This window comes from Glandiceps talaboti, chromosome 12 (assembly GCF_964340395.1).
Source record: "Glandiceps talaboti chromosome 12, keGlaTala1.1, whole genome shotgun sequence".
Lineage (NCBI taxonomy): Eukaryota > Metazoa > Hemichordata > Enteropneusta > Spengelidae > Glandiceps > Glandiceps talaboti.
This window is the reverse complement of record NC_135560.1, coordinates 11,787,566-11,931,744: the sequence shown is the minus strand read 5'-3', so window position 1 is coordinate 11,931,744 and position 144,179 is coordinate 11,787,566. Positions and strand designations below refer to the sequence as shown.

Below are 144,179 nucleotides of genomic sequence, written 5' to 3'. Positions count from 1 at the left end.
GTCGATTGTGGTTGAGATTTACTAGTACTACGGGCATTGATAAGGTGGGGAGAACGGTGCGAGTAAATATTATACATGTTGTCGATGAATCATTCCAAACAACAAAATTCACCCCGTCACCCCTGCTCATTTCCATATCCGTTCACAACCTCAGTTAACCTCTCACCTTGTCCAACAATGATATGGCTTACATTGGTGGCAGCCAGACAGTGAACGAGCGATGTTTTTCTCAGATTGTAATTCAGTAACGCACATTTGACTCCAAGCTTAGCACATCCAAGCCACGCACATAAGTAGAAGGGCTCGTTGTACATAAAAATAGCCACAGTATCACCGCATTTCAGCTCTTCTCCGTACATAAAGTTAGCAAACTGGTCTGACCATGTGTTCATCTGCTTATAAGAGTGAACTTTGTTGTTATACACTATGCATGCTTTGTCTGGGTGCCGTTCCACTGATTCCAAAAAAATGTCGACCAAGTATTTGTCATTCTTTACACAGCTACGGACAAACTTTCTGATCTTGAGCAGAGTAAAGAGATACCGAACATCATAGAATAACCACGGGTAGTGTAGACGAATGAACACTCCTACTACAGCAAATATAGCTATCAACGTGTACCCAACTCGTTCGTCCATTTTCAATTGTACTGCATCATACGCTTGTAGGTGAAGGACCGTCGAGTTCTTTAGTTGAAAGTGCAAAGGTTATTTTCAGGGGGTATTCTGATACTTTGAAATGTCTTACTCAATTGTTAATCTGCAACCTTGGTTTGTTCATTTTGTAGTTTTATACATGGCTCGCATCAAAATACCTCCAAAACTATCAAAAATGACGCCCCCCCCCGCCAAAAAAAACCCAACCAAACAAACCCCAACAAACAACAACAACAGCAAAATAAGTAATTGACAACCGCATCACACACTAACTGTCCAAACAAGCAGATAGCATTCCTTTGTAATGATTGAGACAAACACACTTAGAGTGATTTATACAATACAATACAATACAATACAATACAATACAATACAATACAGTACAGTACAGTACAGTACAGTACAGTACAGTACAGTACAATACAATACAATACAATACAATACAATACAATACAATACAATACAATACAATACAATACAATACAATACAATACAATACAATAAATTTAACCAACAGCAGGTCACATAGTTCATAGAAGATCCTGACGCCGGTATCCTGATCTCTCCCCGTTTAGGTTATAGTGTATTGTTAAGTTCATCAGCGAATAAATACACTTTGTTGTTCTCGTGATTTTGTGTATTCTGCACATTGCTCACACGAACTATTTTAGAAGGCATGTCTTCATTAGCAATTACCCATTGCCTCATCCGCATTCAAATATTGTTCGTGATAGGATATACGTTCTCAAGAAAAGTTCCCGTCATAATCAATCCGCATCTCTCTAACCTCCCCGTAGACTTTCGCATACTAGTAAATTATCTCGTTGGTTGACAACGATGTTGTGGCTTTGATTTCATGAGTGAAAAAGTCAGATTGACTTTGAATTGTTGAAGAATGAATGGTTCCCTCACTTTAATACTAGGTTGGTAGTTCAGACAATTCCAACACATAGATATTACATCGTAAATTGGTTATAGCTGATGACATTACTGACCAAAATAAGTAATCTCTGGCAGACATTTTCTGCTTTCCTAGATAGCCTTGTATCTTTGACCTTTTTCGCAGTGATCAGGTATTCTTAATTTTCATGAGCATATAACCTAATTTTTAAAATAATTGATTATGCAAATAATTGTCATTAATATTCGAACTTCAAAAAAAACTAATTAGCTCCACAAAATAGGATATGTATACTGAGTTATATATTTGAAACCAGTGTTTTTTGAGGATCTTTGCGATACACTGGCAGAGAGACAACGTAAAGAAATGGATGGCGCCCTCAACGTGAGAGTCCGTATTGTACATGACATGACATGTCATGTCCTGATAGCTGCGTTAGACGCACATCTATTTCCACAAAGCAAATATAATGATTTGATGCCCAAACTAAGAGCCATTTCCGTACGTTTTCTTCACATATAATTCATGACTATATAATGTACTCCCATTCTTGAGAACCATGAATACAGGGAAATACATATCGGTCGTCGGGGGCGCCACCATTTTAATATCGGCGCTACTGTGAAGAACAGAATTTTCAAATTATTACAATTAAATTTGTACTTCCTTACCCATAAAAAGTAATACCAATCGATAATAAAAATGCCAGTGCTTTTGAAATAAAAAGGAACTATGTTTACGAAAACGCAACAAACAAACAAACAAACAAACAAACAAACAAACAAACAAACAAACAAACAAACAACATATAAAAACGAACAAACATACAGGGTAATTACAAATTGCTAGAACAAGCATGCTTAGAGTGTACATATTCTTACCGGGCACAATTGATATAAAGATCAACAGGAAGGCAGCAATTCCGACGATTTCTGAGAATCTCGCTCGTTAAGTGTTCAATTAAATTTGTTTGAATAACTAATTTAAATCTTTTAAATGGATCAATAACTGATTTTCACAAATTCCTGTGTTATATTGTGCTGTGTATGTGAAGTAGATCTAGCATTCTGCCGACATGTCTGTATACACAATGTATATAATGACTCAGAACCTCTTTCAGTGGTCTGAGATAATGAGTGTCAATGTGTTTCTGTCTTCACATTTGAAATGTTCGTTTATTTCGAAAACTGTCGTGTCTACCATTCTCCATGGGGGGGGGGGGGGGGTTGATTGTAGGGTATACCCCGCGATAGGCCTGTCTGCATATGTTGAACTCTCCTCACCGTACTATTTTGTAACGGACTGTACAACAGCATCAAGCGCAAAAATATGCAATGTGTTTATCATGACATATTTAACTTGTGCCATATGGTGCTACACTAAGACTAAGGGAGCCTTCAGTAATTCCGGGGGGGGGGGTGAAGGCCGTTCTGTTGCATAAATTGTAAAAAAAAAAAAAAACCGAAAAAAAAAATTAAATATTTTAAAAGTTAACCTCTCAATTTTCTTTCTCTAGAACACAACACAACCCACCCAGATCCCCACCCCCCACCCCACCCACCGTTGGTTAAAACGCTGTCAGAGGTGAAAAGGGACACGAATCTCAGAATCGATTGGAAGAAGGACTTGGTTCCATGCCGCAACAATGCACATTGATAATTTTAAAGGCATTGGCCGTTTCCCATAATTACCACTAACAGTGAATTCGCGTGAAGGCACTGCATTGATTAATTCTCGTGCTTTGGTGTAATTGACAGAGCTTATGCCCAGAACTGCCAACATCGTGAGGACCTAAGACCAAGCTATTTCCTATAGTCGACACACAGGATTGAGGTCAACATCCCCACTCCCGCACATAATCTCTAATATTTTACCATACTGCTCCTCTTCATTCCTGTGAGACCTACTAGTCTCCTCACACTATCACTAATAAATAATTCACTATATGGTTATCAGTAATGATTTGACCAATATGACATTGTTATAATATTACAGAACAACGATTGCAGTGGTGGGATGTGTCAGCAGTTGGGCGTCAAAATAACAAAATAATGCAAATTTAGATAGCAGAATGGGTCAAGTAAAATGTGACCCTCTTTCTAAAATGTGGCTGTTCCCGGCAAACCGGTTTGTAAAATGTGATTCCACTAAGTACACCCCCCTGTAACTACTGAAGGCGCCCTAAAGACCTGGCAGTAACGGCTGGCCTTACCATTAATCTGGCAACATGTACATGTGCATAAATCTACACGCTATGTAAAGCTTAAAGTGACGTCATATTTAATAAAACACTTCTCTGGTTGACAGAGAACAAACCCACCAGTTTGCAGATTTGGATATTCCGAGTTTGAGTCTGTGAATTAATCCAAGTATTCCAAGGTAACCAGTAATTCATCTCTTTATTCCAAGGTAACCAGTAATTCATCTCTTTCTGGTATCATACAAAATCGTACATAATCGAATTTAGGGTCAGTTTGATGATGGACAACGGGGACTCTTTGATTTACTAAAATCTGGGTAATAGTGCTATGGGGAAAGAAATCACTTGGTGATAAAAACTCACATGCACAAGGGCGTAAAAATCCATGTACACTCCCCACCAGTACATTCATTCTATTCGTGAATTAAACCTCAGACGTTTTAACATAACCATTTTAAAATTTCACTTGACCTGTACGTGCAACATGTAGACCATTAGCAATTATCATTTATGTGATTATTTATAGTTGATATAAATTCAACATTAATGTTACGACAATGAAATTTCGTTCTGTATATGATGGCAAGAGTTTTACGAGGACGAACCCTACAAAATTGTAATACTAATCAGACGCGTGAGATAAATCGTGATTGTGCTAAGGATGTTGTGTTTGTGATGTCAGCCACAACTGTTGACGTTACCCACGGACACTGTTGCATTCAAGCATTTAATCAAACATATGCAAATAATCCAACATGGCTGACACATCCATGACACCTTACCTTGTGTGTTCTTCCATAAACCCTCCACCGTCTATGGTACTACAATGTGATATAGTGTGTCCTATTATACCATACTTTTTATAGGTATAGTTATTTGTGAACTCTGACTTTCGCCTGCTTGAGCTGAGAGGAAAACGTAGCTAAGTCACAAGCGGTGAATCGAGGAAACCGCCACTACGGACTGCATGGCCAGGAAATGGCTGATGGCTGGGGAATGGTTTTCTGCTACTCTCCTCCCCACTGGATGATTGAAAATAGGAATACAATGTAAATCATTGTACATAATTTGATAATGTTCGTATTGATGTTTTTGAGTTAATTTCTAAGTTCTTTTTCTAGCAAAGAGTTCACGTGGTATTGGATTTACATAATGGTTATCGCTAAGCTGGTCTTCCTGTGTTTGTGTACAGCTGTAACAGCGTCTGGTGAGTCTGTGTGACGTCATAGTTAGAAATGCTATGTATAGTTTGTGATACTCTACAAAAGTTAGCTTGGTTGAATGACAATTCTCATTTTAGGGAATAAAGGCACAGCACAAAATGATTTTAGTAAATTTTTTATTTAAGGAGATAAGCAGTAAGAACCTTCAACATTTGGTTGTCGGTGGCCAAGTGGTTAAACCACTTGCCTCTTACCACTGCTGTAGGGGCTCAAACCCATTCAGGGTTTGAATAAATTTACCATGCTGTAAGTAAGAAAAGTGTCGTTCAGTTTGACTATACCGAATAACGCGGGTTATCCCCAGGTTTACTGGTTTCCTCCTGCACTAGAATCCACTTCCTGTTATTGGGCAATACCTGTTGGATGGTAAATAAATAAATAAATAAATAAATAAATAAATAAATAAATAAATAAATAAATAAATAAAAATTTGATATGTACAAGTGACATGTGTGTATTCCTTTCTCATTGTATTGTTGATTTTGATATATTATACACATACAGAATATTATTCAAATTACGATATATTTACCTTGAAATACAACCCATGATTGCAACAATGGTAGATTTTGCTGTGTTATTATCATGGGAAATTGAATGAAGTAGCTTTTGATATAGATAGTTAAGTATAGGTTTTAGTTTAATCCCGTTTTAACTCATATATACAATATATACAATTTACAAATAACTACTAATTACCACGCGAATAATAATATTGTCAAACACATGTACCATCACTTCTTTAGTAAGTTTGTTTTCCATTTTCATGATAAAAATAGTTTCAATGTAGAATGAGGTTACATCTAATTTAAATAAATCATTTCAAATGCATTTACATAGAAGAAATAGAGTTATAGTATCACAATTTGTCCCTATGTAGTGACAATTACGCTGAACGTATGTTATTAAATTTATATGCATTACTCAGAATTGTGTCATTTTTTTCTGATGAATATCCAACATTTGAAGCAACTTTCTTGATAATGCATGCGAACAAAACGTTTTATATACCCTCATTATCGTTATTTTTCAATACTTCGCTTGTTTACTCTATTGACTTTTTGCAATCTTTTATTCTACAGAGTATTTTGAATTTAATATGAATAAAACTGAAACCAAGACATTCAAGTGTATTATGTGTAGCGATACGTTTAGTGGCACTGGTCCCTGTGCAGCCAAACCTACAGAACCTTCCCCGGACGTAGGAGAAGTGAACTGTGATAAATTCTGCTACGTGAGTATCATGGGAGAGTTCAGCTGACTGAAAAATTAGCATAGTGTCAGATACAAGTGTATTCACAAAATAGTTTGTAGACGCTACCTAGTGCCATGCACGAACCCCCAAATCATATCAAGCGACCAGACAGTCACTTACAATAAAATAAAATACTATGAATGAATCATTCCTAAAAAAAATGTTGACAAGAATTTCTTCCAGTCCACTGACCTCTGTGCCAAGATGAGTCATTCAACTTAACTTCAGGTTAATTATGGACAAATTTAAAAATGTTGCAAATCCAAATAAACGCTAGATTAACGGTGATAGTTCTTCATAAACTGTTGATGTAATTCGAACCATGCAGGCGCCACCAATACTTGTAGCAGTGTATTGTAAAATCGTTTACGTGGGACATTACTCTTCTTTACATGGTTTCTTTGGAGCTGCTCTCGTTAAACAGCATCATACAAAATGGCTTAACACATGTAAAGTGTACATGATTTCAAATTAAGTTACTGAGGTGCCATTTTATAACGCAAAATCATGCTTTAATTCAAAATCATATGCAAGCTAAAAGTGGTAATCAATAAAGTGTACGAAAGGCAGAAAAAGGCCTGATTGGAGTTTTCCCTTCAACTATTTCTGTCTGTATATTCTCACAGGTGAAAGTGGTCAAGGTATTTGGAAAAATAAGCAGAATAGACCGTGGATGTACAGATGATTGCAAACCATCTTATGGTTGTGGATCATGGGCGATATGCAAGACGTGTTGTCAAGGAGGGCATCTCTGTAACGATGACACCGGCTTTTAGACATTCAGAGATACACTGTCACACGATAAATATAAGCACATGTACGAACACTTTACGATAGATGGATTTTTCTTTTGAGAGGCTAACATCTTATGTATATTCCATTAATTTCATTCATGAACTGAAATACTGATACGATGTCAATGAAGGCAAAGAATGTCGCTTAATCAATAAGCAATAACTCGATCGATTAAGCAATTAATTAAGGCAATGCATTCATGAAATGAAAACATCTTCAGATTTTAGTTTGCAAATACAAGTAGTCACACAGACGTAATGTCACATTAGGTTTATGGTATTAGCCTCTTTATCACAAACGACAGAGCTGTTGCACCATTTATAAAAGGCGAATTAGTAGTGAACTTACACAATATGTGCTGATCAAGAAGCTCAATAATTTAAGGTTAACAAAGTTAACTTCACAATTTGGGATGGGATTACTTCACTTCTTTGAATGTGTTCAACCATATAAATTGTGTATGGTTATGCACAACGAGCCAATTGCATTCTCAACGAAAAAAAACTCTACGTAAATGTCATCATATATACGAGTGTTCGAATGACTTTCAAGGCACAAAAATCACACATATCACCAGCTGCCATTTCGAGAAAAAAGACAGACCAAAATGGCTATCTTGGTAATGTCTATGTTAATAATACAGTACATTTGCATATATTATTGCTTAGCTAAAGGTATTTCATTTAATTGAATACAGGTAACATACTAACACATTTTGATTTCTGGTCGCTAAATTACTGAAAGGGTAGTTTTTAACATAATAGTACATTTTATTCAGAGAGCAAACGTACCAATACTGTACTGACCTCTATCTTCAATGTAAATGATTTTAATTGATACTCCTATTGTATAGTTTAGGTGATTAACCAAACGTGGTTTATATATTTAACATGATATAGACCTTGTGATATTGATAACTAAAAATGATATCAACTTTGTGACAACGATGCATGTGTATTACAATTTCTAAAGAATCTGTGATATATAAAACATATCTTCATCCCCTAGTGCAGTGTATGTCAATCAACATTTTTTATTTCTTTGCAATTCGTGGTTGCACACACACACACACACATACAAACAGACACACACACACACACAGACACACACACACGTGCGCGCGCATGTATGCATGCATGCATACATACATACATACATACATACATACATACATACACACATACATACATACATACATACATACAAACAAACATACATACATATCTACGTACGTACGTACGTACATACGTACGTACATACATACATACATACATACATACATACATACATACATACATACATACATACAGACAGACAGACAGACAGACAGACACCATGCACCATAAACGTATAAATGTTTGATAATCTTTATTTATAATGCAGTGGCAGTATTTTCCGCAAAGCGTATATGTATGCTTATTACTATAATGTAGAGTTTGACCTATAACGATACAACTTCCTTTAAATTGACACAAACTGGCTTTTAAGTCAAGTGACAAACCACATTCCACCTGCGGTATATACGCTTAATGCTAATGTCAATGTATATATTCTATAACATTACGATTGTCTTCTGGCGTTGTTAGAACAGTTGATTGCATAGTCCCGAACATGTTTTGATACGTATGATAAATTACATCAGCAGTTATTTTTTGTTTTAAAATTTAAAAAAAATGATAACAAAGTTGCTCTAATTAAAATATAACAATCTGTGGAAATATAATAATAATAAATGTTTACAATGAGGTTTTTCAACTTCATTCATTCTATGAAATGGCAAGAGATCATTACATCTACTGCCAGTCATCAACGGATTACTGAAACATGTAGACAGATGTATCGTCGAGAACAAATAATAATCACAGCTATAGAGTTTACCTTCGTAAATTTGAATATAATACAAAGGAATAGTGACGTAGTCCATCAATCAGAAATTAAACAGTTTCCAACATCAATTTGAAGGTCATGTTAACAATACCTGCATTTAAACATTTGATACAGTACCACACCCGTAATTGTTGTAACGTAGATGAACAGTAAAATGACACCGTTTATACGTGAAATCTTCCACTTTGATAAACCTAGACATAGCGCAGGCAGTACTCCAGATGCTACCAATACTACAGCTATGTATACCATGTTTACTTGACCTATCCAGACAATATGCCACCCTTCAATGGGTTTAACAATGGAAGAGATGAGCCATGGAAGTCCAAAGCATATCAGCACGTTAAACACATTACTGCCAGTAGCATTAGAAATCGCTAAGTCGATGTACCCTAAAATGAAGGCAGATACATGTTAGCATTCATTTTTGCTTCGATAAAAGGGAAGGTTATATTTATATATGGGATGGGATGTGTGTGTGTGTTTGTTTGTTTGTTTGTTTCTGTCTGTCTGTCTGTCTGTCTGTCTGTCTGTCTGTCTGTCTGTCTGTCTGTCTGTCTGTCTGTCTGTCTGTCTGTCTGTCCATCTGTCTCTGTCTGTCTGTCTGTCTGTCTGTCTGTCTGTCTGTCTGTCTGTCTGTCTGTCAATCAGTCAGTCAGTCAGTCTGTCTCTCTATCTTTGTTTTTCTGTCTGTCTGTCTGTCTGTCTGTCTACTGTCTGTCTGTCTGTCTGTCTGTCTGTCTTTTTGTCTGTCTTTTTGTCTGTCTATCTGTCTGTCTGTCTGTCTGTCTGTCTGTCTGTCTGTCTGTCTGTCTGTCTGTCTATGTCATCGTTTACTCAAACATTTAGTAAACACAGTTTTGGGGGTAATGGCTAGAACTGACCATGGTTTGGTAAACATACTATTTAATATGAATGAGCTATTTTAAGAATATATGCTTCAAATTAAATGTAATTTCGGTACATACATTGATGATAACAAAGTGTATGTGTCCTATAAAGTTGATGATGTAACTGCTAGTTGTAATGAATATAATTTGAATAATTAATTACTTTTAGTAATTAGTAATTGTCAACATACAAAATCCACTCCTGGCCATCGGACATGCGTGAACGACCACTAAATTTTAAATTGATAACATTCGCAAAACATGTAAATCCAAGATGTTTATAACTCAAAGTCTTGCCTGATTCCATGAATCCGAAAGATGACTTATAACTACCTTTCTTTGCTGCCAAGATAGAGACGACAAGAGTTGATACATTACCACCTATTGCTGCCAACACCAATCCACTTATGATATCAGGAATCATGAAGACATCGTCTTAATTAAGAAATACGATACAGCAATGCAGACATAAATAAATGGGATTACATGATATGGAGTTAGATATACCTGATATGGAGTTAGATATACCTGATACGAAGTTAGATATACCTGATATGGAGTTAGATATACCTGATATGGCGTTAGATATACCTGATATGGAGTTAGATATACCTGATAAGAAGTTAGATATACATGATATGGAGTTAGATATACCTGATATGGAGTTAGATATACATAATATGGAGTTAGATATACCTGATATGGAGTTAGAAATACTTGATATGGAGTTAGATATACCTGATATGGAGTTAGATATACCTGATATATGGAGTTAGATATACCTGTTGCACTAGCCTATTAGACTCTAGGCTTGTAGCGTTGATTTGTACCCACAACTCTGTAATGGGTCAGTTGACTCCTTAGAAATCAAAGCCCTGCCTGTTTCCACTGTAGTGGGTTTTTCAAAATATAAATATAGAGTGTCTCGGAATCTAACAGAAGTTTGGACACAGTACGATAATATGATAAAATCACAAATCACGTGAGATATACGTACCAATGACGTCCAGTATCCAGATCATGGCGTAACTAGTAATACCATACCATATTATGGACATCAGAAACGTCAGAGGAAACCACGACCGCCATCTTGGATTTCTACAGTCAGGAACAGTGAAGTAGAATGTAAAATTTAGAGGCATTCCCAATATCCATACACATTTCCCTGATATTGACTCGGGGACATTGAAGGGAGAGTATACTTTCGTGTCAAAATCTGTGATCTGATTATCTGAGAAAAAAGTAAACAAACAACAATGTGAAAGGGTAGGACTAATATAACTAGGCATCAGGTATCATCAATGAAAACGCTAATGGTTTTCGAGTTATGTTAGTGATAAAATTAGAATTCTTCTTGTAACTATACTAAGCGGTCGGTTCATTGTTTATCTTTTTGTTTTTTATAATATTGTATAGACGTGCACATAGATAGAACATCTTTCGTTGTGTAGTGTCGCGTAGTCAAGCCTAAAATACCAATATGTAGGGAGACAATGTGATTTTTGTTGTCTTTGTTCCTTTTCTTTAAACACACAAAGAACCTTTTATATTGACATAGAATCAACTGAAAATCACTTAGGCAACATGTGGAGCATTTTTAGGGCATAATTGTGACCTGTATTAATCATATCATATTATAATCGTAATATTACATACTGTTAATTCCTGTGTCCATTGCCATTCTGCGTTTACATTTAAACAATGTTAAATGTTGTTATGGATGGACTGAGATTAAATATATAAATTCCTTGCATTTTACCATCCACACTTTTGTCTTCAGCTTTCTCGTCGTCTTCGAGACTTCCATTTGCTCCATAGTCTTTGTTTTCTTGTTCTCTCACCAGATCGGTTGTGGATTCATCCTCGCACTTTATGGCAGCTTTAAATGCGGAGCTCATTCGGCCGTCAAAACACAAGAACAGGATATACCCACAGTACACTATTATCAACATCAACGCTTCATACCTACACATATATATATAAAAGATAAGCTTACTTACCATACGTTCCATGAAACATGTGAAACTACTCACATATGTTGGTGCTAAGCTGTAAATATAGTTGGTAATAAATGTTCGTGACTTTTTCCCCAAGCAAGTAAATCCAGAGAGCTGTAAACTGTGATCCTGTTCACCACTTGAGAGACGTTTTGGTTGTACTAAGCGAAATTATGTGTGACAGTAACATCTTGAAATTACGTTTAAATTGTAACTTCTTAACCAACTGCCATTTCAAACAATGTTATCGATTGTGTATAGACCATATGGTACCGTTTGCGTCAACTGCAAACCCTTCCTACATCATTTAGCATTAGGTAAAATAAAATAAAAAACGTGCCTTTTCGATAACCGGACCGATTCTACCCCTAAACATTTTTAAACATCTAAAACAAAAAGATAAGAAATTCTTTGTCCGTTTAACTACCTACCTTTTTTTCCTTGGTCATGTTATCGGAAACACCCAATTATTTTGTATACGCCTTATCATGTACACCATACGTTATGGAATCACTTCAGTAGCAATGTTTCTACAAGTCGATATTATTTCTATATGACTTGTCAACTTGATATATTCACTGTTTTATCTCTGTTGACAAAAGTCGAGAATCTACTCAAACTTACCAATAGATAATACCATCTAGCAGCATTAACACTGCAGCTGTGCATCCAATAAGGTAAAAAATTGTGTCCCTAGTGACAGGCCACCAATCGAATCCGCATGCCTAATAAAACAATTATCCAATTCAGAATGAAAGACAAGAAAAAAATACACATATGCATCTTAACAACCTAATTTGCATATTTGTAGAAGTTTGTTAATAATATGCGCCATGAATGACGTAATGTTTACGGGTTTTAAGCACATTCCTCGTGTTAGCTTGCATATTAATCATGGCAATTAGTAAACTCCCATAACATCATCATCTCCTGGACCAACACTATGAAGCTCACGCATATTAATTAGGCAAATTTGATTGTTAGTTAACAAAATTTGTTACTTTTACTTAAAACGGGCAAATATTTGTTATATGAAATATTGAAATATGGGATAAATTGTTTAGCTAATTGCACGTTTTTTGATTTGCGTCATTGGTATCATTAAAAAATGACTCTATAGCCTTCTGTCGTAGGCAATCAGACTAGGGGAGGACTTTCAGTTTATACGTATTTTGTTGGTCCTAAATTACACTGAAAATGTACAACGGACAGATATAGGGTGGAATCACCTTACACCGTATTGAAATATTGAACAAGCATACATGCGAAGATGTATCCGTATTTGCTGTCGATGTGTAATCCCAGAACAGGTCTGTTTGTGTTGCACTCTGACCTTGCTTGCTGTCATCGTCCTGGTATGATTCGTTTTCAGAACCGTGGCATCTATTTCCAGCCCACGTTCATGTTCTGTTCTTACTATCAATCTATGCGAATTGTTTGTAAGTTTCTAAATATACACAGAGACTTACTGTTGCAAAAAGCAAACCACAGCACCCAGGAACGACTGTAGCTGTGAATAACGACGTTCCAATTACAGTACCATACCCAATTGAACCATTACCAATTATGGCGCCTATGAGGGAATATATTATAATGGCATACGAAATTGTTCACTTACCCTCTTGCGCAACACCATGACATACCTTCCACAGCACACACATGCATAATATGCACACCCATCCACCAATTCCACTCACCCACACACACACACACACACACACACACACACGCACGCACGCACGCACGCACGCACGCAGGCATGTGCACACACACACAATGCACAGTGTGTTGTATTGCGTATGCATGTATGCTTGCATGCATGCATACATGCATGCATGCGTGCATATGTATGTATGTATGTATGTATGTATGTATGTGTGTGTGTGTGTATGTATGTATGTATGTATGTATGTATGTGTGTGTGTGTGTGTGTGTGTCTGTCTGTCTGTATGGATGGATGGATGGATGACCTAAGGTATATAATGTTTAATGTATCAAATTCTCCAATAAAGAATCAACTTCAATCTTTGCATGCGGTTTGCAACTGTACATCCATGCAATTGTGCTAGTTTTTAATCGGTGCATTCCTTATATCCAATTTAGTGTGCACAGTGTCCGACAAAAATAACCAAAAATCAACCGCTTACTTATTACGGTGATAAATAGTACACAAGCGTTACTGCCAATCGCCGAAAAAGTTGCCCCAGCAACACCTTCAGGAATGTTGAATTCTGGTAGGGTAACAAAAAATTGTATAAAGTTAATTTTGAAATCTGCATTTTGTAGGTTCGAGTCCCGCAACTGCAGTTTGTTTTTGAATGACTTAAGTCTTTTTAGTCAGATTTAAATAGTGATTTTACCCCAGTCAACACAGATGTATAACGTTGACATGGAAGGGTAGAAGTTGCTAAGTATGTGACTACTTCACGTACAGAGGCTGCAATGGGTTTCAGGCTCCCAGGGAGTTTAGAAAGTATAAAAGGCCACTGTGTTAACTTGGTGCGTGCTAGAGGTAATAACAATAAAGAACTTTGACCGCTGCATTGAAAGTGTAATTTTAAAATTAACACTATTGTTTATCATTATAACATGAATACACAAACCAATACAATGTGCATTGTCTAACATGATCAAAAGGACTTTAATCTCACAACTGACATATATTCATATCTCTTCACATGGCCCCAACCAAAGTCTATTCCTCTTGTTAATTAGCCGTTAACATTTAGTTTGGGGTCACTGTGAAAACTACCATAGACAGTCACAATCACCACATGTAGCAAGATATCTCGCAAAAATCAGACTAATTGCAGGTATGGATTATAATTTTTGGAAACTCAAAACATTTTACTAAAAGCTAGATGAATTCACATAATGCTTTCTGTATACTTATCTTTGGCCATGTAAATTGTTCTAGTACCACACATGATTTTCATTGATTATTGACACTGTCGGAATGTTTTGATATATGTGTTCTCATCAACTATCATTAAAAAGTCACTGTTGGCTTCATACCCATGTAGCTGGCTGATTGACGTTCAGTAAAAACTACTTACTTTCACACAAGACTTCTATAGAGGGTAGAAAGTAGCGTATTGACTCCAAAGAAAGAGCATACGTCAAGTAAATTAGTACAGCGATATGTATGATCACAGCACCATGGCGAAGCTCATCTTCAGTGAATAGGCGGGCTGGTAAGCTCCTTGAAAATGAATATGGAGTGCAGTTCATGTCCAATGTCAACTTTACCGTACAGTACTAGAACTCCTAATGAAATTTCTCATGGGACTTAAGTCAAAGTTCATGAAATTAAACAAAAACAAAATGAACAGAGAAATACACAATGGAATTTACAATCCAGAGTTATTTATAATCTGCTAAACAAATGGCCATAGAATTATTGTTCATGTGATTGTACTATTGTATTGGTGCTCACACAATGGTAAACGTGTCATGGAGTAATTATAAGAAACTGTCTTCTTAGTTTGAATTATCAGACGTTCATTCGAATAAAACATGTCCGTAACGTTCACATATTTTGATGTTTAAAAGTGTAATTTATAGATTTGGTTTACCTGTCACAAACGAACAATCTGTCAAACTGAGCAATCTGTGAAACTAGAGTTTGATCAGTGTAGTATGAATCACCCAGCATTGAAACACAATTATTATTAATTATGCGGAATTATTAATTATTAATTATTCATACCTATTCCTATTCATAACTTCATTGTGTTTGCCGTTTGCAATTCTCAAAACCTCGCAAAAATATATTCCTTTCCTGTGTACTCTTGTTTGTCTAGCGTCTATTATTTAACGCTTGCATGCCAAAGGCAAATTTTTTTAGTCTCCAGGCCTATATTAAAACGTAAATACGCAAATACAAAATCTGTCGCTAAACAAAGCTACAAACGGATCAGAGGAGAGGAGAGAAAAATACAGTACATACGATTTAATAGGGAACTTGCAAACCCGCCATGTTGAATGTTGTATCATGGGAAATGTGATAATAAATGCTAATCAATTAGCATTATGAGTAATGTTGTTATATTGTTTGTAACCACAAATGATCAATTCATAGTCACCCTGACCATTAGCATTTTTTTGTATTCACACTTTTGTCTTTTCTTTCGTTATTGTTTAACTTTGGTGAAATAAAGATTCATTCATAGATTCATTCATTCATTCATTCATTCATTGTGGGAGGTTTATTTTATCGGTAGCTCCAGATTAGGTAATACGATAACCTCAAATAATCCCACAGTCCTTTGCGTCTGAGCATGCTCAGTCCGGATTGCAAGTTCCCTATTATACAGTAGGTAGGTTTTCATTGTGTTTTCGACCCTGGACCTGTGGATTATTCTAATGTTGTCAAGAGTTAGCTGGCTATCGAACTTACAGAGAGTGGGCAAGGGGAGTCCCCAGTACAATTTGCGAAAAAAGTATAAATCACGAAAATAAAATTGCAATATCTATGAAATAAACATCAATTTACGAATTACGGAGAAATTAAATTGAAGTTTAACTATAATAATACACGTAGGCGTGAAATACTACAACGAGGGAGCGGAGCGACTTGGTGTTGGGTGGATTCGGGATGTGAGTGTCACCCTTCATCCATTGAAACTTTATCAAATTTTGCAACCAAAATAATATGCTCTCTGGTAATATATTTATGTGTCAGCTGATTTAAAATATATGTACACACTTCTGATCACTATAAAAACATTTAGACATAGAGAAAAAGTTTAATGCACAGTGTGTTGTATTGCGTATGCATGTATGCATGCATGCGTATGTATGTATGTATGTATGTATGTATGTATGTGTTCACAGCAAAGCGCCTCGATGGTTCTAGGACTTAGGGATTGACCTGACCTGATGATATTTAACCCTCGATCATTTTAGTTTCTGAGCAATAAGTGCTTAGTGCTGCATCGTCGTAAAACATAGCCTCTTTTACGGCACCATCCAAGACGCAGTGTCGCGGGAAAAATGTTTGAGAGAATGTAAGGACACACGTGTCATGATCAAAACCCCACCAATCATATCTGAAGACACACGAGTCACAACATGAATGGTAAATTTCATTAATTATGCAAAATGTTAACTAAACTTTAAAGACACACATTAACAACTTTATAGTATACGAGGGCTGTGTTTCCATCGACTTATGTACTCTAGGAGTCTAGTCGTTAAATACCCCGCGTGGGAGTGCAGTTAGTAAACTCATCGGCCTACTTCTCTCAAGTCTGTGTGGCATGGAGCAATTCCTTGCACATTGCAATAAATGTCCAAGCCCATCAAAAATAAGTGTATGCTAAAAGGTGTTGAATTACCATGCTAGGCATCAGAAATCTATGCTATTCCAGGTTTATTTCAACTACAAGGTTTTGTAGTACATTATCAATAATGTTTTGGTTCATTATTGTTTTAAAATATTACTTCATTATCGGCAAATCTTTTTTTATGGATAGACTGTAAAACATTGCCGGAAGCGTGTATCCCTCTCCTTTATAGAAAGGAAGGAGAATAGCGCCAACATCAGCTGACCCTTTAGTCCATTTATTGGGATGTCGAGATAAAGAATTGTCCAAGCCAAGACGATTCCCGTTCAGATTAGGCCTGGAAAGATGTGAACCATGTTAATTGTAAATATATAATGAGTGAAGTGTTGTGACGTTTGATTGAGATGTTCCTAGAGGTGTCTAAATTGCAGATTATAAGCTACACCTACTACCTTTGGACACATACACTTTGTTATCATCAGTGCACATGTTACTTTGACCTCTGCACCCAGCAGGTAGATCATGTATCTATACGAAAGATCACTGTAATATCTCCTCTTGTACATTTACAGTACTTGAACTTGGTACATCACGCATGTTTATATTCAATGCCAGGACAACTATCAGGACAGCAAAGCACTTACCATATGCGCTTCGTCCACTCATTTCCCCATGGACGAGCCAAGCAACTCTGCTTACGTTTTACAAGCGTCCTCCAATTTACTGAATATCATTAATTATATATGCAAATGCAAGAATTAAAACTGAACGCTACGTATCCGTCAACAAACTTTATGGGATATGTGAGCTATGTTATTGTTGGATTATTTACCAAATTATATGAAATTTGTAGCAGGCATTCTTCATATATAACTTAATTACTTAAAATCCTTCATTTATGCAAATGACGTATTAGAACTAAAAGCTATGTCAAGAAGCTTTATAGAACATATGACAGTTGCTGTTCTTTTCATTTAGTACTTTACAGGAAGTGTGTATGTGGGGCAGATGTCATTTGCTTGTTCATGATTGACTCTTCAGTTGTCTTCACTGAAGTATGGAAGGTTATTGTTGTGTTTCCCCACGGATCTACAGACTGCATGGCATGGGCTGGACAAACGCACACAAAAAGACCAAAGCGGGAGTATTTAAGTGATGCCCGCGTTGACCAGAAACAATTCTCTTTTTAAAATTTCACTTCACAAGTATCATCAAAGATAGCTAATAAAATCGAGATTACATGAACCTTCAATAATGTACATCAAACCTTTATAGATTTAATATCGTATCAATTTAACTCGAGTTTGAATTATATGGCATTCTGATGTAACAAATCAGCATGGCTTGTGTATATATTTAGGGATCGCTTCAGAGATCAAAGTATGAGAGGGTTGGAAAGATCAGACATTACCCGATTTCACTGAGTCAGACTTGTCTGATCGTTGACAAAACAACTAGACAACTACGCTAGTCGAGTGACACTAGTACTTGTAAAGCACGTCATCCGTTGACCTAAACTGAATTATACGGGTCTCAAAACTAAAGTAGAAGCAGAACCACCACTCAATTTTATAGAAAGTTTATTTTGAAATTATATATTGAATACAATTAGCCTTAAGGTCAGGGTTTGTAAAATCTAGTACTCAAAGGGTATGTATATTAGTAACAGCATTTTGAACAAGTTACAAATTAACAAAAGAGAGAGCGTGTGTGAATATGATATCATATTGTGTGCATCAGACATACACATTAACGATAACGTATATTCATGAAAGTTAAGGTAAGTGGATTCAAATTAACATATCAACGAAATTTTACTGTATTTTCATCCTTAGACAAACCTGATACCCTTTTCGGTGGATATATGAATGTAGACAAACAATCAAAATTACGTGTGTCACCGTCTATGCAACAAAGTCGATATGGCGTGTCGCTTTTTAACAGAAATATGACATTAGCATCACGGTTTCCCCAGAAGACTTTAGCGTTCATGAAATAGTGTTTGAAAAGTTACTTTAATAGTTGAGAAAATCTGACTCGTTTGAGCTACCATCATCTGTGGATTGCCTTATATATGGATAATTGAGCTCGGTAGTTCGATGCATGTACTGACCATTTTACTGAACTTCACATTGGCAACATCAATCTCAAAATGTTCCATAAATTGCCACGACGTGATATACTCAGCCACAATTTCAAAACAAAATGAATATGTTTTATACATAAATTCGGTCGACTCTTCATTTTCCGGCTTTGTAAGGTCAGTTGATATGGTCTTTGTTTTGCCTATAAATAGAGGCTTCGGTTTACTAAAATGAACACAAACTAAAACCAAGTGGATGGCATTGGATCCTCTGTTGCGCAAAACTAATGACCTTGTGATGAAGATAATGTAAACATTGGAAGTCCCAAAATATTACATTGCAAGATAATGGAACTCTACCAATATAACAGTCCATGTCGTTCAGTGGACTAGTACAATTTGTTTGTGTGTGGCCACCTGAAAAAAACCTACCTTCAGAAACACCTCCTTTTGAGACATTAATGTAACCGACATCGTTCAATATCTTATAAATGTTGTCAACATGTTGCAATAACAGTTTTAGTTTGTGTTTATCTTAGTAAAACCCGAATCTTTGATTACTGTGTCAGCACTATAAGTCATCTCTTTTAGCTCACCACTGAAACCAAATTTCAAGACTGGGAACACTGCAAACAATTTCGGTATTTGCACCATATGACAATATGACACAACCTGTCCTCTATCATGAAAGAGAGGTACGTTAGTCTAATTTGAATTTATTAACTAAAAGTGTGTTTTGTATGCTGTATTTGCTGTTGCATGACTTGCGTAATATTCTATGTGCTTGACTAACCATTATAATCAGGACATCACGAGATATAACCATTATATATATTTCCACATATTTGTCTTCATTCTGCCATTGAAAATACGAGTGACCTAATATGGACTATTATATCCCGAGTATCTTCCGGCTGAATGAAGAAAAATATTGGGAAAATAATACAATTTTAACTCCTTATAGTAAGTGAAATTTTTATGAAAAATAGGGACAAATAATGGCGTTTCGGCTCATGTTTCGAGCTCCGCAAATTAGTGACGTATTATAAAGTCAATATTTTCTGTTCAAAGACAATACCTTGACTTGTGCATGACGTAATACTTATTACATTCTAGTGTGAAATTGAAAGAGTATATATATATATATATATATATATATATATATATATATATATATATATATATATATCGATATTTCAGAGCATATTGCAAACCCCACATAAGTTGTTTTTACGTGAAACAAATTAAAATAATCAATTCAACAAGTGACTCAGTCAAACATTCGAAGAAGTCAATCATGCTGCAGTTTTGTCTTTTCGTATGTTTTGTGGATTCTTATGTTGGCGCAACAATATCAAAACTTGTTTTTAGACAACTTGTACAATTCTGCAAGTACTTTCTAATTCTAATATGCATTGATTTAAAATTTCCAGGACTTTTCCCAATATCAAATTATCTATTTTAGTGGCGGACGTTTCGTTTATTTAACGATGTAACATAACCCATTACTAGGCGGTCTATGAATAGCTTTTACTTTGGGTTGCATAATGATGCTGGTTTGGGGGAGCCTGGCAATTGGTATTATCTCAAAGTCTCTGCAAAAAAATAGGAGTAGACAAGACAGACATTAAAGGAGAGGTTTAACATAAATATTTGGCTGTCCATTTAACCAATAATTTCACAGCTTTAAAAGACTGTAACAGTGCATCTGATATTAGCCACTAAAGTTATGCATAGGGCTGAGATGCTCAAAAAAGTTTAATAATATCATGACCCTTACGGGTCAATGCATGTGATGGATGGTCTCCTCTCAACTGGGGTCCTAGGCGCTCTTGGTGTTTTGACAATTATTAGGAATCTTTTAGGTTATCAAATAGCCTTTAGGTAATAAGTCACGGCTTCGAAAGCGACATTTAATGCAAGGTGTAACAGATTGAGTATTTACATTACAGTAACTAGTATGATATTTAATATATGTAATATGTACAGTAGCTGTTAAATAGTGTTTCAACATCACTCTAAGCGAAGTCATAATAAAGGACGTTGGTAAAAGTGGGGACAAGAGAAAACGCCACAATACATGGTCCAGCCAGTATAGAAATGGGTTGTTCTTCTACCACAATGCAAAACACGATGACTCCCTCCCCTCCATTCAGTATATTCAAAAGAGGCTGAAACCCCCCCCCCACACACACACACACACACGCACATACTTCCAATTTCAAAACAGGGTGACAACCCCGTCCTAGGTAAAAGAATGATTTTTGACTACCAGTAAATATAGTTGTATTATTACTTGTGCATTTCAAACAGTAAATTTCGGACATGGAAATTGGGGTTGGATATACAGAAGTATAAATAAAAGCATTATCGTGCACAAACATTCAAAGTATTTATTGGTGATTACGTTTGTTTTCATCTAGCGTTTCTGTAAACGTCAAGAAGAGGGCGAGGTATTCATCTTGAACATCGCTGATCGTGAACGTGAAGCTGTCAAAGTCCAATATTCATTGAAGCATGGCCAGTACGAACGAGGTGAACAACACAAGGGATTTGTTGGTATGCGATGTGGATGGAAAGCCGGGTCATTCTATCATTCATGGATGGCTGAAGATAATTCAGAGGTAATTTCTGTAAATGGGTGTTTTGTTACCCTGATTATAATTTTGAAGTGGTCTTTATTATTAAAGATGATTGATTTGAAGTAACAATTATAGTAGTTATGTGGCGGCTAAATACTAAAATTAGTTAGTGCTATCATTAATATCATACCTTATACATCATAAGTAAATTCATAAGATGGTGAATTTTCAGTGACAATTTAAAACATTAAATGGACAGGATGGATTGAATAGATGGAGTGTGTGAACATTAAGGCTTATAATTATTTCGTTTGTGCATAGTTTACGTACATAAACTATAATTGCTGAGAACTATTGAGACCTTAACTATTGAGATTAAGGTCCAAATAAGTCTCTTGTCCAATTTACTCATACTCATGACGTAAGTAAGCGAATAAGTTATTTGCTTACGTAATTTATGTACCCCTAATTTGCTTTCTGGTGTGGTAGGTACGTAGGTAGGTAGGTAGGTAGGTAGGTGGGTAGGTAGGTATTGGGTGGTAAGCATCACAATCCCTTGGATGGAAATTCATCTGTGTTGCCAAACCATAGTATGGGTACAATTTAAATTTTTTTGTGTGTTTGTGTTTAGAGCAAAGGTTAAATTCGAGAGTAAATTTCCCTTTGGCGTGTGGTTGTTACAACTGGATTGATTGAATGTCAGATGTGTGTATGCAAGTTCATTCATACACGTGTAGTTTATAACTCGTATCTACCAGCTACCACATCACTTGTGTACAGGATTCACATCACGAAGGTCACGACGGTATCAAATTAACAAAACAGTTTGAGATTACACGAATACGTTCGTTTGTGTTACAACGAAAATCATAAACCGTCGCCTGGCTCGACAAAAATCTCATCAACATTGCTACATTTTATCGTTTGGCTACACTAAAATTCTTATCAACAGCGTTTCGTCAATTGTCTGGCATGACTTTCTTTGGCAAGCTACCACAATCTTGGGAGATCAGCGCCAAATGTATATGTCCCTGCCTGGTAAACCTAAGGTTGGCGCGTTCTTTGATATTTTTGAGACAGTCAATTGACTAAAATGTATCGATTGTAATTAAATTCTTGTCGTGCCAGACGATAACATGTGGAAATAATAATTAGATTTTCGAGAAGATTTACAACATCAAAGAGATATTTTGTCTAGCCAGACAAAAAACTGTAGCAATGTTAGTGGGATGATTGTCGAGCCAGGCGATGTTTTGTTTCAGGGTTTATATTAATCACACAAAATATAAATATTCAGTTATTCATATACATGTTATTACAGTACGAAATATCATGGTACTCCGTATACTGTGTATAGCAGTAGATCTGTTTGACCTTTGACATAATGACTCTAAGGTCAGGAATCAAGTCAGATGATCTACATAAAGTACTTAAAACTAGATGCTAGATGAGTATTTTCTTCTAGGACAGCGTTTGAGGACAGTATTTCATTTTCTTTTCAGACTGAACCTCAACCTAAAGAGGGCGTCCCAATGGTTGCATGGAAATTTGATTTTGGTGCATATGGTATAGATTCCGGACAAATCCGATGTTTAGCTGACCAATCCATCAAATGGCGATTGTTTACAACACTAGGATATAACGGACAACCATGGTCTATGGAGTGGTTCGGAGGTATAGGCTTTCTTATATACGAAGTCCTCTTATTGGACAATGCCAACGGATAATGACCTTTGGGACTTAAAAACGAGTCTCCAGACCCCTCAAAGTCACAAATCACTTGACTACTTGCTTCCAAAAATCTTGCTATAAAAGCAACTTTCTATTTCATGAACAGGTTGTCTCTCTTTTTTCTCTCTCGATCTTTCTGTTTTATATTTCTGTATGCCTCTAGGGGTTTCACAATAACTCCACACGTGCAACAAGCTAAAAAATCATTTATTATACAAATTTAGTTCACTGTAAAAAGAAAATCACTTGTGAATCTCACCGAAATGAGTAGGTCTACAGATTGTGACTGCCTTTTCACAGTCAAGGACTTGTTACAAAACATTTATTCCCTACGCCGCACAGGATTTTTTTTTATTTTGACAAGAACTTCTTCAATTAATGTGTGCTAATGAACACGCATGAACTCAAAAGTTATTCGTTCAGATGTTTTGCTCCTCCGAAGCAGACGATGGACAAAATTTAGTACATTTTCAAGATCAATTTTGAAATGATGAGTTGTTAATTTGTTTCAATCAAGTAAATATTGTTTCAATTCTGTTGACAACTAGGTCATAATAGTGAGTAATCTTTCCAGAATTCACAAAATGTGTGCCCAACTTTCACTTGTACGTGTTTTTTAATTACATTTCAATCAGATGAGAAGTCGCTGGCTGATGTTGGTGGTGCGTCTTATCTAATCTTAACGGCGTTTTTCCCAAAAGACGATCCTGGTGCTGGGCCGCCATCTCTACTGACAGAGGGTAGAGATGAAGACCTCTTCAACATCTCTATTAAACTTCAACGTCACGAGTTGCCAGTTGATAAGGTAATACATCGAGAGAATTGTTACAATTATGACAGGAAAGGAAAAGTAGTTTCAAAATACCATAGAAGTAGTTGTCCACATTTGCATCACCGTTTCATTAACAAGAGGGAACTGTTCAATGCACTATTATGGGCTTTTTCATTACAGGCTAATGATATGTCTGCAGCAGCAATGAAGAATGATGTTGATATGATGGAACACCTGGTTATATCAGAATATTGTGAACATGACCTCAAAGCATTGAATAGCACAGGGGTAAGTGACTCCTTAATCAGTTGGTGATTTCGTATTTGATGGAAAAACTTGGTATAATGACATCATTCTCAGCTAAACCAACAATCACATAGAAGTGGTGAAATGTGTAGTATCATATCTATACATCCGGTGTAAGACATGTACTTTAATAACCAACTTGCTATCAAGACTGGGCATGCTCAGTCACAAAGCACTGTTGTGGTGCTAATAACTAATCTTTGACAGCGAGAAACAGAGCACTCCCTGAAGGGTCTAGGTAACACTAATGTTGTTACATACGATGTGACAGGTTGTTTGCTACCGTAACAGTGCTACAACTGCCGGAATCACACAGGGTTTCCCACAGTGCACCGTTAAAAATGGTAGGGTTTCAAATGGCTTAAATTATTCATATATTTCGGTGCAGGACACGGCTCTTCATGTAGCTTTGAAATGTGACGCTGACGATGCTGCAGTTTACCTGATGAAGAAAAGTCCTGAATTGAAGCATGTTAAGAATCGGATGAATAAAGTACCCCTGGAGTGTGCAAGCAAAAGAATGAAACGGCTTGCACAGTACAGAATGATTGATCCTGAAGACGCTTCGCTATGTAAGTCACCAACGCGTATTATGTTAGGAATTACTTAACCGGGAAGGATAACATTCGATGTGCATATTGAAAAAGTAGTATGCTCTTGAGGTGATGTAAGTTATATTTGATGATATAGAAAAGACGCGTCAGGCTGACATGTTTCTTCGAAGAAAAACATATCTTCTGAGTCAATGTTCCAGTGACTTTACGAGGTATAGTAGATGTATCCATTAGTAATACGATTTTAGAACTTGATGACTTCACACTGAATACAACCCGGAAAAATCTCCGATGTGTTTTCTTGCTTGTGGTAATGAGACAAGTTTCATGCAAAGATATAACTTAATTAACAGCAATAAGTTATCATAGCATAAACACCGTAGGAGCCAGGGTCCTATAACTTTGTTAATTACTGATAGAATGCCTCATGTTATAACAATCATATAGTGTTCAATCAGAACTTCAACAGATAGAAACGAACTGATAAAAGCGTCACCTGGACCCACATAAGAGGCACCCGCTAGTTTTTTTTTTGTAAAAGTCGAATCTTTTTTTGTTGTTGCGTGAAATCTGTATTTATATTATTTATTTGCCAGAGGTCGAAAATGAAATAATCAAGTAATCACATCGCCAATGAGAAAAAAGTATATATAACAGAATAACTTGAACTTCTGGCTGGACCAAATGTTATCTTAGAATAGTTGTTTTTTCACGGGAAGTAAAACATTTCATCTCCTCAGAACAATGCCAGTATGATAACCGTATTTCTTCAGTTTTCATACTTTTCATGCCAACTTGGTTAATAATCTACTTATCACATTTCTCCATTCTATCTATGCAGTAACAGAACCACATTCTATTGGGTACGACCTTCGTAACGACAGTGACTTTATAAAGGGGTCGACAAGTCTCAACATTTATGCAAGAAGTCTTTCCAATGCGTTATACTGTCTAGCTATATCAACTCCTTTGACGGTTGGCATATATGCACCATGGGGGTCTGGAAAATCGTATTTGCTAAAATGTGTAACCGGTAAGTGTAACAGTTCTTATACTACCTGGACATTTAGACGAGGGGCGCGCTAAGTTTACAATTAGTTGAGTAATTTCCGCAACGTAACGTAAATTTTACTCACCAAGATTTTTATATATATTAGATTATTAAGTTGTAAATATGTAAGGTATGTCATGTCCATGTAACACCTTTTAAGATTTGTATATAAGCTGCAAACGTCGTCGAGACATACTGGTCATAAGAGACTTTTTTCCACCTCTATCATATTATGTAACTTGTGGAATATTTGATATGCCTTACTATTATAATTAGTGTTCCCTTGACTGGTGTTTATTTTGTCTTCGGTAGACTTCCTGAGTGATATGCAGAAGCGATACAATACGACTAAAACTAGTCTTTGGAGAGATTTTCACCTTCTCCTGATGATCATTTTCTACTTACCACCCAAAGCTCCTCCTTACTTTGAAACTGATGAAATGGGCTTCATCTTCGTCAAGTTCAACGCCTGGGAGTACGCAGGTAGTGACACACTGTGGGCTGGCATTGTAACCAAGCTTGTCTCTCGCGTTGAAGGCTATGCCGGCTATTGGAAGACACGATTTTTTAGGATCATGACAACGCCAACTGAACATCAACGGGTACAGTTCCGTCGTGATAAGACATCGCGAGGAAAGAGTGACGAATATGAAATACGGAAGACAACTCTTTTTAAAATGTTTTCCATCTCCGTGCTAACTTTATTCATTTGTTCAGTTGTCGTAATCATTACAGTTATCATCATTGCAGTATTGCTATTAACTGGCGTAATTCCGATGAAATCAGGAAAAGGAAACACCTCATTAGCTTTCGTCGCAGTCGAAGGGACATTTGCAACTATCTTGGGCGTTGCTATGGTGACTAACATCAAGGGTATCTGGAGTGTGTTGATCATCTTTCTGTACTCCCAACGATCGAAGATAGAGACTATGATGAGCAAACCAGATTTCTCGACGAAACTAGGATTCATGGGTGACATCAAATGTGAAGTGTCGACTGCATCGAGCTTGATCAATTGGATTGCAGGTTTCAAAAAGAAACCAATTCGAGTTATTATAACAGTTGATGAACTTGACCGATGTCCTCCAAAGAAAATCGTCGATGTCGTAGATGCTATCAATATCCTCATGTCTGATAAGCGATCACCCTTCATCTGCATACTAGCAATCGATCCACGAATCGTCGTACAAGCTATCGATCAAAATCTTGGTGCCGTGGCCAAGAGTTCGTACTGGACTGGCAGTCAATACATAAAGAAGCTTATCCAGATTCCGTTCAGTATCCCACTGATGACTAGCAGTAAAACAAACAAGTTTCTTGAGTCGCTGATCGAAGATGCTTACTACCTTGACAAATACGAGAAAGAACCACGAGCACTTGACGAGGAAAAAGTGACAGAAGAGCCAGGTCCATCAGCACGCAAACCGTCTTCTAGTGTTCACCCCTCCTCGCTTTCTTGGTCACATGACGAAAAGGATGGGGAAGAGAGGGAGCTTTTGGAGGTCAAGGTCTTTGGCAGAGATATGATTCACCAGGACCAATACATGAATGATCTTCTGAGAGAGTTCGAAGATGGTGACTTGGTGAAATACATTTCTCCTAACCCTAGAAATATTCGACGCATTTTCAACCTGCTCTGCCTGACAGCACACATGGTTAGGGTTTTAGGCGGCCCTCTTTTTCTGCCGAGAGAGGTCGTTTTGTGGACCATCATGTTAGATGAATGGCCGTATAGATCCGTACATATCATCAACCATGTAGAAAATAATTTACAGAAGCAATCAAGTGGTATTGAGGTAGACAGGGTCGTCCACAAAACGATGAAGCTGAAAAGCATATACCCTCTTGTGAAAGCGGCCCTGAGGAAACCTACAGACTGGGAGATGTTGATTGCCTTGGATGGAGATCCCGAATTATTCGAAAGATACCTTAACCTAGAATTAAAATCCTTTGGTGTGAATGACATGCAAAGGATTATTCCATACACCTTAAATATTGACCTATCGATAATGTTTTCTATAAGACAAGCGCATATCAGAGAAGTACTGTGTACCAAATAAGAGAACAATAATCGAATTAATTATTATTTTTTCCATTTATTGATCCTGTTGAATAGGAAGATGGCACAGTGCAGTGCTCTAAATAGGAAAGAGGCACTGCACTTGGGGCAACACAGAACTGTTCTATCTCCTGATTACTTATAGTTTTTGTTCGTTTTATACATAGTTTCCTGCATTGACGAAGGAAGTGATTGTGATTCTGAATTGGCGTCAGTGGTTTATTTACTGGACAGGATGCACACAAGAGAGTTATCGTGCAACGCAAATCCATAGCAAATACCATGTCGTCTGTCAAAGTACTACCGCCCTCTAACATTAATAATATAAAATGGTTGGTTTTATCTGTTCATCCAACACAGATGTAATTAAATGATTGATAATGTTCTCATTTAAATAATTAACAAAATGTGAGTTAATTCTATCATCCAAAGAAGTTTAATAATGTAATATATTTACTACCAGTATTTAACGGATTTGATCAAATTATATATTGATATATTATTCGTTGTTTAATATGCTTCTTTTGCACAATAGGTGTTAATTCCCAACTATATGTGTAGCCAAATTATTTTTTGATAATTTCTTTCACATGTTATTTTATGAACTTTGATAACAGCAAGGCTTAGATTCTATGTTGTCATTTTATAATTTAAAAAAAAAACTAAAGATTTATAATCACTATAAGTATACCCATTTAGTTTGGGCTTCTTCATTAACTTTTCTAGAAGTTACATAATTAACATTTGCTTGAAATTCTAACAAGTTGACTTATTGAACACTTCTTTTATAACTTCTTGAGCGTTCTCTCCATATATCTTACTTCATGTATATGTGAAAGGCTGCTTGTAATTCCTATGTTGGACTTTTCAATCTTTCTTTTTTTCTCATCCAATTTCAAAAGTTTGGTTTATAATTGGATAACAATAGGAATAACACTAACCCTAGCTACAAAACCTAGAACAACATGTACAACAGCACTAACTGCTATATTCCTGCAGTTATCAAAATATCTTTATTGATACCGCTTAGTAATTTATACGAGTGTCCCACACTGCAAACTCTTTCTAAATAGTTTATTAACTCATTAAATAGTTGGTATTTATCACTAATCATTATATATCATAATTAAGTTTTATATTTTATCTGTATATTTCAAATCAATTAATATTATAATAATTTAATATAAATATACTGATATAAGTATTATTTTGATAAGGAGATATTTCATTTTGAAAATGATTGTTCCTTGAAAATTAGCATTTATAGTACCGTTATTAATTCTTATAACTATTAATATTCATGATCTTGAGGTACATGTTATCAATATATTTGAAAAGAATTTATCAAATGTGTTTCAAGTATTCAATTTTATGCAATCTATATAGCGGTTTTACCATTCTTTACGGTTGTAAAGTCATTTACTATTTGCTGAGATAGTGCTACCATTTTTAATTCTATATCTAAATCTGAGCTCCATCTTTAGTGTATCATATAATAATGAGATTAGTAAGATAATTCGTTTTCAATTTTTCAATGAGTGTTCGTAATTACAACTATAATACCATCTATGTATCATTACTTATAAGCCTTTTGAATTTGTTGTTGCTATTCATAATTGTTTTGTTTTTTCAGATGTTAATTGTAAATGAATGTATTGGTATATCAATCCAGTTCAATTCTTGATCATGTCGTATTACTAAATAATTTCTAGCATTATTTAGTTTAAATGTTGTTATCACCATTATCATATATCATCAAATAAGGGGTTTATGGTATAAATGTATTATCCACTGTTGTTTTTGTAAAAGATCAAATAAATTCTGAGGAATATTAGAAACTGTAAAGTCTTCTGTGGTATTATTTAAACTTTAAAAACCAAATCAACTAGTAAAACGTTAATAGCGTTAGATAAATTTACAGTTGATTTTACGAAACCAAGAAACTTTTCTATATTGTTTCGTATCAATTTAGTTCGAGTTAGGGTGACATGGCACTATGACATAACCAATCAGCAAGCCTGCCGTGCATATCTCTCTCGATCTTTCTGTTTTATATTTCTGTATGCCTCTAGGGGTTTCACAATAACTCCACACGTGCAACAAGCTAAAAAATCATTTATTATACAAATTTAGTTCACTGTAAAAAGAAAATCACTTGTGAATCTCACCGAAATGAGTAGGTCTACAGATTGTGACTGCCTTTTCACAGTCAAGGACTTGTTACAAAACATTTATTCCCTACGCCGCACAGGATTTTTTTTTATTTTGACAAGAACTTCTTCAATTAATGTGTGCTAATGAACACGCATGAACTCAAAAGTTATTCGTTCAGATGTTTTGCTCCTCCGAAGCAGACGATGGACAAAATTTAGTACATTTTCAAGATCAATTTTGAAATGATGAGTTGTTAATTTGTTTCAATCAAGTAAATATTGTTTCAATTCTGTTGACAACTAGGTCATAATAGTGAGTAATCTTTCCAGAATTCACAAAATGTGTGCCCAACTTTCACTTGTACGTGTTTTTTAATTACATTTCAATCAGATGAGAAGTCGCTGGCTGATGTTGGTGGTGCGTCTTATCTAATCTTAACGGCGTTTTTCCCAAAAGACGATCCTGGTGCTGGGCCGCCATCTCTACTGACAGAGGGTAGAGATGAAGACCTCTTCAACATCTCTATTAAACTTCAACGTCACGAGTTGCCAGTTGATAAGGTAATACATCGAGAGAATTGTTACAATTATAACAGGAAAGGAAAAGTAGTTTCAAAATACCATAGAAGTAGTTGTCCACATTTGCATCACCGTTTCATTAACAAGAGGGAACTGTTCAATGCACTATTATGGGCTTTTTCATTACAGGCTAATGATATGTCTGCAGCAGCAATGAAGAATGATGTTGATATGATGGAACACCTGGTTATATCAGAATATTGTGAACATGACCTCAAAGCATTGAATAGCACAGGGGTAAGTGACTCCTTAATCAGTTGGTGATTTCGTATTTGATGGAAAAACTTGGTATAATGACATCATTCTCAGCTAAACCAACAATCACATAGAAGTGGTGAAATGTGTAGTATCATATCTATACATCCGGTGTAAGACATGTACTTTAATAACCAACTTGCTATCAAGACTGGGCATGCTCAGTCACAAAGCACTGTTGTGGTGCTAATAACTAATCTTTGACAGCGAGAAACAGAGCACTCCCTGAAGGGTCTAGGTAACACTAATGTTGTTACATACGATGTGACAGGTTGTTTGCTACCGTAACAGTGCTACAACTGCCGGAATCACACAGGGTTTCCCACAGTGCACCGTTAAAAATGGTAGGGTTTCAAATGGCTTAAATTATTCATATATTTCGGTGCAGGACACGGCTCTTCATGTAGCTTTGAAATGTGACGCTGACGATGCTGCAGTTTACCTGATGAAGAAAAGTCCTGAATTGAAGCATGTTAAGAATCGGATGAATAAAGTACCCCTGGAGTGTGCAAGCAAAAGAATGAAACGGCTTGCACAGTACAGAATGATTGATCCTGAAGACGCTTCGCTATGTAAGTCACCAACGCGTATTATGTTAGGAATTACTTAACCGGGAAGGATAACATTCGATGTGCATATTGAAAAAGTAGTATGCTCTTGAGGTGATGTAAGTTATATTTGATGATATAGAAAAGACGCGTCAGGCTGACATGTTTCTTCGAAGAAAAACATATCTTCTGAGTCAATGTTCCAGTGACTTTACGAGGTATAGTAGATGTATCCATTAGTAATACGATTTTAGAACTTGATGACTTCACACTGAATACAACCCGGAAAAATCTCCGATGTGTTTTCTTGCTTGTGGTAATGAGACAAGTTTCATGCAAAGATATAACTTAATTAACAGCAATAAGTTATCATAGCATAAACACCGTAGGAGCCAGGGTCCTATAACTTTGTTAATTACTGATAGAATGCCTCATGTTATAACAATCATATAGTGTTCAATCAGAACTTCAACAGATAGAAACGAACTGATAAAAGCGTCACCTGGACCCACATAAGAGGCACCCGCTAGTTTTTTTTTTGTAAAAGTCGAATCTTTTTTTGTTGTTGCGTGAAATCTGTATTTATATTATTTATTTGCCAGAGGTCGAAAATGAAATAATCAAGTAATCACATCGCCAATGAGAAAAAAGTATATATAACAGAATAACTTGAACTTCTGGCTGGACCAAATGTTATCTTAGAATAGTTGTTTTTTCACGGGAAGTAAAACATTTCATCTCCTCAGAACAATGCCAGTATGATAACCGTATTTCTTCAGTTTTCATACTTTTCATGCCAACTTGGTTAATAATCTACTTATCACATTTCTCCATTCTATCTATGCAGTAACAGAACCACATTCTATTGGGTACGACCTTCGTAACGACAGTGACTTTATAAAGGGGTCGACAAGTCTCAACATTTATGCAAGAAGTCTTTCCAATGCGTTATACTGTCTAGCTATATCAACTCCTTTGACGGTTGGCATATATGCACCATGGGGGTCTGGAAAATCGTATTTGCTAAAATGTGTAACCGGTAAGTGTAACAGTTCTTATACTACCTGGACATTTAGACGAGGGGCGCGCTAAGTTTACAATTAGTTGAGTAATTTCCGCAACGTAACGTAAATTTTACTCACCAAGATTTTTATATATATTAGATTATTAAGTTGTAAATATGTAAGGTATGTCATGTCCATGTAACACCTTTTAAGATTTGTATATAAGCTGCAAACGTCGTCGAGACATACTGGTCATAAGAGACTTTTTTCCACCTCTATCATATTATGTAACTTGTGGAATATTTGATATGCCTTACTATTATAATTAGTGTTCCCTTGACTGGTGTTTATTTTGTCTTCGGTAGACTTCCTGAGTGATATGCAGAAGCGATACAATACGACTAAAACTAGTCTTTGGAGAGATTTTCACCTTCTCCTGATGATCATTTTCTACTTACCACCCAAAGCTCCTCCTTACTTTGAAACTGATGAAATGGGCTTCATCTTCGTCAAGTTCAACGCCTGGGAGTACGCAGGTAGTGACACACTGTGGGCTGGCATTGTAACCAAGCTTGTCTCTCGCGTTGAAGGCTATGCCGGCTATTGGAAGACACGATTTTTTAGGATCATGACAACGCCAACTGAACATCAACGGGTACAGTTCCGTCGTGATAAGACATCGCGAGGAAAGAGTGACGAATATGAAATACGGAAGACAACTCTTTTTAAAATGTTTTCCATCTCCGTGCTAACTTTATTCATTTGTTCAGTTGTCGTAATCATTACAGTTATCATCATTGCAGTATTGCTATTAACTGGCGTAATTCCGATGAAATCAGGAAAAGGAAACACCTCATTAGCTTTCGTCGCAGTCGAAGGGACATTTGCAACTATCTTGGGCGTTGCTATGGTGACTAACATCAAGGGTATCTGGAGTGTGTTGATCATCTTTCTGTACTCCCAACGATCGAAGATAGAGACTATGATGAGCAAACCAGATTTCTCGACGAAACTAGGATTCATGGGTGACATCAAATGTGAAGTGTCGACTGCATCGAGCTTGATCAATTGGATTGCAGGTTTCAAAAAGAAACCAATTCGAGTTATTATAACAGTTGATGAACTTGACCGATGTCCTCCAAAGAAAATCGTCGATGTCGTAGATGCTATCAATATCCTCATGTCTGATAAGCGATCACCCTTCATCTGCATACTAGCAATCGATCCACGAATCGTCGTACAAGCTATCGATCAAAATCTTGGTGCCGTGGCCAAGAGTTCGTACTGGACTGGCAGTCAATACATAAAGAAGCTTATCCAGATTCCGTTCAGTATCCCACTGATGACTAGCAGTAAAACAAACAAGTTTCTTGAGTCGCTGATCGAAGATGCTTACTACCTTGACAAATACGAGAAAGAACCACGAGCACTTGACGAGGAAAAAGTGACAGAAGAGCCAGGTCCATCAGCACGCAAACCGTCTTCTAGTGTTCACCCCTCCTCGCTTTCTTGGTCACATGACGAAAAGGATGGGGAAGAGAGGGAGCTTTTGGAGGTCAAGGTCTTTGGCAGAGATATGATTCACCAGGACCAATACATGAATGATCTTCTGAGAGAGTTCGAAGATGGTGACTTGGTGAAATACATTTCTCCTAACCCTAGAAATATTCGACGCATTTTCAACCTGCTCTGCCTGACAGCACACATGGTTAGGGTTTTAGGCGGCCCTCTTTTTCTGCCGAGAGAGGTCGTTTTGTGGACCATCATGTTAGATGAATGGCCGTATAGATCCGTACATATCATCAACCATGTAGAAAATAATTTACAGAAGCAATCAAGTGGTATTGAGGTAGACAGGGTCGTCCACAAAACGATGAAGCTGAAAAGCATATACCCTCTTGTGAAAGCGGCCCTGAGGAAACCTACAGACTGGGAGATGTTGATTGCCTTGGATGGAGATCCCGAATTATTCGAAAGATACCTTAACCTAGAATTAAAATCCTTTGGTGTGAATGACATGCAAAGGATTATTCCATACACCTTAAATATTGACCTATCGATAATGTTTTCTATAAGACAAGCGCATATCAGAGAAGTACTGTGTACCAAATAAGAGAACAATAATCGAATTAATTATTATTTTTTCCATTTATTGATCCTGTTGAATAGGAAGATGGCACAGTGCAGTGCTCTAAATAGGAAAGAGGCACTGCACTTGGGGCAACACAGAACTGTTCTATCTCCTGATTACTTATAGTTTTTGTTCGTTTTATACATAGTTTCCTGCATTGACGAAGGAAGTGATTGTGATTCTGAATTGGCGTCAGTGGTTTATTTACTGGACAGGATGCACACAAGAGAGTTATCGTGCAACGCAAATCCATAGCAAATACCATGTCGTCTGTCAAAGTACTACCGCCCTCTAACATTAATAATATAAAATGGTTGGTTTTATCTGTTCATCCAACACAGATGTAATTAAATGATTGATAATGTTCTCATTTAAATAATTAACAAAATGTGAGTTAATTCTATCATCCAAAGAAGTTTAATAATGTAATATATTTACTACCAGTATTTAACGGATTTGATCAAATTATATATTGATATATTATTCGTTGTTTAATATGCTTCTTTTGCACAATAGGTGTTAATTCCCAACTATATGTGTAGCCAAATTATTTTTTGATAATTTCTTTCACATGTTATTTTATGAACTTTGATAACAGCAAGGCTTAGATTCTATGTTGTCATTTTATAATTTAAAAAAAAAACTAAAGATTTATAATCACTATAAGTATACCCATTTAGTTTGGGCTTCTTCATTAACTTTTCTAGAAGTTACATAATTAACATTTGCTTGAAATTCTAACAAGTTGACTTATTGAACACTTCTTTTATAACTTCTTGAGCGTTCTCTCCATATATCTTACTTCATGTATATGTGAAAGGCTGCTTGTAATTCCTATGTTGGACTTTTCAATCTTTCTTTTTTTCTCATCCAATTTCAAAAGTTTGGTTTATAATTGGATAACAATAGGAATAACACTAACCCTAGCTACAAAACCTAGAACAACATGTACAACAGCACTAACTGCTATATTCCTGCAGTTATCAAAATATCTTTATTGATACCGCTTAGTAATTTATACGAGTGTCCCACACTGCAAACTCTTTCTAAATAGTTTATTAACTCATTAAATAGTTGGTATTTATCACTAATCATTATATATCATAATTAAGTTTTATATTTTATCTGTATATTTCAAATCAATTAATATTATAATAATTTAATATAAATATACTGATATAAGTATTATTTTGATAAGGAGATATTTCATTTTGAAAATGATTGTTCCTTGAAAATTAGCATTTATAGTACCGTTATTAATTCTTATAACTATTAATATTCATGATCTTGAGGTACATGTTATCAATATATTTGAAAAGAATTTATCAAATGTGTTTCAAGTATTCAATTTTATGCAATCTATATAGCGGTTTTACCATTCTTTACGGTTGTAAAGTCATTTACTATTTGCTGAGATAGTGCTACCATTTTTAATTCTATATCTAAATCTGAGCTCCATCTTTAGTGTATCATATAATAATGAGATTAGTAAGATAATTCGTTTTCAATTTTTCAATGAGTGTTCGTAATTACAACTATAATACCATCTATGTATCATTACTTATAAGCCTTTTGAATTTGTTGTTGCTATTCATAATTGTTTTGTTTTTTCAGATGTTAATTGTAAATGAATGTATTGGTATATCAATCCAGTTCAATTCTTGATCATGTCGTATTACTAAATAATTTCTAGCATTATTTAGTTTAAATGTTGTTATCACCATTATCATATATCATCAAATAAGGGGTTTATGGTATAAATGTATTATCCACTGTTGTTTTTGTAAAAGATCAAATAAATTCTGAGGAATATTAGAAACTGTAAAGTCTTCTGTGGTATTATTTAAACTTTAAAAACCAAATCAACTAGTAAAACGTTAATAGCGTTAGATAAATTTACAGTTGATTTTACGAAACCAAGAAACTTTTCTATATTGTTTCGTATCAATTTAGTTCGAGTTAGGGTGACATGGCACTATGACATAACCAATCAGCAAGCCTGCCGTGCATATTTTAGGATCGCTTGAGGGATCGTCGCACAACATCAAAGTATGGGAGAGTGGGAAAGATCAACAATATCGGTTGCACTGACTTGTCTGTACGTAGACAAATAAACTTTAACAATTGTGCAAGGTGTGTGACACTAGCTCTTGTAAAGCACGCCGCTCATTGACCTGAACTGAACTGTACGGGTCTGAAGACTAAAATAGATGTAGATGAACTACCACCCAATTTTACAGAAAGTTTATTTTGAAAGTATACTTTGAATACAATTAGCCTTAAAGGTCAGGGTTTGTAAATAAAATCTAGCACTCAAATGACTGATATATCAGTAACAGCATATTAAGCAAGTTCAGATTGACAAAACTGCGTGTGTGAATATAACATATGATGTGTGCATCAGAAATACATATCAATGATGACTTGTATTCATGAAAGTTAAGGTAAGTGGATTCTAGTTAACATCTACGATTTTTCACTTCATTTACTTTAGTTATTTTTTGAGAAATCTTAAAAGCTTGTACTTGTTTCGGCGTAGATGCAACTGTACGCTAACAATCCAAATAAGCAACGTTAACGGAGTCGATATGGTGTCGTTTTTTAACAGAAATAAGATACTGACATTACAGTTTTTACGAAAAAAGACCAGCGTTTATAAAAAAACGGTGTTTGAAAAGTTACTTTGATATTGAGAAAATCTGATACGTTTCCACTCTCGTCATTTCTGCGGATTGCCTAGAATTGAGTTTGGTAGTTTGATAGATGTACCGACTTTTTGACTGAATTGACAAGACAACGTAAAAAGGATTACCGTAAAATTTCGTCGACGAGATACACTCTACCGCAATGTGAAAACAATAAATATACGATTATTCATAATAAAGCCGGTCTTTATTTTCTGTCTTCGTAAAATTTAAGACACTTGATGTGGTATATATTAATGTATCTTTATTGACAATGTTTGTGTTGAGCTCCCGAATATGTGTACTACTAAGCCGTACCATGGGGCCCCTACAGCTGAGTCACACCTTCTGAGTAGAGGGGAAAAAGTCCAAAATATTATATTCTTAGCTCAGATTATGAACGGCCCAGAAATTATATAATACATAATAGTATCGTAACAATGGTGACAATGAACAAATATTATTGGGTTTCAAAGCGGTACAGATCAAATATTTATAAAATCTTCTTTATTGGTCAGATCGACAGAACTCGTGACTGTCGGTTCGTTTGAAAGTAATCTGGTCTCTCATAAAAATCGTAATACGTGTACAAAACTAAGACACTTCTGATATTTTCATGATATTGCATGTAATATGATTGCACTAAACATTTTTTTTTTCAGATCACCACTGGGACCAAATTTCAAGAGTTGGAACACTACAAACAACATCAGTATTTGTATCATAGGACGATATGACACACACCATTCTCTGTCACGAAAGAGAGGTAAGTATAGTGTTACTTGCTTTGCGTTTATTCTCTAAAAGTGTCCTTTTTGTATGCTGTATTTGGTTTTTACATAATATCACATATTTATTTTGAATTTCCATCACAAACAGGATTTCACGAAATATAACAACAATTATACTCCTCTCCGACTAATCCTCTTTGCTTCAACGATGTTCTCAGTTCCATTAAATACATTTCGTACATTTACACAATGTAACTATCCACACATTCGTTAACCGTTTCAATGAAACTGTCCACAATATTGTTAAAGTGGCAAATGCTGAGTTTATAAGTTTTTTACTCAAGTGATAATACTTCCATGAAACCTTGAGTAAACTATTATAGTATAATATGCTAATATCGATACATGCATTTTATGACATTACTACAATTGTCTTCTGCATTGTTAAAACAGTTGATTTCATAGTAGGGGTTCTTTGAACAGTTCTATACCTATGATTAATTTCGTCACCGGATCGTTGTAATTAGGATCGTTTACAAGTTATATCTGAATACCAGGTTTAGGTTCAATCAATTTCAAGTGATGGTTAAGTGTGCTTCAGTAGGTACGGTAATGCAAATACCTTTTAAATATACAGAACAGCTACGCCAATGATATATACTCAGCTTGTGCCCCTTTAACTGTTACACTGCAATGGCATTGTATACTGTTACAATGCAAGGGTATTGTATTTTTTAAACTGAAAGGTTTCAGACATGAAATTCGTAATTGGGGTTGGATATATTAGAAGTATAAATAAAAGAATAAGTGTACACAGACACTCAAAGTATTTATCGGTGATTACGTTTGTTTTCATTTAGCGTTTCTGTAAAAGTCAAGAAGAGGGTGGGGTATTCATCTTGAACATCGCTGACCGTGAACGTGAAGCTGTTAAACTCAAGTATTCACTGAAGCATGGCCAGTACGAACGAGGTGAACAACACAAGGTTGTTGGTATGCGATGTGGATGGAGAGCCGGGTCATTCTATCATTCGTGGATGGCTGAACATAATTCAGATGACAAGGTAATTTTTGTATATGAGACGCGAGAGTATGAGACTTTACTATACCTAAACTATTTTTGAAGTGGTCTTAATTATTAAGTAAGAAGTGATTTGGCGTAACGATTATAGTACTTATGTGAAGGTCAAATACTAAAATTAATTAGCCTAGATCTTAATATTAATATATTAAATACCTTATACATCATAAGTAAATTCAAAATATGACGAATCTTCAGTGACAACTTATAAACTTTAATGAAGTATGGATGGATTAAATAGCTAAAAGTTTATTAATATCGCATATTATTTCATTTTTGTGTTTTTTACGTACATGGACTATAAATTGTTGAGAACTCTTGAGTGTGACCTACATTAAAGTCGAAATAAGTCTCATGCCCAAATTATTCATACTAATAATGTAAGCGTGCGAACTAATAACTATTTGGAAAAAAACGTTAGTGTCAGTCAAGACAATTTACGTATTGTACGTGTCCCTAATTTGCTGTGTGGGTGGGTGGGTGGGTGGGTAGGTGGTCTGGTGGGTTGTCGAAAACGGGTTGGCAGACGAACGGCTAAGGAGAACGTGGGCAGTAGGGTAGCTAGAGAGATGGGTCTGGGTAGGTAGGTAGTCAATCTGATTAAAATCTGATGTGGTGAAAGCTGCTAGATGTCTTTATTTACCTCTATTTCCATCATTTATGTCGTTTATTTGTACATGTTACTGGGAGATCGAAGGCGGCGATCACCCCGAACAAAACAAACGACACAAAACGATAGAAATAGAGGTAAATAAAGACATCTAGCCGCTTTCACCTCATCACATTTTAATCAGATAGGTAGGTAGGTAGGTAGGTAGGTAGGTTGGTAAGTAGCTCTAGGTAGGTGGATGGATGGATGGATGAGTAAACGAATGAGTACTATATGACATATGTCGTGGGTTAGTAGATAGGCAAATTGGTAAATAGGCACGTGGGTAGGTACGTCAGTAAGTTGGTTGGTTGGCTGGTTAGGTAAGAATCACAACAAAATTCCATGAGCATGTGATTATTACAAGTGGATTGAATGTGTGATATTTGTATGCAAGTACATTCATACACGTGTAGTTTATAACCCGCATCTACCAGCTATCACACTACTTGTATACAAGGTTCACACCAACACGGTCACGACAACGTAAAAATAGCTCATGGAATCCAAACAATGCGGGGGCGGGGGGAGGGGGTTCAAAGATGAACCTTTACCTTAAAGTAGCAATGTCAAAATTAATATGATAATATAAATCAATTTGAGTGAAATGAATGACAGTACGATATGGAGAAGATTTAATATGTATCAAGTTATCTAAATCGTTTTGTCGCCTTTAGGAAGTTTTTTTGAATGCAGCATTGGTACGTCTGAATAGTAATCGTCAGCCGTAAAAATCATTATCAGATTTGAGTTCAGTCAATTACAACTGATAGTTAAGTATATTTCAGTAAGCATAGTAGAATACTGCGAGTACCCCCTCAATTAGTAACACCCCCCACGTATACACTCAGCTCGTGACCCTTTAAGAATTAGTCTTTTGTATACTAATGTGATAAAGCAGCGTCCTAGAAGAAAATACTCATCGAGCACCTAGTTTAAAATACTTTATCGGGGTCATGTGACTTGATTCCTGATTAGAATCGTTATGTCAAAGGTCAAACAGAACTATTGCTATATACAGTATACGGACCACAATGATATTTGTATTGTAATATCAGGTATATAAATAATTCAATATTTATATTTTGTGAGGGTAACAAAAACGAACGTATTCGCGTTACCTCAAACTGCTTTTGGGAAAAAGTCTTTCGACCATTGCTATTGTTAGCATCAGTGGATTAGAACTGTAGATTAGAACTCGCAAAATGAAAGAGTCCTAATAGCAACGATTTTCCAAATTCTGTTCCCATATTTAAGGTGTAAGCTTATGTATTTATGTATGTATGTATGTATGTATGTATGTATGTATGTATGTATGTATGTATGTATTTATTTATTTATTTATGTATGTATGTATGTATGTATGTATGTATGTATGTATGTATGTATGTATGTATGTATGTATGTATGTATGTATGTATGTATGTATGTATGTATGTATGTATGTATGTATGTATGTATGTATGTATGTATGTATGTATGTATGTATGTATGTATGTATGTATGTATGTATGTATGTATGTATGTATGTATGTATGTATGTATGTATGTATGTATGTATGTATGTATGTATGTATGTATGTATGTATGTATGTATGTATGTATGTAAGTATGTATGTATGTATGTATGTATGTGTGTGTGTGTGTCTCTGTGTGTGTGTGTGTCTGTGTGTCTGTGTGTGTCTATGTGTGTGTGTGTCTACAAGTATTGGTTTACTAGTTGATGTTATCATTGTTAGTATGATGATGATGATGACGATGATGTTGTTGTTGTTGTTGTTGTTGTTGTTGCTGTTGTTGTTGTTGTTGTTGTTGTTACACACATACGTGTTTTAGATATTGATTCGCTGAATATTCCATTTTTTTCAAATTTGAAAAACATAGAAAGTTAATTAACATTAATTAATATTCTATTTGCAAAATGAGGAAATTAGAGGATACACCTTTTATATTTACACTACTGAAGAAAGTCTTCAGACTCCTATTTCCTTTTAATTTCAGACTGAACCTCCTCAGCCTAAAGAGGGCGTCCCAATGGTTGCATGGAAATTTGATTTTGGTGCATATGGTATAGATTCCGGACAAATCCAATGTTTAGCTGACCAATCCATCAAATGGCGATTGTTTACAACACTAGGATATAACGGACATCCATGGTCTATGGAGTGGTCCGGAGGTGTAGGCTTTCGTATGTACCAAGTCCTCCTATTGGACAATGTCAACGGATAATGACCTTTAGGAATTGAAAATGAGGCTCATGACTCCTCAAAGTCACAGATAACTTGAGTACTTGCTTCCAACAAGCAAATTTCTATTTCTTGAGCAGTTTGTCTTTTTTTCTCTCGATTTTTTTTGTATTTCTGTTTGCCGCAATGGGTTTCATAATAACTCCATGCATGTAACTAGATCAAACATTTCATGAGTTATACAAATTTATTTGGAAACAACTTATTTGTGAATCCTACTGAATTGAGTAAGTCTACAAATTGTTACTGTATATTTTACTCATTCAAGGTATTACTACATTATATTAGTTCACACAGTCGCGCGATTTTGACAGGTATTTTTATTTATTTATTTATTGTGACCTGATGAACACGTATACATGCAAAAGTTAATCATTCCGTTTAGGTGTTTTGCTCGTCGGAAGCAGACAATGGAGAAAATTTAGAACATTTTCAAGATCACTTTCGAGTTACGTGAATTTGAAGATTATTTCACCTCTCTTGACACATACGTCATTAATGAATAATCTAACGAGATTTCACAAAATGTGTACCAAACTTTCATTTGTATGTGTTTTTTATTACATTTCAATCAGATGAGAAGTCGCTGGCTGATGCTGGAGGTGCGACTTATTTAATCCTAACGGCGTTTTTCCACAAACACGATGCAAGTGCTGGGCCGCCATCTCTACTGACAGAGGGTAAAGATGAAGACCTCTTCAACATCTCTATTAAACTTCAACGTCACGAGTTGCCAGTTGATAAGGTATGCAACAAGAGAAGTGTTACAATTTTGACAAGAAGGAACTGTGATTTCGAAATACCATAGCCGTAGTTGTCCACATTTGCATCACCGTTTCATTAACAACGAGGGCGCTGTTCAATGCACTATTTTCTTTTTTGACTACAGGCAAATGATTTGTCTGCAGCAGCAATGAAGAATGATGTTGATATGATGGAACACCTGGTTATATCAGAATATTGTGAAAATGACCTCAAAGCCTTGAATAGCACAGGGGTAAGTGATTAATCGAAAGTCATTTTAGTCAGTATTCGATAAACATCTATAAGGAGAACAATTTGGAATGGAAGCTCTTAGAAAGGTCTTCAGTTTAATCTGTTTTAAATGTATGGTCTTGGTAACCAAGACTAAATCATATGTTGTCACATACAACGCGACAGGTTGTTTACAACAGTGCTTATCAATTGAATGATACTAAATTTCCCACAATGCACCATTCAAAATGGTGGGTTTCCAAATGGCTTAAATTATTCATCCTGTCGATGCAGGACACTGCTCTTCATATAGCTTTGAAATGTGACGCTGACGATGTTGCAGTTTACCTGATGAAGAAAAGTCCTGAATTGAAGCATGTTAAGAATCGAACAAATGAAGTGCCCCTGGAGTGTGCAAGCAAAAGAATGAAACGGCTTGCACAGTACAGAATGATTGATCCAGAAGACGAATCGTTATGTAAGTCGCCAACACGTATTATGTTAGGAATTACTTGTAGGATGAGGGAAAGGACAACATTTGATGTGCGTATTGGAAAAGTAGTATGCTCTTGAGGTTTTGAGCAAGGTGGTGGTTTATAGGTGGAAGAGCTTTATATGTTTGATGTTATAGGAAAGATAAATATGTACATTTAAGTTTAAAATGTGATTGTGTATATGTCTGCATAGTAGAAAAATTCACTGGGAGCAATTCCTACCAGTTTGTGATTTTTTTGATTTTTTTTAAAAGAAGTTTCTTCGAAGAAAAGTTTTTTCCCCGAATCAAAGTTCCGGCGACTTTATGCTGTGGAAGAGTTACGACAGTGGAAACCGAACTTGATACAAACTATTATTTTAAGACATGTTGATAACAGCTCTTGAGTGGACGTTGGTTTAATTGTACTCACATTAGGGTGTCATTTCTGATAACCTCAGTGATCAAATAGTGTACATTTTTAGATTTCCATGTGTTTACACAATCTTGATTACAGGGTTGTTTTATAAGTAAAACCACAGACAAGCAATATAACACGTGTTACTTGTCTGAGGCAAAACGAAGGCACCTCTATCATCCACTTGTGTAATATACCATATCGAACATCAAATCTTTTAGTTTGTGTCAATCTAAGTAACCCTAAACCTCGGTTTCCACAGTAGTATATGTAACCCCTCATTAATGTCAGTGGTTTAACATTACCTATATGGTGACTTCACACTGAATGACCCCCCCCCCCCCCGCCCGAATATTAATATTATAAGTTTATTTCGTGAAAGTTTCATACTTTTCACGCTAAATGATGAGATCGTTTATTAACTCTTGGCTAATTAATCTACTCATCACATTTCTCCATTCTATCTATGCAGTAACAGAACCACATTCTATTGGGTACGACCTTCGTAACGACAGTGACTTTATAAAGGGGTCAACAAGTCTCAACATTTATGCAAGAAGTCTTTCCAATGCGTTATACTGTCTAGCTATATCAACTCCTTTGACGGTTGGCATATATGCACCATGGGGGTCTGGAAAATCGTATTTGCTAAAATGTGTAACCGGTAAGTGTACCAGTTATTATATTACCTGGTCCTTTACGTATCTAAGTCTAGATCTGCGATTAGTTTAGTATTGTTCGCAACGTAAACTTTACTCAGCAAGATTTTATATTAGATTATTAAGTTGTAATTATGTGAGGTATGTCATGTCCATGCAACACCTTTTAAGATTTGTATATAAGCCAAATACTGTTGTGTCGTGACATGCTGGTCTTCACAGAACATTTTTTTTTCTCTTGGACTGCTATCATAATGTTATTGTCATGTAGCAGGAATATTTGATATATTTTACTGTTAGTTTTTCATTGACTGGTGTTTCTTTTGTCTTCGGTAGACTTCCTGAGTGATATGCAGAAGCGATACAATACGACTAAAACTAGTCTTTGGAGAGATTTTCGCCTTCTCCTCATGATCATTTTCTACCTACCACCCAAAGCTCCTCCTTACTTTGAAACTGATGAAATGGACTTCATCTTCGTCAAGTTCAACGCCTGGGAGTACGCAGGTAGTGACACACTGTGGGCTGGCATTGTAACCAAGCTTGTCTCTCGCGTTGAAGGCTATGCCGGCTATTGGAAAACACGATTTTTTAGGATCATGACAACGCCATCAGAACATCAACGGGTACAGTTCCGCCGTGATAAAACATCGCGAGGAAAGAATGACGAATATGAAATGCGGAAGACAACTCTTTTTAAAATGTTTTCCATCTCCGTGCTAACTTTATTCATCTGTTTACTTGTGGCAATCATCATAGTAATTGTCATTGCAGTATTGTTAGGAATTGGCGTAATTTCGATGAAATCAGAAAAAAAGGACACTTCGTTCGGTTTCGTTGCAGTCGGGGGAACACTTGCAACCATCATGGGTGTTGCCGTGGTGACCAACATCAAGGGTATCTGGAGTGGGTTGATCATCTTCCTGTACTCTCAACAATCGAAGATTGAGAAAATGATGAGCAAACCAGATTTCTCGACGAAACTAGGATTCATGGGTGACATCAAATGCGAGGTGCTGACTGCATCGAGCTTGGTCAATTGGATTGCTGGTTATGAAAAGAAACCAATTCGAGTTATTATAACGGTAGATGAACTTGACCGATGTCCTCCAAAGAAAATCGTCGATGTCGTAGATGCTATCAATATCCTCATGTCTGATAAGCGATCACCCTTCATCTGCATACTGGCAATCGATCCACGAATCGTCGTACAAGCTATCGATCAAAATCTTGGTGCCGTTGCCAAGAGTTCGTACTGGACTGGCAGTCAATACCTAAAGAAACTGATCCAGATTCCGTTCAGTATCCCACTGATGACTAGCAGTAAAACAAACAAGTTTCTTGAGTCGCTGATCGAAGATGCTTACTACCTTGACAAATACGAGAAAGAACCACGTCGAGCTCTTGATGAGGAAAATGTGACAGAAGAGCCGCGTGCATCAACGTATAAACCATCTTCTAGTGTTCACTCCTCCTCGCTTTCTTGGTCACACGACGAAAAGGATGGGGAAGAGAGGGAGCTTTTGGAGGTCAAGGTCTTTGGCAGAGATATGATTTACCAGGACCAATACATGAATGATCTTCTGAGAGAGTTCGAAGATGGTGGCTTGGTGAAATACATTTCTCCTAACCCTAGAAATATTCGACGCATTTTCAACCTGCTTTGCCTGACAGCACACATGGTTAAAGTTTTAGGAGGTCCACTTTTTCTGCCGCGAGAGGTCGTTTTGTGGACCATCATGTTAGATGAATGGCCGTATAGATCCGTACATATCATCAACCATGTAGAAGATAATTTACAGAAGCAATCAATTGGTCTTGAGGTAGACAAAGCCGTCCACAAAAAGATGAAACTGAAAAGCATATATCGTCTTGTGAAAGGGGCCCTGAGGAAACCTACAGATTGGGAAATGTTGATTGCATTGGATGGAGATCCCGAATTATTCGAAAGATATATCAGCTTAGAATTAAAATCATTTGATGTGAATGACATGCAAAGGATTATTCCATACACCTTAAATATCGACCTATCAATGATGTTTTCTATAAGACAAGCTCACGTCAGAGAAGTACTGTGTACCAACTAAGAGGACATTAATGACGTCACGTAAAAATATGGTTATCTACTGGCCAACATGCACACAAGAGGTATCGGGCGACACAAATTCACAGCAAATAAGTTTATTGCAGTACTACCGCCCTCTAAACGTTAATAATGTTCAATAGCAGATGTCGCATTGTCGTCGCAAAAATAAAAAGTGTACACCGTTGGAGACGACCATGCTATGGCACTGTCATTTTAAAAAGGAAATAATAAAATTAAAATACGATATTTAGTTCATGGTCACGTGTTAGGATGAGATTGACAATACAGCATCGTCAATCTATCAGATCAGTAATCACGATAGTCTGATCGAATATGAATGGGCAAATGATGCAACAAGAAAATTATTACAGCATTCTCCAACAAGCGTAAGACACTACTTTTAATACAAAATGGCCGCCAAGTCTTTACCAAGTGGTACGTGAATTTGATTGACTACTTGTGATAGTAAGTTAAGGCTGTTAGTTTAACTTATTAACATTGACTTGAAATTTACTATTTTTCCCCGAATTTCATGTTTGCTAATTTGAGGAATTTATTTCCCATCAGATAAACATGTATAGATATCAAAATAATTCAATCGGGACTTTGAAAGGTATAAGAAGTTTATATATCTATATCGTGTTCGTTACGTTCATTGTTAAATGTACTATACATATGACGTACGTTTCATAGATTTTTTTCCACGAAACTTTACATGAATTTATTTTTTGTCGTAAAATGTATGTCATCTTTAATTTGGATTATTTGTCAAGTGAATATGTTATCATATTGTATTTAATAAGTAATTATATTGTTTTAAATATGTAATTATATGGCTATGAATATGTAATTATATTGTAATGAATGGGTAATTATATTGTTTTAAAAATCTATTATGCAATAACTTGATCTGAATATGTTGGTTGTACTCTGCATACACGTAGTGTGAAATTTGGCAATATTTGCGATATGATGACGTCATTTGAGAATGGCATTACGTCATTGGAGTACAGTTGTTAATTGCAATGACAATGCGATATTAATTTAACGAAGTAAATCCCCTTTGATGATAGATATTCTAGCATCTTAAACTTAACATAATTATCAATGTCAATTATAACCAAATACTATTCCAAGACTTAGGGAATGACTGTTTCGTAAGTAGTATGAACCTTTATTGTTATTGACTGTCAACATTGTTTCAGTGATATACAGAAATAGATGCAAGATTTGAGAGTACTAATTGTTACAGGTAGCTTAAAATTACTGTTAATAGTTTACTCGACATTTGGCATTGTATCACTTTAAACTTTTGAGGTTTAGGAGATACTTTTTGTTTCTCCGTTCTGTGTCATATTTTGATTGAATATGTCAAAACCGTATAAGAAGAGACCTCGTTACTATTAGCCTTTTAGTTATTTCATCTCATCGATTGAACCTTCGATATCAAACAACACCAATTTTGGAATTTTTTAATTGTGAATAGTGTTAGAAAATATGTTCTTGGTAACGTTACTTGGAGACAAAAAGTTACCGTCGAAGATTATCAGTATATAGTGAAATAAGTAAATAATAATTTATACTACATTGTTAATTCTTTGCAATGTACGATTTGAAACTACCCTATGACAATAAAGATTCCCCAAATATCTATTTTGTCGTATTTATTCTCTCCCTCTCTCTCCCCCCCTCTCTCTCTCTCTCTCTCTCTCTCTCTCTCTCTCTCTCTCTCTCTCTCTCTCTCTCTCTCTCTCTCTCTCTCTCTCTCTCTCTCTCTCTCTCTCTCTCTCTCTCTCTCCATTTTGAAGGAATGAGCCAAGGTTATCGAAATTCAATGAGTACTTTGTAAACTGAGTGTGAATCAACATATCAATTCAATTTATATAACTATCTGAAAGTAAATGACGACGTCAACAACAACAACAACAACAACAACAACAACAACAACAAGATAACTCATATTGGGACCTTGAATAGTCACTAGTGGCATATTGTGATACAGCATTTTATTGAAAGATTTAGTAAAATAGTTGTAAATATTTCACATGCAACTTAACAGCACCAAGCCTCCATGTAAGATTAATAACAATTGCTTTTACATAAACCAAACAAATGCAGGTAAACATCAAACTTTGATACGTACAGTCATACTATACATAGATTACCTTGGATCTACACAATGGCATTCTGCCCAGATTCTCTCTTGGGCAGGATAACTTCTTATGTTAATGACTTGTGGATAAAGACGGAATTACGTTAAAAAATATAGATAAGCCGGGTTAATTTTATGTTTCCTTCATATCAATGTTGAACACTCATTTGTCAATGACATTGATTTCCATTTATAAATAGAGAAACCAACTTTAGAGCTTAAATTCTATCATAGGTGAATTGAGAACATAGATGCATATAAATTTGTTGGTAAAAGAATTTCATTTCGATTTTCCCCCTTTGTGGTTTAAAAGAAAATGAACATTTTAAATTCTAACGAAAGTGACATACCTACGGTGGCCCACAGGTGACATAGGAACAATACATTTGTAGAAGAAATGATTAATGTTTGAGAGCAAAATATTTAGTACAAGGATAAATTTTTTCTTTTATAGCACAAAACATACCATATTAAGCATATGTTGAAAGTTCTGTGAATAAACCATTCATAAAATAGACTTGGTCATGAGAAAAAGGTTGCAATATGTGTACCAGGAATTGATAAGATGATGCTCCTTCGTTGGTTTATCGTGGGACCATTCCTTGTCTTGCGACATTTCACCGAGAACACCATTTCTGTGCGTTCCATCAGGACTTAAGCAAGACAGAAATTAAGCAAGCTGTTTTAGGTTTTATGATAAGAATTATATTTCATTTGAAATCGAAGCATAACATCATGCACTGTCTGGAATTGCTTCTCTTATTTCCAATGTGTTGAGAGGCAGTGGAACGCAACTGCTGGCGTGATTGACATCCATCCTCTGACGCGGAAATGGAACTATCTATAGGATAACATATGCTTAGTTTTAATTTTTTTTCCATCATATGCATTTATCATTGTGATTCACGTATATCAATCCATAATGTGTAAATACCATAAAAGGGATTATATTGAAATACTAAGTAGAACCAATTTGCAAATTTTAATAACAATATCTATACCCATGCAGTTTTCTTTAAATTCTTAAATACACATCCAAAACGGTCATTTGACGTATTGATGACGGAGTCCTGAGACTTGATAACATTTGCATTGAAATGTGTAATAAGCTAATTGTATTTGTGTAAATTTCATTATGATATTATACATAAACAGGAATGGTGAATGTCATTCATGAATAAGAAAATTGAATTTTTTTTAAAACCCATTAATTCACAAAGTCGATTTCGCTGTCTGATCAACAATATTGTCGTTGAAGCATTTGGTATAGTACTGCCGATGTTATTATTAAAATATAGATAAACAGCAGAATGATGCCATTTATACGTATAAGCTTCCACCGAGATAAAGCCAAACACAGTACGGGTAGTAAGCCTGATAGCGACAATATAACAGCGATATAAACCATGTTCACACGTTCGATCCAGATGGCATGCCAACCATCAATTGGGTGTAGAAGAGAACTGACCATCCATGGTAGTCCAAGGCACAGTAGAATGTTGAACACATTGCTGCCAAAAGCATTTGCAATAGCCATGTCAACGTACCCTAAAATGAAAACAATTATATACATGTAAACACCCTCAACGTAAAGCGGTAAGATATGATTAACGTCTTTGTATAATATGAGATTTCACGATATATCATAGTGGCCATCTTGGAAAATGGCCGCCATATTGAAATTCCCAATATCAAACCGATTAAACTTAAAGAGTAACCCATTAAGAATATTCACGCCAAATTGTGGCCAGACAGTGACAGCAATCATAATCTGATAATGTATGTATATGAACTCGTAAGTAAACGTGTCTGAATCACACAAATCCGAAATTAAGATAACAATAGAGGCATAATTACCTTTCTTTGCAGCCAAGATACTGACAACTAGACTTGGTGCATTACTGCCTATTGCTGCAAATACCAACCCAATTATAATATCCGGAATCCCAAAGACGAAGCCTTCAATGACAAATAAAAGTAAATGAATGTTAACATAGATAAATAACGAATCGATTTGATATAATTATATGTAGTTATGAATATAGAAAGAATCATTTTGGAACACACCACCGTTAATGGAACCCTGTATATGACGCTATAAAAGTTTGAAATGAATGCAAAGCAACCCGAGAAAGAGTGATGAGATCATCTTTGTTTCGAGAATTCAACTTAGGTATGGACGTTCCCTATAAATTCACAAGTTTGGTCTCCTAAAGAATTTCGAACCACGTGGTTCCTATCAACACCAACAACAGGCCGGGCTTGTTTTAACGCTATAAGTGATAACAGAAACTCTCGCCGTCAAAGTGGGTGATGAGGAGTTACAATATAATCTCGCGAGTAAATGTGGTGTATTCCGTAGCCAGGGATGGGGATGGAGTGGAGTGTGGGGTTGCAGGGGTAAATAGAAGGAGAAAGGGTACAGGTATACCGTAAAGGGTGCGAGATACTGTACAAACTCTACAAATGTACCAAAACTAGGAGTCTAAACTCTATCTATATTTCGGCACGACAATAGGGGTAAAAAGTCCAAGGTTCAAATTTTACATAAAGCTTACAAATTTTACATAAAGCTTACAAATCAAGAGGCACAAATCTATATGTGTTAAAAGGTGGGAGGGCTCAAACCACTCTTGTGTAGTATGGCTTAATTTATTTGATTGAATTTACTGGAAAATCGATAAATACAAAAAAACAAAACAAAGATGAGCAGTAGATAAACTAAAAAAATATGCTAACATACAACATACACAATAACAATAACAAAACCAAAAGCATAACCCTTATAGATTGTATAAATTAATTTACATATGTCAGATATTGTACACCGGCTCTTGCTGAGAGAACCCTCTCCCCCTCCCCAACTGTCCTGTGACCGTATGTAAATAGGCGAGACTTCACAAGCGAAAGCGTAGCTTAATGCAACACATGACAAACTCTGTCCTCTGTGTTCGCCTCATCACCCATTTGTGGGGTATTTAGGTTCTGTATACTACAAGTATTAGCATAGAATTAGCATAGAGTTAGCATAGAATTAGCAGAGAGATGATCGCCGCTACATGTACAGTTAAAGTTTGATAAAAAAAATATTTAAAAAAACAACATAAAAGGAGGGTATCATACATGAGAAAAAACGAAGTCATTACCAAAGTTATATGAGGAGATTTTATACGGAGCTAGCTGTCTAATTTGCATACATGGTGACAAAAGTTAGTGTGTGTCTGAAGCATCACATGAAAGAGTAATGTGTGATGCTTTGAAGAATTTGCACCTGAAAATATTCATCGCCAAGTCTGTCTGTTTTTAGAATAAACGCTACGCAAAATATAACGCAAGCATATGGTGATTTGATGATGTTATAGTCACGTGACACGCACTTACCCATGACGTCAATCATCCAGATGATGACGTAACTGATAGCGCCAAGCCATACCATTGACATAAAAAATGTGAAGAGAAACCACGAGCGCCATCTTGGAAGACTGCAGTCAGGGATAGTGAAATAGAATACAATGCTTATAGGAAATCCTATAATCCATATAAATTTGCCAGGAATTGAATTGGGAACATGGAAGGGAGAGTATTCTTTCATTTCGACGTCTGGTTCATTGTTCTGAATTTCTGAGGAAAAATGAAAACAATAAATAAATGCAAAGGCACCACAGTACAGACCCGAAGTACAGACTTTTTAACTTTCCAAAAGTCTGTGATACTCAAACTATTTTGATTTTCAAAAATATTGAAGCCCTTAAACTAAAAAAACAAAACTAAAACGGGACACCGACAGTTGCTCTAGAGCTGACATCCAAATTAGGCAAATAATGGAAAGTAACACTACATTCCAGCTTCTAAAAAGTTTAGAACTTTTATTGGCATGGCTGACTCTCAGTCGCTGTTATTGCAAGTTAGCCATTTCAATCACTAGATCATGCAAATTATAAAATTCCTATTTTTTACGCATATATACCTTTCAAGTTTGTTTCTCCTGATTTCTCTTCTTCTCGTTGTAAAACGTTCTTTTCATCATTAGCACTTCCATTTGTGCCATAGTTTTCTTCCTCTTCTGTTTGTAACAGGTCGGCCCTGGAATCCTCATTACGTTTCATTGCAACTCTGAGACCTTCACTTATTCGTTTGTCAAAGTACATGAATAGTATATATCCACAGTACATAATGACCATTAAGAAGGCTTCAAACCTGTTATTCAAAGACAGAGGGTGCATATCTTGTTAGCTACATCAAAATAAAGCAATATCGTGTTAAACTTTCGTCGTCAAAACTGAATATCCACAGATGTCATATGACGAAATGCAAACAAGTGGTACTCCCATTTGACTTTAATGGGAAGCACCTTGTGTCTAAGTATATAGTGAAGCATTGCGCTTCCAATGTGAGGCTTATTAGTTGTGTGTGTAAGCAATGTGAGACTATGGGCATGCATTGTTTTCTCAACTGTCATTCGTGTTGTGGGAACATCTCAACTGACTGACATTTCACGCCATGCTGCATATAGACTTTGTACTGTGAATGGTGGGATGACCTAGATAGACGTAGATAATTGTCCAACGAATAAATTTCAAATTGAGATATGTCATAAATATGAATAAATCAAATGTTTCTAATTGTCTTTTCTCCATATGGTACCATTTATTCCCACATAATTCAATACAATTATTTTCACAATATGCTCCAGAGTTCACAGCAACATTGTTTGTTCAGTCTACATTTTAAAACCCCATATATTCATTGGCATCATCTCTGTTAACATGCAGTCATGAGTCTGATTGTATGCAGTGGTAAGATTTTTACACATCATATAATAAAGTATGCACATCATATAAAGATTCTGTACATCATATAAAGCTATTTGCACACCATATAATAGTGATTTGTGCACGTCATATAAAGGGTTTGTATACGTTGTATAGGATGTATGCACACCATATTATGAACTAAGTGGCATGGACAATGTATTGTGATTCCTGGATTTACGACTGTGGCTACTCATAAGCGGTGATAAATAAATGTTTTGTTTTTTTTTGTTTTTTTTGTTTTTATAAATTTTTGTGCTGGGAATTCCTCCCAGCGATTTTCTGTTATGCAGACAGATACACACAAACAAACAAACAAACACAAATGCTACAGAGATCCATTCGGGTTTGGGACTACGTGACAGGGCTATGTAGCACGCTCTATATCACGTTGCTGTGGAACTGTCAAACAAATGTTTTCTGGTGATGTTTATAGTTGCTCGCTTTATCAACGAGACTGTTATGATTTGTTGTATACTTTACTTATTTACATATTGACAATTTATGATAGCATTTGAAATTATTCGGTCGTGCTCTGAAAATCCGTAAGATTCTCCAAAAATAGGTTAAAAATACTTAAAATATTGAACAGTGAAAGTTGCTTAGTCTGTTTTCCCGAATTTGAATTATCCAACACTTCTTAATTCATGGAAGAAGTGTCATAACAATATTAATGTGGAATGATCACACAGGTGTGAATTGTAGTTAATCAACAGATCTAATATTTGGTCAACAAGATATATGGACATTTTCCTATTCTGTTACCATGGTAACAACTACAAACGCTTGAATTTCATCATAAAATTATGATGTATGATATATATGTATTTCTAGCCAGAAAAAAAAATGTTCACCGCATGTTACCTTTTGAGCGTGTGGGCAACAGATTTGTGTTGACAAGCTACCAGGGAAAGAAAAAAAACATAATCGCCGCTTTATAGTAAGTTCTTTTCACCAATTCAATTGCAACACCTTTGTATAAACACATCTGTAGCAGCCTAGGACGTTTAGTTCATTGTACAATACAGATTGTGTGATGTAATCCAGGATGTGTGCTTATTCCCACGCATCTTTCTTTTTTTTATACTTTCTATACTTTCTGCAAAGCTGATTAGAACTTACCACACAATAACACTGTCACGCAGCATAAGCATAACAGCTATACAACCAATCATGTAAAAGCTGGTGTCCCTAAACACAGGCCACCAGTCCAACCGGAATGCCTGAAATAAATCAATTTTTTAAATGTCAAGCAACCCAAATGCAGTTTAAAGATAGAACAACTCTTAACCAATACTCTGAGATGTTTATTTTATTTCCGACCCTGAAGGTCAAGGTCAAGGTCAAACATGGCGATTTCAATATAGCGATTTCAACCATGAGAAGGGTAACATCTTATGATATGGGGTTGGACACTTGAATTTAGTCTCTTTTTTTATAGTGCCTGAGCTATTGTAAAAAGTATGGATTTTTACAACAAATATGGTCGCCTTTTAGTAACAGTGATATTAGCATAATTCAAAAAATTATACATGCACACATTTCCCCTGTTCTTTATCACCTATTTGTAATTCCAAAGTTATTTGCCACACTTAAATGCCAAACACGTGTCTGCGATATGCAGATATAAACTCAGAAATGAGCTTGTATGATCACATATTAATTATTAAGTATACGCTATCACTGTCAACTAATTTTGCCGACATGATGAAACTTAACAGCTTTGACGATGTGGTTATCGACCGTTGTTACCCCACGAAATAACGATAAAAATGTTAGTCTTTTTTGTAATGCCATTGTGTATAAAATGACTAATTACATATTCTGAATTATATGTATACTTTGTATGGGGGGATTTTGTTTTTATAACTTGATCAGAAAGCATACGCTGAATAAAAATAGCATGTGGTGTTGTATAGGTCAACCCCACAACATTTGCAAAAATAGTGAACAGAGGAAACGCTTGTCTTTAAATCATGTAAATATCTGCTCAGAAACAAAGTTAGTTTTTGTAACGTGGGACCCCTAGCCTAACGTGTGAATTGTACGACCGCTCTTTCATTTTACGTGCTTATTTGACAAGCGTGCGGAATGCTATGCACAGGTATGCATTAAGTGACTTACCGTCACGAGCACTAAACCACAACACCCAGGAATGAATGCAGCTGTGAATGTGGACGTTCCAATCACCGTACCGAATCCAATGGTACCACTACCAATTATAACACCTAGAAGAATGACGGTAAGATCAGATACAACACAAAGCAAAGAGTTGTCAATTATCTTTACTCCACACAGGCTAAAAAATGTAAACATGTACCAAGAAGGTCAATTCAGGCAAAATAACGAAGGTAAAATAGCAATGAACGATTAGCCGACATCTACATCGGATTTTAATCAGATTGGATAGTTCCTCAACTATTATAATTATAATTATAATTAGTGTACTTCTACCCCAAATATTGGTTAAAAAAATGATATTTGTTAGGGAAGTACGCGATTCTTACACATTGTATATCATATTTGTGCCAGGTTTGAAGGAAACCAGGTCATTTTTTGTCACTTACTTATTAGCGTTATTAGTAGTTCTCCTGCCGAACTGCCAAATGCCACCAGAGTTGCCCCAGCAACACCTTCAGGAATATGGAATCCTGGTAAGGTAAACAAACAGGTTTCATATTTCTTTTATAGTATTTAAAAATTACAATTGCTGAATCAAATATTGATATAGTTTAAATACAATCCGCTGCCAACCAGCATGTGGTGACATGTTTTATTTTACTAAGTAACTAGCTATATAGAATGTGCAAAGCATATTTGTATGACAGTACCAAAATTATAATGTAAAATTGGATGACATCATTGAAAGAGCTCATGTGTTAATAAGTCACACGTTAAGAGACATTTTGTAGAGAGAAAAAATTTCAATTTGTAAGGCCTAAAAAATAAATATAAAAAATAAAATAAAAAATCTACCTACCCCACCTAATTAGGCCTAATCAGAAACTGTTATGGTTATGTGAGACACACCGATTGACTATGCTATATTCACATATCCTTATTTAATGGTCAAGTGAGATAGTTGTATTCGATGAGAAAGTTAAGAATTACATGATACGTCAAACATAAAAGTTTAATACGGGTATCATATTTCTAACCGTTGAATACCAGTATATTTCAATTAAATTCTTTTTATATATGTCGTATGGTCACGTAAATATATTCAACAAGCAAGTTACTGAAAAAACATAAACAATAACGTTCACTTGAGGTCGCCTGTCCTAAACCCAGTCGGAGTTCATGGTCGCCATCGTTTACGTCAGACCCCCCCCCCCCCTTCATTCGAAAGACTTGAATATCTTTGACCTTCGGATGAATAATTACCGTCAAGTTCACAAACTACCTGGGAAAGCGGGTCATAAGTTGAAACGGTGAAGTGTCGAAACAATCAGTTACCCACGTACAAACGATACAATGTCTGGAAATGCGTGATATCATGGTGTTGGTGGTGGTCATATCCATTCCTCAATTGCAACTTTTTTTACGGGAAGTGAAATAAAAATTCACCAAGTTGTCAGTGATCATATCTACCTCTATGTATACAGTAGTACTACCATTGTTACGAACTACCAGGAAAAGTTTCAGTTTATGAAGTGAAAATAGTTTTGATTTAAAGCCCATATGGGTTGTTGTACCATCACATGTGGTAATCAGTGACAAATATAAAGTCTTCAGCCCCAACGTTAACATGGATATCGAAGAACAAATGGGGACAAAACAGATACATCCGAATTCTTTGAGTGGGTTAAACACAACTGAGAATATGTTAGATTTAACGAATCTATTTTCAATGGCATAAAGTCCTTGAATACTGCCGACACCGCGCACAAACGAAAGAATAGAGGAAACGTGACAGTCATACTTCATATTCTGTACTGTGAAGTGTGGAAATAACCTAACCAAATAACAAAATATATCTCATATTTATAACAATTATGTCAAATGCTCAAAAGTCACTACTTAGTAAAATGCATTACTTAATTATATAAACAACGCAATAACGAAGATCAGCAACTTTTAGTTATACAACAATTAATAGATTACATAAGCTTATAGTCTGCGTTTGTGCGTTAATGCCAGTGCCAGTTGAACCGAAGGTTTATACATGCATCAATAAAAAGTACTTGAGCCACAGATAAGGGTACACACACAATATGGTCTACATAAATGTATCTATCGGTAGGTCTAAATTAAGGCTGGCATAGCTGAACACTTCGTAGCTTATAATCAAGATTACATCAGAGACTACTTTGAGTTACACTACCGTAGAAGATTAATCCTTGGTGAAACAAACTCAAGTTGTATTGTCCAAAACAGATCACTTTCTACGTGAATTTTGTCTTTCATAAACTTGAACATGTTAAAATACCAGTATCGTGTAAACATTTAAAGTGAAAAGATTCTTGTCTTTCCTCCCTTCAGTTGGAATTATATTTATAACAAGAAATTAAACATTAATTCCATTGATACTCACATACAAATTTGATTAACAAATAAATTTTGTGAATAGACTAAATTATGCTCATTTTTTCACTATAATATTTGTTATTTTCTCACTACATAGTCAATGATCACACTATTATAGGATCTCAGACTTTGTCGGAGATTTAAGATGTACTCACTTTCACACATGACTTCCATGGCAGGAATAAAGTAGCGTACAGATTCCAAACAGAGCGCATACACCATGTAAATAAGTACAGCAATATGTACGATCACAGCACCATGACGAAGCTGTTCTTCGGTGAACAGGTGAGTCGGTAGGTCCCTTGGAGTTCCAACCGGAGTGCAATTCATGTCCGTAGTCATCTTTCCGAGATAGCCGCAGAAAATGAAATTAATTTGCGCATGGAATCCAACGTCGATCTCAGTCAAGTTTCACCACTGTATAAGGCACAACAGAAACACGGAACAGAAATGCTGTTAGAACGTTTCACCAACCATCCACACTATATGTATATACAGATTTGCCATAGAATAAACGTTTCTGTTGTAGCTGTTTTATGGCTAATGACTTGGCAAAAGTTGTTGGTTTGAAATTCTAATTTCGAATTAAACGTGTTTTTAAAGATGATACTTTTGAATATTTAAAGTGGATATTTTAAACACATGATTTCCAAAATTTTAGTTTGGTATTGCCATAGTTTTTTCGCACAGCTCGCTTACCTGTCAAATGTATCCTTATGAATCATGAAGAACGATCGATGAACTGCGCATGGTCAGTGCAAATCTAAAGCACCATGCATCAATATTGAAAACGCGTGGAGCTTGAGTTCGTTTTGTATATATACATATACTATTGTTATACATGTCTGCTATCAACATATTACCTTTCATACATTAAAGTTATGACATCACACAACCCTCCACTGTTTGGTGGAGGGCCCACGGTACAATCTATCGTGTCTAAATCACAAAGCATTGCAGCCAAAATCCAATCAGAGACTTTGGGCGTTGATACTGTACAACTTAAATTATGTTTGACATCTGTTCCATACATATACGTACACTGAGAGAACACTCAAAACACAAGTACAGGCGTGTTCGGTCTTGTTTGTCTAGAGTAACATTTTGTAGCACAATATGATTAAACGCAATATAAAAAAGTAACATTAAACATTATTTTGGTAAAATTACACATACAGGGTGAAACATTTTTGAACAGTTGTCATGTTTGTATATTAAAACTTTTGGTCTAAATATTCAGTCAGATCCGTAAAATTGCACTTTATCAGCATCAAAATTGCACAGTCTGAGCAGAGTTCTAACTTAAACTTCATCGACAAAATCGAGAAATACACACGAAAGAACGAGAGCAAATTTAAAAAAAAAAAACATCAGCAATTACTTTTGCAATGACAAATCAATAATGGTATCTCAGCTGACAAATTTGACCATAGCAGGTGACAACAATTATGTGTTAATGAACTAATTAAAATGTTGTTTAGCAACATTTTAATTAGTTCATTAACACATAAGATGAAATTGTTTTTAATTAGACTCATTAATGTTCAGTTTTTGAATAAGATGTATCATGGAGCGTTGTAATTTAAAGCGGATATCATATTTGAAATATGACTTTATCTTTTAATAAAATGATTATATGTGAAGACTGGCGTTTATAATTATCTTATTACCATGGTAATAATTCCTGGATGACAAAGATGGCACAGTCTTTAAATTTTACTTCCTAGATGTACGTAAAATTACAAACTACTTACTGTGTTGATGTCAGAATTCAGAATATCATTAAAAGGAAATTGGTTTCAGTCAATATGAAGAGGTTAAGCTAATGAACTTGATTTCAGAATTATAAAAAAAAACATCGGCGTACATATAGATAGATCCGAGCCAGGGGTAATAATTGTAAATTGCTTTGAGCACAGAGTGGGAAAGCACAATATAAAAACTAACATTAATATTAATATTATTATAATATATAATTTATAATAATAACAACAACAACAAAAAACTCAAAAAGGACGTTGTATTGTGTGATATGTGGAATTTGAATTTTTCAACAAGTAAATTGCAGTTCCTCTTGTTGAACCAGTTTAGGTCATTCATTACATTGACTTGTACTGAAATTACTCATTGTTAGTTTATGAAATCACGGTATGTCATCTTGGGTTAATCTTTTAGCACAAATTGTCATTTTACCGGCTGTTTCAATATATTCAAACATAATGCACCATTCATGTAAACCAAACAGCTGTCGACGATGTGTACCATTTACGTGTCAACTTACGAATTAACCCCATTGTGTAGATTACTGAGATTCGAATTCGTCACAGCTGGTTCATTTATGACTAAAAAAAAGTTTACTGTGAGGTCAAAGCAGATTAGGATTGACATTTGTTCATTAAATTATTAGTGTACCTTGAAAATCGGAATGTAGCTATTGCGTGCTCAGCCCATGCTGGTCTTTTTAAAACCTTTATACGAGACATGACATCATATAGGCCTATATTATTAGATTTACCAGACAGCGAGATTCAGTGTTGTTTTTACAGGAGAAATAAAGATGCCTTGATACTTCACTCATGAGACAACTTCGAATGCAAAAAAGAAACAACAATTATAAATGTTCCATTATATATTACATGTATAGTGGAGAGATGTAGAAGTATATAGTCCAGTCAGTCTAGCGGAAATTTAGGCCAAACCAGGGCATGGTTGCAACAGAAATCATTTTAGCGCATCTTGCTCAGAATTTTATGCTGAATAACATATCATGATTAAATATCTCTCTTGTTAGATAAAAATGCATGTTAAACAAGTGTTAATTAGTGTAATTAACATGTAAAATAATACATTAGTATTAGCCTACATATTTTTTCCCATAAATAGTTATTGACGCTCTATTTTGAGTAAACTTTTCAATCATCAAACCACTCCAAAGTAAGCTAAACATTAGTAATGCAGATTACATGTAATGTACAATAAGTATACATTTTTTGAATACCACTGTGAGTACATGTAGTATGTCAATAGGTATTGGAGTACATGAGTACATCCCTTTATCATTAAATACCTCCCTTGTTAGATAACCATGCATGTTAAACAATATAGAGAAAACAAAGGTATTGATATTTAATAGAAATAATAGATTATTAAAACATCAATTGGATATCGAGATCGTATATAGCTATAAGTATCTAGGGATAGAATTTCAACCCAATGGTAAGTTTGATCTAGCAAAATACAAACTTTATAAAAAGGCAACAAAAAGGCGTTCTACTCTAATATTAGAAAAATCACCACTTCACACCACTAATGTAAACATTCCAACATGGATCAACATTTTTGATCTCACTATTAGACACGCACTAACATATTGTGGAGTTGATAAATACATTGATAAAACACCAATAGAGAAACTGGACATCAAATTATCCAAAATGTTACTTCAAGTTAACTCATGTGCAACAAACTTAGCAGTAAGAGGAGACTAGGTAGGCAACCACTGTCAAATTTTGTAAATAACATGATGGTGAAATACTGGCATAGAGTGTGCACGAAAAAAAGAAAACAGCCTGATTGATGAGACTGTCAAATATTATAACATACTTAACAAAACAGCCTGGGCTACTGCTCTACAAATCATAAGTGGATCTGAGAACATAGAAAATTACTTGAATAATGGAAACAGACATAACATGAATAACATAATAGAGAGGATAGATAAACAATACATTGCTCTATGGGAACAGGATATTAATGCTGATAGGGCGTCTATGGAAGGCAAAAAATTGCACACCTACTATAAATTTAAAACTAAATTCAAAATGGAAGAATATTTCTATAATGTTACACATAATTCCCATAGGAAACTTATTTGTAAATTGAGAATCAGTGATCATAACCTAATGACCGAAAAAGGGAGACACATTAGACCTAAACTAACAATAGCGGAGAGAATATATGCAAGCAACGTGGTACCAACAAAGTTGAAGATAAAATTTAATGCACTTTATTATGGACTGCCCTTTTTGTACACTAAGTACGGACAATTTCTTTCTTTCACTATCAAATTTAAATGCAGAATTCCAGTGTAAAAGTGGAATTATTACTCACAATATAGTATCCTTGGACCTTGTGGTCTACGATCGGCTCTTCGTGTCCCTAGGGCCCCGGCTAGAGCCCCATGCTAGCTTCTGGTTCATAAATCAAAGCAGTCTCAGCTTTCCGAACACCCGCATGCACCCATATTTGCACTGTCCTCATTGGACGTGATAGGTTTATGCAAATTTATATATCAAAATGTTATGAGAATCTTATTTAAACAAGGGTCAGGCTCCTTGACAAGTTAGTACACGTATTAAATATGTATAATCATTTACGTTCTGCCAAAACCAACTGGTATACCTCGCAACAGTACAGATAAGCTTATATTCAATATGAAGTTGAAATTAACATAGCACCCCCGACAAATAAGTACAGTTCGTGCCCCCCCCCCCCCCCCCCCACCGACGTACTGTTACTCTACAACTTACAATATTGAAACACCAAGCATAATTTCGAATGGCGGGAGAAGTTCCAGGAGGTAATACTGATGAAATATCATGACGAAGTAGTCTTTCATATAAAATTTAAACTTCTGAATTTTGAACACAACTCTTTTGGCTTTTGGTCATTATCTTTAACAAACAAACAAACAAACAAACAAACAAACAAACATAAACACGTCGTTTCAGGATCTGGACTCGGAAGGGGGGGGGGGGTTACATTCTACAGCAGAGGTCACCGGGCTGCCAGTTTGAGTTTTGCATAAAATTCGTTTCCTGATTGGATGTAGGAGAAAGTTTGCTCAGGAATATACGAGCATGTGTACATGTCATATGCAAAATGCACCCTTCAGCTAGCTTGTCTTTCAAGTCAAAGGCCTGAAATAAAACTGTTATTAAAATAATTGTTAAAACGACAAAACATTCCACAGAAAATCTGATTACGTGTAGTTTTAATCCGATTATTCATTAACATTTCTGAATGTACTGAATTGATTAATATTTGAGTAGGATGGCACTGCCCTTTAATATGGCGGCCATAGCAATATAAATATTTGACGACAGATACAATGTGGTTGCAGGTGTTGCATGGAGAATGTTTCTGTAACAGCTTAATTTAGCCTCACCAAGTAGAATGGGGTAACATGTACTAACTGTTTAACGAAGGTAACCATCTTTCCGAGATTTTTTTTATTTTCACAGACCAACATTTCGATATCATACAAGGATATTTAAGAATGCGCTGAAAATCCCGCCATTGATAAGCTTGTCAGGTGTTTAGATTTGAAAGTATTTATCGTCTACGTCTTACGATTGTTTTACCTTATTTGGAAATATGAATTTCTTACTTCACACTATACTTTCATTGTTTCATTTCATGTACGAAAAGACCATTCATCAAAGTACAAAACCATTCGTCAGTTCAAAGAAAGTCAGTCGTCAGACTTATGGCAGAACGCTCTTTTTTTCCGACGAACGAATTCCCTGTAACTTTTAGGAGTAAAACTTGTTTTAATCGCTTTTTAAATGTTATGAACTGTGAACTTGGAATATTGCTCTTTGGTGGTGAAGTTAACTACTAATTCTTATGGGTAAATGGGTAAATATGGGACTTATGGGTAAGTGTTCTATTGTGTTTCAACAAACAATTAAACCTCTATGTATTGAAACAGAAACTTCAAATTCAGTCAAAATTATACAATTTACCTTTACTTTTATTTTTGCACAGTTTTCTTTTCTTTAAAAAAATTAAAAACCTTATATTTATGGGTGCTTTTCCCATCCACACTTTGAACTTAATGGTTACTCACTATTCGGCATTTTCGATTTGAGAAAGCCTTTACGTTCCAAGTCGTATTGGATTTTGGCGCTATATAAATTGTATTTGACAGATCTCAGACCACTATATAGTGGTGTAAGGACTAATTGAATATTTCACTATATTCTCACCGATTTCACAGTCTTCAGTGATTGGCTTAGATTGTGTCACGTGGTACCAGTGGACTAGTGACCAGTATATCACATCGTTTTCATATAAACTCACCAGTGATTGTCTTAGATCGTATCACTTGGTATTGACTATTGACCCACAGTGACCGTAATTTGCATATAGGGACACTAGTCGCATTCTATTTTCCACCGGGCAATATTCATGTAATATGGAAGTATTATTATGGATTTGCCTGGCTATGGAAAGAATATGTGCCTGAGAATGTGATGACACGTATTGCCTGGCCTTAATCGGGTATTAGTAAACGCCATATCATACCCTCCTGCTGTTATGGAGCAAATATTTTCCTCTGCTTTACAGACTCGGGGAATTAGTTATTGTTGTAACAACCCTCGGAGTAAGACGTCTGCTTGTTCCCTCATAGCCAGGCAATAATAAGTATATTTTGACTGGACTATAAGCGTATATTTGTGACCTCAATTTACATAGTGCGTGCACAAGTCATATTCCCAAGGACAATAGTCATGTAGCACTGGAGCCTTTTCCGTGATTGCTTTGACTGTGAAAAGAATATGTATGTGCCTGAGAATATGATGTATACAACGCTTATTGTCTGGCCTTATTCGGGCAATAGTAGACGTCCCCTAATGCTGTTATTTAGCACTCGGCTTTTCACCTCGGGGAAATAGTTGTTGCATAATAACCCCGGGGTGATAGATGTCTAGTAGTGCCCTCATAGTCAGGCAATGAGTGTTTATCATCGTGCCTGTATATGACAAGAACCCCTCGTGAACATACCATCACTCACTAGTACCTCGGGCAATTCATCACATACATACATGTTTATACCACTCTGGTAATCGAAGCTTCGGTTTCCCCAAGATAGAAGCATCGCTCGCTCGTGTCTTCGACGCGTCAGCTGCCTTCGTCACTATAAAACATACCTTGAATCCAAGTCAAAATTGGTCAAGACAAGACATTGAATACACTCCCTTCATTGCTTTCATAAGACAAGAGTAAATGACCCTAATATTGACCTAGGGGTTAATTGTATGCCTTATCTGTATCTTAAAATAGCGTTGTTGTGAAAATAAATGGGTGTGTCTCCAATTTCAGACGAAGAATATGAACTGCACCGGTCACCAGTCTCAATGACATGAATATCAACCACGTGATTTAATATCCCAAAGTACCAATGATATGCAATATATTAACATTATTTTAATTTGTTAATCAGTCATACCTAGACTTCGAATTTTAATGTCTGGTGTAAGTGATATATTCGTTGGGGTTAAACTGCCCGCATATTCACTCCACAATATGTTTATAATCATTCGATCTGTTACGACTCTAATAGTCTAGTTACGAGTGACCACAGTATGAACAAAGTGCACAGTTTAATATGCAATTTGTTTTATAAGATTATAGTCCGATCTTTGGTGAATTTATTTTTATTTTGAAAAGAATTTTTACCTGTCAGCTCAGTCGAATCTGACTTTCGCAAGTCAAGATGAATTTTCCGGTCATGGTTTCGGCATTATATTCTTTATCTACGTATACAATTCCAAGAAAATAAAATCCAAGATGAATTGAAACACTTACAATTAGCACAGCTATAATTATATAAGCAAGGTATAAAGAAAGGCAAGGTAAAGGAAGGGAAGGGAAGGGGATGAGAGATAGAGAAGGTAGGGTAGGTAGGGCAGGATATGGTAGGGTATAGGGTAGGACAGGGTAAGGTAAGGTAGAGTGTATAGAAGGGTAACTTAGGGTAGGGTAGGGTAAAGAAAGGAAAGGAAAGGAAAGAAAAGCAAAGCAAAGGAGGGGAAGGATTGGATTAGGTGAAAGAAAAGAAAGGAATTGAAAAGATTGGATTTTGAACGGAGAAAGTAGTAGTCTTTTATGTCAGTGTCTATTTTGTTTGTTTGTTTGTCTGTCTGTCTGTCTGTCTGTCTGTCTGTCTGTCTGTCTGTCTGTCTGTCTGTCTGTCTGTCTGTCTGTCTGTCTGTCTGTTTGTTTGTGGGATTATTTTTGTTTTGTTTTATTTACTGGGGTGTTCTTGATTGCCAATCATTTTTTGTTTCCTGTGCCAATCCAATTCAAGAACTTCTTGACCCAGATTTGGAAGTAGTTTAGTAGTAGTGGTTAATTAACAATGTTAGGGAATCTTGGTGGTGTCTTTGCACTCTTTGTTTACACGTCAATAGCCCCATTTACACGTAGGTTGTCCTAGGATAGATTTGTGTCTACACGTAGGAACGTTGTGGAGTAGATGTCGCGCATTCCCTCCTGACTCTGTCCTGACAGTACATAGGACGAAGTCGGGTGGGTTTTAGGAAACATCTCAAAGGTGTCCTAAGTCAGGAGAGTTTTCAGGACGGTTTCAGGACGCGTTTGCATCTACACGGGCTTCAAACTACCCTGAATCCTACTTGAGGTAGGATTTTTAGTGCCGTCTAGATGGGAAGAAGGCACTATTAATAATTTGTTACATGTCCTCATTTGACCGCATTATGAAAAATAATCAACCCGCCTTTTTTCTGGTGTGCACGCATGGCTATTATTACCCGCGAAATTTACGCCAAACCTTCAACCCATAGTCTATAATTTGAATACAATGTTTTCATAATATAATTTAGTATGACTCCATGTGGCTAATAAAATATGAAATGTCCACAGCCATATATTAGCGTACAAATGGTGTTTTAATAGGTTCTGTATGCATGATAATGATAATTGATCGACATATTGAATCGAGGCATGTCACCTAATATAAAGTTTAAGCCTAAACACATACATGAATATTTACATACAAATTAGTTCTGATGGTAGATATTGACATTGATTAATAATATTCAGTATCACACGTGCTGAACGTGTCATCATATATTGTGATAAAATACTGTGTACCACGTTGTTGCACTTGATGGATGAGCGATATGCATACGACCAATTGCAACATATTAATCCCAATGGATGTAAAATGTCATCTGTCATGACATATTTGGTCTCGCACTGAATTACCTTAAATTAGTAATGTTACTATTAAATGTATTATGTTGAACAAGTTGATTGTTCAATGTTCAGTTAAAATCACTTTTAACGGCTTTAGATATACTAGGTACGTATTTATTCCTTTGGTCGTGATGAATAATTGTCATACTGGTACTTGGATAGAGAATGTGTGTAAATTTAGATTTATTTTGAACTTTACACCAACAGAACTGGCATTTTACAGTTTCCCCGAGCTTCTACCCTGACGTTTTATTTTCAAATATACGAAACGATAAACCAGTCATAATGTTGCACATTTTATTTATTCGTCCATAGCATTCATATCAAGACGACATCATGTCATGAATTTGCAAATTACTGTGTTTGGGTGCAGACATGACACTGCTTATATACATTTCGCCAAAACCTAGTGTGTATGTGTGTGTGTGTGTGTGTGTGTATGTGTGTGTTTTTATGTAGGTAGGTAGGTGTGTGTGTGTACGTAGTTCACAAGACATGAATATGAAAGTCACATCGTGTGTAATATTTCGCTCAGAAAATAAAGTGTGCATCAACTGAAATTGTTGCAGTATTTATGTGAAATGATAAAACACTGATGAGTCCACATGCAGTAGCCAACATTCTTGGTATAAACGACTCGATGACTACTGGAGACAGTGACAAATTTAAATCCTGTCACGTTTATCATTGTGATAGACTTATCACGGAGATTCACAAAAGTTGATACTGTATGACCACATGACCTGAACCTCTCTGCCATGTTATATATTTGATTGATTTAAACTCCGATTTAAAACTTACAGTATATACGTGCAATGAATTCGAGCTCGATCGACATCTGTTGCCATTGGTGACATAATTGTAGATTTACCAAAGTCGAACGTTTTCTTTCCCTTATGCCAACACAAAGGTAGTCCGTTTCCATCTTTGTTTTTACATTTGAATATATTAAATTATAATTATAATTATATTCAGGTGTTATAACACCTGCTGATAATGAATCGTCTAGAGTACAGTCCCATATAATAGAGTGACTGTGTGTACTAGCGTTACAACATATACATGTTCATTTAGCACGTTGGGGGCGCTCTTGTAGGGAGCAGAACAAGGGCGAATGACAAAGTTGTCGTCATGTGACTTCAGTCTAAGCAGTATATGTGAAGACCGGAAGTGTAAACAGAACCTGGATTAATTAAATCAATTCATGATGGAAATATGTTTTTGCTTTCTTTCTAAAAATTATTATTATGCACAATGAGATATATACACAGGACTACTGGGAATTAATTTTTAATTCATGGAATCAAGCATGTTCCCTGATAGAATGTTTGAGAACCACGGCTATGTGGAAGAAAAACTAATAGGTACATAAAACTCACAAAGTTTTCCATTGCAGTAGCTATAGCTGCAGGATTTATTTGTCACATTTTCACTTATCAAACATAGTGCTTTTTCATTAGTTGATTTTTTCCATATAAGGATAACCCTTTTTTTCTGTTTCTCATTACCTGACCGACGCAAATTTTCAGCTCCGACATCAAAATAAAACAATATTTTGCGAAACAGCGCCCTCTCTGGCAAGAATACACACAACAGTTTGGACTGTCAACATCATCTACAGTCATGGTGGCGGCGATGACACTTGTTCACGAACAGAGCATTTCTTTCATTACGGAAGTTACTAAAGTAGTGAGGCTGAGAACATATCAAATGTGTAAAGAAGTTGGGAAAGGGTTTGATATCAGGAATCCAATAAAAGGAAGCTAGAGATGTTGAAAAGTAGAGGCAGAGAAACATGATGATTTTTGAATTTTTCAATTTTAAATCGACCAACCAACCATAATTGCCATGAAAAAGTAATGAGAAACATAAGGTCACCCTAAGTAGTACAGAAAGTAGTTGAAATCATACATGAAAGCTATATTGAACACAAACAACGCTTGTATAGAGGACATGTTTGTATAAAATTCCTATCTTCATATTTCATGCCACACACCTGTGGTATCTAGTCGAATTGAATATGTTAAATTTGAACTGACATATGAAGGCAGTTAACCAAATATATTTGAATGCTGCATACTGAAATCACTAATATATACAAACATTTGGTATAATTCTATAACATATACAATCACATTCTATAAAAAAAATGACCAAAATTAGTCTTTTCACCTCTTTGCATACAGTTCTATGATATTTACATTTCTTGAGACAGATACTTGGCTGTCAAATTAACTTAAGAAGACTTTCTAACTTGTTTTTGTTGTCTCTGACTTCTATATTCAGCAAGTCTGTTGCTAATTTTCTTATCTCGCTCCCTTCTGAGACAGTCTGCTCTCTCAGATCTTCTTGTTGCTATGGTTTCACAAGTTTCGTCATCAGAGGAAGTCAAGACAGAAGTTGATGGTTTTCGCTTCTTTACCCTTGATATTTGAACATCGTCGTCTTCACCATCACTTTCATCGTTAGATGAACTCACTGATACTATTCGCCTCCTTCCTTTAGATAAAACATTGTCTTTACTACCACGTCGGTCAGAATTTTCTAGTCGCCTCTTTTGACTGGCATTCTTGCTACTTTGAGTCCTTGATTTCCTCCCATTTGGCACGTCCTCAGATTCAGAATCAGATGTAGATTCCTTGTCTTCTGTACTTGATGAATCAGAGTCCGAATCCTCCTCACTATATTGAATGAAGTCATCAATATCACCACTAGAGGAATAATCTGGATCATAATTATAACGATGATGTCTGCAAAGAAAGTAAAAAAGAAGTTATGTCTACAAGTGGCCGAGTACAATGCTGATATGTACAGAGAATCATTACTGAATAGGTGATACTTTTGTATTAATTTTGTCATGGATTATTGTAGCTTGTATGATGTCATTTCATTCCACCCTCATCTACATTCTCTTATATTATACTGGGTGGACTAATGATGGATGAGGGCGCCCTCACACCACATATCTTACAGACTACAATTATTGTAGCATTGTCATAAAACCACAAGCCTCTTTATAACACACTCCAAAGTGTACTGACTGCAAAGAGGCAGTGAAAAACACGCTGTGCTTTTGGGGATGTATTGTAGCTACCCGTACCCAGTTTTTTCCGTCTCTGAAACATGATGGAGTGTCATATAATTTGATCTGAAATACTTTATTAGCAATAAGTTCATTAATATTAAATCGATAATCAAGTAACATCTATTTACAAATCAATATAAATCTTCAGGTGAATGTTTGTCTGCATAATGCTGGCAGTTTTTTGTAATAGTGTTTTCAAAACTTTTGTTTTTTTCAATTAGAGATGACAATCATTTTGTATATCAGTACTACTACTACTACTACTACTAGAGTTCAAGTTGATCCCCCTAACATAAGTACAAGACTGTAATACTTAAGACTCGTAAGTGAGAGTACTTCAAGTTACACAAGGATTTTATTTCCAAGCAGTTATTTTCTTGCTACCTAACTACCCAACCAATCCATCATTCATTATCCATGTAAGGTCTTCTAAATTGACAACAACATTATGCCAAGCATAATATACTTACACTCTCAACAAATTATTGACCAATTTTCTTGGTCTGAAATATTCTAGATTTTTAGAAGGAGTTCCTTCAGGTACCAATGATTTGAATACTTCATCCCTGGTTGGTATGTAAAGTTTTCTTTTGCTTTTACCCTCTAGTCTTCTAGAAAATCGGACTGGTGATGTTGGCGTTTTATCACATCTCTGAAAAATAGTCAGAAGAAACAATGAAGTTTTCATTCCACTGTGTACTAGCTGTTCCACAAGAGATAAAGCAAATTGTCATGGTAACCGATCTCAAGTTACTGGTATGGCGTGTCCTTTGTCATATACTATATGCAAATAATATTTAAATACATCCTTTCACTCTCCCATCACCTATCTTCTGTGTATGTCCATTTCATTTCAGCAGCCATGGCCATCATTCGTGATTGCTGGGGCAAACAAGCACACATAGCGTGGTGCAAGCAAATATTGCTAATGCTATGAAAGTTGTGTCAAAAATTCACACACTTCACAGTTGTTTATACCATGGAGGTAGGAAGGACTGCCTCCATGTTTATACTGATAACAACATGCTCATTTACGCCTGTCACAGACACTGCACTGAACTGCGTGCACTGGGTTTCAACACTGACCTCGTCATGTCCATCTTCCTCAAGTTCCTGCAATTTTCCATTTTTCAAGGATTTTCGGCAAGATGTTTCGGAATCTTCAGACGATTCTGACACCGATATTTGTTTTACACGCCTGTAACTCCTCGTGGTCATCTTGTCCTAACTGGTATGGTTGTCCAAAAACATTTGGACGACTCGAGTGCACATCTATATTCTAGTGTTGCATCTACTACTCGATCTCCGTGCGTGCGGACGTGTTTTGTTCATTTCGCGGGACAATCTAAACAACCATGTTTTATTTCCAGCGTGTGATTCGTTATATATTTCACATTGATTTGTTTTGTTTCATTTCTATTCAGACATTAAATACAAATTTTGTTTATTCAATTTTATTTTTAAAACCGTATGTTATTATATAGATGTATGATAGTAAAGATGGCAAGTCGTTTTCCTCGGTAAAATCTTGTTGCAATCGACGTTCGATGTGTTGTAAATTATAGGCTACTTATAGTGATATTGGGGTCACCGGAAGTGTCGTATTTTGCTCGTAGCTCCGAGCGAGGGCCTAGACAGAAAGCAAGAGGCTGAAAGATTGCCGAACTATCGTGTTCTTGGGGGCATAGCTCAGTTCAATACAGACATTCATGGCTTTGGTAACGTATGGAAGTAGTGATGAAAGCGATTACAGTGACGACGAGGAATCACAGGTCACGAAGTCAGCTTCGATTGGCGATAAACCGTCTGTGACGGCGAAGTCGCTTCTGTCAACTTTACCTCCACCGAAGTCATCTGTACCAAAAATAGGTAAACATGCATGTTTGACAATCCGAATCATGGGTACAGAATCAGGAGTCCGTGCATTCGGACGGCTTGATTCCGTTAATTGACTCCGTACTCAAAACAGCTGGCAGTGGGCCTTCGTAAACACACAAAGGAATGTGGAGATCATCATTTAAACCATAGACTTTCCACTCCACTCCGAGATTGATAAACAAAAACAAGTGTAGGAAAGTGTCTCTGAAAATCGTGAAGTATGCTATACCACAGTTCCTCTATCATTAAAGGACTGTGACGAAGAAATCTACTACTTAACTACGTAGAAAAACACGTGAAAACAAACCCTTTATTTTTTGTGAAATGGGGGAAAAATAGCCAGGTATTGTAAAGTTTCTTACTTAGGTCAGATTGTCATGCAACTTACAACGTGTATGGTTTGGCAAATGGGGAGTGTTGAACCCATTCGCCAAACTATGCCTGGCAAACTGGCATGACAATCTGACCTGAGAGAAGACTTGTCTAGAGGTAATACATGTAGCCGTGCCAAACTGTTCACACTTGGGTTGGGTTGGCTAAAGGTTTGGTATGAGTGCAAAGATAAGATAGAGAATTTTCCTCATCTTTGAGTGATGTATGCTAAAGATGCATTGTTTGATCGATATTCTGTTTGTTGTAGATACCAGTGGTTTGGGCAAGAGTGGTTTGTCACTGAGTAGCAGAAATAATGGTGAAAGGACAGGTAGCACCACATCCACAACAACAAAACCAACTAGATCACTGAATTTACCACCACCCAAGAAAAATCAGCCTGTGAAAATCACTGTTCCTTCACTGCCTGATGTAAGTATCATAGTTATGATAACCAACAACGACTTCATCATATTCAGTTTGAAAATATGGTTAACTCGTTCAATTGATCTGCCCAAATTCCTCCAATTTCTGTAACCCTACATGCGTACAGTTTATTGATTGTGGACATCAGTGTTACTGTGTGTAGTATTGATCATGATCAAATAGTTGTAGGGGCAAGCTTATATTTACAGTGTAATCTGCACATTTCTCCTAGTTCAAGGTTCACCATAGTCTGTAAAACTAAAAGATACTAATGTATGCCATGTCAGGGCACCGTCACACACCCCTTGGGCCAATGAGGGGCATAGCAACACAATGTACCAGTATCTTACAGTCTAGGTTCACCACAGCCACATGTATTTTCTTTCTGACTGGCTATCCTTTGGCAAGATTTGAACCACCACCTGTTCAAGTCTTACGATATCAACAGTGCCCTCTTGTGACTGATAACAGAAATTTCAAGCACCCATGTAAGAATATAGACAGAAAGCTTGACTGTTGTGGAGTGTGGTATACCAGATTGCTGTGTTGCTAACAACACTCAGCAATGTGGAGTGCCCGCAATTTTTCAGAGTAATAACAATAAAGTCTTGTTCATTTTGGTATAATTTTTGAAAATCCATGAATTAAACAATAATGTACGCCCTCCCAGCCCATAATGGACGAAAGCAAACTTTGAACGACATAATGGGCGAGGCGACAGCCGAGCCCATTATGGAGTGCAACGTTTGCTTGAGTTATTTTATAGTTTTGCCAATTCCAGTGAATTTGTAGACCGAGAAACGCAAAAAAACGTATAATATACACAGCGCTGAACATCGTCTGCCATGTTCGGCCCGGAAGCTGAATACTAATCATAGCGACACATGTACGTACACGTACACACATTATACACTCCAATGAACTGCTGTGAACACAAATTTGTTTCATGAATGCGTTGTATTTTTAAACAGTGGAAATGACAATCATAAGTAACAACATGCATTTCGAAAAAATACCTAGTCGTATGAAGAAACAGAACAAATAAGCTTGTATTGTTATGCTCCTTCCGGGGCCGCGATGCCCAATAACGGAGTACATTATCAGTAATAATGTACAGCGATGACGTCACAAAATTCACTGGAATTGGTAATGCTATAATATAATCTAGTATAATGCATTGATAACATGCAATATTGAATGTCTTCTGTACTTTGCAAATTAATCCTCAAGTGTGGTAAAAAATTACTAACAGTGACAAGAAAATGATCAGATTTGATACAACCAATCATAGAATTTCTCTAGTTATTAATTTATATTTTAGTTGTTACTGGTATTGATCATAAATATCTTTGTTTTCACACTTCAGCCTGACTCAGATGAGGATGAACCAGTTCCTAAGAAAGTAAAACAAGATCCTCAGGTGAGTAAGTTCTTGTCTCAATAAAATGGAAAAATTCAAGAAAGGAGGAAAAAGTACAAGAATAATTTAAACCCTACAAATTCATAATTTTGTATAAAAATAAATTGATACTAACAAAGTACCTTTGGACTTTTGGTCAGTAATGAAGTAAGTATGAAATTTGTGTATACTTTTTAAAGTTCTGTGTAATGTACATGTTCAAGCAAGTAAATTGATTTTGATAATAAAAAACCAACAAAGACCACTGCAATATCAATAAGATATATTACTATGGCGCAGATCTCCATTCCTCACCACTACCCCTTCCCATTAGATGCCTTTATGCAATCATTATATCCAATTATAAGAATGATGTATACCATTTTATGCATATTATGTAATATTGATGTTTTAATTTGTAGGGTACTGGACTGTTTGCATTACTTCCCAAGCCTAAACATGCCGCATCAAAAGAAGCCAACAGAATACTAATACCTTACACACTGACCAGGAAACAAGAAATCAAACCAAAAGTAGCACCAGTGAAACCACCACAGCCAAAGAAAAACACACAACCAGCGGGAACAAATGCTTTATTTCTGAACTATGGTAGTGACGATGAAGATGAACCTGCTAGCTTCTTTTCTTTTGGTGAACAGAAAACAAACGAATCCAAAACAGAAAGCCAGCTTCCGGAATCAACATCTTCCATTAGTCAGACTATTGCTTCCACCACTATCAAAGATAAGATAAATACATTCACTGCCCAGCAGGCTGCAGTTACCACTACTAGAACTGACAACATAGGTACATATACAACTGGTCAGCCATCAACTTCAGTTCCTGCTGCAAGTCAAGTGGATAAACCACTTGGTTTTAGTCATACCAAGTCAGATCACAATAAATTGTTATATACAGCTACATCATCAGAAATGGATGTAGCCGCAAATAAACCTCTTTCATTTAAATCAATGACAACATCAACAGACAGAGCTGGTGCACCACTAGATTTTGGTGTGAATTCTGGTGGAGTGTCGTCATCCAGTCAAGGTTATCAAAATGTTGATAATATGTATTACAACCAACAATATGAACAGGATAATCAAGCGTTTCAAGAATACAACCAGCAGGTAAGGAGGTTTTCAATTTACCAGTATTTATGTCAAGAGGCAGCAAAACTTTCCAAGAATACATGGAAGTGGTTTCAGCTCTATTTGCAGAAATAACTTGTCAATTAATATAATTTCTGTTTTCAGTACATGTACACTATAGTAGTGATTCATAACAGTGTCTTTGTGAAATTGTTCGTTGACATTGCTATGGATATGGATATGATAGGATTTAGAACATTCATAGACACATATTGCTATGAGTGTTTCTATAGATCAATGAATCATTATCGTATCATTTCTGTCCATAGTATGCATACGGTGGTGATTCAACACAACAATATGGATATTATGATGCAAGCCAAGACCAGATTGCACCAGACACGACTTCACAGGACTTTGCACAGGATGAAGGAGTAAGTTTGCAATGTTTGCAAGTATTTGTTACAAAGTTGTTAGTTTTACGCGACAAATACTTGCAGTATAGTAATACTGAAGGACATTACTCATGGTTATAGGACTTTCAAAGTTGTCTTTACTTTTATATTGTTTTTGCATGAAGAGTTCAGGATAGCTTTACATGTATGCTAGTCGTGCTAGAACCCATGGGCTGTTCTGCTCACTGTGAAGGCGACCAAAGGTCACTAGTGCGGGCGATAGGCCAAATGGCTCTGATCTTGATTGCACCTTTCAGAAGAAAGCCTGAGGTCTAACAGCTAGACTACATGTATGATGTATGCTTGTGTAAGTGCTACAGTGCACCTTATGGACTCATTCTTGCTGGGCTATGTGAGACTGAGCATGTGGCTGTCACTCTCTAGCTATATGTAAATGAGCATGTAACTCCCTAGCTGTGTGTGACTGAGCATGTATCTCTCTAGCTGTTTAACTGAGCATGTATCTCCCTAGCTATGTGTGACTGAGCATGAATCTCCCTAGCTGTGTTTGACTGAGCATGTGTCTCCCTAGCTGTGTGTGACAGTGTGTATACCCCTAGCTGTGTGTGACTGAGCATGTGTCTCCCTAGCTGTGTGACACAGTATATAACTCCCTAGCTGTGTGTGATTGAGCATGTGTCTCTTCTAAGTTATGTGACTGTGACTGAGCATGTGTGTCTCCCTAGTTGTGTGTGACTTTAAAATAGCATGTTCATTGTCCTTCTCAAAGGACTCTGGATTGTGTGAGGTACATTTTGTAGGGAATTATTGCTAGTCTGCTATGGTGCTTTGTTCCTGTTTCTTTTTCAGTGCAATGGTTTGTAGTTGATATTGTGAATTATGTGAATGTACATTTGTGGACACCCTCATATCTTTACTTGACAGGTATTCATCACTTGCTCTATTTGTTTTACCAGTTTAGGAGACTCCAAGGCAAGAAGGGGCGTAAAGAAGATGTCCAGATTATTGACATTCAGGAAGACAGACAAGATTACAGTAGTAAAGAATGGTTAAATAAATACAACAGTGAAGAAAAGGAATTTAGAAGTCAATTAGTAAGTTTTACTGCTTTTAAAGGAAAAGTCAGACTTATTTCTGCCTTTAGTACACTTGTATTGATTACTGCTATCAACTTAAAGGAAAAGTAAGACTTATTTCTGCCTTTAGTACACTTGTATTGATTACTGCTATCAACTTAAAGGAAAAGTCAGACTTATTTCTGCCTTTAGTACACTTGTATTGATTACTGCTATCAACTTAAAGGAAAAGTCAGACTTATTTCTGCCTTTAGTACACTTGTATTGATTACTGCTATCAACTTAAAGGAAAAGTCAGACTTATTTCTGCCTTTAGTACACTTGTATTGATTACTGCTATCAACTTAAAGGAAAAGTAAGACTTATTTCTGCCTTTAGTACACTTGTATTGATTACTGCTATCAACTTAAAGGAAAAGTCCAGTCAGACTTATTTCTGCCTTTAGTACACTTGTATTGATTACTGCTATCAACTTAAAGGAAAAGTCCAGTCAGACTTATTTCTGCCTTTAGTACACTTGTATTGATTACTGCTATCAACTTATAGGAAAAGTCCAGTCAGACTTATTTCTTGATTTCTGTTATCAAGATTTTGGGTGATAAAATAGCACCTTGTCTTAAGTTGTACAACTTTGAAATCATGTGAAGAAGCCATATTGCATTTGAAATGTTTTCTGCAATTTTGGAGATTTCCTGCAAACATTTGTGGGACAACTGTTTGCAGGAAATGACGTTATAGTTACCACAATTTCTTTGCCTGACTTGGCTTTTCCATTTAAAAAAAATCAACACAATTGAATGTATACATCTTTAAATCCAATAAAAATTCTAACAATTGGGTTTCTTTTCAACCTGCAGAGAAAGGAACAACTACCAACCAGTCAGCAAAGGAGGAAACATCATATCACATACCTAGCTCATCAGGTAAGAATCATCAACCTAATTTTATGCATGTACCATTGTTATGATCATGTCAAATTATCTAGTTGAGTTGCTCGTTTCAAATTTGCATTGTATTCTTAAGAAGATTTTGAGAGAAATAGGTAATTTTTTGTTACCAATATATTACAAATACTTTTATCTGATTCATATCCTTAAAATATGATGTTGTGACAGTGATTCTGTACATGTCCGAATATGTCACATGAATTTGTGTACATCTTATGTTTTCTTGTAATCACTGATATGGGGGGGGGGGGGGGGGGGGGAGGGGTGTAACTTGTCATAGAAAGTAAAAGAAAATAACAGTCTTATGATATTATTAAACTTTAACAATCCAGAGACTTTCGAGAAAAAAAAAACTCCATGCATGTGTGTTGAGATACAAGAGCCTTATATTCCCTGTATATAGATTTGAACAGAAATAACGTAACATTCTCTAGCCTAGCCTTAGTTACCAGATGGATATACCTTCTATTTCATTGCAGGCCAAGGAAAGAGAATTGGAACTGAAAAATTCTTGGGCAGAGAACCGGCTTACCAGGAAACAGACACAAGCCAAATATGGATTCTAGATTTTACAATTCTAAACGATCACCATGAAAAGCACAACTGTTAAACATTTCATATAAGAGGTAGCACTGCTGACATTAGTAGTGAGCTCAGAGGTTGAATTGCTCATCTCGGCAAACTGAGTGGTTTAGTTACTGTCATCAGTAAGCTGGGTGGTTTATTTGCTATTATTAGCAAACTGAGGGGTTCTGTCATTACCATATCATCAGCAAGCTAAGTGGTTTGGTAACTGTCCTACAGGTAGAAAAATTTATCAAATATAAATCATGTCAAAACGTTCATGAAGAACTTTGTCTTTAGTGATATAGCTACACCACTCATATATGGTGTAATATTTCAAAAAAACGCTATCATGGGCCAGTATCATGTAGAACAAATTTATATAGAAAGTAGAATTTAAGAATTGAAAAGCAGCCATCTCCAAAAAGTACAGTAACTGCTTACTTAAAATTTAATTTACAACAGTTTGAAAGGTGCTGGAGTTACTGTATATATTGTGAAATAATCAAAAAACTTAGAAATTCCAGAGATTGCAATAATTGTCGGCGAGAAGACTTTCCCACACTGGATGACTGAACTGGCTTAAAGACTTTTAAACTTAGAACTATTTGTTTGGTGAGAATGGTACAGAATTAAGCAAATAAACAGCCATTTCGTGTCTGCAGTACAGTATATCATGTCAACCTTTTCATTTAAAACACTAATTAACATTGGAACTTTAACATTTCGTTTCAGTTTTTGTCAGTTTCTTCTTTTTTCTTGTTATTTATTAACTGCATTTTGATGTTAAAGTAGAAAAAAATAAAGATCTGTCTTGCTAACAGGTGTCAAAATGGAAAGTGTTCTGTTGCCAAGATCCTCATCCTGTCAATACAGAGTCAGTTGAGGGCGCTGTTCTCTAATAGTTGTCATGGATACCAAAGATAGCAGCATTCTATACAAGTTAGAGCAGTGTTTATCTATTGATATGAAATCATGGAAGCATACATGCAGACAGGGATAATTGGGTTGTATAAATGCATTTTACTCTGTTCAGTTCTACTGGTTCTACTATATTTAGAAGTGGCACAAGCTGAGTTTGTAACAATTTCACCTGGATATAAAAACCTCAATTTTATTACATATTTGAATTCATACCTTCGAAGGCATTGGAATTTGTCTTCTGGCATCGTTAGCACAGTTGATGGCATAATTTTAGAGGTTTCCTCTACATTTTATGTGTTTCATGGAGGAATACTAGATTTAAACTTTACCATATTAGCCTACTTGTAGACTTGAGAACGGATATCACTACACTATTCCACTATCCTGACTGACATTTTGAATTTTTTGCTCCATTGATTTGTCAAAATGTCGGTTAGGACAGCAGCTGTCAGTTAGGATAACGGAATAGAATAGTGATAGCCGTTCTCAAGTCTACAGGTCTATTACCAAATGTAAGCAATGGTTTGAATATGTAAATACTAAAAAGTACATGCATAAAGAGTTACCCCGGTACCCTACAAACATACAAACTCAGCTTGTACAACTTGAATACCTTATGAATTGTAATTACAAACTGGTTTGTACGGTACCTATTCTGTGAGAGGTCTTAACCACCAGATAGTTGTAAAGTGTTGTTGTCTTTTTGTATTGAAAACAGTCTAAAGAAATGGCATTGTGAAATCAACCTTAAATAAACATATAAATAATAACAAAATGAATGACTACTTTATTTAACTGAGATGCATGGGATGTGGTTTCATCACTAAATTTCTGTTACTTTTTTATGCTCTTGTGAAACAGTATTTCACTTCGTGCTCGGACTCTCCTCATAACAGATTTGCAACTCGGTAACACTTATAGTGTATTGAGATCTTATTAATGTGTTAATTCATCATGCATAACTGAACTCTTTGTGATGCATGCAAAATTTGACAATTCATTCATCTTTTAATTTCATTTAAAAATGCACAAATAAGAAGAAAATGACATCTTTATGTGTACTTATGGTTTTCCATGTTAATATGGCAGGTCTTAAATTTCTGAATAATTGTGATTTGTATGACAAACTTAGGTAGTCTAATTCATCAATGGGGAATCAGCATAAACGTCATAGTAGTTCTCTTTACAGCACCATCTGAGATGCACCATTTGCATCTGTGGAAAACATGCAACAGTTTGCAAGAATGTAGAGAATTTATTGCCACTGCATAGTACATGTATGTATTGTACACAGTCACTTGTGAGCTAATATTCTATTCAGGGATGGTCAGGATACAAAATAATGACATTACATGTAATAGGTGTTTACGAATATTCGAACAATACCTATGTTTGCACTTGAGAACGTTTTTCAGTGCAATCACCGTGATATTATGTTTTGAATATTCGTACGTACCTAACAATTCCATTATTTCACATTACCATCCTTCAATCATAGAATTTTAGCTCACTAGTGACTGGTCAAATACTTGACAGTGAAATACCGTAATCAAAGTGCAGACACAAAGAATTCAAATTTGTGAAATTTCTCGGCTTTATTGTTTTCATAAATATGAAAAAGTATCAAAAGTAGTTTAAACATGATACAAGTTATTTATCGTTTTTACAAGCTCTAAGAACAAACATTTAAAAAAATGAAATAACTCTTACTTTGAAACATGAATACACATTTTAAGTTACTCTTCAAATAAAAATTGATTAAATTTTTTGTGGCGAAATAAAGCCAAGGTGTAACTTTGAGGGTAATCCTTTCTGAAAGTGGAGAATCAATAAATTAATGAACTTAACAAAATCAGTGGATTACTAAAAATTAAACTTCTCGAATCACTTCAAATGAAAATAAATTAATGCTACATTTGTCTCATTTCAATCTGTGTTATCCTTGAATAGTGAAAAGTTATTCAATAAAAGTCAAATTGCATAATTGAGGCCCATAGTGAATGGATTTGATATTGTTCAAATTTGCCATTCCAAAGTGATTATTTCACTGTCCAAAAATCAAATTTCTGTAAATACATAATGAGAGTATTGCCAACAAGGCAGTGGGAGTGTAGAGTTGATGAGGTGCTGTCCGTAATATGTGAGAATCAGTACTCGTCTGTTTCTATGGTTACACCATCATTATCAATTTCGTTCTCAAACTGTGGTGTCCTACTTGTTGCCATAGGGATGTCATCAAAAACCTCTCCTGTGTTCTTATTCAACTTCTTCAATTTTATTCCAGATTTTAAATTATTACAAACAGGGGCAGTGTTCCGGACAAGTCCCAAACCATGAACTTGAACGTTGGTGTCTACCTGAGGTACATCGTAGCGATACTGTACTCCTTCAATCCTCAAGACGCCATCTCTATTGTATGTTGCTGATAAACTCTGTGTATCAACACCTCTTGGGATGGCAACTTTACGTTCAAATTCTCTCTCAAAGCAGTTTTCGTTACATCTACATACATGCATTCCACTCAGCTTTAGAAAGTTTCCACGGGTCGAAATTCTGAAATCTTCTGGGTCGTAATCTTTAACTATTAGGGAGAATATCTCAACTGTTTTCCCAGTGGGTCGGTTTCTGTGATGTTGGTTATCTTGACTTTTCCAGTGTTGATTTCTTGATTGATGTGAGTTCTGCTTCTCTCCTCTTATTTCCTGTTTCAGTCTGTCATGCTGTAAGCAAAAGATTTCAGTGAGATTAGTACACCATGAATATATTTAGCAACTGGAGTGATTCAGAATCTAGGCCTCGGCCTGTTTCCACTGTTCTTTCTATACTCAGCTCTAACCAGTTACATGCATATCCTTCAGTATTTCTGGGAGAGATTTACTTAAAGGCCAGGGTTTCAATCCTGGGTTCATGCATTCGTGTTACATGTATCTTATCAATGGAGCCATAAGGATTACATAGGATTATCCTTTTGTTCTGGACAAACATTTTCTAAAGCTCTGCCAGACAACTATTTTTCACAACCTAAATTTTAATCTTCTTTCTAAGACTCTGTCTTGATATGTAAATTGGTTTCAGACAATAAGGGTACTAGAATCCTGAATCTGTGGGTATAAAGTGTAAACACCACTCTGTCGTGCAGCTCGGTGCACAACATACAAAAGATTGTTTTCACTTTGCTATATCTTCAAACCATTACATTTAGATGTGTAACAATCATTAAACAGTATTTTGTTTTGGAAGAATAAAGCATATTTGAATCATTTCTGATAACATAATGATAGAATTTTCCAAAATGATAAAACTCACCTGTTCTCGTTGTCTTTGAAGTTCAAGTTCTCTCTGTCTTTCTCTTTCTTTGTTTTGTTGCTGTTCCCGATATAGTTTCTCGGCTTCTCTCTGCCTGTTTAACTCTTCTTGACGCTGTCTTTGAAGTTCAATTTCTCTCAGCCTTTCCCTTTCCTTGTTTTGTTGTTGTTCCCGATAAAGCTTCTCAGCTTCTCTCTGCCTGTTTAACTCTTCTTGACGCTGTCTTTGAAGTTCTATTTCTCTCTGTCTTTCTCTTTCCTTGTTTTGTTGATATAATTTCTGAGCTTCTCCCTGTCTTCTCAATTCTTCTTGATGTTGTCTTTCAAGTTGGAGTTTTTGTTGATGTTGTACACCATCCCTTTGTCTCATTTCTTTTTCAATGTGTTGTTGTTGTCGTAGCAACTGTTGTCTTTCATTTTCCAACTGTTTTTGTCTTCGTTCATTATCTTGTTTCAATCTTTCTAGTTCCTGACATCTAGATATTTCAGCTTGCCGTTGTTTTTCAGTCCGAAACTGTCTTTCTTGATTTACCGCTTCATCCTCAACTTGTTGTCGTCTGATGCAGTTGTTGTCATGGCGATGATCTTGATGATCGTCACCATTATTGTGACCTGGTTGACCTGTGTCATGCTCACGGGTTTTACCGTTATCTAGATTTCTCCGGGCAGGGTTATGATCAGGGAAGTCATTGGTACTGCAATCATGCCGTACATGTGGTAGTAAAGAATGATACAACCTAGGAGTCTGTCCAAAGACGTCATCAAAGAAATTGGAAACAAACGGATCTTTCCAGTTATCCCAAAACATTCTATTCCACGACAGGTCATGACGTAGTGGTTGGAAGTTCCATAAATCCGATGACCCAGGTCTGTAAAGATAGATGACAAACAAAACAATATTTTTTAGATATTTGTTTACATGCTCAATTTTATAGCACGCAATCCGTATTTTTTATCAGGGACACATAAATATTTTCGACAATGATTAGAAGAGTAGAAGAAGAAAAGAAATTTAAATATTTTTTTCTCTATTTGACAAGTCAACTTCCTTGCTCTCCTCTCGATCAACCAACCAACCAACCAACCAACCAACCAACCAACCGAAAAATTACATCCATCACATAATGTACAATATACATAAGAAATCTGGACTTTATCTTAAAACATATAGTCAGTGGGAAATTGTGAGATTTGTTCATCTACCTTTTGTTTCCGAGTTGTACACGCAATGCGAGAGCGTCCTGCCACATAAATGCGGCTACTGCACAGAACAAGAGTAATTTTGTTGCTGCCATTATATTTCTTCTTTTGATGCACCAAATTTATGAAAGTAGTCGACAATGCGGAGATAAATTTAGAGGTAGATATGTTTTTTTCCAGTTATCCGATGGATGTGAAGTTCTGCTCAGAGAAGGCAATGCTGTACTGCTACTTGACTTGTGGCTGTTGTCTGTTCAAGTTCAATCGATGATATGGCAAAACGTACCATTTTCATCGCTATTTATGTTTGCCGTACATCGATAAGGACACGTTGATATAAAGCAAATTGGTCCAATCAGAAACTTCCACGATCACGACGATTTATAGGTGATTCATCATTTAGTAGATTTAGCGAACGGGAGATTGCGTCAGCCTAAGAGGGAATCCTCGCTCTACGCCATCTGTTTACTTCCGTTCTAAAAATAGATGTGGTATTGCCTCACTATTCTTGTCGCTGATTGGCTTACAGAATAATCTTTTCTGCGCAGGGCTAAACCGTGTTACGACCTTTACACAATCGTCGAAAAGTATCATTTAAACCGACGTGTATCTACACAAATTATGAATTTTCATGACTTCTTTGGCAACATCTTTGGGTTTCCAAGGTATAGGAATCCGCCTCGGTAAGTGTTAACGTTGTTTGCATAATGCTGGACTGAAAAACCATGTCAACAGCTACTTATCATCATGATGTCCGATCGTATGTCTTCCTCCCAAGTTCCAGAATAATCCGTCAGTGTCACTGTATGAGACTGGAGACACGGATCGCCACCATACGTGCATTTTATAACGTTAAACTTACATTGTAAAGCACTGTTACTTATGTAAGCTATACATTACTGTGCTGAGCAAATTTTGCGGAGATAAAATGACCCGTACTGCCATATTTTCCCTCCCCAACCCTAAGTAATCTCGTCACAGCCGGCAGCCACACACAAAATGAAACAAACCACAAATGATTACAATTTACAATCTTAATGTAGGGTTTATTATTAGTTCCAATGTGTGGTGTGGTTTGGTTTGTAAATAAGCTAAGATTTTATATTTTCAGTGAAATCATCATGACGAGCGATAGGTGGGGGAGGGGGTCAAAGGAAGGGCTGTATGTGAATGACTTTCAGATAAGGTCTAGATGCAGTTCCCAACTGGCAAGCAATGGTAGAGTCAACACAATATGCTCTTGGAAGTTAAGTGAAATATTGACAAGACCTGATAAGTAATTTCTGTTTTTATTTGCTGAAGGAGGGGTGATGATGATGATGATGATGATGAAGAGGGTGAACAGGATTTTGGAGCATTTGGTTTCCACGGTAATCTAAATGATGATGATGAAGATGAGTATGATGAGCGTCATGGAATTTTCTCTGGCGATCCATTTGGAGGCTCACACCAGGACTTCTTTCGGGAATCTGAACAAATGTTCAAACATTTTGAACATCACTTCACTGAAATGTTTAAAAATTTTGGACTGGCTGAATTTCCACCAATGAGTAAGTACAATGGTTGTTTGGCTTCAAGTTCAAATAGACATGTTTCTGGCATACCCTTCAATTCACAGTGGCAATAACATAAAAACAATATTTCATCCTAATTATGTTTATGCCATACCTTTGTTGAAACTACTGAAATATACTTTAAAAACAAAAACAACAACAACAACAACAAGTAAAGGTAAGAATGCTATTAAAATATAAAATATTGCTAGTGTTGACAGATCTGACTTAACCATGAATTTCAGTTTAATTCAAGAATAATGTACATGTGTATGATGCAACATTAATGGTGTATTTCCAATACACTGAGCCCCAGCATGGAGTCATATAGATAACATATGCTTGTCTGATTACTATTTCCAGTTACATGTACATAGTTGATTTTCAAAAACACTGTTCAATACAGAGTTACAGAGTTTGTTGGTTAGAGTCTGCAGGGATGTCACTTGACTGTCAGATATGCTGTCGCTTTCCTTATATCCTCATTGGCATTTTTCATGTGAGGGGTATGCTGTGACTCAGCATATGATATCGCAACACCTGTCATTGTATATTGCTGGATAAACTTCCTTGTACATCATGAGGCATGATATTTTCTGTTCTGGTTATAAGGAATATTCCAAATAACAACACTTTTTGCAAATGATAGCAACTAATTATCTATCATTCTATTTCTTTCATCTTTTTCAGACATACCATCAATAGAGGGGCCAAAGACAGAGAAGAAATCTGGCTCTCTAAGGGATGAAATGTTAAAGAAACCAACTCAAGATAATCATGCAGAAAGTGAAACTAGGACAAAACCATTTGATGGTCAAAGTGTGAGTATAGCAATTGTTAGTACATTATTGAATATTTTGTGATTAATAGGGGAATAAAAGCATAGTTTGTATTGTCATAAATGCATAATGATTTGGAAAGAGATGGCTTGCAGCTGAGCTCTGTGCCTGATCTCCATCTTTACTGAAATCAGAGAAGGGAAAATGAAGTAATCCTTAGTGTTTTTGTGTTGAAATGAACAGCAGCTATTTTGATATAAAAAATGAAGGCTTGGGTTGTTTGTGTGAAATTTTATGAGCATAGGTTAGGATATTGGGCTAAAACACTGTAGAATGTTACTATTGCAACAGTGGGCATCTAATGTTATAACATTTGCAGTATTGCCCAACTTTCAATGATCATGCGTAAACATCTTCCACTTGGCAAGCCTGTTTTTTTTTTTTTTTTTTTTTGTGTGTGTGTGTGTGTGTGTGTGTGTGTGTGTGTGTGTGTGTGTGTGGTTGTGGTGGTTGTTGTTGTTGTCAGTATATGTCTATGTGAACTAGTCAAAATCTGATAGTCTGTGTACATGACACTTTATGGAGATCTAGTAATCCATGAATCCAAGATTATAAAAAATTGATTAGTAGATGTTACAAGATACTACATTCCTTTTATCATTTGTAGCCATTGTTTAAAGAGTGGCAATTTAACTGGCCATACAGGTTGCCAAGGTCAACACAACCATCAAATGAAAAGAAAGATAAAGGTGAGTTGATCACTCGTGTAGATTTCTAAAAAGTTCTCATTGTATGACAAAAATAATTATTTAATGCTAGTTTGTGAAGAAAACTTACCGTTTTGCCCCCAGATTCACCAAATCATGTAGACTGAGAAAATGCGATAAGTCATCTTCATGGGATAGTGGCTATGTTCGTTTGAAAGAAAATCTCATTTACATATGCAAGTTCTTGAGTAAAGAGACATAACTTTATAGAGTCATAGAGAGTGGTGGTGAAAATACACAAACTCTCATTTTACTTCCACAACACCATTTCTTCAGTTTGAAGGTAAACTGCAATTCAAAACACATAGAAAACAGGTACCTCAAATCCATTATGCCTGTATAGTTTAAGTCTTGTACTTTTGAACTCTTTCAAGGCAAACATGTTTGATAATTTTGACAAACTTGGCAACATTTCCAAGAGAGTTGATGGAGTCCCTCTGACCATATATTGACAAAGAAATGGATCCTCGTTAATAATACAAATAATTAGATGTTGTTCCACAATAATTTTCTTCTTTCAGCCAAGGAAAAAATGAGTGACCTAAGGGGCCTTTGTCACTAAGAGTCACTAGACAAATAGTGACAACCCTAAGGTCATGAGTATTGTCCAACTGAATTAAGAAAAATATTGGAGAATAGCACAATTATACTAGCACCAGTAATATCAAAGAAAAAGTGGGGAAAGTATTAAATGGCTGTTTTGAATGTTTTGACTCATATTTTGAACACAGCAAAACCAGTTTACTGTTACATAGACATACGTTGTCGTGACGTAGGATGACCAGAGTACATATTGCATATTTTTTGTTCAACTTGGGTTGTACATAGTAGAGTCTTGTTTATTTCTCTCATCTGGGTTTATTGAGTGAACTGTATTGCAAAGTTACTGAGTAGTCAACTTCTACCTTTAATGCTTTCCTTATTTCAGATTTAGATGATGCTATTTCGTCTGGAAACATTGATGTAATATTACCAGGTAGACATGATGACCATGAAAATGTAAGACCATCAACTCCTCAAAGAAAGTCCTTTTTTCGTAGTATGTCTGTGACAACTGTAAGAAAACCTGATGGGGTGAGTAAGATGTGCTAGGAGATATTGATTTCAACTTTGATAATTCAAATCAGTGTAATCATGGTAGTTATATTTGTAGACCATGAGTATGTGCATTCAAATGACATTGCTGTGGAACTCTGTAGTGTAGAACATTGTGACCAACTTCCAAGATAAAGCTAGCGAGACCTAACCCATTGCATGGATGTAACTTATTGATTTGTCTCTTTACATGTAAAAGAATATTTAATGTGTGATGTTGAGAAAGTAGTCACAGTTAATTGACGTTGACCATAAACCAAAAGTGTGTGTGTGTGTGTGTGTGTGTGTGTGTGTGTGTGTTTTGAAGTATCACTATTATCCAACTTGAATTTTTTGCACTATTTTAGAACTTAGACGTGTAGAAAGGTACAGACTCTGTTGCTAATACAGATTGAGAGGTTATTATGAAATATAACACTAGACAAGATGACACTGTTGATTTCATGTCTGTTCATATTTGAGGAATTGAAAGTTGTTCATATTTAAACAATCTCTGCATTTGTAGCACAGTCTTGGAAAGGAAGCCATTATTTTGTTGTTGTATTTTTACAGAGTGTGGAGGAGAGACGAACTGTGAAAGATGAACATGGTAACGTTGAAACTACTGTAACTACCACAGACCGGGATGGAATTCAACAACCTAGCATCAGTTCACCAGAATCACAAGATTTACCTGTACTAATTACACCTAGACATGATGCAGTCAGAGAACCAACAATCCCTGATGGTTCCAAATCTATATTTGACAAATTATTTGGGAGGTGACATGATGTTCATGCAGAAAAGAAGTTCTGTGAATGTATAAAAGACTATACTCGCAAAAATATAAATTTAAAATGGTTGATGTAGAAAGGGGATTTCCATGTCTTTCTTTTCCTGCACAGTGCCAGTTTTATTATTACATTGATCCACATATGATATGCTTTCATGTTGATCCACCCAGCTAAAGCACGGATTACATCCTGATAGATACTGATCCACTTGGCTAAATCTCAGATTGACACCTTGCTACCGTTCAGATTATCGATACCTGATCCCAGATACTTGTGTCTTCATATTAAATTCCCACATTGAACTCTAGTGGCTACTAACTGGCCCACTAACAAGTAACCAAACAAATGTTGTATAAACATTGTACTGCACATTGAACAACTTAATTACTGGTATTTTCAGGATCTCCAGTGAGATGACGCAGTCAGATATTAAGGAATGAAGTGGAAGGAACTATCCAATGCATAATTTATTTAACTTGCGATAAGATTCAATATCTCAGTCAACCAACCTTTGAGTGGTTGTTTTTTTGCTGTTGAGGAGTGTTTTATTTGACAATGTAAAATCTTGAATTTGAATGATTAAATGATAATTGGTAAATAAAAGCTGTTAGACTGCTTCCTGTCAGATTTGATTGCTAGTATGAATACAAATAGAACTTTTGATGGTATGTTATGCCTACCATGGTTATAATGGGGAGTAAGGGTTTGATTCCAGAGAGGAAGCCTGAGAAATAGTAACCCAACAAAACCTGAAATATGAAGGAATCGGAACTCAGGAAAAGGGACACCGCTAGAGTAAATTTACACAAATAATATGCATAACACCAAGTCTTGACATTTGACCTTAAAGGTCAAAAACAATTTGCATATTCTTAATAGAAACTTCAGTCTGGTTCAACTCAAATAATGTGGCTGTTGACATTGTAGACTTAGTATCAAAGTTTCTGAGGTTATATCACAAATGTTTACAACAAAATAGCAGTCACTGGACAATGACGACAAATCAGACTCTGAATAATCTTTATTACAAATATAATCTGATAACAAAAAACTCAATAAATAATAACATTTAGCAAAATTCAAACTGGTGTCATATAAACTCATAACAATTCAACATAAAAGGTGGTATATAGATCACAATGCATATATTATGCTCACACTTGTACTAAATACATTTTGTAAAAACAAAAACTTTTGTCATTTTTCTCCCTTGATTGTACTAAGGTAGCATGATTTCCCTGCATAACTTGACCAGTTCTTGTGACTTGTATGAATATGATACATTGGAGACTGGTTATTCATTCTTATACATGTAATAACAAAACATATTACCCTGAAGGGGTGGTCAATCTATCAACATATAGACCCTGGAGGAAAAGACAAATTGACAATACAAATACAATGTATGACTCATTATACACCCTGGAGGAATGGACATCACAAATGCAGTCATCAAGGATGTCGACAAACTAACAATATACAAAACTCTAGCCTATTTATGGTGCTTATAATATATTCTGTTTATTATTCTCCCATGTATGGGAGATTAAAACGAAATATACCTCAAGTGGGGTAAACAGGCTATACAAACCCTGATGAAACAGAACATACAGATACAAAACATGTTTGTTGACCTACCCCCACCATTCATGCTTTGTAACATGATGTTGTTAATAGTATATCGACAGAGTAACAAACAGATCTTTGCTCACTGACAAAATCATACTACTCCAGTATATCAATTAAACAGTATTCTGACCCAAATACCACCTCTTTTTTTACATTTCATAATTATCAAACTCTTACAGTTCGAAATGCTGAGAGCTTGACTTAGAAAAAAAACACACAAAAATGTGCTCTTGAAATACTTCCTTTGGTTGTCAAGACTTGTAACAACCATCAGTTTGAACTTGCACAATCATCAAATACATTTCACATAAATACATAATATTCATAATCATAATCTCGTTCACAATTTTTCAGTCATATCCATGTTCCTATATCTAATACAATAAACGTATATCTATTTGCAGTATAATCTGTAAGGTGTGCCATGACAGGGCGCCCTCACACATCTAATAAACTTCATATATACAAGTACTTTCAATTATACATTCACGAGATTTTCAATTTTTGCAAACAAAAGATCTCAAAAGAAACAAAATACATTATGTACAGCCCACCTTACCCCCCTCTTAAATTTGCTTACTTTGAAATAGATTTTGACTAGACAAGGGTGGTACTCTATATTATCTGATTAATTGGATGGCAAATGAAACAGTTAAATTATATGTATACAAATGTTAATTTCAGTAATACTGGTGTTAACACACCAACACAGATCACTGTAATGTTAATACTAAAACTTGAAGGTTTTGTACTACCAGTAGATGTTAAAGGGGCACATGCTGAGTTTATACATTTTCGGGGCGAGATTTATGCTGCATATTTTAAAGGCTCACGCAGTATTCTACTTACTAAAGCATACATAACTATCACTTGCAATTGACTGAACTCAAACTTGATTTTAAGATATAACATATAAATGATCTGATGATGTAATTTTTGCTACGTATAAAAAAAATGTTGAGGAACCCCTACCATACAATCAACTGTTCCAACAAAACCAGAAGGCAATTGTAATGTTATAGAAGGCATGTATTGATGTTAATATTACATTAGAGTAGTTTAACTGAGATTTTAAGGAAGTATTTTCACTTGAGTAAAATGTATAGATAAACTCAGCTTGTGCCACTTTAAGAGTGGTATATGTAACTGTTGTCTGTCGGAAATCTACTCATCTACTGGTCACATATAGATTTACATAGGATGATGTTGTAATATACAATTATTAATGGTGTCAGTATCATCTGTGGAGTCTGTTGATTTGGTGCATACTTCAATAGGATTTATATATCAATTGCAGACTTTCATTGAAAGGGAATACAGTATGAACACTCACTTTGAGAATGGCGCAGTAGTAAACAGAGCAATACAATTTTTCGAAACACAAATAAAGGCCAAATAATGCAAATCTATATGACATATTGAGACTCCTGAAGACTTCAACAGACAGGGTACCATATGTCACATCATCACTCTCAGAATCTGATATCAAACATTAAATGTGTGCCATTTCATACAGAGAATGTTTGGCATTATCATAAATTATTTGTACATGTAAATGTGTGGCAAATCAACCCAAAATTACTTGAACTATGCAACTTATTCTCCATTTTACTGTTAACCAGTTCAATTCTATGGCATTGGCAATTAGAAAAGTGAATATACACTGCTGAGATGAAAGGTCATAGGATCAGCACTGCTGAGGTGAAAGGTCACAAGATTGGCACTGTTTAGGTGAAAGGTCACAGAATTAGCACTGCTGCAGTGAAAGGTCACAGGATTGGCACTGCCAAAGTGAAAAGGCATAGGTTTCGTACCATCAAAGCCTATTTTAACAATAACTTCATAGACCTCACCAACAATGGAAACTATTGTTGTTTACTCACTAGGTAGGGAAAAAGCCAATTTCTTTGAAACTTTGAAATAAAACTGGGTTTGGAATATTGTATTATGAAAGAAATGAATAAAGAATCAAATAAAATTATATTTCGGGTAAGTAAACAGACACCAAACAGAATGAAAGATTCCTCATTGTGTCGTCCTCATTCCTTTGAGCGCCCTCAATGACATATCTTCTCTATCGCTGTATGAACAGGATCTTATATACAGGCTATTTCACATTGATAGCGAATAAACAATAAACTATAGAACAGAGAAGAAAGACAGTATAACAAGCATCATGTTCAAAGTGAGAATGCTTCGGAATTTCGGCATGAACCTCCATTAAGCTTGAAAGTTGAATTCTGCGAGAAATTTTGGTAAAGACATTGAAAGCTATTACCCAGAGCACTACTGGTAGTACGCTATAAATAAATTTAATATATACATTGCAATACTTTGCATTTGGACCACGGAATAGGCCAAAGTCATATCTAACATCTTTTCTCCTGCCTTGGCTCCTTTGTACCATAGGTAGACATGGGAATACTCAAAATACTTTCATTTCAGAGTCATTTTATAAATGAGGCACTATTCAGACACTATAGAATTGCTGTAACTTGTGCGTACTGCTGCGATGCTCAGTTACAGACCGGAGCTATAGAATTGCTGTTAAGGCTTTAGCTTTTCGTATTTTCTCACTGGTTCTTTTCAGTATGTGTTTGATTAGTGCAAACTTGTCTTCTAGGAACACTGGTCTGGCAGCATTACAAAGGTCAAATGGTTCTGTCAAAAGTAAAAGAAACAACATACACATTAATTCTCAGTACCTGTAATAACATTTTACCTCATGCTAGAGGGTCAAAATAGCAAAATAAAACAAGTTTGACTTATTCTCACGCACATTTTTAGCAATGTGTGTGAAGCACTTGGAGTGGAAAATATGGTGTTGACAAGGAAATTGAACGTTCATTATTTTTTATGATGCACCTAGGCAGCAATAGTCTATTTCAGGTATCGAGAATTCAGTGTACTGATATACAAAACTGAGCAGCCCAAAAGAAATACTCTTTTGACTAACATTACTGTTTGTTTATATTAGTTAGTATCTGAGCATGGATGCATAGTTTTATATTGAAAGAATGCCTTCATAGAGGACACTACTTGCATTTGTCATGTAGTCTACATACTATTATTACTGTTTAAAATATACTTGTGACAAACATGTTATGTAAGAAGATGTGTGAATGGCAGCTAAAAAGGTAACTGTGTCTATTGTACTAGTAAAGCAATGAAAAAAATTAAATTTAAATTTGGAAATTTGTTGAATGGTCACCACTTAGCAGTGATATCTTATTGGAAAGAGGAGTAAACTGAAGTATCCAGAGAAAACCGGCGTTGTTCTACAGGGTCAAACTGAGCATCACCCTTCTTACATACAGACCTGGTTAAATTTTGATCAAACTCAGCTGGCACCTGGTGGGCTTGAACCCAGACTGCAGGGTTAAGAGGCGTATGAGCTAACATCTCTGCCACAGACAACCCAAAGTGAAGAAAGCTTGTCACCTACCTTCTACACACAGCAAGTTCCATTCATTACGACCTGAATTTAATATAGCAGCACTTGGCAATTTACTTTTAGGATAGGTTGACCCAAGTCTAACTGATATCACATGTGTTGTGAAACTGTAATGTTGAAACATACATACAATGTCATTGTAGATGAGTTACCATGTCTTTGGCTTCAATGGCCAAGTCAACACTGCCTTGATCTGCACCGATCTGATTGAAATCCGATGTAGTGTACATGGCACGATTTCTCTTTGGCTGTTATGTTTACTGTCGTTTGTTCTTTTGTGAGTGCCCGTTACATACATTTGACACAATACCATAGGTGTTCTCGAGCCACAAGAGAACACTGAGTGAATTCACTCAATGAATGTGAATGCATATTATGCCAAAAGCTATGGGTACAGTACTACAGAGCACTCTGTTTGAAAAGAGCTTGAGCACAGAGTGCAGATTACGATGTTATCATTATTGTTTTGGTGGTTCTCTTTCTTTCAATTTCGAACATTTAGTGTTATATTGTAAGACGGATTGTGGTTGGCTACTCGTAAGTACGAGATTGGGTTCGGAAAAATCTATGGTATTGTGTCAGATGTGTGTAACAGGTGCTCACAAAGGAACAAATGACAGTAAACGTAACAGCCAAAAAGAAATCGCGCCATGTACACTACATTGGATTTTAATTAGATTGGATCTGCACTAACTTTACAGCATATTTTCTGTTAAGATTTTATGAACAGATATTGATGTGAGTGAGTATCCATAACATTCCTGATACGCACTCTGTTGCCATTTTGAAAGAAGTGTCAAATGAGGGCATCCAAGATTAGAGAAAATGATGGCTAAAACTTTGACCTTGGATATAATCACACGGCAGTACACAGAGCAGTCAAGAATGTGTCAAAAACAACTCTTAGTGTTCCTCAAAATAACATCATTGAAAACAGAATAAGCAAAACTACTTGGGCTAACCAAGGATATCATTGACATAAGCTGCGAAACACGTAGAAATGATAATTTGTCAAAGGACGCCTCAATATTTGACTATTGTTGATCACAGTCCAAAAGGGGATGAAACAGCACACCTAGTGACCAAACTTGATAATCTTTTGTCTTTCCTACTACTAGAATATGACATACTCTAAATGACCATTTTAAATACAAATTTGTCTTCAGTCACAATAAAGGATGCAAGATCCTAGTCAACAGGTGCATAGCTATGTTAACCATCTATTTCACACACTTTGACACTTACTTGAACTCATTTGCATAATAATGGAAGAATCCCTTGAGGAGTTCACCTAAGCTTTGAGTGTTCTGTGAGGTATATTGTAAATGTTCTGGTAAATCTTTTTGCAGTGAGTTGGGAGTGAATAAGTAGCGCACTTCTGAATGACTGCTGAAGTCCTCCTGAAAGAACGAATCATATGAAAGTAGATTATCAGCTAGGTAGTCCTATGTAGCCACTTACTCACTAGACTAGGGAGTGATTTAAATACATTCATACAAAATATTTGTATTTGAAACAACTGAAACAACATGCTCCATCAACACACACACAAACACACACACACACACACACACATATGTATATATCTACAACTCCCCATACATACACACACAAATGCACACACACACACACACAAACACACACACACACACATATGTATATATCTACAACTCCCCATACATACACACACAAATGCACACACACACACAAACACACACACACACATGCGCGCGCACATATATCTACACCCCCCCCCAACCACACACACACACACACATACACACACACCTACCCAACAAGGAAGGTAATGTAACTGAGTATAAGTTACACATCTTAATGAGCTGAAAGAAACAGCAAGAAGATAGATGGATGAACAGTTGAATCCATTTGGGTATTCTACCTTCAGGGTTGAATCATGTAGGTTCTATGGTTTAATGTATGAAACACTATCACTTGGCTATCAATACGTTCACAACTGTATTCGACTTGGTGTATGTACTAGCAATGAGCATTTACAACTGATATTTACTCCAAAAAATTTGTAAATGACTGATGTTTTCAGCTCGATTAAAGAAATTCATCTTCAGATTAAAGGTCTACATTTAAATGACAAAATTACCAATCTAAATAGAAGTTTACTGTCAATGTATGACACAAAATGTGAACTGGTACAACTTACTGGATGTAGTTCTTGCAATGATGGAATCACAACAGGTTGACAGCCAACTGTAATATATGAGTTATAGCAATTAATGCAGTGTGACACACATATAACAAACTGTTGTCTACCAGTTTAGCAAATAATGCCACTGTCATAACCCATGAGTGTTACACAGTATATTGAACAACTTAGCATTTTTCATATTGCAATCTATATTGAGAAAGCCATGTTGACTGATGTTCATTTAAGCTATGGTGGACGAAAAAGGTTACATGACATTGACTGTTGAAGTTTCAATCTTCAGAATGTGGTTGAAAAACCTTTATAATTTACATTAATTTAGATCCTCTGCATGCTGCTTGATTTGAATTTATGTTGTTGGCCTTTGATAAGACAAAATATGAAGGAAATGTAACACCCCCGACATCAAGTTTCACTGCAATTGGTGGTACCACTCCACATCAATTAGTTTCACTGCAATTGGTACCTTTTGACTTTTGAATAAATCATTCACATACAATGTATATTGTACATCCACACAAACACAAACACCTCTCCTGTCCATAGCACTACTGGACCTTATTTCACTTATGTTAAATCACTAAAATGGCATCTCTCTGTTAGAGAACCTGGTGTAAAACTTACCTTGTAGATAGTTTAATACCATGAGTGCCAATGTATAGCTAGAGAGAGTAGACTGACTGGCATCATTGATGTTATGAACACTAGCCCAGTGTTTGATCATCATCACAAGGGGTGACACTCTCCAGTCCACTATGGGGGGTCAAGAGTAAAGGTCAAACATTGGTTTGTGACAAATTAACACTTGCCAGTCATATCAAGGGGTGCCACTTTTCTGGCAATGACAATGAAGAAGTGGGGGGGGGGGGAGATTAATGGTCAGACAATGAATGGTGACAATATAATACTAGCCAAACATCTGTCATTTCCAGGTTGCTGATTTTCAGTAAATGGCGTAGGGTTACACAAGGTGGGGGGTGTTGAAAATATAGGTCAAACATCAATTGATGACAAACACAAACTAAGTGGTATCATTTCAAGGGGTGCCACTTTCCATTTAATAATGGGGTGGGGGCAGTGTGCCCTCTAATAATTTGTTGTGATTCAAAATTAAAAAAACTGGGATTTCTTGTCAGTCACCAAATAGTAAGAGAGAGGGGAACACCAAATTTTGGTGATTCAGTAGAAATTGTTTGTGTCAGTGGTGCATCAAATTGGTTTAGAGGGCACACTGGGTGGGGGGGGGGTTTATCAGAAATAATGGTCAAATCAACAAGTGTTGTTATCAAGCTGTAGAAACGAAAGATGAAATTTACACACACATTTACATGAGTATCCTGTAAAAAGAAAGGCCAAGGTAAATGTAAATGTCTCTTTGCTGGTGACAGGTTGAGGATTAAATCTCGGGTTCTCACATCAGTGTTAACTTGTCAGTGGCACTATAATGATTACATAGGGTGATATGTTCTGGCCCAACTGTTTCTATAGGTCTGCCAAACAACTGTTTGTCACAACTAGCTGTTAATACTAATTGCAACACGGATGTCAATGCCAAGATAAGAGAGAGATTAAAGGATGTTTAATGATTGAGTCAGTACTCACATTTTGAATAGGCTTGGAGAAGATAGGTATTCCTGATGCCCTGCAAGATATAACCCATCTCAAGTTTACAAATATGTAGGTATGTGCTATCTGAAATATGTTATTTACCTACTACAATGTGTTGCTATTGTAGTGACTTGAAAAAAATAAAAGTTCGGTTAACATTAAGACTAATTAATGCTTGTATTGTGTGCATTCACAGGATAGTAATTGCAAGATTGCATGCACCATTGTGTGTGTGTGTGTGTGTGTGTGTTTGTGTGTGTGTGTGTGTGTGTGTTTGTGTGTGTTTGTGTATGAGAGTGAGAGAGAGAGACTGTGTATGAGAGTGAGAGAGTGTGTTTGTGTGTGTGTGAATGAGTGTGAGTGTGTGTTTGTCTCTCTCTCTCCCTCTCTCTCTCCCTCTCTCTCTCTCTCTCTCTCTCTCTCTCTCTCTCTCTCTCTCTCTCTCTCTCTCTCTCTCTCTCTCTCTCTCTCTCTCTCTCTCTCTCTCGTTAATATACCACACTAATGATTCACCTTGAAAATATTAATATGCTACAAACAGTACTAGTTTTTACTGATTTAAAAAATACTTACAGTAGCATTGTTGATGTTAATATCACAGTCAATTCCACTGCAATAAAATAAGACAATTCAGTTGTTACATTGTTTACATGTACCTGAAATTTCATAAACATTCCCCTTACAGAATTTGAAACATTAACTCTTACTTTAATTAAACAAAAAGAACGTCAGTGAAGATTTCTACAAGTATTCGTGTTAATTCTTACAGATACAACACTTTACATCTTATAAGTTATATTTGCTGGAAAATGCCAAGGAAGTATCTTTAATCACATGTTAGCCTGAATACCAGAATAGGGTAAAGTCTGACAAAAATGTTGATTTAAAAAAATTACCAGGTTATCCATGATTGTACTCTTACCTTCTCAAATCTGAAAATCTTAGAATAGGAACTCTAGCTCTGATCACCATAACTCTGGTGAAGGAAGCTAAAATGATAAACAAACATATCTTCATTAAAGAATATCATACTCAGAGAGCCAACATGAATGGCTGAAATGGTCGCGATCATGTTTTCTACAGATTTATAACCATACTCTCCAATGAAACTAGCATCTTAGTTACGCTTGCTTCATCTTGTTGTGTTCCTGTTGGAGTTTTGTCCTCGTGAATATGGACTTTCAGAAATCACTTTGTTTACACTTAGTTTGCTTGTCAAGAATGTGACACTTTGCCCTGAATAGTTTCTTATATAGATATTACTTACTCTAGGAGTATGGTCATCAATTATTACACTAGTCAGTTCAGCTCCTTCAAAGTGTACATCTTTTGATAACAAATCCATGTTTTGACCTAATTTGAATGCACACATACACACACACACACACACACACACACACACACGCGCGCGCGCGTACGTACATACGTACACACATACATGTACATACACGTACATACACACACACACACACACACACACACACACACACACACACACACACACACACACACACACACACACTAAAACAGGGCTTGACAAGTGGCAGATATTTAAGCATGATCAATGAAAGTTTTGGGCAATACTGCAAATGTTATAACATTAGATGCCCACTGTTTGAATAGTAACATTTTACATAGCCCAATATCCTAACAATTAGTAACATACACTGTCACTCTTGTGTATGTCAGACAAGCAACCCAAGTTATCTGCTGTTCATTTCAACACAACACAACTGATTTCAGAAAGATTTACTATGATTTACTATGATCGCCATGGAAGACTACACTATATCACTAATGAACATTCAGTTTATTTGTACTAAAATATCATACTCACGTCTGTTGTTCCTTATTTTCCTGTGTATACTATTCAGAAAATTGACAATGACATTTTTTGATATCTGCAAATAGATCAAATTGGACAGTGATAATGCAATAACTGTCATTTCCTACAGAGGCAGAACGTACATATGAAAGTGGTAAAACTGCTTAAACACAGAGTGACACACTGTTCAACTATGTTCAAACTATGCTTTGTTGCATGCTTCATTTAAATCAATTTCAAGTCAGTTTTGATACTTAAAAATGTATTGAAAAGAGGGTCAAAATCTCTAACTAAGGATGTCTTAAATGGAGTTCGATCTCTGAACATTTTATTTTTTGATCTTGGACATAAGCTCATCTGGTAAGCCAGATACATCCAAATCTTTCATGTTCTGTAAATTCACTTTTACATTCAACTAAGTTTTCTAAACTCATACATCTACTAAGTTGTCTAAAACTTATACATCTACTAAGTTGTCTAAACTCATACATCTACTAAGTTGTCTAAACTCATACATCTACTAAGTTGACAAATTAGGCACTTTCAAGAAGAACACCAAACAACACCTTCATTGACTAAGTACAATACCATTCAGAGGTTGATGGGCAGATGCCCAAATGAGAAGCAAAAATCTATACCTTCATCAGAAATACTGTAAATCTACATATTTTCACTACTAGAACATTTTGTGATTTTACAGTCTTCAGCTAGTTCACAAAGACTAATTTTTACTATTTATCAGACTGGTACATTGTGACTGTGTAAAAGAAGCCATTTTAGTAACTACTTATTTTTGTGATTGTGTTTCTAGCGAAATAAGCGAAAATTAGTCTTTAGTAGGTTTACAATATAATGAATGGAATGAAAAGGAATGAGAAGATGATAAAAGTAGGAATAAACACTTACCAAATGATTTTTCTGTGCCAACATAAGACATATATCAAGATCACTATTTCTGCTACCAAATCCATTACGAGATGAACCAGTTATATGTAAACCAAATGTGATGCCTGTATACAAACAAATAAGTAAAAACAAGTTGGACAAATTTAACATGATGTGCTCTGATTGGTTCAATTTACAGAATTACTCTGATTGGTCCAATCTACGGGGTGTACTATAGTTTACAGGATGCACTCTGATTGGTTCAATTTACAGGCTCTACTCTGATTGGTTCAATTTATAGGCTCTACTCTGATTGGTTCAATTTACAGGCTCTACACATGTACTCTGATTGGTCCAATTTACAGGATCTACTCTGATTGGTTCAATTTATAAGATGTGCTCTGATAGGGTCAATTTTCAGGATGTACTCTGATTTGCCCAATTGATAAGAAATGCTTTCATTGGGTCAATTTAATACAGGATGCACTCTGATGGCACCAATTTACTGGATGGAAACTGCATAGGATGCACACCTCAGGATTTGATGTGATTTCAAACACTCACCTGGCAGCGCTAACACAATGAGTCGAAACAAATTATCCCTCATCAACACTTTGGAATGAAGATCACCAGGAGTCTGTCTATTTTGAAGGTAGTAATTCCAAATTTGTTGTGAAAACTGTCAGAAAGTGAAAAACAGTCAGTTATCATGGAACCAGTCAACATCCCCCTAATTGGTCAGACAATGGTTATAAAGTCATCCATGTGACAAGGTGGTCACGTTGGTCTGATCTAATTGGTCAGACAATGGTTTACCTCATCCATGTGATAAAGTGGTTGGTCTAATCTAATTGGTCAGACAGTGGTTTACCTCATCCATGTGATAAAGTGGTTGATCTGATCTAATTGGCCAGACAATGATTAATCTCATCCATGTGATAAAGTGGTTAGTCTAATCTAATTGGTCAGACAGTGGTTTACCTCATCCATGTGATAAAGTGGTTAGTCTAATCTAATTGGTCAGACAATGGTTTACCTCATCCATGTGATAAAGTGGTTAGTCTAATCTAATTGGTCAGACAGTGGTTTACCTCATCCATGTGATAAAGTGGTTGGTCTAATCTACGGTAATTGGTCAGACAGTGGTTTACCTCATCCATGTGATAAAGTGGTTGGTCTAATCTGATTGGCCAGACAATGATTAATCTCATCCATGTATCACATTGGTCACACTATTGCTCACCTCATCCATATCATATGGTGGTCAGTCTAATCTCATTGGTCACCCTATTGCTTACCTCACCCATATCATATGGTGGTCAGTCTAATCTCATTGGTCACACTATTACTTACCTCATCCATATCATATGGTGGTTGGTCCAATCTAATTGGTCGAATGATTGCAATGTTAATTCCAGCTGGACCAAAAGAGTTAATTCTTGTCTGTTCATTGCCTCCCAACAGGAATGCATTTTGTGAACCACATTCTGCGGGTGAACCTTGATTGCTATAATTTCTGTGCTTTCTTGGCAGATGATCCTCTGTTGGACTCTCATTTCTTCTCTTTCTTGATTGTGTGGGACAATAAGTATTACTGTTTGGGGAGTTTGTAGCTGCTAAGTTTGGTGGAGGAGTGAACCATTGGCTGGTTCTCCTCTGAGTTGATGACTTGGGCTTCTTTTCCCTATATGCCAACTGACTATCCAAACTCCTCCTGTGATTGAAAATCAACAAGTCGTGGAACATTTACAATAAATGATTTAATAGACAAATGAGACATTTAACATGACAAAAAAAATCATGAAATAGATAGGAATGTGTCTTTCCCTGTGGTACAATTGCAATGTGATGAAAATTAGAAGAGGCAACCTGATTACAATCTGATGTAGTTATATGATTTTGTTGCTTTTTTTAGTTCCATTTCCTGACAAACCTGTACACAAATAATAATACAACTGATAACACTGAAGTAAAGCACTTTCTCTATAATAATGTGTTACACTTGTTTAAAGTATTCATATCAAGTGTAAAAGTATACTGGGCAGTGTTTCAATTGGTTTAATTACAAGCCTAGAATGTGGCTTTCCAATGTGGTCAATTAGCAAAGCAAATGAAAGTGTACTTTTACAGTTTTACACTTGATATGGCTGCTATAAACGATTGTGGAATGTACAGAAAACACATTACTTGGTGTTATGGGTTGTATACAGAGGAAATAGAGGTAAATGAAGGAAATGGACCATATTCCTACATGTACATCCAAATTAAGCTTGGAAGAAGACATAAATTGCATCAAAATGTATGCTATTTAATGACAGCATATACCATAGCTTATCAAAGAGTCAAACTCGGCACTCATGACTTGTTTATTGTTTTCTTTCAAAATTTAACCACTAAGGACTTGTAGTACATGAAGTTCATGAATCTACTTGTAAAACTAATAGTGCCAAAATTAAATGATAAAAAATAATTTTTAAAAAACAGGTCCTCACTTTCTTTTGGAGATTGTTGTGTCACTATCAAAGCTTCTTTTGCTGTCTTGTCTATATGCATTGTCGTTATTTCTGACAGTTTCTGTAATGACCTGAGAGTTAACATGCAGATGGTTCCCAGAGACATGAGGAGTTCCGGCATACTGTGAAGGAGGTCCAACAGATGTATGAAGTAGAGGTAGTGGTGAATGAAATTGCCCGGTGGGGTCTATCTGGTAATGTTGCTGATATCCTCTTACAGCCGTCTGTATGACCTTCATGCCGTTCAGGTACATTTGATTCCATGACAACGGTGGTGGCAAGAGTCCATTTCCCTGTCTTCCATACTTATCACTCATTGTCTGGAAAAGAACAGTCATGTAATTGTGAAACAAATGCAGAATAATGATCATAGTTGAATGGTGACTGAAATTGAATAGTTAGTGTGGCCATAGACCCTCCATTGGTCACACTATTGCTCACTATTGTGGGTGGAGGGTCTATAGTGTGGCCATGGAAGTATAACCGACCGTGGGCGATACTTCAATGGTGTGGCTGAATCACAAATCTTCAAATTGCTGGTATGTCACTGCCACTTACATTTGTATTTCAGATTAGATTCTATAAGTTCTGTTTGTAGACAGAGTACATGTAAGTCAGGACTCTATTCTGTCAATGTCCCTTTCCTTGTCAGAATCGAGTTCAATACTCAGTCTGCACAGTGCAAGCAAGACTATTTAAAACAGAGCTGTGGAGCAGTCTTTCTAGGAGAACTATGTATTGTTCTTGAATGGAAAGCATCTGCCAGTTGAGTTCAGTTCAGGGATAAGGTATCCATGGATAATAAAAATCCCTTTAGTTTATCATGTGTGTCGGCAGAGCGTCATACTCATTCTATGACAAGTGGTCCATTGTTGCCTTTATTTGCATTTAGCTGATATGATGATTCATTTTATTCTAACGCTTGGGTTTGCGAATGTGTCTGTGTTATAATATATTTGTTTGGGTTTTGTGTCTCAACGCATTTGTATGTAATGTAAACGAGTCATAAATAATGTCTGATGATGAACTAATGCTATAGATATTGGCCTACTTTACAAAGGAAACATGTCACAAATGAACAAAACATAGGCAGTAATTGAAAAGTAGTGGATGCAGTATATTGACCTCCAACTACACGGACCACCTTTCCCCATTCATTGACAAAACAGAAAGCGAAACATTGCCACATATTATTATCAATTCTCTCACTCAAGACGTGAATTAACGTGGCAGGTAGCTCGTATTCAACTAGCTGCCAGTCTTGACAAAGTAGACAATTTGTCCACTCATACACGTCCACCTCAAACTTCTACAATTTAGAACCAAAAGATGTGGGAATTTCCATTAATTGAAAAATGCGAATCCATCCCATGATCCCGGAAGTGCATTCGAAGCTTGGCGTCATGTGCGATGTTGGCGGACTCTACTGGCGAAACTATGTAAACTACTGTACACTAAGAGAAATGTCTATCATATCCTTGTAATCTTACTGTTGGTTAATATGGTTTGCGACAAATAACCAGGCAAGAGTATGCAAAGTCTAAATCAGGGAAGAAAAAAAATAGCATGACTTACTCTTCGCGGTTAGGTTACGTCACGTCACCGCTTTGGAGCCCTGACCTTTCAACTCTACGTCATCGAAACGCGAGAACTCAACTGCAACGTCATCTAATTCCGTGAATGCGGCTCGTGACATCGAGGAACACGAACACGAACGCGAACGGCAAGTTTCATTTCTGCTCGACGGATGGGATATTACGGAAACTGCCAAGTATAGGACAAATTGTCATTTGTAATCAAAGTTTCTGAACGTTAGTTTATCAAGGAATTTGATCTCAACACGATCGTCCAATTATGAGTGTGGACGCTTATGGACCGAGCTCACAAACTTTAACTTTTTTGGATACGGAAGAAGGCGATCTTCTGGGTGCGGACACCCAAGGATCGGAGTTTGACTTTACCGATTTTACTCTTCCGTCTCAAACCCAGGCTTCTCAGAGTCAGGCTTCACAGTTAGAGACACAGACACAGAGTCAAAGTCAGGTAAGCATAAATCAGCACTGTGAAATAAGAGGACAATATGTTTCCGAACCAGTGGAAGACCATAGCGACTGGTGGGCAAACGCCCAGCGGTAAAAAACGTGGTTCGCACTATTGAATTTGAAGCCATGCCACGCATTCACAGTTTTACACACACATACAACTACTACATCTGTACATGCACGAGTAGAGACTGTATCCCGTGTATATTGTTACCTTAGATGACCTTTAATTTTCAGCGTATGTTTCATGCAGTTCATCGTATTTACGTCGCCATAAAACAGAATTGTTCAGGCGATCGTCTGCACAACATGTTGTAATGACTAATGTACTAATGCAACCCCTATTCAAATATAACACGTGTGTACAGTATACAACTTGCAAGATGAACGTGGTAACTGTACAATGTAAATCACCGTGGTCCAACTTTCTCTGTTCAAAAAACAGGGAGTGGGTGGAAAAAATAGTCCTGGTTTTTGTGTGGTATGGGTGTTAATATTCTTATACGTACAACAGCAGGACTACAGTACAGGTCACTCCAGATTGAAACATCCACAAGAACTTGTGCTACATCACTATCTGTGAGGCAGAGATACATGTATATATGAATTTCGTGGGAGGGGTCATAACTCAATATATTCATAGCAAGGACCGGGAAGGGACAGGGTTAGGGCAGATAATTTCTGCCCACAACGTAGTTTGTAACATATGTCCAAAAATCCAGTCCAAATTATCTTTCCTAATCCTGTACTGTCAAAAAAAATAAATATTTTTCTTACTCAATTCATGTAGCGAAAGTCATTAAGAAGTACAGTTTGAGGATCGATATTCAAAGACACTTGCTACCAGGACTTCCTTTTGCCCTCCCTACACCCCTCCTATAAAATTCCCCTAAATCTAACTCTAACCCTAACCATCTCTCAAAAATGCTAGAAATAATGCTGTATTACCCAAAAATATGAAGACCTCCCAATAATTTACCCCCAAAAAATTGTAAAGTAGAATGCCCCGTATTAGGTGGGGGGGGGGGGGGGATCAAAAGGAAGTCGTACCTGAACATTCTGTTTCAAACAAACCACTTGTCCTTCGTTAGTGTCTAACTGGATCTGACAGAATGATCTAAATTTGCTGGAGGTGTTTTACCGGTGTGAAAAGGATGGCTAATAGGTAGGGTATGAAGGTGTGAGGATATGTTACTTTATGGAAATTCTTTCTTTACAGATCTTCATAAGTTTGCTTTATGATAACATTGCAAACGCATAGCCAAATACGTGTATGGTGTTGAATTTATGAATATAACATTTGTTTGTATAAATATCGTGAGACTTGATTCCAATTATGCTATTGTGCCTCATCAAGTTCTTCACTGCCAATGTGCATACTTAAGTATCTGTCGTCCTATGTATGGATTTGGAATATCCCTGCTTCCAGTGTTGTCTCTGCTTTCTGCACCACAAAAATATGTACACACATTATGATTTTCTTACTTGCAATACATTGCAGACCACAGGGTGCTCACTAGAAAGTTGCATTGATATACATGTATATACATCCTTGGTTAATAAAAGATCATGGGAAACAAGTGTAAACAAATTTAAGAAAAGAACTGATATGTCAAAATGACATTTTTTGATTGTTGATGGATGAGGTAGACATCAATCTGATTAAAATTCAATTGTATTATATCGTACACTCAGTGATTTCTTTTTGGCTGCTACGTTTACTGTCGTTTTAATCAGATTGAGGTAGACATATAATGATATACTATTTTATTAGTCATGTTTTTACATAGAAGACACTTTTCAAATGCCATAGAACTAGAATTGTGATATTTTGAAATCCTTTGATAGCTTCATCATCATACTTAGTGCAAACCCTACAGATAATATCACCATGACAATAAATACAGTGTGTCCATTATATACATGTAAGGGACCATCGCACAACGTCGCACATATGAAACATGATTTGTTTAAGACAAAGGCCCCCCCCCCTCTCCTCTCCTCTCCCCTAAATGAACGTTAATATGTGGACGACATCACACGTTTATATATGGTGTAAATCACGATGAAAACTGGAGCAGTCACACCACTACAATTGTTGCAATGTATATGTAACAATGGTATCCAACCTTATGAACATGTTACTGTTGGGAGATCATGGTAAACGCATCAAAATACTACTGGAAATCCAGCACTGTACAGTGCATGTGTATCTCACATTAGAAGAAAATTTTTATCAACTTATCATCATCTCAGCCGTAAATACAAAAGCTGTTGTCTGATTTAAGGTGTGAAAGTTTTCCATCGAAATTTGATTTAATAGAAGTGCAAAAATGAAGTTCAACAATTGCATTAACGCCAACCCCCCCCCCCCCCCCCCCCCTCCTTCCCCTCCCCAGAAACGAATGAAGTTCGCTTATTGAGCTTGTGTGGCATTGTGTGGTAGTCCCTTAAAATAGAAATGGATATAACACTCACTACTCATTGTTGTTATAATCTAGTATTAGCTTGTCGTTACAGCTACATATTGTTAAGAACTCAAGGAGATGGAAATTACTAAATAGGTCGTAATTCATACAACACTAAATGTCTGACACCTGTGTTTCTTTTAAGGCTTGTTAAAACACATTCGCTTAACTTTTATCGAAATATTTTGGTGTTTTTGGCAACATTTTGATGTTTACATTAATTGAGCATGATTAATTTATTTCCACTTCAACTATTTTTATTAGTGCCCCCCCACCTTTTCAGGTGCAATCTAAAGGAGGGGGGTGTTTAACATAAAGAGTTGCAGCCGTCTGCAATTATACTTCATTTCTCTGATCTTGATGCATCAAATAGATTGACAACATAATTGATTCATATTATATCAGTGAAATGATGCCACACACACTCTCCCTATACTTTTTGTATTTCACCATTCAGTATTACATGTACATGTCTCTATTACCTCCGTACAATAATACAGCCAGGCCAATATGGCTAAGAAACAATGTTGAACTGCTGCCTGTTGAATATAATCACCATGTAGTATAGATAAAGCCAATGTGTATGCTATTCAGTGTTATTCTTTAGGGTTGTTTATAATCTACATGTTCCATATTGGTGAATTCTACCTGAGTTCCCAACACTCACAGTGTCAGTGTTTCCCACCAAAGTTACAAAAATGTATCTATGTATTGTAAATGAATGTGAGGAACCTTTAAAAAAATATCTTATTTCCCCATCTACTACATTGTACTTTGTACTACTAAGCTGAACCATAAGTCAGGATTGAATTTAAATTTTATGGCTGTTGTCCAAACTTAGTCAAATGAACCGTTCCAGCTACTGTTAATTTTCAATGAGGCTAACCTGTAGGCTGTAAGAGACTACCACGTCATAAATTTGCTAGTTTAGATAGTGTTTAGTAGTCTATGTGCCCTGGAATACTGCTACATTTTGTGCCCTGTATTTTGATATTAGTGAAAACTCTGCATACATGTAAACTTCACAAAATTTCAAGTGTAGCGTCTAACTACTAGGATCATCATCTTGCTTGCAAGTAATGAGTCGTACAGAGGGGTGTAATTGGTACATGCAACTAAGTTCCCATTGGATGTGTGATACCACAGTTGATACATAAATGCTCATTAGCAGAACATTACATATAATAATCCTACTGGTACTCTCTTTCCTAGTTTGATAAAATGATACGTGATAACTATGTAATTTCAGAGTAGTATGAATTTGGAACTCGAGCCAACAACTGATATACACACAGAATTAGATATATCAGTAAATGGCAGCTATAATAGCACCAGACCTCAGCTGCCACACCATAGACAATCTTCCCACCATTGTCTATAGATGTCGGTTGATGTTTTGAAATTTTAGGGTAATAAAAATTCTGTTTTAGGGAGATTTAACGATTTTATATGGGTCACCATGTATGAACATGTACTATATAATACAACTTGGAGTCCTGTTACAATACATGTAATGTGTTTTGACCTATATTTCACCTGTACATCAACTACATGTACATAATCCTGTTATTGTGTTTTGGTCTATTTTTCACCTTCACATCAGCTACATACATAATCCTGTTATTGTGACCTGTTCTACATTTCACCTGTACATCAACTCTCTACAGTGAACCTCTAAACTAGTACAAAGTTGAATATACAAGTGCACATAATTAAGTCTGAAATTACCACAAAACATGAAAATGCAATTTTCACAACCAATTAGCCAAAATTGAGTGCAAGGAAATTAGGTCACAATGCATATATTTAGTTTATCACTGTGAATTTAATTATAAATAAGTACCAGCAAGAACACATTCAGTTGCTATATGAGTAATTAATTATTAGGTGTACAATATTGAAATGAAGAGATGATGTGTTAAATAAGTCTCCTTGACTATTTCTGGGTTTATTTCCTGATATTTCATTTGTTAATTTGGATATTTGTGCTGAAAATTTCTAAATAGACAATCATGAACTTACACACATGAACATACATACATATGTACATATGTACGTACGTATGTACGTACATACATACATACATACATACATACATACATACATACATACATACATACATACATACATACATACATACATACATACATACATACACATATACATACATACATACATACATACATACATACATACATACATACATACATACATACACACACACAGATAAATACAGATGTATAGATACATACATGTACATAGCTGTCTGATTAAAAACTGATGTAGTGAAGGTGGCACAATTTCTTTATTTATCTGTCTTTCCTATGTTCTTTTTTGTTCTGTGAGCACCTTCTTTCTGCATCTGATAATCTGATAATATCATAGGAGTTCTCGTGCAAATCTCAAGCGCTGAGTGGATTTACAATGAAAATGTGTAATGCGCCGAAACATATGCATACAGTACCTCAGAACACTGTTCAAAAAGAGCTTGAGCACAGATCACAGACAACGGTGTTAGTGTTCTCGTTTGATGGTTCTCTTTGTTTCAATTTCGATCGTCAAGTGTTATATTGTAAGATGGATTCTGATAAGCTACCAGTAGAGTCATAAGTATGAGATTAGGTATTCCTATGGTATTGTGTCAAATGTAGGTACATTGGACAAGGCTCCTAGAACAGAAAAAAACAAATGCCGATAAAAGACGTAAATAAAAAATTTGTGCCAAGTTCACTACTTCAGATTTTAATCAGATTGCATATACATGTATTGACACACTTGTGCACGCACGCATGCAGGCACGTGCACGCACACACACATGCAAATAGACAAATTTTACCTCTCACAAAACTCAATCGCTGTTAAGGTAATGGTGCAGATAGTTGTGAAAAGTTCTATAAATAAATATGTATGGAGTGAGCAGGTTATGTTTTTGACCTTTCAAATATACTAAATCACCGTCCTGACCTAGATACACCAACACTCAAACACATTAACAGGACTCAATGTTAAGACTTCTGTAATGTATTGAAGACACCATCATGGCCTTGACATATCAATAACAACATGTACATGCATAGTACAGTCGCCTCAGCTAAGTTCAAATTGTTTAATTTCCATTTAGGGGCAGTGTAATGGAAAATGTTGTATGTCTGTTTATTTAGAATGTAAAGGTGTCACATAAATTCCACGTATGAATGCAAAAAGTTGTTGGACAAGAAAATAATGAAATGTTTCTACACTTGATTTGACAGTTCATAGCTTTCTTTTGTGTCATTTTAATTAACTTGTATTGTTTGTCAGTTTTCAAATTCGATACCACTCCCACGGGATAATATAAGTATGCATAAGTAATGAGCAATAAAAATGTTTTAATTTTACTGCATGTTAATATTCACAAGATGTTGATTGTTGTATAGATGTATTTTAAATAATTAGAATTTGTTTCTGTTCTTTGTCTGTTGTTCCCTGTAGGTGAATGGCCCAGATATACCTTCTCAGAATGGCCCCCTGGAAGATGGAGTTGCCACGGCAACTCAGGCTATGGGCGAACTTAATTTTGAGGAAGACGAAGAAGAGACCTTTTACATGAAAGATTTACCAGCATTTGCCTGCAAGTAAGCAAGTCTCATCAAGTATTCATTACTAAAGTATTTGACTCTAGTTACTTGTAGATATCGCAAACCATGGCATGCCCCAGTGACTGCTGTAACAAGCCAAGATACATGTACATATAATATTGAAAACTCTAAAACTCTATTTGTTCAAGGAAATTAGTGCTGCTAGGTATCAGAGTAAGAACTGATGATAACATATTATAAATGTAAGATATATCAGAGTTATTAACATTTTTTTTTTTAACTCTGCATATAAAAGGGTTTTAAAAAATAACCCCCCCCCCCCCCCAATTCTGTCTGGTTATGCTTATCAGTTTAATAGTTTGTCATGTATGTATGGAAAAAAGTAAACAACGTAGTGCCTCCCCATCCTCTTACCATCCTAACATTGGTTATGCTTGATATGAGTCTGATAGTTCAATGATATCTTTTATTGCATATGTGGGGGGGGGGGGGGGGGGGGGGGGGTGTAAAAAAAAAAGGTCTACCCCACCCCTTCCTCAGTGTATCTGGTTATGCTTGATATCAGTTTGATCTTTCAATAATTCTGTTATCGTGTAAAGGAAAAAGGAAGAAAATAAACAACAAAATTCCACTCTAATAATACCCAGCTTACTATTATTTCCTATTATTTCATATTATGGCTTGCCAGATTGGTCATTGTTACTGATGGATCCTTGTTTGTTATGCTCAGTTTTAAAGTTTGTTACATGTAATAGCGCTATTTCAAAATGTTTTAACGTAGGAGGCATGCCCACTTTAGGTAGGTCGCAGCCACTTTCGTTTTTCGGTTGTAACCGGTTGCATTCGTGATGGCACGTACAGCCCGACATGCAACACATAATCTAGTGAAAGTACTTATAAGTTCCTGTCTTTAAAAATACGTACTTTATAATATTTAGAGATATATTAGTTGTATTCAGTGTTTCAAAACGAAATAATCTTAAGCAATATTGCGACGACAGTCATACGATCAACTCAGTCTTCCAAAAGTACTTTCGCTGGATCCCGTGCTGCGGAATGCATTATCGTGGATGTGATCGATTATAACCGCAAAACGGAAGTGACCGCAACCTATCGAGAGTGACTGTGCCACCCGCGGCAAAATATTTCAAAATAGCGCTGTTGGACAATGTCTTGTTTGTCGGCAAAACTTTAGAACCCTATAGAGTATGATTGACTAATAAAGAAAAAGCGTAGGTTTGCTTTTTCCCCACTTGGGAAAGATCGTAAACACCTAGCGAACTCAGATGGATGTATATTTTTCCAACTTGCTACTTAAGTTACCGTTGTAGTATATATACAGTCTCTAGATGACTTGTGTCTGTGATACAGTATTATGTGTGTGATCTGTTGGAATCTATAATTTATACCCTGCTACCATGCATTAGTAGCTAAGACAGAAGTGGATATCTTGGGAGAATTAGCAGGTCGTAGTAAGTCGTTGTTTTGATGTGGAATATTACAAGCTGCTCTACCTGTATTCCCAAGTAGAAATTCTTGTATTTGTAGTGGATAGTCTGACATAAATGTTTTAATACTTATCAATACAAAAGTTAGGTATGTTATAGATCTGCTTAATGGAAGGTGTATATTAGCAGTAAAAAAATAGATTATTTTGAAGTTAGTATCAGTTGTCTGTTACAATTGAAAGGACTTTTGTTGGGGCATGGTTACTGCATTTTTTTTTTCATTTGTCAACATGTGTTATTCTGACAGCAACAGATGAGCTCTTTGTTGATTAATGTTAAAGAACAGGGTTTCAGCCCAGGTTGTAACATAGTGTTATCTTATCAGTGGAGCCATGTTGGTATTACCCATTGGATAATTCTTTCTCTATAGCTCTGGCCAAACAAAGCTCTTCGCACCTTAATTTTAATCCTGTCTGAACAGGGCTTTTTTAGTAGTGAAATGTTGACTTGCTCAATCAAGTCTTTAGGCTTTTTTCATACTGTATTCAAATATTTTTTTTTAAACAAACAAACACACACACGCACACACACACACACACACACACACACACACACACACACACACACACACACACACACACACACACACACAACTGCATTTTGAAGGGAAAATGACAACCCGAGTGAATGACTGCGATAGTCAGGTGAACGTCATAAAATCTATATTTCATACCAAGATGTAGTTGTAAGTACTTTTGTTCGCCATCTTGTCTCACCTTTTGCACTAAAGAATACTATTCTTCCCCATTACATTTTGTATTTATTGGCGTGTTACATAGAGACAAACAGGTTCACTTTCCGCCCACGTAGGTGACCAGGTCCCAGGTGTCATTGCAATGGAATGTAGGTGATCACTGTTGATTTATCCTATTAGCTGCTCTTAGTTACACTGTATAGGTTATTGACTATATAATTGTATGGCTTCTACCGCAAAACCATCTTTCATCTTACGGACGTTAGAGCTGACTTGTCATTAGGCCAAATAAAAAAAAAAATGTGTGTTTCTGATAAACCCCTCTGACCCTAGTTTAATTAATAAGCTGCCAACCCTAAACATTTTTTTAAACATTTAAAGGAAAAAGATAAGAAATTCTTTATCTTCTTGACTTTCATGCACAGCTGTTATCTTTCCCTAGTGATGTCTGTCCATATGTGTATTTAATCAAACTGTCGCAGTAGGGATATTCTGACCACATTTTGTTTGTTTTAAGGTCAAAGCATTATTTTTCACAAATAAAAACAATTAAAAAGATCAAATGAAATAAACATGAAATCCCGACCTACCTACCCTATTTTCTGAGGCCATGTTATCGGAAACACAATTTTTTTTTTTTTACTGTCCTAGGAATGTTTCTATCTCATTTAGCCATATACAGTTAGTTATGTGGTTATGTTATTTAGATAACTCAGTGTGATAATACCTCAAAATAGAGTAATGGTTTTATACTGCCTCGTCCTATAAATAGGGACTGACCAGTGGTTTGAAGTCTACTGACAATAGACACATAATTCACTCACTAACCACTGAAGTACACAATGTACATATCTTTTGTAACACCATCTCATTGAACTCTAGACCCATCTCAAAGGTGTATGCTACCTGTTATTGTACAAAAATTCCAACATATTCCTGTTGGTAATTCAGATATTACAAAAGATTACAGTGTATTTTATTAGTATTAGTATTGCATTTTTTTTCCTACCTCTGTCGTTGTTATGTAGACTGAGTGTATAACGTTCAAAAAAGACAAAACTAAAACTAGATAAGGTCAAACAGTCACAAACCATATTCTCTTTTCCCTGACACACCTGTAAATTTAAGACTGTAAATGCCAGGTCCTGTAAATTCAAAGTCTACAGCTCAGTAAAGTAATAGAGGTCGTAAGGTCATGTTTTTTTGTGTAAATTGTATCTAGTATATAGCCCTGCTAATGACTGAATCTTTGTACGCTGTACTTTAAACCTTCCAGGATCCTACCTCATTTTCAGGGGTGCACTTTATTCCCTGCTATGTCTGGCCAATCTAAAACAAAAACTATCTTGATGGAAGGTTTTTGTGACAGACCATTAACAAATTAGGTTTTGAACAAAAATGAAACTCTGGTTTAATATCTAGAGAGGTATGAGAACGAAATAAATTTATATTGTAATGTGCTGAAAACAATCATGTACTTATTTTGTATTTATCATAAACCTCCTGTAAACTCAGAAAAAAATGTACAGAGCAAAGAAAGATATGACAATACAGTCAAAAAATGAATGATAATGTAGAGAGCAAATAAAAATATGATAATGCTGTCAAAAATTGAGCAATAATGAATTCCGATTGTGCCACCCTCAGTTTTACATACAACTATACTCCATTCTACTTTGTTTTTATTGACCATAACATCTCCACAACCCAGAACTCTAGTTATCTGACTCATTGCAAGTTACCCTTTCCGTTAGTCTGGATGCCCACATAGAGGTATAAATGGTAACGATACTGTAGAGGAACTAGTGGTAGACTACCTTTCCGTTTAACGTTTGGTGGACAAAACAGTCAGATTGTCGCAACCTTTCTTACATTTGTACCTCAACCGTTGTGCAGATAGAATTGGAATTTGAAAATGATTCTGCAATGAACTAAATGAAACAAGCATAAGCAGGAGTCATGTGACCAATGTTACTTCCAGGTATGAGGCTTCATCAGTTTTCAATGTCCCTGTGGAAAAGGCTTATACGTTATTACTAGTGGTCATGTTTTCAGAATTATACATGTGGTATCTCCCATATTTTACTGACTTCAGCATTTCGTTTGGAAATCCGAAAGAAAAGTATGCTTCATCTGTTGCCATGACAACAACCTACGATTACTAAATGACAGTTGTGTAATCTTGATTGATATCACATGGTATTGATAAAGTTCATAAATGATGTAACAGCTAGACAAATTATGTCATCTTGTCTGTGTAATCATATAGTGAGATCTTATTAATTATTTAATATGTAGACTTAGTGACTTGGTAAGGGGGTTCACACTAGACAAGTTATGTATATCGCCTTAGGGATGATCGCACAATGCATCACAAGCTCAATACATGAACTTTGTTGAGGCCAAAAGATTTTTTCTTCTTTGTCAAAAAATCAAAAGGTTTCAAATTTGACCTGAATGTTTTATTTTTCGCCAAATCATCAAAAAATATAATTTTAGCAATTTGGAGAATCATGGAATAACCTTGGGTACATCCAGGATGTGTGTATCCAGGATGATGTCGCAATAAGCATTCGGTCTCAGCGATATTTCTAAATAATGTCAAGACCACAATTCCAAATATTGTATTATTGGTATAACCAAAAATTGTTGTTGACCTCACAATTGTACAGAAAGTACAAATACATAAACCTGCTAACACTTTAAGAAGATTTTGTACGCATTCCAAGGTACAAATCAATATATATACATGTGTATGATGTTTCTATAAGTAATAATCATGTATATTTACTCTGCGAAATTAGTTGGCCTGTGTCCCTTTAACCCTAATTCTGTCAGGAACATAGGAACTTGATACAACTATTAACAATGAAGTATATTGCTGAAAACAGAAATTGAAATATGACAATAAGTATGGTAAACAAGCGAGAGTTTGAATGTTGGAGATATGCAAATATATGTAAATTTTATGCTAATGATATGTATTTTAAAATGATTCTCCCCAGACTTCAATCCTTGGCAGAGCACAGATGAATTTTACTTATTATTACACTGAATAACATATATAGGAATGAAATTATTATGACTTATGATTTATCATAATTGAAAAAATGAGAGACTTCTCATAACCTTGATAATTTGGTTTCTAATTAACCAATTGACATTTCTGATATACTCAAAGGTAATGCTATTTTAAGAGTGTACATTGTAAACATCACAGCTGATTTATTGTCAATTAGCATTTGTATCAATGCAATGTGTGAGTGGGTGGAATAAAGTGGTCCGAACTCGTATGTACACGGTGCTGACAGTTTCATTTCAGTGAAAAGGTGACACTAAGCAAATATTTAGCATGTATTTCTCGCCTGCCTACATGAAATTGTCCCAGCGACAGATGTAAATTTTAGAGTTGTAATGGTTACTGTAAAAAGACTAACATAACAAGACTACATGGTATTGTACAGTGACAGTGTTGTATACATGTACATGTACATGTAGGTTACCTGCACACTGGCCATGAGTAATTACAATTCATGTTTGTTTGTTTGCCTGGAGACCCTATTAAACCATTTGCTTTATGTACAGATAGGTTAATTGAGTAGTTTTTCTTTATACATGTACATGTAGTATACAGCTTAATTCTGTTTATATTTGTTCTTTTGTTTCGTTTCACTGTACCTTCCTAGTAGGTCTACAACAATATTGAAATTATTTTTGTACAACCTGCTCAGAGTTTAGGTCAATCGTTGAGGTAGGAAGACTACCACCATGGTTCAATCATAGAAAATCGGCTCAAATACAGTTGAATCTTCAAACACTTACTCGTGATATCATATCTGACATATTTTCAACGCCACATAAAAAGAATTCTGATTTTCTAAGTTGATCTGTCCATGGCCGCAGTGAGTACGACCTTGCACTACTTACCCAGCTTAACATGGATATAACCTTTGGCCACTACCATACATAGGTTTTGGCTATACACCACAGCTCGAACAGAGACTAAGTCAAATGCTTCATAAGAGTAGCACCCGACAGGCATCGTCAACAATGACAAATCTCACAAATGTCATGTAGAACTGTTTTGCGAACATAGGCTAATATTTTTAAAATCCATTCAGGCGAACGGGACAATAGCCCCCCCCCAAAAAACAAAACAAAACAAAAAAACAAAACAAAACAACAACAACAACAACAACAACAAAAAACTCCCACTTACATGTACATGTATACATATAGATGTCCACACCACTTTAAATTTAGTCATATACATGCATTGATAGAAAATACTTGTTGTATATGTAGGTGGTAATACTTTCACAGTTACTGGTTGAGTTCATCATTTCAAACTTGATGAGTATGTATTAATTGTACCCAGTATGTGTTCATGTATGTACAAAATGTACAGGTGTGACGAAGGGTAGATAGTAAAGGGGATATAATATGAATCTATATTTTTGCACAGGTTGAGAAGGGAATTACATCTCAATCAGTTCATATGTGAAAAAACAAAATCAAATTTGAACAAAAAATAAGTTTCATTCTCATACTACTTTCGTGCAAGACTTGATCTGCTATGATTTTTGACTTCATATTCTGGGTACAGCTGTGGAATTGTCAAATTAGATTATGACACAGAACAGTTTCTTCACAAATGTATATTGTACAAACCTGGAGTAAACAGTTATTTCCTAAAAAAAAAAATCTCTCTTAGTTAAATGCAAAACATGTCTGAAATTATGGATACACACACCTTTTGGTTGTGGCATTTATGGATGGCTTGATAGGGAATATGGTTTCACAAAAGGCACATAGAATGGTGATTTATGCCAAGTAGAAGGTTTTTGCAGTCACGTTGTTTTTAAATGTATTTGTCTATTTCTGGTATTGTGGTATCTATGAAGCCATTGTTGTTTTCTGCAATGACACATATTTGTCTATTTCTGGTATTGTGGTATCTATGAAGCCATTGTTGTTTTCTGCAATGACACATATTTGTCTATTTCTGGTATTGTGGTATCTATGAAGCCATTGTTGTTTTCTGCAATGACACATATTTGTCTATTTCTGGTATTGTGGTATCTATGAAGTCATTGTTGTTTTCTGCAATGGCACATATTTGTCTATTTCTGGTATTGTGGTATCTATGAAGCCATTGTTGTTTTCTGCAATGACACATATTTGTCTATTTCTGGTATTGTGGTATCTATGAAGCCATTGTTGATTTCTGCAATAACACATATTTGTCTATTTCTGGTATTGTGGTATCTACGACCCAGCCTTTGTTGATTTCTGCAATAACACATATTTGTCTATTTCTGGTATTGTGGTATCTACGACCCAGCCTTTGTTGATTTCTGCAATAACACATATTTGTCTATTTCTGGTATTGTGGTATCTATGAAGCCTTTGTTGATTTCTGCAATGACACATATTTGTCTATTTCTGGTATTGTGGTATCTATGAAGCCTTTGTTGATTTCTGCAATAACACATATTTGTCTATTTCTGGTATTGTGGTATCTATGAAGCCATTGTTGTTTTCTACAATGACACATATTTGTCTATTTCTGGTATTGTGGTATCTATGAAGCCTTTGTTGTTTTCTGCAATGACACATATTTGTCTATTTCTGGTATTGTGGTATCTATGAAGCCTTTGTTGTTTTCTGCAATGACACATATTTGTCTATTTCTGGTATTTTGGTATCTATGAAGCCATTGTTGTTTTCTGCAATGACACATATTTGTCTATTTCTGGTATTGTGGTATCTACACCCAGCCTTTGTTGATTTCTGCAATAACACATATTTGTCTATTTCAGATATTGTGGTATCCACGACCCAGCTTCTGTTGTTTTGTGCAATAACACTAAGAAATGGTTTTGTAATGGCCGTGGAAATACATCAGGGAGGTGAGTAATCAAGCAATGCAATATGAAATTATTGTGATAATTTTTTTTTGGTGTTAAATATGGAGTACTTAGTATTGGCAGATAATTCATAATTCTTTGTTGTGTCGTTAGTGCCGTCAATATTTTGGTGTTGTATAATTAAACATGACTCACAAACGAACAAGAGCACAACTACTATACCTCTCAAAAAATCTGTACTTTCATTTTCAATTTTGAGCAAACCTGTACACTGTAACAGCTTTAGCTATAAACAAAATATGATTTGTACTCTAAAACCAACATGAAATTGAAGTGTTTGAAATCTCCTGGTAAGTACATGTACAGGTAGAAGAGAAATTCATACCTATTATTACACCCACGTAAAAGTGAATTATGATAAACGCTTTGTCTGTTGCCGAAAGGGAGTGTACACACTATTACTTTCACGCAAGACTTTGTATTGTTATGTGAATGTCGGAAAATTGAAAATTTTATGAAAGTGTGTCATGTTTTTTAATTCCTTTCCAATCAGTCTACTTAATTTTATCACCAGAGGGCGCTGTTTTTTTCGACAGGCTCTTCCAATCTTGATACTGCTGAACATCTTGACATATATTTTTTTAAAATTCTGTATATTGTCAACGTCTAAGCTTCATTATACGCACGCGTTTATTTATTATGAAAGTAAAGTATGTAGGGGTTACCATGTTGATACGCATACAGTTTTTAACAAAATTCCAATCTCAATTTTTTATGTTCTACACAGCCACATTGTCAACCATCTAGTGAGAGCCAAGTGTAAGGAAGTGACCCTCCACAAAGATGGACCTCTAGGAGAGACGATACTAGAATGCTACAACTGTGGATGTAGAAATGTCTTCTTGTTGGGTTTTATACCAGCCAAAGCCGATTCCGTTGTAGTTTTACTGTGTAGACAGCCATGTGCCACTCAGAGCAACTTGAAAGACATGAACTGGTAGGTACCTTCTACCAAATGTACGATTGAATGTTGTGAAGATATAAAATTCTAGGTTTTGAGCTCTGTTTATCACAGATAGAGTACAACTTCACCTCGCAACAGTAATATGATACAATTCCATATGATACTGCTTTTTCTTCAATTTTTGTGCATTGTTCTTTCTCCAATATTTTTTCTGAAGAATGCTAAATGTCGGAATGTCATGACTTTTTTGTATGTCCTGCATGTATGGTACTGGCCATGAGGAGGACATTGTACCATGTGTATTTTCAAGAGAGTGTTTGTTACCCAAAAACTGCTGTTCCTGCAGTTAAGCCCTGACTGTCTAAGTGAGACCAGTCAGTATGCACATGCAGCTCAGTTGAACAAGTGAAATGATGAGTAAACAGCATAATCCATTCTCTGAGTTTTGTGTATGTCTGTCCAATCAACAACCAGCTTTTCACTGGTTTGGCTCACAGTTGAACTTACCTAGGGGTGCCAGTGTTCTATTGTCCCCCTAAGTAATTGATTGTGATGCTGCTGACTGTACTTACTGCACAGGGAGGTATACCCCCTGGGTATCCTCTTGAACCCACTGACTAATCAAAGGCTGGCTGATCACTTGTCAATCATCATGCAACTTCTTGGAGGAAAGAAAAGTCAATTTCTTAGCGTTTAACATGTTTTTTTTTCAACATATTGAGAATAATTTCAAATATGATATGATATGCAGATATGCATTGTTGCAGTCAATGTCGTAACGTTTAAGAAACCTGTAATCGGATTAAAGAAAGTGGTCAAGATTTTTAGAGTTGGTGATGCATTGTGACCATTGTACAGAAAAATGAGGCCAAAGTAAATCGCACTTTGGAGGTTCTGGTAGATTTCACCATCTTAAAAATGTTACTAAAAGTTTGATACATTTTACATCAACCAGGGATCCCTCCCAGTGGCAGCCTTTAATCCAAGACAGACAGTTTCTGTCTTGGCTGGTCAAGATACCATCAGAACAGGAACAACTGAGAGCCAGACAGATCTCTGCTCAGCAAATCAATAAACTTGAAGAACTGTGGAAAGATAATCCGGACGCTACCTTAGAAGACTTGGAGAAACCAGGTGTGGATGAAGAACCACAGGCTGTTCTTCTCAGGTACAAAAAGACACAAAATACACTATGTTAATTAACTCTTGTGAGGCCTAAACAAATTAATTGCTTGGTTTTGATTACCCAACCCCGCCTAGGTTTTCACTGCCGACTCCTAAACTTATTGTTTTACTTTTACGAGAAAAAAATAATAAAATTGCAAAAATTGTGAAGTCTTACAAGAAAGAGTGGATGTGGAAAACTGACATCAAATTAAAAAGACAATATAAAACTGTTCTTCCAATCTGTAATGGCTGTACATCTGATGGGAAGAAATAAATAACACGTAGACTTTATAAAAAAAACAACAACATATAATAAAATAAAATAAAAAATCTACCTACTCCACCTATTCTAAAATGGAGAGTAATCGGAACCACACAATCTTTTTTATTAAGGCCTGATGGGGAAAAGGACCACAGTCCTCTAAATATATAATGTTCTTTCATATTTTTTTTTAGGAGTTCAGCTTGAATTTTTGTCCTGATATAGTACTTTAAGGCCATACAAAACTGAATAACAGAGACTAGTAAACTGGTCAATTTGAAATGTTTTTCTCCATGTTTGGGAAATTTTATACATGTACTGTCCTTGCTCCCTTAATGTAATTAGAATATATGAATAATGCTAATTAGTTAAGGAAGGATTTATAGAAGTGTGAATGAAAGGCTTTAGGCGACTTAGAAATTAGAGTACCAGAAAAGGAAACATTTCTCACATATACTAATAACAGTTATTTTCCAGTATTTCACAAGGAAAGTTAATGCCATTATTCAAATACAAATCATTAGTTTAGTTCTATTTATTTCAAAATTGGTGATGCCACTTGCAAGAACTCAGAGTTATTTTGATGCAATCTATAGACAACTTCTATAGGTTATAATTATACTGCAGTGTTATCAGCATCGTTGATGAAAGGTTTAGCTGTCATTTCTCTCATTTTTGTGTCCACTTTCGTGCCACTGCTTTAAGCTGCAAAGATAGCGAAAATATAGCATGTTGAAGTTGCAAATGTTAGAATCATAGCAAACTTCCAGTTACTTTGATGAAGAAATCCTTGCTCCAGTACTTAGTCGAGATGGAAGTGAACGCAGATAGCGAAGAGAGTCTTGGCACTGAAATGTGAAACTTGTAATTTATAAATTCATTTTCATGGATTTCAGATATGAAGATGCCTACCAATATCAGAACATTTTTGGTCCACTGGTCAAGATGGAGGCTGACTATGACAGAAAGCTGAAAGAGTCCCAAACCCAAGATAACATCGTTGTACGCTGGGACATTGGCCTCAATAAGAAAAGAATTGCTCACTTCAACTTTCCAAGAAGGGATGGAGGTAAGTAAGATGACCTGAAACATGAGAACAGTTCATTCTTATGGCTAAATTGACAGTTAGGAAAAGAGATGTCAGTGTGATGCACTTCAATAGTATCAGTGCCTGGGGAGGCATGCTGTTATCATTGTGTATGTATGTATGTATGTATGAAGATTCATTCTCAATTTGATGTATTATTTATCTGTGCTATTTTTCATCAAACGAAGAGAAACTTGTGGCTTAAAAGACAAAATCACAAGAGAAACATGTCACACCTGTTCATTTCATTCTGCGGAATGAATAATCCATGCTGTAATACACAATATTTTGAATCAATATGTTTTGGCTTTTTTGGTGTGTTGCATGGAAACGATAATGTACCCCCCTTAGGGAGAGAACGGGTCTCATTAAAAATAGACGATGTAAAATTCCAATTTGATACATCATTGCCTGCAGTGTGAGTGCAGTCATTGGTACACAGAATAAATTCAATCACCTGTATTTGTAGATATCTTTGTTTGTTAGATAAATTATAAATGATTATCGAGATTAGACCATCATTAACTAACTCGTTTCCACCCACTCACTTTATGATGACTTCAGCAATATTACAGAGTAAATGTTTGATTTATGTTATGCCTAAAGGATTGGAGTCTCTGCTGAACATCTTGAAGATTATAGTACATGTATACCAGTCCGTGTCGTATTTTAATTCTATGTAATAGAATAATGCATTATAAGTTTTAAAACTTAATCATCAAACTTTTGTATGCAATAGCTGTATATAGTAGATAAGGACTGTTTTCCCGCTTGCAGCGACACAACAGAAAATATGTACTTTCATATACCCACATTTAAGAAGCCTTTTTCATTGATTTAAAGTTTGTGTTTGTTAAACTCTTGATTTCAGTGTTATGTAAAATAGCAATGTGTGTGTGTGTTTGTTTGTATGTATGTATGTATGTATGTATGTATGTATGTATGTATGTATGTATGTATGTATGTATGTATGTATGTATGTATGTATGTATGTATGTATGTATGTATATATGTATATATGTATGTATGTATGTATGTATGTATGTGTATGTATGTGTGTGTGTGTGTGTGTGTGTGTGTGTGTGTGTGTGTATTTATGTGTGTGTATGTGAGACTTCAATTAAGAGCGCAATGTATGTTTTGTTGGACTTTGTCTGCAAAATGCAGAAGACCTGTTATTTTCATAATAACTGACAAGTGGCTACAATAACATTCATACGGTTAAATCAATACTGTTTTTATAATCTGTGTATACAGTCTAGAAATAAAAGACTATTGTACCATGCTTAAACCAGGTTGAACAAAAAATATGGAATATATACTCTGGTCGCTCTGCATCACATCAACATGCGTCTATGTCACTGGTTCTACTGTGTTTGAAATGTGCGTCAAAACGTTCAAAATTGCCTTTAATTTCCCTGATTTCTCTTTGATATTATTGGTGTTGGTATGATTATATCATTCTCCAAAATTTTCTTCATTCAACTGGAAAATACTCATGACCTAAGGGTTTTCAGTACCCATCTAGCGTCTCATAGTGACGAAGGCCCCTTAGATTATGTGAATTTTCCTTGGCTGAATGAAAAAAAAATGTTGGGGAATAACATCTAATTGTGTATTTAGCTGAACATTAAAAAAAAAAATATCTTTGGCTTGCCTATCATGTTGATGAAATACCTATTGAGGGTTTATCATTATTGGTGAGAATTAAAAAGCTGAGATATATTGTTTGCACTTAGTGTATTGATACATGATATGGTACGTTGTGTCTATTTTCAGATCTAAAACTGATGCACGGTGATGAGTTACGCTTGCGTTATCTTGGAGAGCTGCATAAACCATGGTCAGGAGTAGGTCATGTTATCAAAATTCCCGACAGTATCCTTTTCTAAATGTTATGATAGCAAACACATCAAAACATCTCTGTTATTAGAAACTGAAGTGTCTAGGGAACGGCAATGAAAAAAAAAAGAAGTGATAATTGTTTTCCATCATTTCAGCTTTAAGAAAATCTGTAATTGTTTGGTTTCTAAACATTAGACGTTATTGATGAAACGTGTATGACAGATGAAAGTATAGATAAAAGGGACCTACCCTAGCAGAAATGAAAAGTGAAAAAAAAATTGCCAGCCTAATAAAACTAACCGGAAAGCAATTATTACTTATCATCAACCATATTTTTAATCTATTTGATCAACTTAATAAACATATAATGCGATATTTCCCACATTAGAACTTTCATTTTGTGATTTCCACTTGAAATAACGGATAATAATCACCCGGTTGCCATGGTTACACCTGCTCGGAAATGTCAAGATGTGAGTGTGTCTGGGTTTCTGTATGGCAGAGTTTTAATAAGCAAGGCTTTCATTTCCTTGCGGTCAGTTATTCCCTGGTGTTGTCATAGAAACGCAAAGCATGCACAACTCTTATGTTTGTAAAATTGTATGTTTTCTGGATATTTTTACATGTCTGTTTCAGGGAATCCTACAATATGCAAAAATGAGATATCACAAAAATATGATGTCCCGGGTTGCTGTAATATTAAAGTGACAGTGCATTGTTTGAATATGATAATCCTAGTAGTCATAACATTTTGATTAATTTTCGTTAATTTTTGCTGTTAAAAAATTCATGAACCCTCGCCTGAAATTATTGAATCCTTCTAATGAGCTGAATTACTTTGTTATTACTAAGACCATGTATTATTTCTTGACATCTTTGTGTCAAAAGTATGAATATCTGGTCTGGACTTTTAAATAATGTCAACAAATTGTAATGAGAATAAATCACTTTATGATCACATATGCCTCTAAATACAACATATACATCTAAATACAACATATGCATCTAAATACAACATATGCATCTAAATACAACATATCCCTCTAAATACAACATATGCATCTAAATACAACATATGCCTCTGAATACAACATATGCATCTAAATGCAACATATGCATCTAAATACAACATATGCATCTAAATACAACATATGCATCTAAATACAACATATCCCTCTAAATACAACATATGCCTCTAAATACAACATATGACTCTAAATACAACATATGCATCTAAATACAACATATGCCTCTAAATACAACATATGCATCTAAATACAACATATGCCTCTAAATACAACATATGCATCTAAATACAACATATGACTCTAAATACAACATATGCCTCTAAATACAACATATGCCTCTAAATACAACATATGCATCTAAATACAACATATGACTCTAAATACAACATATGCATCTAAATACAACATATGCATCTAAATACAACATATGCATCTAAATACAACATATGCCTTTAAATACAACATATGCCTCTAAATACAACATATACATCTAAATACAACATATCCCTCTAAATACAACATATACATCTAAATACAACATATGCATCCAAATACAACATATGCATCTAAATACAACATATCCCTCTAAATACAACATATCCCTCTAAATACAACATATCCCTCTAAATACAACATATGCATCTAAATACAACATATGCCTCTAAATACAACATATGCATCTAAATACAACATATGCATCTAAATACAACATATCCCTCTAAATACAACATATGCATCTAAATACAACATATGCCTCTAAATACAACATATGCATCTAAATACAACATATGCCTCTAAATACAACATATCCCTCTAAATACAACATATACATCTAAATACAACATATGCCTCTAAATACAACATATGCCTCTAAATACAACATATGCATCTAAATACAACATATGCATCCAAATACAACATATGCATCTAAATACAACATATCCCTCTAAATACAACATATGCATCTAAATACAACATATGCATCTAAATACAACATATGCATCTAAATACAACATATCCCTCTAAATACAACATATGCATCTAAATACAACATATCCCTCTAAATACAACATATACATCTAAATACAACATATCCCTCTAAATACAACATATACATCTAAATACAACATATGCATCCAAATACAACATATGCATCTAAATACAACATATCCCTCTAAATACAACATATACATCTAAATACAACATATGCATCCAAATACAACATATGCATCTAAATACAACATATCCCTCTAAATACAACATATGCATCTAAATACAACATATGCATCTAAATACAACATATGCATCTAAATACAACATATGCATCTAAATACAACATATGCCTCTAAATACAACATATGCATCTAAATACAACATATGCATCTAAATACAACATATGCATCTAAATACAACATATGACTCTAAATACAACATATGCATCTAAATACAACATATGCATCTAAATACAACATATGCATCTAAATACAACATATGCATCTAAATACAACATATGCATCTAAATACAATATATGCATCTAAATACAACATATGCATCTAAATACAACATATGCATCTAAATACAACATATGCCTCTAAATACAACATATGCCTCTAAATACAACATATGCATCTAAATACAACATATGCATCTAAATACAACATATGCATCTAAATACAACATATGCATCTAAATACAACATATGCATCTAAATACAATATATGCATCTAAATACAACATATGCATCTAAATACAACATATGCATCTAAATACAACATATGCCTCTAAATACAACATATGCATCTAAATACAACATATGCATCTAAATACAACATATCCCTCTAAATACAACATATGCATCTAAATACAACATATGCATCTAAATACAACATATGCATCTAAATACAACATATCCCTCTAAATACAACATATGCATCTAAATACAACATATGCATCTAAATACAACATATCCCTCTAAATACAACATATCCCTCTAAATACAATATATGCATCTAAATACAACATATACATCTAAATACAACATATACATCTAAATACAACATATGCATCTAAATACAACATATACATCTAAATACAACATATGCATCTAAATACAACATATCCCTCTAAATACAACATATGCATCTAAATACAACATATGCATCTAAATACAACATATCCCTCTAAATACAACGTATGCCTCTAAATACAACATATGCCTCTAAATACAACATAAATAAGTCACAAATAAGTCAAAAATGCAAACAAGAATTATGGAAGCAAGTAGTACCAGATACAGTTACTGGAGTGGCAATCTTCATTACTTTTGGACTCAAAAGTTGAATTCCAAATTTTGGACACTAACTTGAGACCCTTCAGGCAGTGGTTTTAAGGATTTCCTGTGGCTTCCAGAACTCGGGATATAAAACCCGGCAGAGTAAATTTAAAGGGCACTAGAGGATTGAAATATGGATATGAATAATATTTGTAGTGAACAAAGGGTTTGATCCTATGTAAGCCGTATGGCCCCCATAGATGCCATAGTAATCCAAGACTGAGGGCTTCAGTTATTGGGGTTTAACCTTTGGAGTGCATATTTCTTGTGCTGCATAAATTAGCATACCCTATGCCCAGTATTATTTTCTTACACCCCAGGGTATACATGGCTTGAAGTAGTTCATTCAACTTGAAGGAAAGAAGTGGAATTTAAATCCAAAACTCTGTGTGAAAATGTAATCATTGAAATATAATTAGCATATTTGATAATAAACATCAGTTTTGAAGAAAAGCGCCCTCAGTGTTGTGATATTGTATGCACGACTATCATTACACAGGGGGGTCAATTTCCTAGAAACTAAAAATTGACAATGATTGAATTGAATATATGTTGTCAACTTTACAACTATGTAATTGCTATAGGTATTGTGTGACTTTTACTTTGTAAATTCTCTGTAAGTAATTTATTCAGAATCGTGATTTGTCATAATAAACTTCCGTAACTTAGCAACCCAGACTATGGTGATGAGGTTGGTATTGAACTCAAGAGCAATGCTGGTGCCCCAGTCGAGTGTACTCATAACTTTGTCGTTGACTTTGTATGGAAGTCGACCTCTTTTGACAGGTAGGTCTGTTTATGATGGTTTCATGCAGCTTTTGTATTAGGCCAAAAATATAAAAAGAATTTTTTCTGGTCAGTGCATGCATCACTTAAATACCCCCATATCGATCTTTTGTTTGTGTTTGTCCAGCCCATGCAGTCTGCAGATCTTTGGGGAAACACAAAAATAACCCTCCCTACTTCAGTGAAGACAATTGCAGAGCCAATCATGAACAAGCAAATGACATCTTCCCCACAAACACACTTGCTCCAACGTACTAAATAAAAAGAATAGTAACTGCCATAAATAGTAGATTCAGTGACAGGTTTGTTCAGAATTTTTAGAAAAAATTGCGTTATTGCACCATTTTAGACAAACTGTCCTGACCAGAAACAATGTATTGTTCACAGTTCCAAGACTGGAATCAGGCAGTGAAATACAGTGAAATACTTTGGAATGGTGAATTTGAAATGATTGCAATGTTGGATTTTTTGTCTACTTAAGGACCTTGATCATGAAATTCAAACATATAATTTGTTAATGCTACACGTCAAATAAAATAACCACTTTTGGAGTTAGAACAAATTCAATAATACAAGTCGTAGAATATCTGTTTTAAACATATGTAATCACTGAACCAGCTTAGAGTTACTGACTGTGTCACTTTTATGTACTACATTTAGCCTAGCGTCAAGCCTTGTGGGCATTTTGACTATCATCTCCCTACACTGCCTAGATTACAATACCTGTAGCAATGGTTCAGCCCCCCCCCCCCCCCCCCCCCCATTATACGTCATCATGGAATCTATCCCGGCTTTGTGACACAGAATTGCAAATATAGAAGCAAACAGCAGATACAAATTTGGTTTGATTTTATCTGTAGAATGCAGAGTGCTATGAAGACATTTGCTGTAGATGAGACATCAGTGTCTGGATACATCTATCATAAACTCCTAGGCCATGAGGTGGAGGAAGTGGTTGTCAAATGTAATTTACCCAAGAGATTCTCAGCACCAGGTCTGCCGGAACTCAATCACTCCCAGGTCTATGCTGTCAAGACTGTACTTCAACGACCACTCAGTCTTATACAGGTACATATTACAATATTATCTGTATATCTTGTAGACTGTATATCTTGAAGGTAGTTGTCCTGTTCTTGTATGAGTGCATTAGTATTAGCTGAATTACTTAAATTATTTACATAGTCATTAATGATAATTTGTACACTAGAATGATGTCCATGTGTAAACTGTATGAATAAATGGCCAAACAAGTGTATGGGATGTTGACAGTAATGCTGATAATCACATATGCTTTATAATAGCAAGTACATTTTGTACAACAACATGAATAAGTTGAAAATAAGACCAGAAAAGTCTAAACAAGATTGTTTCAGTGACAACTATTGTATATATCTTGATATTTGATTTTGATTTTGCACCACTGAACATTACTTCGGTTCTGGAGTCTATATCATAAATATTTTTGATTTGATTGATTAATTGATTGATTGATTGATTGATTGATTTTCAGGGACCCCCTGGTACTGGCAAGACAGTTACATCAGCTACCATTGTACATCACCTAGCCAAACAGAATCTAGGGTAAGTAGTGTGTACTACTAGTTGTATCATAATTATAGTTTTGATGTGTCTAAAATGAGAACAACTGATTCTGTATTGTTGGTAAATTCTGTCTGTGTACTTTATTCTTGAAAGTATAGTGGTATGCCCCACTAACATTTCACTGTGGTACATCCACTGATACCACTGCAGTACATCCACCGATGCTCATCAAAAATTCCATCTTTGGACAATTTTCCAAATTTTACCTCGTAGGGTGTAGAGCACAGCTATTTTGTCACATGAATTCTAAGTTTGCTGTTTGGTCATACATTAGAAATTAGTCACTGTTATTGCATCAGTGTTCAGCTGAGCAAAATGTTATAAAATGTCATTTTAGTTTGGTACAGCTGTGCCTTTACTCGATACTGTACATTTGTATAAATGAACATCTCTTGTTGTAACAGATACAGTTCACATCTATGACCCAATACTCCTCAGCCAATTTACTGTATGTCAGTTGATGTATGACAGCACATTGTTTATGTTCCACGTAACATTGCCAATATATATAAAGTGCAAGTTTTCATGTTGTCTCATTTTGTTTTTTAACAGCCAAGTACTGGTGTGTGCTCCAAGTAACATAGCTGTTGATCAGCTGACTGAGAAGATACACCGTACTGGTCTCAAAGTAGTACGTCTGTGTGCCAAGAGTAGAGAAGCTATTGATTCACCAGTATCCTTCCTGGCACTACACAACCAGGTAAAAACCAATCAACTCCACACACTGTCTATATATCTTAGAAGTGATATTTCTCTGCATTGCCTGTGGTTGATATATAAATTTCTCAAGTTGTTACAATATATAGCTATAGGTATATTTATGAAAGCTATAGTAATAAGAAATGGGGAAAATTAATGTTCATCGTAGATGATAATAATAAGAATCATAACCAATGAATATAGCTACTAATAATTTTTAGCCATTCCCAAATATTTGTTTGCCTGATCAGCACTATCAGGGCTGTACATGTACTATAATGGGTTATTGTCAGTATACACCCTGACAGCGGTGATGAGATGTGAATGAAAATTAAGGATTTGCTTCCGAACAATGTTTTGATGCTACAAGTCGAAATTTTTATTTCGTAGCTATGAACCCAGATTCTGTGAACATTCATTCTAGCAATGATAATCATCCGGTGCTAGTCAAGCATGGTATTGTAGACTTTGACACTTATTTTGGTGTTTTGTGTAGGTGAGAAGTATGGAGACATATCCTGAACTACAAAAACTACAACAACTGAAAGATGAAACAGGGGAGTTATCTAGCGCTGATGAAAAGAGATACAGAACCCTGAAGAGGAATTGTGAACGGGAACTTCTCCAGGTGAGATGGTGTTATGATGTAACTTGCATACATTGCAGAGAAGGCATGAGAGTGGCCTGTTTTTAACTTATAGACATCCATTATCAAAATCAGTATACATCCTGACTGATGAAAGCATAGCGTTCATCATCTGATAAAAACTGTTGAAGTGCATCTACATCCGTCCAATCAATCATATGTGTGATTTTTAACTGCTGTGTGAGTGCATACAAGTGTTAATGGTGAAAGTCAACTGTGTGTGTAGCTTTTAGCTGGTGACTCATCGCAACACTTACTTTGGTGTCAAGTGAGGTTGAAGTGACATTAATACATGTATTTTTTACCTTTATTTTTCCACACTTGTTTATTCTTGCCAGAGAGGGCGCTGTTCCACAAAATATTAAGGAGTGTGTGAAAATAATTTTTTTTTTTTTTTTTTTGATGTCGGGGCTGAAAATTTGGGTCAGTCGCATAATGAGAAACAGAAAAAAAAATATGGTAACCCATACTTCAAAAAAATGAAATCATTACTCCAGATTGTTGTCTTATCTATGTACATGTATGTTTCTGTCAATGGTTTCTCTCCTGATGGATGGCATCTTGACTGTTCATGCGTATGTTTTATCTTTCCTCCCAGAATGCTGATGTAATCTGCTGTACATGTGTTGGTGCTGGTGATCCGAGAGTTGCCAAGTTCAGGTTCAGGAGTATCTTGATTGATGAGAGCACCCAGGCCACTGAACCTGAGTGTATGATATCATCAGTATTAGGAGCCAAACAAGTAAGAATTGTATAGTTACTCTGTAATCAGTAAGAAATTCTCATTGTATTCCAGGCTGAAATGTCTGTACCACTGAATTAGACATTTATTATCATGTTATGTTTTTTGGGAAATATTAGTCGTAAGAAAAATGACATAACGAGATTTATATGAAAGCTACCTAATGTATAAGTCAATCAATCAATCATAATCAATCACTTGATCAATCAGTCAATCAAAATAATTTCTATAGTGTCAGACTCTAAGGATTGTTGTGTTCAATAGTGCTGAAAAGGTTGATTGATACTGAATACTTCTTTGAGTGGATTTAGATTAGCAGTGTTTTTGTTAAGGGTTGGGAACCCAGGTAAGAGAAATGGGGAAATTCGGTAAAATCAGCATATGAAGTTTCACATACATAATATGATATATTGGGGAGAAATCTCCGTAAAATGACAAAGGAACGCGGGTAGATTTTACCTACTTACAAACCTTAACAAAAACACTGATTATGCCTTTAGCTTGGCCTAAACTATTTCCAGTTTTGCATTTTTTTCAAATCCAGAAAGAGAGAATTCCAAAATTTAGGAGGACATATTTGCTGGATGACCTTACAGTTTAACTACTCCAGTAATTCAATAATGTAAAATAATTTTTGGGGGGATGATAGAATCGCTGGTTTTCAGTACATCTTGTTTTGTGTATGCAGATATCAGAACTTTGTATCAATGTTTTATCTTTTGGTAGCTGATTCTGGTTGGAGATCATTGTCAACTTGGTCCTGTAGTGATGTGTAAGAAGGCAGCCAGAGCTGGTCTCTCTCAGTCTCTTTTTGAACGTCTTGTAGTTCTAGGAATCCGACCAATCAGACTTCAAGTACAGTATCGTATGCATCCAGTGCTCAGTTCTTTTCCATCTAATATCTTCTATGAAGGATCCCTGCAGAATGGCGTCACCCCAGGTGAGTTTATTGTACTAAATGGAGTTACTCCAGGTTAGTTTATCACACAAAATGGAATTACAGTGAGTTTCTCGTACTGTGCAAAATGGAGTTACCACGAGGAGTGTCATAGTGTGCAAATGAAACAAAATGTCTTCTTCTTCTGAGTGTAAGACTACTCATGTCCTGATGTCAACAGTATTTAAAACATATTTTTCAGTTAAAGTAAATTTTGCCTTTGTGAATTCAAGCAAAACTGACTATTTTTATGAATAAATTTTATTTCCAATGTTTAAGAGTTTCTCATTGTTGTCTTGTGTTGTTTTATCTCAGCCGAAAGAACCAACAAATCTCTGGACTTTCCATGGCCTCAGACTGACAAACCAATGTTGTTTTATGCCACCACTGGGCAAGAAGAAATTGCTAGCTCTGGAACTTCCTATTTGAACAGGTAATTAGTTTGATTGTCATCCTTGTGTAGGACTGGTGATAGTTAGTCACATGCATGGGTAATCTATACGGGGTAAAAATGTAAGACAGGAGACTGAGTGTACCGTGGATACGTTGTAGATATTTGTTTTAAAGCTAGGGTATAATGATTTCACTTAGGTTAGGGATAGCAATAGGGTTTGTCTCCCTAATGTAATTCTAATTGGTAAAGTCAGTAATTTTACCGAGGATGGTAAGACGGTAAAAGCTACCTTAGGTCCTAAGTCATTTTACCATTGTTCGCCACCAAAATTAAAATTATGGTATGCTGTATTGGGGACATATGCTAGTTAAACCAATTTCACCATTTCTGGTTTTGATATTCCCAAACCTTGCAAAACACTGATACTCAACCACAGTCATTCTACATGTACTGCCTACACTTTTGAGAAGACTAGTTCAGTGGACGAGAAGTGCTCCCTTGCTGCAAGAACCTTTCCAATTTTGTTGTTGAAAAACATTGTTCAGTATGATATTTGTATGTTTGCTTTGTCAGAACTGAAGCAGCTAATGTGGAAAAGATCACCACTAGATTCCTGAGATCCGGAATCCGACCAGAACAGATTGGTATTATCACTCCGTATGAAGGACAGAGAGCATTCATTGTACAATACATGCAACACAATGGCTCACTTCATGCCAAGCTGTACCAGGAAGTTGAGATAGCCAGTGTTGACGCTTTCCAAGGACGAGAGAAAGATTACATCATACTGTCATGTGTAAGAGCCAATGAACACCAAGGAATCGGTTTCCTTAATGACCCAAGACGTCTCAATGTAGCTCTCACCAGAAGCAAGTAAGTATGGCCAGAGTTCAAATATATAGAGTTAAATCAAGTTTTGTTAGTTACTTAAATAGTTCATTAGTTATATTTAGCTAGGGAGTCTGGCCATGCCATAGTTTGCTGTAGTTTAGAGTACTTGATGTTTCCTTATAGCTGTTAAATACTTTGTTCCATTTCAAAGAACAACACCCACCCTTAACCCCCACCCCCACCCCCACCCCCAGTAATATGTGTTTTATGTGTGTCCATATCAAAATATTCAGACCGTGTTATCTAATAAATATCTTTAGATGTCTGCAGTATATTTGTTGTTATTCAACTGTTGTTTACCAAATTGAATGTATTTTCAGGTTTGGTACCATCATCATTGGAAATCCCAAAGTGTTGTCAAAACAGGCTCTATGGAATCACCTGTTGAACCACTACAAAGAACAGCATGTATTGGTGGAAGGTCCACTGAACAACCTAAAAGAAAGCATGATACAGTTCAGTAAACCACGTAAACTGGTCAATACAACCAATCCTGTAAGTTACTTCCAATTATAGTTGCACTGAGTAAATGTTAATAACGTTATTGGTTCCAGGTTCCATGGTAATGGCTAACCTATTGATTCATCACTGTTATGTTTTATGTTGGTAAAAATCAATGATGATACAGATATATGAGTTAGTTAGTTAGTTTATTTCAGTGAAAAAACAAGATTGACAGTACAGACATACAAATAAAAACTGGTACAAATTGTTGAATTAGTTGGATAACCCACAAAGTCAAAGACTTGTTTCCAGTGGGGTCCATACAGTGATTCAAGAAAGTGGCAGGATTAGCAGAGGTGTTTAACTACATGAAATAGGAAAGAATAAATGAGCTGAAATTTTCAGATCACAAATATTGTCAGATTTTTTTTTTTTTTTGCTCATCTTTGCTATGTTGTTTTAATTGTAGGGAGGACGGTTTATGACAACTGCTATGTTTGATGCCAGAGAAGCCATGATACCAGGAAGTGTCTATGATAGGTCCAACACTGGATCACGTAAGTTGCATTGTATGTTTCAATTTGTATGATGGAGGAAGAAATCTTTCAAAATTGAAAGCTTTTATTTGCTTCCCTAATAGCTATAACTTAAACACTAACAAGACACTGTCCTGCTGAAAAAAAAAGTTATAAAAGTTAATTGAATTCCATAAAAGTAGTCTCTATCAGTTATTCAAAAGTAATAGTCTACCTGCGTGAACTTGTAGCATGCATATTGAATTTCTTTTTTAATTTGGTTCTCAGACCAACTCCGCTATGAGAACTACTTTCGTACCCATGATCAGATGGCCTATATTAACTCGGAGAGAGCCCATGCAGCTGGTGCCAATATACCAATACCAGTCAACATGTTCATGCCACACATGCCTCCGATGCATTCCTACTACAACCATGTTGCACCATCAGGACGACCACCTCCCAAAACTAGGGGTCCAAACCGGCGAGGGCAACAGAGAGGTCATCAAAATCACTACAACAACTCTCAGAACATGTCCCAGTTCAGTGCTGGCGGTCCTAGCCAGGCTAGTCAGGTAGGCTACAACAAAATCTCTCAGAATATGTCCCAGTTTAGTGTGGTTCCAGCCAGATGAGTTTTGTGTTGTGGACTACTAAAAACTTTCAAAAACATATCTCTATTTAGCTTTGATAGTGCTCCATGTCAGAAAGGATATAAAAACCACCAACTAAACAAGTCCCAGCTGAACAGTGCTCATGGTCCAAACCATACCTGTCAACTTGTTTTAAAGAATATAACCATCAAAACATGATAAGAAATCATTATTTCAAGATTGAAATCTTAGCAATGCACTTTCACTTAATCTGAGTCGAAAGTACTAGTAATATGATGTGAATTCTTTGCTAGAATCTATGTGTGCCAGTATTGATTTCACCCCTTTCTATCATTACAGGATACTTCCCAGCCATTCTCACAAGGTCCTCTGACACAGGCTCACATGTCTATGAGTCAGCCACTAAGTCAGCCCGGTTTGTCGCAGCCTGGACTTTCCCAACCAGAACTGTCTCAGGTAATGTCACACAAGTAGCTTGTTTCTTTCTATTCCATTTCATTTATCATAGATCACAGTCCAAACAAAACTTGAAGTACCTGTATATATCAGGCCTAAGTTACAGAGTCCTATCAAGTTTGACTTGTGAATACCATATATGAAATGTATGATTATCACACATCATGTAGTAATAAACCAGCAACTTCATCTTAGTAACCATTAATTTCATTGTTGGTGAGATAGATGAATGATTTCAGTTGCACATAGAATGTGGATGTAGTAGTTACACTACACTGTAAAGAATTCCTTTCTAAATTGCAGCTGGAAGGGTTAATGCTTGCGCTAGCTCGGTGTTAACATACAGCTTACGCCAAGCTAGCTAACACATGTTTATGAGGTGTTCGTGCCAGCCTGGTGTTAGCATGGAGCTTGCCCACAATTCCAGTACAGGCATTAACCCTTCCAGTTGGTAACACATGCTGGTGAGGTGTTAGTGTCCGCCTGGTTTTAGCATGGAGCTTGCCCAATTCTAGTGTGATATTGACATGGGCCGATGTAGGCATAACACACGGCGTAGAGATGTTAGGTGCTATCCTGGTATTAATACCATGCTGACCCTTTTTAGTACTGAGCGAGCATGATCCAATACAGTATTTAAATATTTACCACACTGATTATAGTTTGTTTGTTGTGTTCTTCCTCCAATAGGATAGTTACCTAGGAGACGAGTTCAAATCCCAGGCTGACGTGGTGTTATCACAAGATTCTACCTACCAAGGAGATCGTAACTATCAAGGAACAGCTGCCTTCCCTCAGTATTAAACTGTCCAGATGAGGAATCTAGTCTGCGGAAGAGAAAAAGACGAAAGAAGTGAGAGAGAAAAAAACAACATAGTCAAAGCAACCTACGGAAAAGTACACAGAAACAAAGCACAGATGTTGTCATCAGGGTGCTCGTTGTTATGGTAACCAAATGAAACAGAAGAGCAGAGAGCAAAAATTACATCACACAGCTGTGTTGGCACACAGATGAGTTGGTGGAGGACTCACTGTTTCGCGGAACTCTCAATACTTGTCTCAAATTGAAGAAATGGAACACAATGATAGGATGTGCTGAGAAAAAGAGTCAGCCATGAAAAAAAAAAACTTCATCAGAATCATAACTTATTCAGGAGAAACTCTGCAGTAATTGTAACATAGAACGAAAGAAATAAAGGCAGGAAATTATACAGTAAGGGTGCTCAGTTAGAATTGCTTAGATTGAGGCAGAGTCTGGTTGGAGAATTGGTGCTCAGTTACTCTTGCTTAGATTGGGGCGGAGTCTGATAGGAGAATTGGTGCTCAGTTAGCCTTGTGTAGCATGATGGGCAGGGTCTGGTACATAAACTGCTAGTGTCCAAAGGGTGCAATCTTTAAACATGCAGACAGGGATTGGTGAATTCAAGCTATTGACAGGGTGATCCGTTTGACTTGCCTAGGGGTTCAAATCAGAGCGTGTTGCAGAGGTTGATGGGTAAGTGTCTGAGGGGAAATATTAGAACTATCCAAAGATAGTATAGCCAGGATTGAGGTCAGGCTGGAGTGAGGATGAGACTTAATGTGTAGTCAAAGTGATTCTGACAAACCTTTCATGAAGCAAAGGGGGTCTCGTGGATTGGCAGTCTTGTACATCCGTGATGGATTGTCCATGCAATTTGTTAGCTCAGGAGGTGCACAGATAGTGATCCGATGCTTGAGACCCAGATAGTACATTGTACTGTATTGCGATATAGCCATAGAAGTTCACTCCAGACACTCAAGGGATCTACATCCCCTAAAAACCATCCGATAATCAAATCTAGTGTTTTACGATAGTGTTAGGACACTGTCTATGCCATGGTAGCGTAGCATTATTCTAAGGGTTAGGTACGTAGACAGTGCAGATGAAGACAGGAATGATATGTTCTATAATGATGTAGGCAAGATATGAAGGAAGAAAAGTCAGGCTAAAGATATCAGGCCTCCCAGCTACTGTCATCGATCCGGATAGGATTGTAATGAGATGAGAGTGATAAAGAGACAGGATAGGGTTATGACATAATGTGGATACAACTACTGCAGAGTTTACAGTGTGTAGGAAGAAGACGGTCTTTGGTTCACCACAAAGAAAGAAAGAGAGAAAGAAAGAAAGAAGTGCTTCATGCAAAGTGTCAATTCTTTCCCTAGTTGTTCTATGTAAATCGCAAACAAGTTCCAAAAGTCAGTGTAAATTATGCATGGACTACCTAATTGGCTGTCAATGATGAGTCGCTGTGAATGATCAAATCGACTCCGGTTATGCCATAGTGTACCAAAGGTTGGCCCTGAATGTGATAGCAAGTAAAGACCACACAGGAGTCGTCTAGGATGATCAGCTGTGGTGTGATCAGAGGTGGCACCTGTTTCTTAATGTACAATATATATATAGTACCGCTAAGTCATAGAGTGGGAAACCAAATCTCGATACCCAACAGTTTTATTATGCTGTCTCAGTTGACTATTAAATCTCAATCTTACATATATGGTGCAAGAATCTGACTGGCAGATATATACATAACTTGCACACCAAATATGGGCACACTCCATATGAAATTGTTGAATGTTGAATCTCGGTCTGTATTCTACCTGTGGTAGACTAAACGCCACATCCACTCTGTGGTACAACTTGCCAATTTGAGGGATTTGAATACATTTAAAGTTATGGGGTGATAAAGATTCCAGGAGCATCTGTATGTTATCAGTTGCCACTGATCATATCTGAATGCAATGTTAGAAGTCGGTGATAGAAATTCCTGTCAAAATATATCTCCTGTGAATTGTCTGAGACGGGTGACAATACATTGCAATTTCTTGACTGATGTAGTCCTGAAAAGTGCATCAGATTCTATTTTGAATTATTTGTTGAAAGAAAAAGATTACAAAATCTTACAGGCAAATCAGTATTTCATATCCTAGACTATTTGATTGCTTGACAACAGAAATATTTGTTTTAGATTTTGAAGCCATCTCACTGCAGTATTTACAATCACCTGTCCACTTGAAGGATCATGGGTATGTTTGGCGCCCCCTAGTGGTCAAGTACATAAACACATGCTTTGACATCGTGTAGGAAAGAGGGTCAACCTTTGAGTCAAGAAACTGTGGCATCGATCAATTTTGTTGGTTTAAAACTATTATTTTTACTTTTTAAGTAGACTTTTAGAGTGTGTGTGTTTTATTTCATGGTAATCAGAGGTGTATACTGACCATACTATATAAAATGTACTTTACTATGTGATGCAATACAGTGGCATCATTTAGTGCATTATGGTGGGGGGATTCCTTCAATGTTAATATTTGTTCCAGTGTGTTTTATAAGTTAGCCTGGCTTCTGTCACACTGTTGGCAAGTTTTGATCACATGTACTGTTAACTTTAACATGGGGGGGGGGGGGGGGGGGGGGGCTCAGATTAAAAAACAATTTGCTGAAATAAGAAACGCCAGTGTTCTATACATGTACGATGTTTAGGGAAGTTCACTTAAAGACAAGAGTCTTAACTCTTGGACAGTCATTAAGCTTGTTTTCCATATTGGATAGCCCAAGAAGGAGAAAAAATATGAGTTAAAGACACTCTGTCTTAGTGAAGAATACCTTCCATCATGTCAATTTAAGTGATTTCTGTGTGTGTGTGTAGTGTTTTCACAGGCCAAGTTTCAGATGAGAGAGAAAAGAGCAAATTTGGCAGTTTGCATTCGGTTTCGTAGCCGCTTTTATTCCATACATATGTAGACATGCCATCATTACCTGCAATGTACTTGTACTGTATTTATTGGTGTTTTTTGTTTGGGAGTTGTTAGTGGGTAAAATGTATCCAAGTTTGCCCAGTCATTCATGTACCAGGTAGCCTCACAAAAATTCTATGTAAGACTGGTATATGAAACAGAATGACCAACTCCACCCCCCCCACCCCCCCCATCGGTTCCCATGGAGTGTGCAAGCATAGCTGCACCACCACCTATCATGTAGCTAAGCCATACAGTGTGCAGAAGCCAGTTTGAATTGCTGTTTTTAAAAAGTGAATTATCTTAAATAGTGTAATGGTAGTTTTCTTTTCACATTGATAGTTAATGTTTTCAGTGTTGTATTTAACATCAGAGTTTAACAACTCAGAGGAAGGGAAATATCCAAATGGATGAAATGACCACAAGCAATATTGCAGGTCAACAACATATTTCTTTTCTTTATTCTGGTAATACACTTTCTTTACCTAAATATGATAATCAGGAAGCTTTCTCAAGCTCACCATTCACAGAACCCCCTCCCAATACGTGCACACAGACACACACATACACAGACACAGATTTACGTACATATGTATGTACGTACGTAATACATAATTTTTTTTACACGTGCACATATATACATACATACATACATACATACATACATATTTACATACTTATATACACACACACACACACACACACACACACACACACACACACATACTTACATACATACGTATATACAGAAAGATACAGACACACTTCATGTGATCTCCCCCCAGCTCATAACATTTAATAAGTTTCCTTAACCTATGCTACCACCATAAATCAGCAAGCGTGGCATGGAGCCTGTATAAAATCCCAGTTGTATGCATACTTTTAGTTGAAATTTGACAACATTTATACAAACGTCCGAGATAACGAGGGGGTACACTGAGATAACAAGGGGGGTACTTTGCTGCTGGTGTTCTTCAAATGTCTTAAGCAGAGATTACACTTGGAATAGACACAGAAATGTATTGAAACCCTAAACTTTCCGGAAACCGTTGGTTACATAAGGTTTAATTTCATCCATGTGACCACTGTACTTGTTATTTGTTGTGTGTTTCACTCCGAAAAGGGTTTGTGTCAACAGCAGATTGGAATGTTAAACAAGTGTGTCAAATTAAATTGCATCTATGAATTTGAACTCTGACATTTATAGCATTGTGCATGATTAAAACCTGGGAATTCTATGTAATTTCTCTGTACTAGTGGCAACCGTTTACCTCGGTGAAGTGTCATTTCTTTTGTAATATTTCTTTTTTATCATTTCATTCAAAGGTATGTGCATGGTGTGAATGAACCTATGAATCCAGAAATTATTATTTTTAACATTTCATTGTCACAGAAACACAAACCAGGTGTGAAAAAAAAATGTGCAAATTTCATCCTAATTTCATACAATCACAAACTTAATTGCTATTAGCTTAGCTTGCTTTTCGATGATTTTGATAGAGTTACTAAGCTTAAAGTTGTTCTTCTTGGGAGTTTTTGGCTACCACCACTCACTCTTGGGTTTTATCCATATCTCGCATATGTATATACAGAAAAAAAAGTGTTACAAATATGAAAACTCTCATCAGTCATGAAATTTGCTGTAAATACCAACAGTATAGACATGAAGTTACTGACTTGATATAGGGAGTGAGTTGGTATCCAGTGAACATCAGTTTGTACATTCAAATTCTTGTAAACCCAAGACCATAGTTGTCTGCTTACATGTCTGGGATGGTGCCAGCAAGTGGCCAGTGGTTTTATGACAATGCAGCTTCACCATGCCACTTACTATGAAGTGAAGGGGGTATTCTATTGTAACCATTGAGGTGTGCTATCCGAACAAAATTGCTAAATTTACCTGTAAATCCAAACAACTGTGCCCGTTACACAAAGTGAACAAATGTTGTGTTATTTGTTAATTGTAACATATTTCATTTGATGGTAGTGGTGGTCTGTTCCATTTAGTAATGCAATACTCAGCTAGTAATGTGGTCTAGAAGATGAGCCATGTTAGGGCGCCCTCGTTGGCTATAGTCCTCTCAAAGAGGAGGCGATGAGGGCAGAACAACAACTTATCTTACATTCTACTAGTAATGCCGTTATGTATTGACAAGTGTGTTTCAATCAGAACCAGTGAAGTTAACAACTATCTTTTTGTAAGATATGTTCCACTCATCTCATAGATTCAATGTTACAAGTGAAACCTGGTAGTTCATGTGAAGGTTGTTACTTGTCTCTGCCACGTATTTGCCAAATACCATTCCATAGCTTGCTGCGAGGGCACCATGCTGGTTTGAGAGCTGCTTCTGAACAGCACACCTAGTGGCCAAACAATAAAATCTTTTGTCTTTTTGATAACTGGAATATGGTACACAAAATATTAACCTGTGCACTTGATGTTCAAACTATACCAAACCTTTGCTTGAATAGACATTACATGTATATTTCAATGTAGCATGGCACATCACTTTGTTATTGATTCACCCAGAGAGACACAGTAGTCAATTACAAATATTTGAGTGACAATCTTTGATGCATGTTACTTACATTCTGAAGTTCTGGAGTAAGCTATCCTACCATCACATAAAATGTTCTGTTGTAGCGTCTAAAACTTCAGTATAACACAAAGATCTGGGCACAGTACCACTGAATTTATTCATATTAGCTGTAAAACTAGATATGCTAGTTACTATATAGATCTATGGTTACCAGGTTCTCTGGTGACTAATAGATTTACTAGTTGCCTTATATGTGGCTTTTAGTATTCATGGTGGCTAGTAGATTTATTAGTTGCTATGGTGACTAGTAGATTTATTAGTTGCTGTGGTGACCAGTAGAATTATTTGGCATTGGTGAGGTTTTGATGTATCAGTTGGTATGATAGCATTACACTCAGCTGATATGATTCAAACAATTATGGCACGATAGCTTTCCTGTAAATAAAGCCGATTAAAGTGAAGACCAGTGTCTGTCTCATAGTTTCATATTTGATTTTAAAAAATGATCAACAACGAACGGAAAATCAGCTTGTGTATTTGACAATGTATGGGACAGGGATGGTAGCATGTGTTGGTTCCTTTGTTTTCTCTTTCCTCAAATTGTAAATTTTTTGTTGCTTCTGCAATTTGAAATAAACCAATATACATTACATGTGAAGATGTTGGATCTGAGTGTCTTGTGTTATGTTTATAGGACACAGTGTGTGTTTTCAAAGCTAGTCTTTTGTATTTTCATTGACCACAATGTAAGACGGAGAGTAGCAAGAATTGATGCAAGGTGCTAATGATTCACAATGATTTACAGAAACAATATCATTTGATATACGTTAGGATAAGTACATGTAGTGGCAAGTTTCCTTCCATCTATTAATTAGACGACATGACTCCTAAGTGCTTATTACCACCAAAAAAAAAATCATGAATATTCATGCATGTTCTATTACATATGCATGTCTGCTAACTCACATTAGATGGCGCATGTCCATAGCAAGGGCCTACATTGAACAATGAATGAGGTACAAGTTTTATTTGCAATTGTAAGTGATGTAAAATCATCAGAACCCAAAAGGTTACAAAAATGCCTTTATTTCCAGCAATGGTGTTACCCTTTAACTTGTAACACGACAACAGGAGTACAAGGAAAACCTGAAGTTCACCTACA

At 35.8% G+C, this 144,179-nt stretch overlaps 10 protein-coding genes across 12 annotated transcripts in view; 5 read left to right on the top strand and 5 right to left on the bottom strand.

Moving 5' to 3' along the window:
- Window positions 1-638, bottom strand: part of LOC144443838 (long-chain fatty acid transport protein 2-like) — a 7,172-nt gene extending 6,534 nt beyond the window's left edge. Inside the window, exon 1 of the mRNA XM_078133402.1 lies at window positions 167-638. Within this exon, the coding sequence (XP_077989528.1) occupies window positions 167-638 (472 nt within the window). The remainder of the gene's footprint in view (window positions 1-166) is intronic.
- Window positions 639-3,854: 3,216 nt separating this feature from the next.
- Window positions 3,855-8,001, top strand: LOC144443761 (uncharacterized). Of its 2 annotated transcripts, none has more exons than XM_078133305.1 (4): window positions 3,855-3,936; window positions 4,879-4,964; window positions 6,063-6,214; window positions 6,862-8,001. In XM_078133305.1, exons 2-4 carry the CDS (start codon window positions 4,910-4,912, stop codon window positions 7,009-7,011), a joined length of 357 nt encoding a protein of 118 aa, XP_077989431.1. In that variant the 5' UTR covers window positions 3,855-3,936; window positions 4,879-4,909; the 3' UTR covers window positions 7,012-8,001. The 2 variants fall into 2 exon arrangements, with proteins under 2 accessions (XP_077989431.1, XP_077989430.1); XM_078133304.1 differs by having other exon boundaries at window positions 3,862-3,966.
- A 22,401-nt stretch (window positions 8,002-30,402) lies between these two features.
- LOC144442928 (NTPase KAP family P-loop domain-containing protein 1-like) lies at window positions 30,403-34,882 on the top strand. The gene is made up of 6 exons (XM_078132302.1): window positions 30,403-30,406; window positions 30,775-30,944; window positions 31,092-31,199; window positions 31,606-31,789; window positions 32,613-32,804; window positions 33,135-34,882. The coding sequence occupies exons 1-6, from the start codon at window positions 30,403-30,405 to the stop codon at window positions 34,880-34,882; spliced, it is 2,406 nt and encodes an 801-aa protein (XP_077988428.1).
- A 15,408-nt stretch (window positions 34,883-50,290) lies between these two features.
- On the bottom strand, window positions 50,291-58,733 carry LOC144442927 (sodium/potassium/calcium exchanger 4-like). The gene is made up of 8 exons (XM_078132300.1): window positions 58,547-58,733; window positions 56,432-56,515; window positions 55,989-56,092; window positions 54,987-55,087; window positions 53,021-53,250; window positions 52,435-52,674; window positions 50,911-51,012; window positions 50,291-50,601 (listed from the first exon to the last, which is right to left on the bottom strand). The coding sequence occupies exons 1-8, from the start codon at window positions 58,731-58,733 to the stop codon at window positions 50,291-50,293; spliced, it is 1,359 nt and encodes a 452-aa protein (XP_077988426.1).
- A 10,544-nt stretch (window positions 58,734-69,277) lies between these two features.
- Window positions 69,278-71,803, bottom strand: LOC144443845 (uncharacterized). Its single transcript, XM_078133415.1, has 3 exons — window positions 71,569-71,803; window positions 70,953-71,134; window positions 69,278-70,147 (listed from the first exon to the last, which is right to left on the bottom strand). The coding sequence occupies exons 1-3, from the start codon at window positions 71,698-71,700 to the stop codon at window positions 69,634-69,636; spliced, it is 828 nt and encodes a 275-aa protein (XP_077989541.1). The 5' UTR covers window positions 71,701-71,803; the 3' UTR covers window positions 69,278-69,633.
- Window positions 71,804-72,117: 314 nt separating this feature from the next.
- On the top strand, window positions 72,118-80,329 carry LOC144443464 (proline-rich protein PRCC-like). Its single transcript, XM_078132948.1, has 8 exons — window positions 72,118-72,351; window positions 73,001-73,164; window positions 74,525-74,578; window positions 74,980-75,687; window positions 75,978-76,082; window positions 77,021-77,158; window positions 77,998-78,063; window positions 78,567-80,329. Exons 1-8 carry the CDS (start codon window positions 72,192-72,194, stop codon window positions 78,651-78,653), a joined length of 1,482 nt encoding a protein of 493 aa, XP_077989074.1. The 5' UTR covers window positions 72,118-72,191; the 3' UTR covers window positions 78,654-80,329.
- Window positions 80,330-81,046: 717 nt separating this feature from the next.
- LOC144443522 (uncharacterized) lies at window positions 81,047-84,392 on the bottom strand. Its single transcript, XM_078133037.1, has 3 exons — window positions 84,084-84,392; window positions 82,882-83,749; window positions 81,047-82,295 (listed from the first exon to the last, which is right to left on the bottom strand). The coding sequence occupies exons 1-3, from the start codon at window positions 84,173-84,175 to the stop codon at window positions 81,723-81,725; spliced, it is 1,533 nt and encodes a 510-aa protein (XP_077989163.1). The 5' UTR covers window positions 84,176-84,392; the 3' UTR covers window positions 81,047-81,722.
- Window positions 84,393-84,606: 214 nt separating this feature from the next.
- LOC144443326 (HCLS1-associated protein X-1-like) lies at window positions 84,607-89,631 on the top strand. The gene is made up of 6 exons (XM_078132783.1): window positions 84,607-84,763; window positions 85,383-85,630; window positions 86,324-86,454; window positions 87,080-87,161; window positions 88,108-88,253; window positions 88,827-89,631. The coding sequence occupies exons 1-6, from the start codon at window positions 84,702-84,704 to the stop codon at window positions 89,037-89,039; spliced, it is 882 nt and encodes a 293-aa protein (XP_077988909.1). The 5' UTR covers window positions 84,607-84,701; the 3' UTR covers window positions 89,040-89,631.
- A 460-nt stretch (window positions 89,632-90,091) lies between these two features.
- On the bottom strand, window positions 90,092-104,751 carry LOC144443347 (poly(A) RNA polymerase GLD2-like). Its single transcript, XM_078132805.1, has 14 exons — window positions 104,719-104,751; window positions 103,123-103,463; window positions 101,984-102,344; window positions 101,195-101,309; window positions 100,652-100,755; window positions 99,758-99,821; window positions 98,843-98,909; window positions 98,494-98,530; window positions 97,915-97,954; window positions 96,937-97,065; window positions 96,310-96,356; window positions 95,376-95,530; window positions 94,122-94,237; window positions 90,092-93,337 (listed from the first exon to the last, which is right to left on the bottom strand). The coding sequence occupies exons 2-14, from the start codon at window positions 103,458-103,460 to the stop codon at window positions 93,210-93,212; spliced, it is 1,701 nt and encodes a 566-aa protein (XP_077988931.1). The 5' UTR covers window positions 103,461-103,463; window positions 104,719-104,751; the 3' UTR covers window positions 90,092-93,209.
- A 93-nt stretch (window positions 104,752-104,844) lies between these two features.
- LOC144443300 (regulator of nonsense transcripts 1-like) lies at window positions 104,845-140,142 on the top strand. Of its 2 annotated transcripts, none has more exons than XM_078132739.1 (21): window positions 104,845-105,186; window positions 111,125-111,267; window positions 119,256-119,345; window positions 120,091-120,300; window positions 121,223-121,435; window positions 122,593-122,765; window positions 124,563-124,661; window positions 128,667-128,775; window positions 129,636-129,843; window positions 130,286-130,356; window positions 130,930-131,077; window positions 131,573-131,704; window positions 132,321-132,464; window positions 133,191-133,404; window positions 133,717-133,834; window positions 134,369-134,668; window positions 135,007-135,181; window positions 135,600-135,687; window positions 135,934-136,220; window positions 136,599-136,715; window positions 137,406-140,142. In XM_078132739.1, the coding sequence occupies exons 1-21, from the start codon at window positions 104,998-105,000 to the stop codon at window positions 137,517-137,519; spliced, it is 3,342 nt and encodes a 1,113-aa protein (XP_077988865.1). In that variant the 5' UTR covers window positions 104,845-104,997; the 3' UTR covers window positions 137,520-140,142. The 2 variants fall into 2 exon arrangements, with proteins under 2 accessions (XP_077988865.1, XP_077988864.1); XM_078132738.1 differs by having other exon boundaries at window positions 135,600-135,699.
- Window positions 140,143-144,179: the final 4,037 nt, after the last annotated feature.

Excerpts from the sequence above, each read along its gene's own strand:
- LOC144442928 (XM_078132302.1), top strand. Across the intron at positions 31,200-31,605 it reads AAGCATTGAATAGCACAGGG|GACACGGCTCTTCATGTAGC; the intron begins GTAAGTGACTCC and ends ATTTCGGTGCAG. Across the intron at positions 32,805-33,134 it reads TTTGCTAAAATGTGTAACCG|ACTTCCTGAGTGATATGCAG; the intron begins GTAAGTGTAACA and ends TGTCTTCGGTAG.
- LOC144443347 (XM_078132805.1), bottom strand. The coding sequence starts at position 103,460 with ATGAGTGATAAGTATGGAAGACAGGGAAATGGACTCTTGCCACCACCG. Across the intron at positions 102,345-103,122 it reads ACAACAATCTCCAAAAGAAA|GAGGAGTTTGGATAGTCAGT; the intron begins GTGAGGACCTGT and ends TTTCAATCACAG. Across the intron at positions 95,531-96,309 it reads CATTGCAAGAACTACATCCA|GAGGACTTCAGCAGTCATTC; the intron begins GTAAGTTGTACC and ends TCGTTCTTTCAG.
- LOC144443300 (XM_078132738.1), top strand. The coding sequence starts at position 104,998 with ATGAGTGTGGACGCTTATGGACCGAGCTCACAAACTTTAACTTTTTTG. Across the intron at positions 105,187-111,124 it reads AGACACAGAGTCAAAGTCAG|GTGAATGGCCCAGATATACC; the intron begins GTAAGCATAAAT and ends TGTTCCCTGTAG. Across the intron at positions 131,078-131,572 it reads TCCTGGCACTACACAACCAG|GTGAGAAGTATGGAGACATA; the intron begins GTAAAAACCAAT and ends TGTTTTGTGTAG.
- LOC144443761 (XM_078133305.1), top strand. The coding sequence starts at position 4,910 with ATGGTTATCGCTAAGCTGGTCTTCCTGTGTTTGTGTACAGCTGTAACA. Across the intron at positions 4,965-6,062 it reads TACAGCTGTAACAGCGTCTG|AGTATTTTGAATTTAATATG; the intron begins GTGAGTCTGTGT and ends TTTATTCTACAG. Across the intron at positions 6,215-6,861 it reads ACTGTGATAAATTCTGCTAC|GTGAAAGTGGTCAAGGTATT; the intron begins GTGAGTATCATG and ends ATATTCTCACAG.
- LOC144443845 (XM_078133415.1), bottom strand. The coding sequence starts at position 71,700 with ATGACCACGAGGAGTTACAGGCGTGTAAAACAAATATCGGTGTCAGAA. Across the intron at positions 71,135-71,568 it reads AGGAAGATGGACATGACGAG|AGATGTGATAAAACGCCAAC; the intron begins GTCAGTGTTGAA and ends ACTATTTTTCAG. Across the intron at positions 70,148-70,952 it reads GTCAATAATTTGTTGAGAGT|ACATCATCGTTATAATTATG; the intron begins GTAAGTATATTA and ends CTTTCTTTGCAG.
- LOC144442927 (XM_078132300.1), bottom strand. The coding sequence starts at position 58,733 with ATGACTACGGACATGAATTGCACTCCGGTTGGAACTCCAAGGGACCTA. Across the intron at positions 52,675-53,020 it reads AGGAGAAACAAACTTGAAAG|AAATTCAGAACAATGAACCA; the intron begins GTATATATGCGT and ends ATTTTTCCTCAG. Across the intron at positions 50,602-50,910 it reads TATCTTGGCTGCAAAGAAAG|GGTACGTTGACATGGCTATT; the intron begins GTAATTATGCCT and ends TTTTCATTTTAG.
- LOC144443326 (XM_078132783.1), top strand. The coding sequence starts at position 84,702 with ATGAATTTTCATGACTTCTTTGGCAACATCTTTGGGTTTCCAAGGTAT. Across the intron at positions 85,631-86,323 it reads GGCTGAATTTCCACCAATGA|ACATACCATCAATAGAGGGG; the intron begins GTAAGTACAATG and ends CATCTTTTTCAG. Across the intron at positions 86,455-87,079 it reads AACCATTTGATGGTCAAAGT|CCATTGTTTAAAGAGTGGCA; the intron begins GTGAGTATAGCA and ends TATCATTTGTAG.
- LOC144443464 (XM_078132948.1), top strand. The coding sequence starts at position 72,192 with ATGGCTTTGGTAACGTATGGAAGTAGTGATGAAAGCGATTACAGTGAC. Across the intron at positions 75,688-75,977 it reads TTCAAGAATACAACCAGCAG|TATGCATACGGTGGTGATTC; the intron begins GTAAGGAGGTTT and ends TTCTGTCCATAG. Across the intron at positions 77,159-77,997 it reads AGGAATTTAGAAGTCAATTA|AGAAAGGAACAACTACCAAC; the intron begins GTAAGTTTTACT and ends TTCAACCTGCAG.
- LOC144443522 (XM_078133037.1), bottom strand. The coding sequence starts at position 84,175 with ATGGCAGCAACAAAATTACTCTTGTTCTGTGCAGTAGCCGCATTTATG. Across the intron at positions 83,750-84,083 it reads GTACAACTCGGAAACAAAAG|ACCTGGGTCATCGGATTTAT; the intron begins GTAGATGAACAA and ends CTATCTTTACAG. Across the intron at positions 82,296-82,881 it reads TTCAAAGACAACGAGAACAG|CATGACAGACTGAAACAGGA; the intron begins GTGAGTTTTATC and ends TTTTGCTTACAG.